The following is a 143,161-nucleotide window of genomic DNA, read 5'->3' as shown; positions in this document are numbered from 1 at the left end:
GGAGCCCAGACTTTTATTCATATGACTGTTAGTTGCATAATTCATATTGTTTGCTTGTTAAGTACTGAACAAAGACACTTTGTATTTTTGATTTCATTAGAAAGCTTGTTTGTGATAGCTTTTAGCCCCTTTCCACTGTACAAGCAGGGTGTTCCAGACATCCTTCTCCCCGGCCACGCTTTCCAGCTCACCCTGGGGGGATCCCAAAGTGTACCCAGGCCAGATGGTATATGTAGTCCCCCACAACGAAACCTGGGTTTATCTCTAGGTCTCCTCCCAGTTGGACCAGCCCGGTAAACCTCCAAAATAAGGTGTCCAGGTGGCAACCTGACAAGAGCACGGTGTAGACACTTTAGCTCTACCTCTGTTAGCAGTCTGTCTCTTTAGCGAGGCAATAGTCATGGTGTTCGTTACCTCGCGGTGCCTTCGTGAGCCATTTTCATACTTAGTAACAGTCACTAACGAGTCTGATGTGGTACTTTGTTTACTAGACAGAGCATCACTACTTTCACTGTCTTTGTGGCGTTGCACTTGGCATGTGGCTGCCTTTGGTGCTTTTTCAAGCGCTGATACAGGTTGATTGTTTTGCCTCGGGGCGTAACAACTGTTCCATGACGTGCTTTGCACAAGACTTTCTTTTGTTTCACATCTGTTGGCTCACAATGAGGATGGCATGAATATGTAAAACCATTGACAGCAAAGTATACACCCTGGGTCAGATGCGCTGCATAACGTATTCTAAATCACAGCCTTTGCAATTTGAAAGTCATGCTGTTTCAAATCACTATTTCAATTTCAAAATCATTCAGCCCTATTAATCAGATAATAATGATTTTCCCATATAACTGCACTGGCGTAAATGCATGCAGATAGTGGGTAGAGGTGGTTTGATGTATACTGGTGCCATCCAAGATCAATGAATGGAATGGTACAGACCTTGGATTGAAATGTCTTTTGAGCATTGAGGAGTCCTTGAACATGGTCAAATATTTTGGAAGTTTTAATGATTTATTCATCCATCTCAGCTTGCTCATGTTGTTGAAGGAGAGAAGTGTCTGTGTCACTAATAACTGCCACACGCATCACTTCCTGGAACCAAGGGGATGCTGCCCAGCCTGTTTGCATTCAGCTGATACCAGAGTGGACACCGATTGATGCCTTTGGCAGGGAGCTGTAGAACCATACAGATAAAAGAGGAATGTTGAAGCTTTAAAATGGATGTATGGTGTTGGGTATTGTGATGGCAGTGACAGAGGAAACGTTTATCATCAAAGTCATGCATTTCACACACAAATGAACACATTGTTTTGAAGAAATTAAATTTACAAAATGCAAAAATTAACCTTTGCCTAAAGTGATCATTGTGTCACCAGTGGACAGACTGCTGAATGTCATGGTGACGTTTCTAATTGACGGACATAAACACCAACACTGGCTGACAAAATGGGCTCCCTCGCGGCTGTAATTCCTCTGTGTAACCTCTTTTTCCTTTGTCTTTCAGGACAACCTCGGACTCTGCAGGACTTGTGTCGAATAAAAATCCGTCACTGCATCGGCCTTCAGAGCTTGAAATTCTTGGAAGATCTACCAATCGCAAAGGTGATGAAAGACTATTTAAAACATAAATTTGACAATGTGTGAAGGCACCAACAATTAAGGGGAGAGGGGAGGTGAGTGAGGGGAGGTGACATCTCTGCTATCATTCATGAAGACTATGCAATCACCATGTCCACAGGTCTGTTTTTTCATGCTGAGGGATGGTTAATCCAGTTTGTCCAGTTCAACACATTAAAAATAAATATTCCGCTTCACGTCTCCATTTTGACCTTTTTCCAGTCCGAACGGTTGCTGGAGGATGGAAATGGAGCCACCTCGTGTGAGCACCGGTAATTGTTTTAGTGGGGAAAAGAAACCTATGACTGCACTTAGTCTTCTGTTTATGTTGTTACTGTGCATGACGTTATCGTTGCTGGCTCAGATTGTCATCAAATGTTTACGGCGCTCATGTTGTGCCCATCAACGGCTGTTTCCCACAGTGAGATAAGCAATTGATGAATCAGAGCTTTGTGAGTGAAATAAGCATAATGTACAACATTTTCCTACATAGCTAACTAGTAATGTAGGCAGAGAAAAGCAGTGTTACAATTTTGCTTTGAACAGAAAGCAGGAAGAAGAAGAATGGAGCGCTCCAGATGATCTGTTTGATTTATATCAATTGCAGCACAGTCTGAGTCAAGACTTCAGTAGCCACATCATGTGAAACACATCTCCAATAGTATTTAAACATGATCACTACAGTCTGTAACAAACAGCAAGCCACAATTGTGACCTGCCAGAATGTCAGAATCCACAGCAGATCTGGTGTAAAATGTAGCTCTAGAATCAGTCTACAAAATGTCCTTCCAGCTCACTACTGGAACCAAATCCCATCAAATGTATTAAGTAAATTGAGCGAATTGTTTTTTTTAAGGGTGTGAGGTTGATACTGGGGGCAGTAACAAATCCAGACAGGATTGGATTTAATCTGACATTGCACAGGCCCAAGAAAGAATATAACATGTAGTCGAAATGATTCCTAAACTCAAATTCGATGCTTAGAAGTAATCAATACTAAGTGTTGAGCAGCCGAAGTGTTCAGCTATGATCAGTGGTAAATCAAGTTGCTTTTTCCATTTCTTAACCATAAAGAACGTTTAAGTTTGGAGTGCACTGTGATACGCGTCTGTTCCACATTTACTCACAGAAAGTGTGGTTTGAATAGGATTAACATAGTCTGTTCTGGATAACACTGACACACAATCACCTAAAGCTCCAGTCAATGTAAATATGTATAACAGATATTTTTGTAGAATTTATTTAAGCAATGATCTCTGTTATTCTTAATGTATTTAAGTTTGGATATATTGTTTGGTGTGATTCAAATATTTCTTTTTTCTGTGTGTGGATTCAAAAACTCTGTTGTACAGGAACAATTTGGAATCAAGTGCTCTCTTTTTTATTTCCATGGCAGGAATGTTGGTTGCTTTTTAAAACTCCCTCATCTGCATTTTGCAGGTAACTCTGTAGTGGAGATTATACTGTGAATTTTTCATTTTGACAATTAATAAATAAAAATATGTAGGGGTCCAAATAAAAACCCAAAAGATATTTTTTCTTTGTCTCTGCATGTGTTAAAATTGCATCGTTAATGTAAGTGGCACCTAAAATTGGTTTTCCTAAAATGTATTCACAATTCCATTCTAACGGTATTCGCCTGCAAATGTCACAGTCATGTTCATGTTCAATTTGAACTTGTCTGTAACATTGTATTAGGACAGTTTGTTAAAAGCGAGTCCTATCTGCAAACGATACAGATAAACTGAGACAAAAACCTTTTGCCTGTTACCAAATAAAAACAAGAAAATGTGAGAGAGGAGGTCAGGGGAGCTGCATGGAGTCGTTTTTTGTTTTGACGCTGCTGTGTCCAATTCCATGGGCTGCATCTGTCAAAGTCTGCCTTTCAAGACTAAAGACAGTGTGCCAGTGTTGCTCCAAATACAGCCCAGAATGTGAAGGACACTGCCAGTGTGTCCTTCGTGTTCCTAAAAGCACCTAACACGCAAGAGTTATGTTTACACTCAGTATAACTCACCAGAACGCCTGGTGAGTCTCACTGAGGTCTAACAAATGTGTCAATTTCAATCCTTCCTCATAAAATATCTGTAGCAGGAACAGTTTGAACTTTGCATTGCATTTTTGTTGCTAATGAGCATTTTAATATTTTAAATTTTTTGGTGCTTTACCGTGTTTATTTAGCATTAATGCCACCCATCAGTCAGTGGAACGTTGTGAAACAACTGGATAGACTGTTAATTACATCAGCCGTATGCGCCAGAGGTCCAAAACTCCAGAGGACACCTTTAATCCAAAACTGTGGTCCTGGATCTGACGTATGTTGATTGCAGATGATGGACCGAGGACTAAACCTCACAAGGTGTCTGCTGCATAGAAATACCAACCAATTTGCCAAGACAGCATGAAATGGCAGATTTCACAGTCTATAAAAAAATACACATAGAAACCACAGCAGCATGTTCACTTTTTTATGATTATTTTTTTAGTAAGATTCATGGTTATAGTGACTTTTTGCTGCATTTTGAAAACATGATGTGAGTGGATGATGCGTCTCTGCTTGCACATGTTTCTAGTACTCTAATCTGTTATCCTTGTGATTTGAAGTTGTCACTACTGATTTGCTGGGCACATGTTAAAAGGTGACATATTATGCAAAAATCACCTTTTCAGTGTTTGTGCACATACATGTGGGTATCTGTGCTACCACTTTTCCAGGCTGAGAGCAGCTTCTTTGGCTGCCGAATTGCAAAGGAGTTGTTCAATGATGAAGCACCGGCTTTGAACTGGCCCTTGACCTGCCTTGGTGAGAAAGGAATATATGAAAGAGGCAGCTGCTAAAAAGTAACTGCAGTAAAACCTGGAGACCAGAAGTCTTATTTTCGCTAACCTAAGAATATGAGTGTATAAAGTTTGCCTAGGTTTTTTTGTTGGCCCTCAAAGAAGTTTTACCAATGTCTCCAATCCATTTGATTGGACGATTACTGCTAATGACACATTCTGAATCCTAAAATTCCTGATGCAGCCCCCTCCCTCTGACTCACATCATTGTGATACTGCATAATTTTCACATTGGAGTGAAAATGAACACTGTATACTGCTAGTGTTGTCATGCCAGAATATTCCCTACCACATATCAGTTCTGCTCCATGTTTCGAACTGTCCATCTCTCTCTAACGGGTTGTGCTTTTGATATGATGCAATTTTGTGTGTGTGTGTGTGTGTGTGTGTGTGTGTGTGTGTGTGTGTGTGTGTGTGTGTGTGTGTGTGTGTGTGTGTGTGTGTGTGTGTGTGTGTGTGTGTGTGTGTGTGTGTGTGTGTGTGTGTGTGTGTGTGTGTGTGTGTGTGTGTGTGTGTGTGTGTGTGTGTGTGTGTGTGTGTGTGTGTGTGTGTGTGTGTACAGAATATGCAGATTTTCAAATGTAAAAACAAAATGTGTGAATAAACTAAAGATAACGTTTCTGGGATGTCAGCTGTTTGTTTATTGTGTAAGTGCATACGTCCATGGTGAATTTACATTGAGAGGTTAAAGTTGACGGATGACTGTCGGCTTATCCTATTTTAAAAGTGGTTCTTTTTGGTAATAATAGTTAATAGCTGAGATCTGGAAACAAATGACATCACCAAAAAGAAGTCTGGCCTTCAGACGTTCAAGCTAACTTATTTGGGCTAGAAAACACGAGTAACCAGGGTTTTTTTTGCACTTATGCACACACTGTGTTCACCAAAGGACTATCGGCAGCATTTTAAATCAGATCATCTGACTCTTGTTTTCTTGACTAACGTTGCTGTCGTGGCAATAAATGTCTTCCTGGTCCACTTGGGTCGTAGTAACTGAGGGGTTAGGGGTGTTTGTGTGTGTCTACCAATAAGTGACAAAATGACCACAAAGAGATGCAAAATACCACACAGTGTCTTATAACCCATCCATGTCTACTGTACATCGAGTGGATGTAAGTACTACTACAATCTCTGATCTTGAGGTATTTCATCATCATCTGTGGAGGAAAAATGTGTTGTTTGTTTAACGGGTGACATATTTGTGTTCAGGAAGAAACTTTGAAGTTATAATCCCAAATGTTTCCATTAGACCTAACCCCATGTTCAGTATTAGGTAGGATTTGCTTTTGTTTTGAAATAGCCAATTCAATGTATTTCCAGTATATCCTGTTACATCCTCTTACTCTGGTGGAGTCTGTTTCTCATCCAAGGGATTCAACTGTGTATCTGATCCTTCAGCATTCATCTGTGCTGTGTTGGGCGACGTTGGCGTCCCTCTATGTGTATAAATACTTGTTTTAAACTGACTTGAGACACGGCATTTGATTGTTTTAACATAGTCATAGCGGTCATTTATTTCCTTTATCACCCTCCAAAGAATTCAATTTTTCGTATTTGGGTTTGCCAAGGTGATTCTAGGGTCAAGAGCTATTTGAGAAAGAAAGGCTGATTCATGAATCACATTTTTTGGTTGATGCTATCCATCATCCCAGTGTCCTTTGACCAGCCAACATGTTGGTAATGTTGTCACACTAGATCCTATGTGCTGGTTATGCAACACATCCTCTGTAGACACAGTGCAAGTTAGTGAAACGTTTCATGTCAAGTGCTTTTTTGATCAAACCCTTTGCTTCTGATTGTTTAAAAGTGGCCATGAGTGAGCGAGTCTCTAGAGAACCACAGTCATTTCGAGAAAAAAACTAAAACTGTTGGCCTCCACCAGCAGTGATAATGTAGACCAGGAGGGCGGAGGACAAGGGGCGAAATGAGTAAACTAGACGTCAACCACATTCTTGTAGAAATTTAAATGGTTCTTGCTAATTTCCACACAGTCACCTCCATCCTATGACATCACTACACTACAGGCAACCAAGTTAGTCAACTCTGTCTTTATGGAGCATGCAGGCCGCCCAAAATCCATTGGATTGGATAAACGCCTCAAGTGCAAAATGGTCATCAATCATTTTTCTTACAGGAAGACAAAACCGAAACATTTACCAAATGCGAACTGAATGCATTTGTCATTACACTGTGCCTCTAACGATTTAAACTCCACTGACTGAGGCCTTGACTCACTGTATGTGATGCAAGGGGTTAATTGCCATCCATCTGCAAATACTTACAGAGCAGGTTTTTGATTATAGTTCAGTTTCAGTTTTCAGCTGTTAATATCACAGCCCCAACACTAAACAGATGTTCATGATGGCGCTGTTATTGTGCTTTATTCGTGTTCCCCACAGGAACAGTGTTGACATGCTCCCATTGGCTTTGTGACACATTGTCACGATTGTTTTGCCTTGTTGGATTACTGGAACAGCTCTTTGACTCGCTGTGATAGAGGGTAGTATCAGCAGTGAGCAGAAGGTTTGCAGTTACAGTTTATTTCAATTGCTGACAGGCGTCGTTCAGTCCTGGAGCCACTTTTTCAAAACTCTGGTCTGCATCACCAACATGCATCTAGGACAAACAATTAATCTCACCTCCAAAACTCACTCGACTCACCACAACACTTCCTACATGTCTCAAAATTAAGCTTGTTCCACCATAACACTGACAACAATTCTCAGTCAGCAAGCTAACACTGTCAGCCACAACACACTGACTTAAAAAACAGTAACAACAGGGAGCAACACCTAAATGACGAACTAAACCTTTGAAGTTTTAATGATAAATCATTTACTTTATTGACTGTACTAAAGTATATGTAAGAAGAATGAATCAGAAATTGCGTCAATATCCTTAATTTTTTCTGTATCGTTGCATATTGTAATTTACTTAATTAAAAATAAAGGTCCTTAAATTCAAGGGCTGCATAGTGATTACAAAAAGGACAGACAACAAAATGTATTGTATAATCACTCATACTGTACAGTACTGAGAGGGTTCCAGTCTTCTCTCTCTCATGCATATCAAGGCAGATGTTCCGGCCACAACATAGTCCGTTTTTTTCTCTCCACAGTTGCTCATTATAGGACCTGTTGAATTTCTCTGTAATATTGTAAGGTCATGACCTTACTATGTTTGTTGTGATTTGGCGCTATACAAATTAAATTGAGTTGATAATTTAATTGAATTGCATTTGACCACATGTTCTCATCAACATCACCGGTGTTATTCTTTCTCTCCTTTGTCCTCCACACATCCTCCCTGACATCTTCTTTTCCCACCAACCTGTTTGTTTACAAATGAAATCATTCCGTCAGCCCCTGTTCTCGGTTTGGTCGTGAGACTAAAAACACATTTGTAGGCTTTCATCTGAATTTGTCATCAGCTATGTTCGGAATGATTTTTTATTATTTACAGTTTTTCTTAATCGATTTGGCACATTTACTGAAACAAACTACCAATTGTCAAAACTCTAAGTAAAATCCTCACACCACGTGGTACATTCAGCACACCACTCTATGTGGCCTGCAAAAGGTGATTACTCAATCAAAAGAATTTACTCACGTTTCAAATGTAAATAAATCCATCAATGAATAAATCATAGACATCAAAACAAAAAGTTCCTTTATCATTGCTTAGACCAGGACAGTCAAAACGCAAAGACATCTTTTCAAATGACAGTGTACTCTGAAAGTGTCATAGTTATCCACTATGATATTGTTCAATTGCTAACATTGTTTATTTAGGCAGCTGAATAGTATTGATGTCAATCATGGCACACACTATACTTTCAACAAAACATTTATTTTTCATTGTATGTACACACCAGCTAACCGCTAATACATAAATAAAACTTGTACAGAAAAAAAGGTATACAACAGCAACATTATCAGGAACTACTGTTAAATATGAGCAAGAAAAAAGAAAATATGCTGCAAATTTATCAACCTCATGGGTCATCCAATCTCTCCTCTGTCTGCCCACAACATTTCATCACACCTAATATCCTCCCTTGCAATGCAACGAAGAAAAAAATCTTTTGGCATGACGCAGCCACCCTCTACAACAATCTTCTGTGATAGCCTCACAACCAGCATCCATTGCACAAAATTGCAGTAAGGACATATACCTTCCATCTTAGTGCAGAAAATCACTCCTCAATGGGATTAAGGGATGGGGAGATTGTGGAAGAAACTCCATCAAAAAACGTGGGATGGCAACAAACCATTCCCTCACCGTATTTGAACGATGGAAACTTACGTTGTCCCAAACTATAACATACGTACCACATAACTATTATGTATCTAATATGTGTGACAGGTTATTGTGATTGGTTTCTCTATTTAGCATGTAGGGATTTACACAATGAACATGTGTATAATTGCATTTGAGAATAATATGATTCAATAGCAATGAATGCAAGGCTTACTCAGTGCATTTTTTGCCAAAGCAACTATAAATGACTATAGTCATGTGCTCAACTGACCTAATGTTCATATAAATAGTCATTCGACGATTGTGCCAAAGCGATTGAGAAGAACTGTAATTGTAATTATTCTGTATTATTCATATGTCAACAAAGCAGAAATGCATGACATTTGCCATCATTCTGTTTTAAATGTGTTTTTAACAGTTTTGTTGAGAGTGTGTTAGCATTTGAAAAATGGGCTGCAAATATATAGTGTTTGGAAAGTATGTTCATTGAATGCATTTTGTGTGAAAGCAATGGAAAATGATCCACAGTTTGGTCCACATAGACTTCTGTTTCGCTGACTGTGTGAAGAGCTTTGAAAATGTGTCTTCAGTTTGGACCAATGCATGTTAGCAATTGAAAAAAACTGTAACATGGCCTCATTCAAATTACAGTATGTTAGTACAAAAGTATCAGAGCTGCTTCAATTTGCTTCACATTGTGTTTGCTATCAAATGTCTAATCAAACAGAGTTAAATCTGGAGGAGAAAAAACTGACATTGCTGTAACCGCCATTGTCAAACTACGCATATAGTAACAATGTTTAAGCATAGGTATAGCAGCTAACCCCTTGACACATGTAAGTATGCCCTTTTTAATCCCAAACTTGTAGTCAGTAGTTGACTAACACCCTGAACTTCTTAGTGTGGGTTTAACATGATAAAACAGTTATTTCTCCTATTGTCGTCATCATTATTAGATCATCATCATAGTTAGATCATCATTGACAACATGAAAATTTGTTTCAGTTTTATTACATACCAAACACAATAATAGTTGAGGACTATTTGAGTAACAAAATCTGACAAAACTTTAGTATTGTAATAATTATCACCACAAGCCTGAACGCTTGGATCATTCCCCTCACAGCGGCACAGTACCAGGGTGTTGCCTTTCAAAGGATGGCTTTGCACGAGTGTGCCTGCTTAACTGCCCCCCCCCCCCCCCCCCCCCCCACTTCCCCTAGCATCTGCCTATACACTACCCCCCACAGCCCACCCATGAAAAATATTAAAGCAAAAGAAAATTCTGAAAATGGCAGTTTGTCAAGCATCTCTGCTGAGGCCCATTCCCTCCTCTTGCCTTGTTTCCCCCCTTTCTTTTCTTTTCCTCAGGAATGCTGTCTTAAAAGAGGTGGTTTCTGCTTTCACAACCATTTGTTCTCGGTACGACTCAGTCAAGCCCTGCACCGAGCCGAGGTGACCTAATAGTGGCTGTGATATACTTGTATCTTATTTTACCAAACACAGGGTGCTATCGCTGACGAGATCACTGGTAGCATTACATGATAAGACAATGCCATCCCTCTGTAGGCCAGCAAACCCTCAGACAGTAAGGACAATAGCGTCTTTGTCTGCACAGCTCTGTGCACTGTCTAAAATTATCAAAATGCGTCTTCCTGTCATATCCAATACAGCACCTCCATACTATCCCACGTAAATCAAATATGAGAACACATCGCTTATGACGGGTTTTGTGCAAAAACTATTCATGACTATTAGATTCACAGTCAAAGTTTGTAAGTTTCTTAGCCATGTAATGTGAGAAACAGCTAATTTCTCCAGGCCACAGCAGAATAATAATAATACACTCTGACTATGTCTTTCTAATGTATTAGAAGAGTACAGGCATGTTGGTATAATTGTCAAGGTCTAAAAACAATCAGAAAAATACACCATACCACCTTATAATCAATTAAGAGAAGATCATTTCCAGATCTAATATATTATATCCTTCTCAGTATCAGTATCTTTTAGCCTTTTTTTTTTTTTCCATACATCAGACTTCATTCTCATCAAACTTGTTTCCAGCAGCACACAGCTCAGATAAGCCCAGTCCGCACAACGTGCTCTCCACCAGACACAAAAATGTAGTGACTAGCTGGAGATTAAATTGCCCCTTTCTAGCATGCAACATGTATACATTGTGTCAGGCTCTGTCTCCCCTTTTTTTTCCACTGCTGACCGCTCTCTCCGAGGACAAGTTCCTGGAACTAAGTTTGGGCACAGCAAGGTAGTTGATACCAGATCCAAGTTCCAGGTGCTTTCATGGGTTGTGGCAGCGCTGTCAACCCTGATCTGCATCACAACACAACAAGGAACACGATATGTAAAACAGTATCCGGCATTAGTGGGGAAATAACACATAGCCAAACAGCACTGGGAACAACAAAAACAATAATAGAAAAGGACCAGGTAAAAACCTGACATAAAAAGTACTTGTTTTCGAGGAACTGAAAGGACTAAAGTAAAGCCCAGTGGAGGTTAGGGAAATTGGCCTGCCCACACATACCAGTCCACCTGGTGGCAGTAATACAGACTACTATACAAAAACAGTGAACCTATATAAACTGAGCAACACTCCCAGGCACATCGATAGAGTGGGCTCGCTAAACCCTTGACTGACTAGCCAAAAATGCATGTAGAAATATATATTTTTTTGTTTTATAATATTTCTGAAATGCTAACAGGTCACTGTATGCTCAGATTCTTTTAGAGAAAAGATTGTTACTTTAAAACACATTTTTAAGTTCACTCAGTTTTTAAACAAGGTCCAATTGCTTTAATTGAAAATTGTCACTGTACTTTATTGTTGCAAGATGAATAAAGCATATTTGGCCTCCAGGAAATGAGGAGGCATTCCAGGAGCTGACATTGGCTCATTTCCACTGGGTTTAGTCAAGGAACTCTTTATCTTATTGCTCGGTTCAGGAGACATGCATCTATCAAGGGTAAGCTGTGTGACATTCAGCCGTCTTGTGCCGAACGCTGAGAAAACAAAGGGCCTCTTTCTGATGGCTTCCACCCCCCTATTACCATAACCAGCTGTTAGCTGCACCATTTTATCAAGACTTAATTTTGTGGTGAAAGCACTTCAACTACTTGCCAGATGGATAGGCAGCACAGACAGAAATAGAGAGACCAATAAGAGGTCAGTGCAGGTAACCTCTCATGTTGCCATGCAACTGCTTTCTGCTCTGACAACACACAAGTACTTCTCTAAAATCACACACTTTAATTCTCCCATCATTTTTTGGGATATTGCTCACCATGTAAACCACGTTTCTCTGACTCTGTCCCATTGTAGGCTTGCTGTAGTGCAGAACTTCACAGTTATTGCAGCCCTTTTTTTCAAAAGGCAGCCCTAAATCTATCTTTCATCATTACATTTATTGTGGTATACATGGTGGCTCTCTTTTACATACTTTTTTATAATCATGTCAAAACATACAACTGTAGTTCAGTCAGAATTGTTATCAAAATTCATTCATTTCAACAATCAAAATAAGTTTTATTTGGCAGTATGGCTCTGTCCTGGGACCTCCCTGCCCCACCATGTGCCTACGTGGAAAGCCTTAAGCTGGATTTATTTATTTATTTTATTTTTGTGCAAAAGGCGTGCCTGACATATTGGAGTCTACTCCTACACAAAAATGTGCTGCTGACAAAAGACTTTCTATACCACTGAAGAAGAGGAAGGAGGCATCACACACCATGGCAATGGCGGCAGAGCCGGTTTTATGCTTGCTTTCAGAAAAGCAACGCAAGAGAAGAAAGTGGTTTGTTTGTCCTTTGACCGACCGTCTTCAGCATTGTCACTGAGGTGTGTACGGCTATCTGAAAAGTGACTGTGTCCTTGCCCAAAGGGGCCAAATGGGCAAACATTGCACAATAGTTTTGGAAAGTGTGGAACCTTCCCAATTGTTTAGGGAGCATTGATGACAAAAATGTCATGATTAAAGCTCCTCCACATGCAGGAAGTGACTACTTCAATTACAAAGGTCCATCTCAACAATGCTCCAGACATGCCGCGAGCGACAGGTCACAAAAAATGTGAGGTGCGCGACCTCCTGAAACGACACCTATGCAGACCCTGAGCGACGGGAAGCAATGTCAATTGGACGTCAACCACTGTAAGCGCGGACCAATAAGTCAAGCATACAGTAAATCCAACTTTAGTTAGGGAGAGCCCACATCCCTACCCTTCCGTGAGCATTCATGAAAGGGTAGGCAGGAAGAGGAGCAGCTAAAAATCCCCAGTGCAAAAGAGAGCAGGCATTAATGACAACACATGACATTGATTAAGTCAGATACTGTATGAAAAGGAGGTGCTGGGGTGGAGATTGGTTGCGAAGTGGTGCACTGTAAAAACAAGAAGAGTAGGCAGGTTAAAGCAGCTTAAATAGAGCGCACAATATGATTTTTGCCTTGAAACTTAAATACTTTGATCCCTAAACAGATATAGACTGCAAGTGGCTGTTTGAAAAAAAAACTTATATCACAGGTAAAGATGTGGAAGCCGATGTTCTCCTGATGACGAACCCAAATTACTAAGATGCAGTTTCACAAAAACAGACGAGCCAAGGTTCATCCACAGTCATAGACATATTTCTCGATTCCTATTAAAAATGTTCATGAAATAATGTCCATTTCACTCTGGATGTAACCACAGACCTCATTGTCCACAGGCTCACAAGACTATTGTGGTAAGAATAACATTATGCCAAACCAGACAGAAATCATCTAGGATTAGTCTGGACTACAGATGCCCTCACTTGTAAAGAACTGTCTGTTATGTGACCTCACCTTGCATGTTGTAGCCCTGACCTGAGACAAACCATGTTTTATCTCCTCTTTTCCAATTGTAAATTGAAATCTGATTGAAATGTGGCCAGAATTGAGATAATGAGAATTTTTAATAATGCCAGATGCAAAGGTCTGCTATCAGGTCTCGTTATGCCAATTACATACAAAGACAATGGATGACACTGTGTGAACCAGTCATTAATGTTGACAATATATTTGAGTCAGAAGAAATACATTTTTCAAGAGACATTCCATTACTGTGCAATCGATGAGATGATGAAATATGTGAGGAGTCTGGTGATTAGATCCCATCGTGACTCGTGATGATTTAAAGCAGTAGAAGAAGGAGATTTGGATTGAAGCGATGTGTAGCCGGACTTCAGAAGAGGTCAGTGGAAGAGTCCATTGACACTGGCTCTGATGAAAACTAGAGGTAAACGGGGGATCAATGGTCATATTTATCACACACTGAGCTGAAAGCAGCAGCTGATTGGTTTAGCTGAAAGGATAGCCAACCTTCAATCAGCCAACAGAGAAGGAAGGTCGTCTTCAGTATCTCCAGTATTACTATTATTAGGGTAAATAATATTTATAACTTCCATAATTAAAGCACATGACCGTCATCCACAGTTAAAGTTAGAGGGTCACAGGCCTGACCTCCACTGATATGAGTGAGTAACAGTGTAACAGAAAGGTCAAACATACACTAAGTTATAAAAATCACCTCCCACCCATCCAGTGCTGTGTTACACACATTCTCCTCTGTCGTTTAACTGTTTTTTAAGTTTTGTTTTTGTCTCATAGGTCCATTGTCTTTCAGTATAAATGTCCAAACATGTAGTGGAAGTTTTTCTACATATTTAACAACTTCTTCGAGGCATATGTTACTCTATTTACCAATTTACTGTAAGCATGATTCTGGTGGATTTATTAACTATTGATTTTGTTTTGGGTTTAGTTTAGATGTTCCTTTACTTGCTAATCAATTTTATATGCAGTATGTTTGCCAGTGTTTCCCAGTTCCCTGTTCTGCCATAGCAGAACTGTTTTCCCCACAGCATGCCACAACAATGTATCACACCCTTGTTCAGCTGTGTTTGCGTGACTAAATAAGTATAGTATCACTCACTCTCAGTAAGAAACTTGAGCTTGTTTTGGTGAATATAAACTGGTATCCAGGCTGGAGCTGATGACAGCCTCACACATACACACCCTCAGTCTCAGTCACCTGCTCTCAATCTTACAATGTCTGTAAGACTTAAAAAGCAAGTAATTATATGATTTTTTCCTGTATATTTTCTACTTAACAAAAAAAAACACACCTTAACATCTACACACCTCAGCTAAACTGTATATAGTTAGCTGACTAGTTTTGGAGAGCTGTCCCAAAAATCTGAGTAAAGGTCGTCCTTGGAGTCTTCTATGCTAACAGCATAGAAGACTGGTGAAATGGTAGTTAATAGATGGAGGTAGAACATTGGGGATAAACAGTAGTTGGTAAATGAATCCTGCCCCCAAAAAACAAATACTATGTCCGAAAGGATGGTACAGGACAATATGCACAGGTCACATGAGAGGAAAAATATTGAGAGGCTACCCCAAGATATTCAAGAATCATATGTGTTCCTCCACTGATTCAACCAAGGACCCTCGGAGTAAATGAAGAGTGCTGAATCAATCCCTTATAAAACGTTAGGTGGATTGGACAACAGAATTATATAACACCTCCTGGGTGCGTGGTACAGTAGTGTCAACAGTAAATTGAACCTAAAAAAGCCCAGTGTACAAATCGGCTCTAAGAGGATCTAATAGAAAATAATGAACAATAAAAATAGACGTGAAACTGGCTGTTTACAAAATGATGTATACGTCTATAATCCTGTGCAACACATCTGTACTTCTCATCAATGTCTTTACCCTTTTTGCTTGGTACATATAGTGGATAACATAACTCACTCAGTTCACTGTTCATCATGGGACCTGACATTTGCAACTGATATAGAATAGCTTCAGCGTTAAGTTTCTGTCTGTGGTTTCTTATTAGGGGACAGACAGACTGTATCTCTTCTGTAACAGCAATTGCCTGCTCTGTCTCACTCTCAGTCTGCTTTGATGTGGGGACACCAGGTTAATGTCCTTGTGTGTCGGGGGTAATCTTTTTCTGGCTGTCCCATCATCCTTCCTTCTTCTGCAGGTGTAAACATGCTTCTGGTTCTCTATCAGGAACTCACTGAGAATGTCCTCCCATCCATCTTTTTTACTATTGGCTAAGGTGCTCTTAGTCAATAGTAAATCCTTGGCTACTTACAAGCCAAGTATAGTTATATGAATCTGTATCATTGTGATATATCACATCTTGGATCTTTCTGGACCTTGCATATTTGTGTGTTTCTCTTTTGTTCCTTGCAGTATTGTGAGCAGCTTGGGATGGCAGGTCATCAAGTGTGGTAGGTTCTGGTGCAGGGTATGGGTTACCTGCCTCTGGGCATGATATATTTCAATTACAATTATTTTTCTCCCAAACAACGTAAAAAGTCACCCGCCAGTACAACTACATTCACCATTTTCATTCAAGTTGCAGACTTATTCCCAATCAACAGGCTGCAGAACCACTTTCAAATGACGACCATAGTGAACTGTCCCTCAGGCCCTGGACTGCTTTCATCAGATACAAGCTTATAACATTCTTATACTCACAAAGTGTTTTTTTTCCCATTTTGTGATGTGAGACCAAATTGCAGGTCGATAGACAGACAGTGGTGTTGGCCATAGAAGGGATAAAATGCGAGAACCCTGTTGCTTCATGTTTTGTGCAATCATACATGCACAATTTGAGGCAGATGTTTCTTTGACTGATCCTTCTCCTTTTCCTCAAGTTGCCTTAACATCTGTAACAGTGTAGCAGTGGATCTCTCTACAGATTTGGTCTGGGGATGATATTGTGGGGTCTGTGAATGGCCCTGAGGTGGTTCTCAAGTTCCCACCCATGATCACCTTGGAGTTTAGAAGGGTTGCTAAATATCACTATGAAGTAATTTTATTTCAGTGGTGGTCTTTCCAGATTCGTTTTAGTAGCATGTGAGCCCATTGAAATGATCCATGATGAAAAATGCCAGCTTGATTCCAGATGTACAGTAGATAGTCTTAAAAGACTAACTCAGAGCTTGAGAGATTGAGTTGATAGTTTCCACAGATGTTCTGTTCTTTTTTTTTTTTTTACCATTGGCTTCCATTGTTTAATACTACTGCACTGTTTGGTGACATAGTCCTCTTTGTCTCTGTTCACGAAGGGCAAAATAAAAGGCCATGCATATGGTCTGTGATTGTCTTTGCAGAGAATATCATCAAGTGAATGGATGCACAGCTTGTTGTGCAGAGAAACAAAGGGTATCAATACCTATTCATACAGGCCCCACAGGGTGATAAAATCTGTAAGGTGCCTTGACTTTACAACCCTAAAGCCTTGGTGGTAGGCATTTCACTAGTCAAGGATGGAAACCCGCTGGTTAGCTCCCAAGTGTGCAAAAAAGTATTGTTCACAGGGGAGTGATGGAGGGGTTAAAAGCGTACCGTCAATGCATAGCTGGGGCATACTGTCCTTTTTGTGAAGAGTGCATCATAAGTTTATTTTGATTTTATAATCTCTACGTCACCAATAGATCATGAAAATATTTTCTTCCTAATATAGTGATCGTGATAGGAATCAAATATTAGACCTGTAGATCCAGCCAGTCACCTTGTTGGCTAGCATCGGGCCGGCTAGCCTCCAACCAGCCTCCTCATCTGAAGTTGCCCGGCCGCCGCCCACTCCTCGTCTCCATATGGCAAGACGACCTACTGCTCATCCTCCGTTGGTGATCTTGCCGACCCCTGCTTCTCTTCTGAAATCGGATGCCCGGTTGACCCCTCCTCCTCTTCTCCACTCTGCAGGCCGACCTACACTTCATCCTCCATTTGTGGTCTGGCTGATCCCTGCTAATAGTCTGAAGTCGGTTGCCCGGCCGACCCCTCTTCCTTGTCTTCATTCTGCAGCCGAATAAAACACATCCTCCATTGGTGGTCTGGCCAACCCCTGCACAGTTCTCTAGAGACTGTTTTAAATCTTTTGTCTGCTCCTGGATAGACTACTTGCAAGATGAGAAAATAATTGACCAGTTTTCACGTGTGGATGGCATAATCATGCACTTGTCTCAACCTATACTCTGTGGGCCTGTACTGATGCAATAACTGCATCAGCATGGGTGTTGGGAACCAAAACAATTGTGGGTGGGTCCTCCCAGAGAAAGTTTTTATGAGAGTAGATGCCATTTCCTGTATTGTGGTGCGCTTTAATTAAATGTAACAAAGGGTTACCAGTTGAATGCTGTGCAGTGTGCATAAAGCTCATTCCTCATTGCTGGAACTCAAGCTCTAGACTATAGGTCTTTTGATAACCCAGCCATCTCTCATGCCGGAGGTCTTGAGTTCGACTCACCCTCGTTACCCTCAAAATTTCTTTTATAGCCCAAAACAGTTACCACATACCTTCCATGGTTTCCCAAAAATCATTACAACAGCATCTAATATTTACATGATGCCTTTAAAAGCAACAGGCGAAAAAATTATGAACATTCATCATTATGCCAAGCTTCTATAGTGACAGTATGTGAGCACACAGTTACCTCAGTCAGAGAGCGGCCTGTGTGTCTCGGTGCAGCCGGCATGATTGGAAAAAACGTGACATGGAATTTAATTTATATGGACTCAATGAGCAAATGAAGCCGAATGGATTTAAGGGGTGTCAGAAAGCAGGAGCATGGAAGGCAATTAACTAGCAAAAATGCGGTAGAGTTTAATTATTAGAGCATTCCACAAGCTGATTGGATTTGACTGATGGCGCTCTGAAAATACCACTGAGTGAATAGACAGATGCGCTGAATTAGAGAGGGTAAAATAGGATTGGGCCGATATTATTGGTCTTAGAAGTGGGTGGGTCCTTTCCCACCCACGTTCAATGGGTCCGACGCCCATGTGCATTAGAAATTAAGCCCATTTTCCGTGAACTAAAAATGCAGCCGTCTTACAGGTCACTGTTTGAAACGCTTTAAAAAACAATGCATAAATTAAGAGCATACCCACTTCTCCAGGGACCACTGTACCACTGATTAATATTATACCCACCTCTCCAGGGACCACTACATCACTGCCAATACTTTATTGGAAGGTGTAATAAATAAAGTAGGCTGTAGGTGCTAATAGTGTGGTCTTCGACCAGGGGTGGGGAACCTTTCCATTTAATTTTTTAATTATATTTCGAGGGATATCCTAAATTAGTGAACACATATACAACTCTAACCTTTCCCCTTTTTCATCACTGCGACCGCATCTCCTTTTGAAACACTGGTTTGTGTTTTTGTTATGTATTGGTTCTAGTTGGACTCTAATGCAGACCCAAGACTCATGAATCAGTTAAAGGAATTTATTACAGAAGTTCACAAAGAACAATGTGATCCAAACATAGATAGCGCGAGGTGTCAACGTGCGATTGGGCTAAGGAATCTGCCTTGTTCCAGACATGTTTCTTGAACAGGAAGGTTCTCTGAGGCACAGAAGAGGTTCATAAGCATGAGCAGAAAAACGTGGGAAGCCACAGCTTTTATAGCAGCACTGATTAGGTGATGACCATCAGGTAGGTGCCAGAGAGGAAACCGCGCCCACAGCTGCACCTCCTGCCACACACTCCCACTTAATCACACACACACGCACAGCAGAGAAGAAACACCAAAAACACAAAACAGGAGTCACAGGAGTTGCTTCTTTGTTTTTGAGATTTGCCTCATTTACCAGATCAAGCTGTCTCATAGGCCACATTTGTTCTGCTACTTGTGGACGTTCCCCACCCCAGTCATGGACTATTAGTCCTGATAAACTCTCCATGAACTTTAAATAGTACATTAGCATGCAGTTACCTTGTTTGGTTTTTTTCCATTTCCTATCAAATGGAATCTATAACAATATACTGAAGTATACTACATTCACCGAGATATTTTTTTTATTACTTTTGTATCAATTGGTCCAAAAATAGACCTCAAGAACATTCCAAACAGGAGGCCAAAGCAGGTTGAATGGCTCATAAGCATGAAAGAAGACAGCTTCAAAACACAGTGTGGAGGAAGTTCCTTAACATTTCTTTTCCAGCAGAACCAATTTAAAACTTTTACTTTTTTCACCCACATACTGTAAAAACAGAGAGCAAACAAAACAGCATGACAGCCTCAAGTGGCAGATGCTCAAATCGGTCGGGACTTCCTGATTCAAATTGGCTACCTCATCAGCGTCATTGTGGAACACCAATGCCTCACGTGACTGTAGTTAAAAATAAAAACATGTCTTTCCTTTTACATTCTCATCTTTGTTCACATTAAGAGCTCTTGATGTTTTCTTTTCTCCTCTCCTTTAGTAAATACTAATTGCCCTCATTGTAATTAGCCCTTTTCTGTACCTGGAGGTTTCTTGCATTCCTGTACATGTTGTTCTATTTATCATGAAAAGGCACACTCAGAGTCCCCTGAGTGACTTTCAGGGCAAATGCATTACATTGTTCCCATTGTTTACCAACTACATTTGTAGGTATGGCATGGTGTGTAGGAGGACTGCGTCAATTGTGGATTAACCAGAGGCACTGACAAGCAGAAGTCAAGTGATAAATCCTAGTTGTGAAAAAATGTACTATAATGAAATGCATTGCGCATAAAAAATATTTTGCCCAACTAAGTTTTATTTTGGATGAATAAAAAATATGACATTGAGCACTGCAATTTTCTTGCATTGGACATTCCTGCTTGGAACTGATTTTAAGTAACTGAGTAATTTCTCATTTATCTAGCACCTTTCAAAACCTAGGGTACACGGTGATTTACAGTAGAATAAAGGATTAAACAGAATAAACAAGTTCACATGAAAATATGTTGTTGCTTGTTGCTTTTGGGCGTTTCTGATCCGATGACCCCATTGGACACCATCATTTGTCAAAAACTTCTGACTGAAATAATTAACAACCATTTCGTATTTGATTTAAAACTTTTATAAAGGTTTAAGGTTGTTTTTGTGTGTGTCTAAATATGACTTCATCTAGGTTTTAGCACAACTTCACAAAAATTTAATGTAGATTAGTCAAACTCAACTGATATCTCTTGACACCATGTTGGACGAAAACAATTCTGCATAGCATGTCATCTACCTTTGTTTGGTCCGTGAGTACTCTTTTCATTCAGACCCTTCTGTGCCACTTCAATCTGACTAAAATTGTCATGAAGACAATTCAGATGATGAATTAGCAGCTGACCTTGTGTTGAAAACGCAAAGAGCAGTTCTTTTTTCGACAGGAATGGCTCACATAATTCACAAGGCTGAGATATTGAGATAATGCTTATATAGCTTTTGAACATTTTCTGAGAAGTTCATTGGCCTCAGTCTCTTGTTTCAAGTCTGCTTCAATACAGTATGATGTTCATTTAGTAAATTATAAACTCAATTAGAGGAAAATAGACGATTAACCACAGTATACATTGGAGCGTGGATACAGTGTGTACCATCCAATAGGTGCATGGTTGCAGGTGTAGGTGGATTTGCAGTGGACGAGCCCTCAGTCAGACCCACACTGCGATATAAATATTGTTTCTTCTGGTACCTAAAAAACCAAGATGGAACAGATCAAATACTAAACTGGTTCACAAACAAATGGGTGAAGTTACAGTGGGTTGCCACCAAATTGGTGTACCCTGCGCTAGGCCTTACTTGTACAATGCAAACTGTGAAATACTTAACATTTCTACATTTCAAATGTTGATCATATATCCACATTGTAATGCTGTGATGTGTGGATACTTGGGGAGAGGAACTAGGTTTTCCTTTACATTGTTTTTAGGGTTGAAACACTGTCATACTGGCACCAAAACACATTTCAAGGCTTTACTGATCCCTTTCCAAACAACAAGAGGGGAACAGGTAGAGAGAGATGAATGTGTCCAGACAGAACACACTGTGTGCTCTAATCCAGGATCACCTCATGCTTCCCTGAACAGCAGAGGAGAGCAGGCCAGCCATCCTAGATGCTGTGGGAGTCTCTCACAGAACTGCTCAGACTTTCCAGACAATAGAGTGTATTGATTCAACATGTATCCAGAAAGTTTCCATTGGAGCTGTGTACTTCAAGTAGCCTCTGAGAACAGGTGATATGTCCTCTGTGGCACCGCCATTAAAGCATTGCATTTCTCAACAGAGAAACACGGCCCCAGGTGTGACAGTGTGTGTGTGTGTGTGTGTGTGTGTGTGTGTCTGTGTGTGTGTGTGTGTGTGTTTGTGTGTGTGTGTGTGTGTGTGTTTCTGTGGTCTAGCTATGTGTAACAACAACTTTATGGAGACTTGTTTTCCTTGTAGGGACAAATAATAAGTTTTACTAAGGTAAGGTTAGCTTTAGGTAAAGGTTTGGTTAAAGGTTAGGTTTAGGCAGGTAGTAGTTATGATCAAGGTTAGAATACATCTCCAGAATATGAAAATTAGTCAATGTCATGTCCTATACACGATTGTGTGTGTGTGTGTGTGTGTGTGTGTGACTGAGAGTATGGAGACTGTTCACACCAGGGGTGCCCATTACGTCGATCGCAATCTACCAGTCGATCGCAAAGGTACTGTGGGTAGATCGCATGGCATTAAAAAAATAGACGTCAGCCTATCATCCATCCTCACTATGACATTTGGCACTTGATTGACATAAAGGACAACCAGTCTAACGTCTGATCTTTTCTGACACACGGGTCAGCACGCACGCGCGTTCAACAGCGGCAGTTAGTGCAAAATTCCAGCAAGCTAGCGAGTTGCCCAGTTAGCTAACTTATTTCTACTAAACTTAAGAAAGGGTATAAAAATGAGTGGGGGAGCTGGACCAAGTAAGAAGCCAAAAACCTACCACTTCCATACGGAATGGGAGGGGGACTTTTTTTCCCCAATGTCCTATTCGAAGTGCGTTTGCCTCATCTGCAAGTCTAGCATTGCTATTCCGAAGAAGGGAAATGTGGAGTGGCATTTTTGGACTGTTCATAAAAACTACGACACTGATGTTAAAAGAGGCATTCGTTGAAGCGGCTGACTCGTCTTTTCAAGATTTTAAAAACAAACCAGAAATAGTATCTTCAATCAAATCTCTCCAGCTGTCAAGAAGAACAGTTACACGGCGCTGTGAAGCAATGGCCGAGGATGTGACCCAGAAACTTTGGAGGGATATCGCGGACTGCGAGTGTTTCTCACTGCAATTGGACGAGTGACACAGTCCAGTTCTGCATTTATATCCGTATGGTGTTTACCGATATGATTGCAAAAGAGGAGCTGTTAAACAGCACTGCCCATGAAAGAACACACGCGGGGAGAGGACATTTTTCAGTCTTTCAAAAACTTTATCGAGAAAACTCAGCTCCCGGTGTGCAAATTGGTGTCCATCATCACGGACGGTGCGCCCGCGATGGTTGGCCACACGAATGGATTTATTGCCAAGTGCAGGGAGGATGATGCCTTCCCCGCCTTCCTCAATTACCACTGCATAATACACCAACAAGTGTTATGCGCAAAAATGCTCAACATGAAAGAGATAATGGATGTGGCAACAAAGATCGCCTGTTCCATTCACGCCAGATCTTCCGTGTGCATCTGGAGAAGGCGGACTGCGACCACACTGAATTGTTGCTACACACTGACGAAAGATGGCTTAGTCGAGGGAATTTCCTGCAAAGATTTCGAGAGCTCTGTCCGGAGATTAAAGAGTTTTTCCTTGTATCTAAACATGCAGAATACAACCGACTAAATGACGATCAGTGGCTACTAGACTTAGCATTTTTAACCGATCTGACCAACATGTTGAATGACCTTAATGTTGAGCTGCAAGGAAAAGACAAAACAGTGGTCAATATGATCAGCTCAGTTAATGCATTCAAATGAAAAATGCAACACCTGTGCTCAAAGTTGCAGCGCCATGATTTGGCAAACTTCCAGAACCTTGTGTCAGAGCTGGCGAAGGGAAGGCGTGTGCGCAACTTGACAGTGGACGCTACACAGAGCAGATTGAAAACTGTTCGTCAGACTTCAACAAACATTTTCAAGACTTTGCTTTGTTGGAGCTAGTCGCTACATTCATGTGTTACCCTTTTCGGGAAGATGCTTGGGTTGATTTACTTGCATCAAAAATTGCAACACTTTCACCTGAACTCGTCTGGAGTGGAGGATGAGATCCTGACACTACAAGCTGACATTGAGCTCTATTCCAGGGCTCATGGACAGTTTTGGAACTTACTCACAGAGGGAAAGTACCCCAACATGAGGAAATATGCTACCTCCTTGACTGCATTATTCGGCTCCACCTATTTATGTGGGTCAGCCTTTTCCCACATGAAGATTAATAAGTCCAAATACCGTTCCACCATGACTGATGATCGTTGATTGAGGCTGGCTATCAGCAGCTACTGTCTGGACTATGCATCCCTGGCTGATTCCATTCGGTGCAAGACATCAGAGTGAGGTGATGACAAAAAATGTACAGAGTTGTATTGTGCAATATGGGTTCATGCAGTTATGCAAGGTACACCAACTTATATTGTACATATAAATAATTTTCAATATATTCATAAATAAATATATGTTTTGCATTTTCATAGTAGGTAGATCATTTTGACTTGGTCATTTTAAAAGTAGCTCGCAAGCTGAAAAGGTGTGGTCACCCCTGGTTTACACCATATACTGTAAATGAAGATGGACAGCATGTCGGCTCCCAAAAGTGAAGCCAAATCACATTCTTAGCCCCCTGGTGGCTGCAATATAGGTCATATACCCCGCCCCTCCATGTAAGTGGATGGGACTTAGACCATACTGAAATTTTTCTTATCGTGCGGGTAGATTACATAGAAAGTAAATGCAAAGACGTAGACGCGAATTTTGCGGCACTGACTCGGGCCGCGCAAATGGTACGATATGCACGTTGCGATAAGGCATATTTGCGTGAAGTGTTGACGCGATAGACAATGAGCATTGAGATCCTCCCTCCATCACTGTCAATGAATCAGGAATGGAGGATCACTACTGTCACTGTTTGTGTCCAGCCCGACCGGGTTGCTATTTGCATCGTGACCGGGTGAAGAAGGAGAGGGCTCGGGCAGAAAGTGAATGAGGAAGTTGGACACTAGCTTTAGCCCCAGTTAACACAACCACTTTGTGTAGATTTGCCATCGGTACACCTGTCTGACTTTTTTTCCTTCAACATTTCATGTTTATGTGTGTGTCCGCGCACGCGTGATGCTTTCCCATTAATTCCGGTTTGCCTTTTTTTCCCCTTCAACAGTTCATTTTTACCAGTTTTACCTGCGTGTGTGTCTTTGCCTGCGTGTGTTATTCGGATGACGTTGTCAGAGAAATTGGAAGACAGGCAAACTTTCGCGTGAATGACACAAGTAAGCACAAATGTTTGCTTGCGACCAAACCCGTGCGAGCAAAGCAACGCGAAAATTCGCATTGCGTCTGGTGTGAACGCACCATTACACCTCTTCATCATCGTGAAAACTGTAAATAAACAACACAAATCGTGTTCTTTAAATAAACATTGTAAAAAGCAGTAAATGCTTCTCCTTCTGCCTCAGCAGAACTAGACCTCCAACTTAAAGATTCCTGCGAGGGACTGTCCACTTCTGTCTATGTTGCAAGGAAGGTAAGTATTCATGGCTACAGCAGGTCCAGAACTGGTTTGCAATGGCCTGAACTTGTCTTTCGTTAGGTGACGGCCTTGGTGTCTCACCTGTTCGTGATGATATCTTGTGAGCAGTAAGGAGATGTGACTATGCTTGGGCAGGATTGTCGGTTTCTTTTCTGCAGTTGCAAGGTCAGAGTGCTGAATTCGGCCCCCAATGCGAATGAGACCGTCCTCCAAGATTGGGCTTAGTTTCTGCAAGGGGCTGTTCTTGGGCATTGTTTTGTTGGCTTACAGTTCTTTTGCAAAGAATGCCTTTTGTGTTGCTTTAAGAATAACTTGTCTTGCTTGAGCCATTTCTTCTGGAGTACAAGGTAAATTACACCTATACCATTCTTTGCATTTGCTGTTTTCGTTTGAATGTTTAAAGGATCTTGTCATATGGTTGAGGAAAGCCACTCCTCTCACTAGGGATGCCAAGGGGGAGAAGCGTTGGAAGCAGTCAGTGGTGAGTATCGGTTCCAGGTAAGTAACACAGGTTTGTACCTGTGGTCGGATTTCTTATTCTTTTACAGGCTCAATTAACTTGAATGTCTCACTTTGCTGACGCAGGAAAGTGGGTCCAGTGAACCAGGAGGTCTCCTCCAGATGTACGTAAGACTCTTGACGCGTGTTCTGCTGGGTTATTCTCTGTACGTACATAGTTCCACTGTTCAGGCCTTGAAGAATGACGGATACGCTGAACTCTATTGTAGAAGTATGCATAGAACCGCTTCATTACAAATATAGCAGAGCATTACTTTGCTGTCAGAGTAGAACTTTGTGGCATCCAGTGCTAGGTCAAGCTCATCCTGCGTGAGATATGCCATCTGTGTGCTGCTAAGATGGCAGCAAACAGCTCAAGCTTTGGGATTGTTGGCTCAGACAGAGGTGCTAACTTTGCCTTGCCCATAACAAATCCTACTTCAATATGTCCACTTTCCTGAGCTGCTTTCAGGAACACCACAGCACTGATGGCCTTTGTTGATGCATCTGAGAACACACAGTTCCATGTGCACAGCTCCCTGAGGAGAACTCTTCCCTGAATTGTGACAGGTACCAAAGCAAACCTAATATCCTTTGTGTGGACGTGGTTTCTCCGCTCAGATCTAGGTCCTTGACCACCGGGGCACAATCTTCGGGTGGAAAGGCCTCCATGACTGCCTGACAGTTGGATACAAACTTGTGTTAGAGTAGATTTGATTCAGCAAGCGAGGCCTGTGTCCGTTGGAGCAGGTCTGTTGCCTCAGCTTTAGATGGTACGGATACCAAGCCATCATCAGCATAGAAGTGCTTTTCCACGAACTTGACAGTATCGGTACCATACTTCTGAGCTTCTTCTCTGATGGCTCTTCGCAGCCCGAAGATGGCCACGGCAGGAGCCCGTTGCGAAAGACGTGGACCTTCATCCAATACTCAACAACTTCCTTGTTGATGTCAATTTTCCTGGTGCCATAAAAACCGGAGGAAGTTGCGGTGGCCAGAAAACAATGGAACATCTGCTGAATGTCCACCAGGATTGCCAATTTCTCTTTTTGTCTATCCTTCCCTGAGAAACTCTAAAGATGAGTCTTCTCAGGCACCAAGCAAGGTCATCTCATCTATGGCAAGCAAAAAACAATCATTGAGCAGTGGAAGTCCCTCTCGAGTGTCATAGTTGCGGGTAGATGACTACATTTCTCAAAGCTAAATACAGTACAAGGACCGGGATGGACAGACTATCTTCGGACGCCAAACACTGTGAACCTGTTGATCTGAGCATGTACATTCATGGAGGGATTTGTAATTTGGACTTCATACCTCATCTTAACTGTAGTTGATTCAGTTAAGTTTGGTGCAGGTAAGTGCATACTCTCAGCCTTTTCAGACTTTGGTTTATTGTCAATGGGTTGTGATTGTGAAATGTCTTTCACGGCTGGACGCCATGTTACAAAGCTGTCATATGATCCTGTGTGGAATGGGGAAGGATAATGATACTGAAGGTCAAATTGAGATTGGACATATTCATTTGTGCGTTCAATTTTAATACTCATACATACTCAGATTCACGTACATAGATTTTCCTTTTTCAATCGCTCCATTCAATGTTTCCACGTTCTCCAGCACTTGTGCCTCCACTATAGCAGCATCGGCTTCCCGATGCAGCGTTCTAGTGTGTAGAAAAACTTGACTAAACACTGAATTAAACCACAGCCAATGAAAAAAGAGTCATAGTAATGTTGACCATTTACTGTCATACTTCTTCATCGACGTGATGGTGAAAACTGTAAATAAACAATACAAATTGTGTTCTTAAATAAACATTGTAAAAAATTGTAAATGTTAACATAAACTGCTGTCATACACAACATCTGAAATGAACTGTTTTTAAGTAACTATTAAAATGTTATTTTTCATGAAATAATTACAAACATATTATCTTTAAAATGTCTACTGTCCAACAAACAAACTTACGGCATTGCGTCGATGATGCTTCAAAGTCCATTGACATGGATTGTTTTCAAAGCGTGCTCTACATGTCTACCATTTTTATGCCAGACCAGGAAGTAGCAAACAGAAATAACTGTATTTTAACTAAAATATGTGCCAACCAAATAAACAAAGCCAAACAAATGTCACAAAGGCAACACAGTCCACATTAAATACATTTTCTCAAAGAGGGTTTCTGTCATTTCTGTAGATCTTATCACTGATATCTGTTCAAGTGTTAATTTTCTGGTTGAGTTGGTTTTCATTTGTTATTTTAAGGGCTGTCAAACGATTCCATTTTTTTAATCAAATTAATCACAGGGTAGCTGTGGATTAATTACGATTAATCACCATTGGTAAATATGCCCAAAAAATTCACTATAAAATCCGATGACAGTCCACAGAAACCTTGTCAGTGTAATGTGAGATAAACTTTCTCTGCGGCTGCTTGTCAGCATTACAGTGAAATTGACCTTTTACTTTAACGATACAGTTCTAGCGAAAAGCAGGTTTCATTTTTTCCCCACACATGCAGGCGAATGACTGATATGCCATCAGACAGGAAAGTTAATCTATTGCCCATTATATACAGTGACGAGAGATTCTATATCTAAGCTCCTTTTGTTTAATACTCTTTCTGAATGGACTTGCAAATTGGTCTGATCTGAAAACACAAAGCACTCTCTCACTCCTCATAACAGACTGGGTAAGTGCCTGGACCAATGTGAATTGGTGAGAAACAGCCAGGAGTAAGAATCTCTCTCTGACATCAAAAGACTACCATCTCAGTCCTGTCAGCTTTGGCAGGGAGGGATGACAGAGGGCCGCCAGGCAGACACATATCCCTGTGCAAGCTGAGCCCACAGAGCCCTCTTCATTGAATGGCTGTTGATGCTGATGTGATGAAACCCTGGCTTTGCTTCCAAAAAAGTTTACCCGCACGATTTTGTTCAACTTTAACCTAATAATCTTTTCTAACTATTACCATATTACGTATGTGGTTGAATTTCTGTTCTTCATAGTCAGGCACTACCTAGTGCGGTGAGATGACTTTTACATTCACGAGTGTTAGACAGGACATTTCCGGAAATCTCTATCTGGCCTTCAGTTAGTGCAGTTACACATTTTTTGTTACATACGTGTTATTATGATGTAGTCTGTACTCTTATATGTTATTCACTGCCAACACTTTGTGTGATGTTCTTAAAGGGATAGTTCAGTGATTTTGAAGTTGGGTTGTATGAGGTACTTATGCATAGTTGATATTTTTTCACTCCTTAGTTTGCCACCAGACAGCCGTTCATTTTTGCACTTTTTTTCAAAAAGTAGTATATTCCTACACCAACTCGTGCTGGTGGAGAGCAGCAGCCTATCACTCTGCACATCAGCTGTTTGACTCAGAGCTACCGTGGCTTATTTAAGAGACACAAGAAAACAAAAATGAGTGATTATGAAAGCGACAAAGACATGCCATTCACTGTGGACGTAAGAGGATACCTTTATGAACCAGAGTATACAGAAGAACTGCAGAGTTATATGCTGCTGCTTTGCACCGGCGCGAGCTGGTGTAGTAATACACGGCCAAAGTATACGCTTGAAAAAAAGTGCAAAAATAAATGGCTGTCTGGCTGCAAGCGTAAGCTGTGAAAAAAATACATTATTTAGCATACAATTTTTTGGTAAGCATTTAAAAATGTGGCGAGAAAGACGTTTTTCGGTGGTCTCCTCTGCAACAGTTGGACTCTGACTTTCGCTACATCCACTTCTCCTCAAAACTCTGTAAATGACGGTTAGGGTTAGGGGTTTGCACACATTTTCTGACTCTGTTATTAGTGTGTGGTTTCATTTAGCTGGCATGATAGTTAAATACAGCATTGCTTACAGCAAAGCTTTTAATACATTATTTAATTCCATGTTTTCTGAATAACTTGCTTCTTTTGCCCACATTAACTAGCTGAGTAATGTATTACAGATGCAAGCATGACCTGCTGCTTTGAAACGAATACTTCAACATTTACACTACACTGCATTCAGTTTATTGATCCACAAGCAAGTGTTAAATCATGTATTTTCATTTTGTGCATATATATTTTTTTTTCCAATGCATCTCTACCAAGAAGCTTATATGAAGGGTTTTGGATTTTGTATGTGGTCTACATTTTTTCAATTTCTATCCAGTCCACATTGTTCCTTTTATATGCATATTTTATTTTTTGTTCCAACCTTGAAATTACCAATTTTTTCACAATTTCAAATTTTCCAATTACATTGTGCTGGCAAAAGCATCAATGCTGTAGAGCAGGGGTCTCAAACTCAACTTACCTGGGGGCCGCTGGAGGTAAAGTCTGGGTCAGGCTGGGCTGCATCAAGTATTCAACAAATTGCCTGAGCTCGTCGCCAACCTTTCTCTTCACGGCAGGTTTTGGGAGAGACATGACTGGAACTGGGTGATGGCATATATTTTTCGTCCACTTGGTGTCACTCCAGAACACGGTTCAACCAAGTGACTAACGTTGATACTTCCCCTGGTACTTCCATAGATTTCAATTAAAACCTAGATACCGGATGTCGCCCGGACAAGATGGCGGCGCCATTCAATTCTACGAAAGTTGCTCACCATAAGGTACTTCGAAGTTGGTTAGCTTGACAACCACTGTTGACAACAGCGGAAGCTATCGCGAGACAACAGAAGCTATCGCAAGACAACGGACTATCTATGGTAGCCCATAAGTGATAAAAAAGTGTGGCAAGCGCCGCACTAATACTAAACTGTGATGTCAAGTAGGGGGCCACAAAATATCATCCTGCGGGCCTCAATTGGCCCGCGGGCCGCGAGTTTGAGACTCCTGCTGTAGAGTCAGGAGGAGGCTGACAAGGTCAATGGTGGGCATACAAACCACAGTTTTTAAACACAAGGGATCAGGGATTGTATTCTCATCTGGAGCACTTTGGTGAAGCAAAGGAAAAGATTTTGGTTAAATATCAGCAAGCAATTTTTATCTCATGGATCAAGTCCATGCAGACATTTTCTATATTAAACTAAGTCCATGCTCATGTGTGCCTAAACACAACCATAAAAACATTTTATAATGCTGCAATCACCACAGAGAAATTGGACATTTTTGGTGGAAAACAAATGAAATATGTTGCCATGGAACATTTTACTAATAAGTTTGCTACCAGCATTTTTGCAGCTTGTCTGATATGTTAATTAACTACACTTCCTCATCATATTATAGAAAATGATGGGGCCAGTGGTGCATTTCCTAAAAAACTGTATCTGCTGTTTTAAGTGAGTTGTAGCTCAATTACTAGTAGACAGGGTTGAAAGCTCTTTAGCCACATTTGCAATTACCCACTCTTCCTGTCGGGGTGATTCTGCTTATTATGTTATGAACTTTAATCCTGGAGAACTTTCAAACAAATGATACTCACTGTATTTTAACACAAGTCTCTCATTGTCAGTGTGCACAGTTGTGACCTCAGCACTTTTCTCCCCCAGCTAATACTCTTGTTTACAGGCAGCAGTGAGGCTCCCCTGGTCGACATTTTCATACCGACACAGAATATACTGTAAGCTTCTGTTGTGCTCTTTTCCTCCCTATCTTGTATATTTTGCAACAAGTGGAGGAGCAATGTGTTCTCATCACGTTCTGAAAAGAGCCTTTGTTAGGCTCTGAACACCTGGACAGAGTTATCTCAGTGATTCAGTCTCTCCCTCCCTCCTTCCCTTCCTTCCTCTCTCCCTTGCTCACTCTCTATCTGTCATTCTTTTTCAATCTGAATTGTTCTCGCCTTCTACCCTCCCCTCTCTCCATTTTACGCTCTGTCTGTGTCTGTCCAACTGCAGCATGGGGAAATTGTTTTAAGTTTAAAGGGAAAGCAGCACAAGGCAAGAGGAGTGATATTTATAGCTATGGTTTGAAAGTTCAGAGGTCATTTCTATGGTCAAGTTCTCCTGAGTCTGATTCTCAATGAAGTCATGACAGCGGGCAGAACCGTCAGGAGTCCTGCTTCCATGACAATGTTTTTGTACAACATGAATAGTTTTTAAACTTAAATGTCTTTGTAGTTTAAATAAAATATTATTGATCAATCAGATTTCATTAGTGATCACTTAAGATCTTTGTTGAAATGCTTTGAAGTCCACCAATTTTCTAATTCATTTTATTAGGCTATACTTTGTCTTGGTGTTGTAGCAGTGTGTTCTATCATACATTGTGCATTGTACCACTTTTATTATTTGTTCTAATATACAAATAAACAAAAACAGATGACTGTCCTGTTGGACAGGTCAAAAATGAAAAAAAAACATACAGAAGGCATGTAACTTGGTAGATATACTGTTGTTTTATTAAGTAGTATTATTAATACTATTAGGTAGTGATGACTTGCAGGTGTTCATAATATATACAGTACATTATTATTGGTGTATTATTATTTTATTTTTCTGATCTCCCACTTGTCTCTTGTGTCATATTAACCTCATGCATATGCAAGTTATACTTTCTCTCCTGTGTATACACTTTACTGTGTGTCTTATAGATATGTTGTTTTACTTTCTTTTCATATTGTGAAGATTTGATTTTCTTCCTTTGTATTAACATTCCCTTGTTAAATTCACTCTATTAAACACAGACAAGGATGTCACAAGAGGGAGAAAAACCTCATCGGGAATCCTGAATAAAAGAGTCTGTAACGCCAAAGATGGCGGTTGTATGACACATACGCCGCCCCTCCCTCCAATAAGTCAATAGTTTGTTGTAAAAGTATAAGCTCTGGAAAATCTGATGCGTTAAATCTTATGTTGGGGCAAAGTTACCAAACGTTTTTTTTTATCAGTTTGGATTGATGCAGTTTTTATTTCCTGGTTATTATTTATTTATATTCTGCCCTTGTGGACCTCCACACTCTCTTAGATTGGAGCCACATGATCATAATGTATGCAGTGGCATGTGCAAAGCACTAGGTTTATTGTACTTTATTTATTTCCACTCAAACACTGCTACTCAATCTATTTGGGAAAGTATGTAATTAACCTTTTTGAATAAAGCGCCTTATTTGCTTCGATTCAATTAAAAAAAAAGTATTTGTTGAGCGCCAAATCACAACATACATTGTTTCAAGGCACTTTACATAGTGAGGTCGAAACCTCATAATATTACAGAGAAAACCCATAAGTTCCCACAATGAGCAAGCACTTGGGCGACTGTGGAGGAGAAAAAACTCCCTTTTAACAGGAAGAAATCTCTGACAGAACCAGACTCAGTTGTGGGCGGTCATCTTCTGTCTGGACCAGTTGGGGTGAGGAGAGAGAGGAGGAAGAGAGGAGAGGTGGGAAGAAAGAGGGGGAGAGAAGAGAGAGAGAGAACAGCTGTACAACTGGCACTTTAATCTCTACCAGACTCATACTTATAATTACAGAAATATTACTGACACTTGTAAATACAGTGATGTTTTTATTCATAATAATAATAATAACGGCGGGTTTGGGTCCTGCAGCTCTGGAGTCAGAGATATACTCGGAGAGAGAGAAGCACACTTAGTCACGTATTGTAAATACATGGGAGGCAGAGAGAGAGAGAGAGAGAGAGAGGGAGAGAGGTGCTCATGATATAAATTCCCCTAGCAGCGGGGGGAACACTTGACTATCGTTAGAAGGTGTGCAGTGCCAATTAGCACGAGCAGCCAAGCCAGGAAGAGGAGAGGTCACCTGATCTCCCAACAGTTCCAACAGTCAGCCAGAGGACTACCCCAGAGTGATCACCTGCTATACTTCCATGTTACGGTGTTCAGAATGGGACATATCATGAGATCTTTTTAAGTACAATTTTCCCAACATACTTTAGGGTCGGTGTGAAAAGTTCATCACTCCAGCTGCTTTACTCCTAATTACTGTATGTCTCAGACAGCACACAAAACACCTGCATGACACCTGCTTCAGATCAGGTGATATGCATCATATTTTTGGGAGCAACACAGCAGTGTGCATGTTCGTCATTCTATTTATTCCATTCATGTACTCTTTAATAAAACGATCCTAATATTATAAAATATTTTTGTACTTGTTTTGCATAGTGAGCATCAATGGACATTTCCTCACAGTTTTACAAATATTGATGAAAAAATGCATCTCACTCAAGTATATGAAATTATGTATACAAAAAGAATCACAGCACAACAATACACTAGTGCTGTTATGTCATATACATAATGTAGTCTGGAATCATACGTAATAGTTAATAATATTGGTAATGATAAAATATGTGTATAATATTTAAGTATGAATCTATAGCTCCCTATCTTACCACAGGAACTATTCCAAGGAAGCAGGAACCAATGGAGAAACATTAAAACGCTGGTAACAAGGAAGCAGGTTAGAAATTCAGTTGTGAGAATATTCAAATCGTACTGCTGTTCATCGGAAAAGAGGCAAGCACTTGTAACAAAGCGTATTCAAAACACCTGAAATGCTCGACTGAAGATAAGCAAACAGACTTTTACGAGCTATTGTGGAGATTGACTGGTTGAACTAAAATGCTGAAGTACTCGACCAATCAGGCATGTTCAGCACTGCAGGCCCCACCCCAAAGATTCCTGTAGCACCCACCCACTTCCTGAGGGACAGAGGTAAAAAGATCTCCCTCAGACCCTTGTCTCTTCGATGGCAATGCACGGAGCCCCCGCGAAGATTCACAGTTCCGAATTTAGAATGACAGCAGTCTTATTTATCTGTTAATGATTAACAAAAATCCCTGTATCGTACGAGGGCCCTGTTCAATTGCAGTAAATCCCTCAACTGTTTTGAAAAACCAGAGCAGCTTCCTGATTATTTGCATGAGTCTGGGCCCATATTTTGCATTTCATATTGCCCAGCCACCAACGGGCGCGCACACACACACACACACACGCACGCACGCACGCTCGCACGCACACACACACACACACACACACACACACACACACACACACACACATCTCTCTCTCTCTCTCTCTGGGTCTCTCTCCTCTCAACCTCAGTCAATCCCTTTGAGTCTCTCTCCCTCTCTCATTAGAAAGTGTTAGAAACCTGCTGAAGTGAGAAATGAGCCTGTGAAAGCCCGTTGTCCTAATTAAACTTTGACATAAAGGGTGACAAGAAGCGCTGAAGGGGAAACAATAGGAGACTGTGCATGAGTGCAAGTCTGGAGCAAGCAAGCAGCTTTGTCCCCAAGAACAAAAGCGTTTGTTTGCATGTGTTCAGCTCCATTCAACTTCACCAGGCCCAGGTGCAAAAACCAACTTTGCGAGGAACATCACAACTTATAACACCTTTGCAAGGTTGATGAGCAGCCTGCAGTCATTCCAAGTCAAAGCAGCAGAAGCAGATCAAAGCCGTTGTGTTGCGATATAAATATTGTGCAGCAGAATGAATTCAGTCTAATTACTTTCATTGCCTGGACCTGTGGACCCAGCCACATAATTCCGCTGCGGAATGCTACTCTTGACTCTCCATTTGCTCTTCACAGGTTTCTGGTCAGACCTCGTAGTAACATGTGTCTCAAGGGATCGGCTCACATGTGGACAGCTGTAACTTTGTCAGGTCACACAGTGAACCACTTGAGTGACCGCTCCTGATCTTATCTCACCTCCCTGCTCGTTGCAAATAAACATTGTGCATCATTTCCCGTTTACAATGAACAGATGATGTTGTTTGTGGCCAGTCTGACTATACAGATGGGTACGCTGTCAATATGCTTTTGTGTGTCGGTGTGAGAAACAGAGAGAGATAGAGAACGAGAGAGAGAGAGCGGGAACTGGAGGGGCTGATTGAATCAGTGCACTGCACACCGCCCCACAAAATAGCAATGTACCCCTTTGAAATAGTGAAAAAAAATCAAAGCATTATGTTTCTTTCAGCGTTAATATTGTGTAGGTGGCCACAAATATATCAATGTATGGGAAGCACTGAAAAGTGTGACAATGCTTTCCGTGAATCACCAAAATGTCAGCTGAGTAGGCCATCCTCGGATCACCTCACAACTGACCACTTGGGATTGGATTGTTCAGGAGGGATTTTAATACCTGGTTTGAGCAGGGCCTTACACACACACACACACACACACACACACACATTGACTGGAAATTATAGCAGGAACAGTTTTGGGGGGGGGGGGGGGGGGGGGGGCACACCTTCTAGTTTAGCTAAGTTGAAGGATCTGCTCCCAACATCCGAGGTTCATGATGAACGCGTTACGCGTCGCGGGACGGTTCCACGGCGCAGCGCGCGCACGACTCTCCCCCCTCAGATAAGGGCCCTTGATATGTGATAGGGGCGGAGTTGGGCCCCCGTCAACTGCAGCGTGAGGAGGGAGGAGTTCCACATTCTTATAAAATGAATAAAGAGAAAAGCCGGCCGGACGGGCTGACACCGTCGAGCGCAGGGAGCGACCTCAGAATGGCCCAGAACGGAGTGACGGAGAACGGCGCGGGTGGAGGAGCCCCGGCGCCGGCCCTGCCTCGGCCCGCCGACGTCCAGGGGATCGCGCACACCAAGGTGAGAGGTGCGGCCGGGGGGCTCCCCACGGGGCCCCGCGTTCAAGTTCGTCCGCGGCGACGTTGTAGATTCGTGGCCAAAAAGCCTGTTCCACTCTCCACAGATTTTTATCGACAACGAGTGGCGCACGTCCTGCGCGGGGAGGACGTTTCCGACTCTCAACCCGGCGACAGGTGTCAAAATCTGCGATGTGCAGGAAGCAGACGAGGTAGGAAGGCCCCCGGGGCCCTGTCAACAGGCTTTTTAATGCAGTATTAATGACCACAATAATGATGGTGGTGGTGGTGGTGGTGGCGTTATGATGATTTCAAACAGAAACCTGCAAACGGTACCACTGAATACTTGAATGAAAACTTGATGAATGTCTTTCAGTAGGATTAATGCAGCATAAGAACTTAATATGAGAACACAAAATAAGAATGTTTTGCAAAATAAGTTTAGACCCACAATATGTCGGTGACCATAAAATTGAACACAGCTTTTTGCTGCATGTCACAGACAGTTTTATAAAGAAAAGTAACATGTGAATGGAAACTGGCCATTTCTAAATAAATATAAGCGTATTACTATCACTAGCCTATTATTACAGTTTGTACTTCCTCTCAATATGGAGCTGAAAACTGGCCATGGCCATGTCCACATGTTTGACGCTCAAATTGTAGTCCAGTGTTGTGTGACCTGGCACTGTCCTGCCTGACTGTGCTTCATTTCTCTCCGCAGGAAGATGTGGACAAGGCCGTAGAAGCAGCCAAGGCGGCCGTGCAGAGAGGCTCTCCGTGGCGGAGAATGGACGCATCCAGCCGCGGGAGGCTGCTGCACAAACTGGCCGACTTGATAGAGAGGGACCGGCTCCTGCTGGCGGTGGGCTTCCACCCAGTTCCTTCTAGGATACAGCAATTTAGGGTTTTCTGCATACAGCTGCATGCAAACAGTGTGGAACAAAATGACTGATGGGTCTAAATTATACATGACAAAAAGAAAATCACTAAATCACTTTGACTTTCATGGGCCTATACAGTTCAAGAATAACAGATGAATTCAAACATTTTAAAGATAAAGAACACTAAGTATATTATCCTGCAGGTCAAGTTAAGTCGGATTATTAAGAGTTAATAAGTTAAAGGTCCAGTGTGTAAGATTTAGTGACATCCATCCTCCCTATCCAAGCAAAATAATTCACACGGTAATATAAAAACATGATAGGCCCTCTCTAGAGCCAGTGTTTGGTTTGTCCTTTCTGGGCTACTGTAGAAAACATGGGGACGGGGCTTGCTCCCTGTGTAAATATAAAAGGTAATAAAAACACAATTATCCAAATTTCCAGGTGATTATGCACTAATAAAAACATGATTATATTATATTGTATGATATTATATTGTATGATATTTCATTAGATTTTATTATATTAAGGATCCCTAAATCCTACACACTGGACATTTAATAAAAAACATAGAGTCATTCGATTTACTAATACTAAATACTAATTTTACTAGTAAGTTATTACTGATGCATTAATTTCTTACCAGCATTTTAGTATAGATTGTTTCATATACTTGGCTATTTTATCTTGTAGGATGATGCATCATATTTTATGACCATTTATATAACTGTGAGATAAATGTAGTGGAGTAAAGACTACAATATTTCCCTCTGAAAGTAAAGTAACTCCAGTGCAGTGCTTTAAGAAAATAATGACGAACACGTCATTATTTTCTTAATCTTTAACCGTGAAGGAATGACAATAGCCGGCCACGTTAGCATCGACTTCAGTTTCCTTTTCCAGGGTAATTGATTTTCATTACAATAGATTTCAATAGGAAAAGCTATTACTGATTGGTAAGCAACACACCATTGGGATTTTCCTGCAGCTGTCCATGTGCTGTCATGACATTAACTAATTTTTACAGGACTGGCCGATATTGTAGCATGACATCATGACACTGTGACCCCACCCTCTCTTTGTGATGACTGCGTGATGTTACGTTCCCTCTCTTCCAGATATTGTTTGGAATGAAACCCCTGTTGCTGTGCCTTTTCACTCTGTTTAGCTGTCATCTTGCAGTTAAGACCTAGATCTATAAATCTAAAACCTTAGTGAAGTAATAATAACAGATTGCATGTGAGTGCTTATTGCAAACATGCTCCGGAGTGGTAGAATGGCGGCTAAGGCTAATTACACTAAAGTCCCAGCTATGTTCGAGGAAATAAGGTCCAGATTCAGGCCATTTAAAGGTACAGTAAAGTGGTACAGTGGTTTCATTATCTGCCAGAGCCGCAGAGCCTCACTTCTTCTCAGTTCTCCTTTTACAAGGAAATTTAAGTATCTCCAGATAACGTGATGGCAAGGAGTAGGCCAGACAAAGCAGTGTAAATCATGTCTGACACATTTAAACATAATCATTATTATATAACATAATTGTCTTACATGCTTGACTTGGCTCACTGGCACTGTAAATTGCAGTGGACAACTGTGGCTGAGACCCAACTGCACCACCCTTGGCTCCACATAGAAACTACCTTGCCAGCTGTTTTCAGCCTCATACAACTCACTACCTTTGTTAGGCCCTAAATTGATTCTCTATTATTATAATAATTGTTATTATATCTGGAACCCTAGAGTATAGCATTAAATTCCTCATAATTGTAGATGGCCAGCTGTGACTTTAACTAACTTTAACTGTAACTTTGTTGTCCCCAAAGTAACTGTCAAGACCGGTAAATCGCCAATGCAATTTAGTCTGAGCTGTCTTATGATCAGAGAGATTGGAAACAAGGCGGCATTTTATCCGGATAATCTAAGACTCTATTTACACCAGGTATTAAAATGTGTTTTGTATCCAGATTGTATCTAGATCTGGTTACATTTACACAGGGTATTAACAATGTACCCACACTGGAGGCACACAGAAGAAGAATATATGAGGAGGGTAGCCATCTATGAAGCTACGTTATTGTGTTTGGTTGCTTTTGATAATGTGGGAAGAAGCCAGTTGTGCTAAGAATTGCCATGCTTCCCTTATAGACTGTCATCAGACTAAATGGAAAGAAGACACTCGGTCTCGTCTTTAATCCCTCCTAAGGTGCCTTGAAGGAGATAGATGAGGACTATGGAGTGGACTGCTTTGTATGCATGGGCGTTTCTAAAGCAAGCTGGTGGTGCGGGTCGTCATCACATGATACGGGGCCTGCGGGCACCTGTTCTTCGCCCCAATCCAGCTCCCAGTGAATCTGATCCTCACTGTTTTGCTCCGTCACCTCTGTGTTGCACACCGCAGGGAGAACGGCCCGGTTGTCCGTCTCCGTTGGACTACTTTGCGGTCATTTGGGCTGATTTATTAGGAGAAATGTATCAGTCAGGACCCCTGTCGCTGGACTACATTGTAGTAACACTACGCAAAGTTTTATGTTGTGTTTGCTAAAAGTCAATTAAATAATTAATTTCCGAAACCATCATTAAATGATCAAAATGAATGATTGAAATATATGGGGGGGTTTTATAATTCTTAAATTTTTTTTTGGTTTTTACAAAATTGTTTGTGTTGCTTATGTGTTGCTGCATCAAATCTTGTTGTGAAGTGTGATTCGTGTCTTCCTGATTTTTTTTAGACCCTGGAAACTCTGGACACAGGGAAACCATTCCTGCAGTCCTTCTTCATTGACATGGACGGCAGCATCAAAACACTTCGTTACTATGCAGGCTGGACTGACAAGATCCACGGCAAGAGTTTGCCTGTAGGTGAGTGTGCCATCTTCTTTAATTCAACAGACAAAAGCTATGATCTTAGGATGGCCAACAAAAACGTGAGAGATCCTGTGTGTGGCAAATTGTTTGATTTGTCATGTAGCCACTAAAAGCTGCATGTAAATCTGAAAAAATAATACTTGACTAGACTTGAATTGTTCTTTTGGGCTCATGGTTGTATGTACAACGTGTGGAATGAAATGTGAGCCATTAACCGTTTTAACAGCTTTATTGTTTAAAATTTGAGCAAATCTTCCTCGACCGATGCATGAGACAGACGGCTGCACAGGGCGAGAGAGGCCTCTTCATAGTTTCTTGAGTGTTTCGCACATCACAACATAATTTGTAGTGGAAACCAACTGCAATTGCAGCTTAGTTGGTGTCACCAGCAATTTTTTTATTGCAGTTACAATATTTGACAGTTATTTAATAAAACACGTTAGTAATTTCGGCTATCAAATTAGTATCATTGATGACTTGTGTAGACAAATTGGTTATTTATTCTCCTGAACAACTTAATTCCTGACATCACAAAAAATACATATGTTTTCTGAAAAACTTACTGCTCAGCTTTCATTGTCATTTAGAGAGGAGCTGTTAAGCAGCAGTGGTTTGGTATTATGGGGCCGTTAATTAGTCAGTTAATTTATTCAGTCATAGATTTGAGCTCCACACAAAGTCATGCAACATTTTTTCATATGAATGAATAAATCAAGATAATTAAGAGTGGCACAAGATAATTAGTAGTGCACATGATGGGTACTTTTTTTGCACATGCCAGGGAATCCATAACCAGTGCACCATTGGGAAACAAACTAATTACTACAAAAAAAGTGACTTGGCCTGGCTCAGGATTGTCCGGAGACCTGGGTGGTATGTCATTCAGACTCTTAGTACTTCCCCCCTCTTGTCACAGCCTACTTTGCTTCTCCTCCGCCTCCACAGGACAGCGGATAGACAAAACACGTTTGCCTTTTCCTCCCGATTAGATCCCAATGGAGTGCTGAGAGACGCACGGCGTGGCGGGACAATAGGAAGAGGAAGAGGCTGAGATAGTGATCAGTGAGGTGCAACAGGCTGTGAGGATTAGCAATCAGCCTTGGCTCAACGCCTCGCCGAACCAGCAGCCACTCAGCCAGTAATCCCCAGTCTTATTTTGGAGTAGTCTCACATACCAATCAGCTGAGTTAGTGTTGAAAGTGAAGATGTGCTAAATTGTGGGCTAAATACACAATGTGGAATGCAGAGTCTAATTTTGAATGAAAGTGGAATTTTACAAACATTCTTTAGTAATAGAGCTACTGCTGCTTTCAGTTCATTTTCATGCAGGGGAAGCCAGAGTGAGAATAATGATTACTAATTAATGTTATGTAGTGCAAACGTTAATATATATGATGGGTGGAAGTAACAAAAATTAACTTAAAAATGAAACTGATGAAAATGTAAATTGACAAATAGAGCAATGATTTATCAATTGATTTGATACATTTCATTATGATTTGAATAAAAAAAGTTGTGATATGATGAAACAGAACCATGTTTCATAATTTTCACTTCTTTACAATCATCATATATCCTTCACAACACAAAATTGCTATTTATCATTTGAGTAAAGTTGCCTCAAGGGTGGAAGTAAGAATAAAATAACTGAAAAAAAGGGAAAAAAACAGTGATAAATTGTCATTTGATTTGATAAACTTTTTGACATAATTTTTACCTATATTGCTCTGATGAGCAACTGGGCTCTGTTTCTCCATTCATCATTCACACTAAGTTACTTCCGGCCAAATCAAAAACCACGCCCACAGACTTGCCGATTGAGTTTTTGCCTCTTAACTTGCAGGCCTGCTTGTGACATGGCGACAGCAACTCCAGAGACTGAAGTTAGAGAATTCCTCCTCCAAAAACTTCATTGATAGTCTTTCAACTACTAATTATGTACTTCGCTATCACATTGACTGGTTTCTTTCATTTAGTGGAATTAAAATACATTGGAGACAGCAAAGTCGAGAGTTGTGAGGCGTATTTTTATTTTTGGGGAAAGTTACAAAAATTGCATGTTGTAAACGATCAATGTCGTTAATTGGCTGTTGTGAATGATGAATGGAGAAACACAGCCCAGTTGATTATTATTATCATCAGTAAAATCGCCAAAAAAGCAAAAAGGATAAACATTTATCAAGGATAACATAATGTGAAAGGTACTTGGAATTTTAATGTGCACATAACTCATCTAGTAACTTATTCTTTGATTCATGGTGCCACAAAATCCAAAGAACCAGGTACATAACACACACAAGCACAAACACATTGCTTATGGGCCTGAGTTCACCAAACCATATGACTAGTCTTTGAAGTGATGTATGGGCTTTGATGTAAACTCTCTACCTAATATTCTAGATATAAGAAACAGAAGATTTGGAAGAACAAAATTCAGACCATCTTGAACAATACACCGGTCCGACCTGTTTGTCCTAAGTTTTGATCCAAATAACTTTTTAAAAAGATAACTGGCACCTAAATGTACTTCATTATGCGCTCATTTTCATACAAAGCTAAATTGGCTGAATCGTCCATTTCCATCCAACCATTATCCATATTACTGGGGCTGGAGCTGATATGGCTGAATCAATTGATACAAAAAAATATTTTTTGCACAAGCAATAATTCATAATAATATATACTGCAAAACAAAGATGGTAGGAGGCCCAAGGGACAACGAACGACCATGAGCATCAAACTCACTTACGTAAATATAAAGTCAACTCCTTCAGTGCTCATGAATACAAACCAACTGCTGACATGCTTCTTTTGAATCATGTGTTACTTGCTGCTATCAGCTCCCCCCAACATTTTGTCGATGAGGATGCTCCCCACTGACTTCCTCACTCAGTGAGTGTAACATTCTTTGAGCTGCGACTGAACATGGACTCACCCAGTGACTCAGAGATAAAGGCAGCTGGAGACGAGTCCTATTGTTGGGAGTCACCCAGTCTGTGATCAGTCACATGGGAAACTAGAGAAGGTCAGGGTGCTGAGCCTCTGACACGTCCATGAACCACATACACAGGGTGTTGACTGCACCATTAGTATCGTTGGGACGTTGTAAAAGGATTCAAATGGAAACAGCTGAACAAAACAAGAGAAAACTGCACTTAGCAATAACGTGAAGGGAATTTAAACATGACACTGATTATTAAAAAGCCTAAAATGTGGCTAAATGTTTTTAAAGATTAACGGAACCTGCCCAACGTTGCTCTTTTTCCTTCAATTGATTCTGTTATATTTAAAATATTGATTGCCACTAGATGTCGCACTAGCACCAGCATCTTGGTGCTACCAAAAACCCCTATCCCAAACCCATCCAGTTAGCTGCCATTCAAACCATAGATTGTGTATAAAATGAACATAGATTCCAAAGAAAAATAAAAGAATGCGAAAGTGACTGAAACCTGCATTGACTTGATTGATCAGCAGAGGGCGACTCCACTGAACATTTTCCTATGGAGTGTATGGCCTCAATCGCTAGTTTCAAGTCTTCTTCAATACAGCATAGTGTTCATCTAGCAATTGATGGTCCCATCTAGAGTAAAAAAGACAACGAAGCACGGTATGCTTTGGGTCGTGGCTACCGTGTGATTGACAGCTAGCACTATCCAATGGGTGCAGGTCCCAGGTGGAGGTGGAGGTGGTTTTTAAAAGTGCAGCACACTCTTAGCGGACCTGTATGGCATGGCTAGCATTATCCACTATATCTTTACATAGAAAATAGCTGTTGGCTGCTATGTTTGAAAGTTCTTCAGCCATTTAAGAACCAACAGGTCATCTGTCCACGCCTTTATCTGCAGGATGATATTATTTGTTAGTGCTACACTTCTTGCCCGGGTTAAAATGACTTCTCAGTTCATGTTAGGAGATTTTTGTCATCATGTTTACGGCATTAAACACTTGGTTAAGGTTCTCAGACAGATGTGGTGATGGTTCTAAAATGTTGGCAGGTCTGTGAGGCTGAGTGAGAACAGCACTCAGTCGTGTTAAAAGTGACAGTTTTGTTGACCCATCTATCTGAACCTCCCCCCTGTGCAGACTGTTGGGTCTAGTTACAGGTGAAGCAGCACACCCAACCACAACCATCAGTTATGTTGGTTGTGATGTCTCCATATTCTCTCAGTGTGGATCTTGCAATATAGGACATCCGACTGATTATGCTGTTTCTGTATTTTCTTTTCTTACAGATGAAAGCTTCATGTGTTTAACTAAACATGAGCCCGTTGGCGTGTGTGGAGCCATCATTCCTGTAAGTCCGAAGGGGATCTGATTTGAATTCTCTATTTGAATAGAAATTCTTTCTCTGAAATGTCTCTGAAAATTAAACATGACACAGATATACACTTGGGTGCATACACTAAATACAAAAAAATGGCAGATAATATTGCTGTTGATGTACTGTTAAGGTTTGTGTGGGAACCTGTGAGGGGACATAAATCTGTTTACATGGTTACACTGTGGGGACTCAAGTCCCCACAACGTGTATCATAAACTTTATAGGGGAAGTCTTGGTTTAAAGTCAGGGTATGGTTAGGTTTAAGGCTAGGTTAGGGTTGAGTGCGAAGTGTTAGGTTTACAGCAAGTCTCCAAGAAATAATTGTAAGTCAGCATATTTTCCTTGAAAGTGAGGAAAACACAATAACACTCTTAGTGTTTTATTATTCATATCAAGTAAAGGGTATCACAGGATGTTGGACCATTCTGCTGTAATACAATATGTTCTCAATAAGCATTGTTATAAAATCTGAACATTGCTCAGTGTTCAGTTTATAACTCGAGGACATTCCAACAAGTTTTTATGTGTCACCAGAAAGTTAAAAGCCTGCTCTGACATTATTGTTGCTCGCCGTCTGCTATGGAGTCAGAGAATATGGATATCTGTAGATCAGTGCAGAGATAGTTTCAAGCCCAAGCAGTGGTGCTGGGCTCTGTGGCAATTTTGGCGCAGTGTTGGTCATATGACACCCTGGGACTCAGAAAAACTTTTCAGCCACTCACATTCATTCCAAAAGAAAATGTCCTGATCTGAATGCACATTGACAACATTACAGTATGTTAAAAAAGTTGCAACAGGAATAGAGGAAACTTTAGTGGCGTACGTCCCTCTCATCAGAATGGCTAGGCTGCAGTGATTCGTGGTTCCATTGATGAATACATTTCTGGATCAGCCTTGGAGGCTTAGCTTGGCACAGAGACTGTAAGAAGAGAGGATATTGCTTGTCTGTTTAACACATGTATAGCACTGTGGCTCTAACAGCTGGTTCAATGAGTACATGCAGGTTTGTTCTCTGTCGCAACCTGAAAATGAGACAACTGCCATTGCTAGAAGTTTGGATTTTTTTTGACCCCACCAAAAAGTCCATGAAAGAAGTGCAGAAGTGCCTGCAGACATAATGTTTTACTGCCTTATGAGTGCAGGCATCAGCTGATCGTCTGAAAATGCCAGATATTGACCTGATTAGTTGGCCAACCGTTTAATAATTTCTGTCATAGTCATATTGATTGTTAAAAGGCAATAACAAACAATTGTTTGATCAACAGAGATCCCCTTGTTACTATTGTTTTACTTAAGGCAGGCAAAGAACCATCTATACCTATCTTTTTACTTGTGGATTATGGATTAATTGGAGCTAGGTACAGTACTCCAAGACAGCACAGGTCCAATTTTGCAAACCTGCACCCGTAAAGCTCAGTAAAAGAACCCACCCATCCCTCTTGATCATCTCTAAATTGACCCAACTGGTTAATATCAGTCCTGATACCCGACCCGTAACAATTTTGTTAATAACAGGTCTGAGCTTATTTCCTGTTTTGCATACCGTATTGTGCAAAGTTGCTGCCCGTCCACATTAAGTTCCTTTTAACATGTGCCTGACCCCTGAATTAATACGATTTTTTAAAAAACTTTTTAAAAACTTTCTTTTTAAATAGACACGTAGATCTGCAGTGAGAGCAAAGGAACTTGTAGTAAGAGTTGTCTCTGAAAATTAAATTACAAGCGTAAAACTTGCAATATCAAACAGTGGAAGCTAAATCAAGGGCATCTTGTCATGTTTGTCGCTATAGCTTTAGTCAGTCACCCTTCAGAGAGCCCAGGTTTGATCCCTGTTCTGATCAGATGTAAGGAAAGATATCACTTCCACTTCAGTACTGTTTAATTGATAGTGATAACTAATATTAGCTTTAACAGTTTAAATGACTCTGGCTTGCTTGACTTAATGGCACCACTGATATTCCAGAAAGAAAAAAAATGCATGTCTCTCCCTGGTTTACCCAAGCTTTTTGCACTACGTCTGTTCATTAGCATCTCTGTCCTCATTTTTAAGTGATATCAGAGAAAATGCTTTGCATTTTGTTGCCACAAGGCTGACTTGCTCTGCAATATACAGCTCTATAAATCAATTCATGTACTGGACACACAGAGATTCTCACTGCATGGACAGAAACATATTTCCCTCTCACCGTGTTCTTTTAATGGACTGTATTTATAGAGCGGTGGTGGTTAATGGTGCAAGCCCCCCCAAATGTCAAGTTAATGGCTCAATTGTAACACTGCTAACATCACTGTCATCACTTTCTCTGAACTATATTACGATTTGATTGGAACCACTGCAGACTGAGCTTCATTTTCATGAAAAATACTAATCATAAATGTGTAGTGCTAGTAAAGCAACTGCACTCATTTAAAGGCACTGTCTGAATGTGAGGATGAAATGAAACCGTGAGTACCAGAAACCTTATCTTAATCTTTGCTCTCCCTAAACAAGACCTAGTCTCTGCTAATCCCTTTAGGGCTGTTCTTACAGGAACACACAGTCTCAATCCTGTGCTGCATGGATTTACTTTCACACACTGGAATATACGTTTTTTTCTTTTGATAATAACTTCATCAGATTTAGGGTGGGGGAGTTGGTGTTTCACCATATCATGTTTCACTTTGTTGTATATCCACACAGACACGAGTATAATTTCGACATCGTGACGCTGCCATTCAGTTTTTATCTTTGAACATAAGCCTGTAACCTCTAATGTTGCTTTGGCAACAAAGGAACAAAACGGCCCTTGTTTGACATGGGAGATTATATCATAAAAGTGAAATTCATACTGAAGAACGTTGTGTAATTACTGAAAGTACTGCTGGCAAACACGCCGCATGAGTCATTGTCAGAGGAAAACAGGAAACCTTTCTCTTGACTTGTGATCACAAGATCCCTTAATAGTGCTGAGTGTTCCCAAAGTGTAGTAAATGTTAACAATGCCTAAACAATAAACATGCAGCACTCACATATATTGCTGTCTAATTTGGGTTTTACTGCCCAATTATTTGTCCTTTGGGTTCCAACATGGAAAATGGCAACTGGAAAATAAAAGATCTCTTTTTCTGACTTTGTTTACTTTGAATCATCTGCAGTCCTTCCTGATTTATGACTCTTTTTATTGTCTTTAATGGCTTAACTGGGAAAATGTTGTAAAAACGTTGCTAAGTACTGATGCGTATGTTACTTGGATTATTAGCCCAGGTTTGTGCCATTTGTGTAGTTGTTATTATTTCCGTTGGCGACCGCTGCAGTGATAGATTATAACAGTTACAGCAATAAGCTTTTGTTTACATCAAAAACGTTCATAAATGCGTACGGTCATTTGAAAAAAAGGACTTATGGAATATTCCATCCTCTGTGTACATACAATATACAGGATATAAACACAGATTTGGGTGTTTTACACTGAGACAGAAGTAACTACCAGAAATTACACCTGCCTGTTGCTTTGTTTCAGTATTTCACATATAGTAGCCGTAGCTGGATTTGTAACTGGACTAGGCAGGCAACTACACAGCACTTAAAGGGCTAACCCAAAGCCAGGGTCACTTTAGAGCAATGGGTTTTTAGTAATATTCACTCCATCTTCTTTCCACTGCTTATCCATACCCAGGTAGTTGTGGTTGCAAATTAGCAAAATGAAAGTAAACAAGACAGCATTGGGTAATGTTAGGGGTGTAATGATTCTCCAACTCCTTTGTTTGGACCTCAGTTTGAAGACATGGTACAGCTCATACCTTGGGATGTTGTTGTCGTCCAGTATCATGATACCAGATTGTGGATGTTTGTATTGCAGTTTCCGAATCGTTACACCCTACCAGATGTCCCTCAGGCCAGACTGCATATGTAATCCCTTCGGTGTGTTCTGCTCCACGGTCTCCTTCTAAGAGAACTCTAAAGAAATGCCTACAGGAGGTGTCCAAATCCTCTGAGGTGGTTTCTCTCTAACAGCAGAGGTTCTTGCTTCAAGCTCCTTTTGGATGTTCAAACTCCTCACACTTTTCCTGAGGTGGGAACACTGCCACCCTGCACAGAAAATGGATTTATTACATGTGAGGAAACTGAAGGCTTTTCCCTCAGACTCAGCTATCTCTTCACCACCACACTGCTGGAACTACGTACATTAGTACTGGCCAAAAATGAATCAGTGATACTTTTGCATTCAATGGGAATGGGGTCTGCAATGATATATATTGAATGCAGGAAATTGCCATATACATTCCCTCTCAAGTCCACCATGACAAAAGTTCTATACCTTTGTCTTCTTAAACAGCTTTTATATGCTGCCAGACTCACTTCCAGCTAAACGAATGGAGGCCCTCGGAGTACAACCTTAAATAGGGTTACAAACTAATTTGGGTACTGACAAAGCTGAGCTTTAATCAGTGTGGGTGGGAAAGGACTGATCGTGTTTTCCCCTTTGGGGCTTACTATATCTATGCACACTTCAGTGCTATCGACTCGTGTAGCTCCTCATACCAACTCTTGTATATTTTTAATGTCATTCGTACTTTTCATAGACAACGCTTTCATGGCTTGCCAGATTTGTTTGTGTACTAGAGTCCAAGTGGTTTTCTGCTTCCGATTCCTTGTCTTGTGTCGATCAACCAGGTGGCAGTGGTGGCCGCAAGGTTAGGGAAGAGGGTCTGTGACCAAAAGGTCGCAGATTAAATTCTGTAAGGGAAAATGAAAACACATCGTTTTCTCTTCATAACCACCTCAGGTGCCCTTAAACAATAATGTCTTAATCCTGTTTGCTTTCGTGAAGCTGCTCAGTGGCCAGCAAATCAGACTGTGGTTATGCTGGGTGACTTTAACAAATAAATGTGTTTAACTGTGTGACTGTCAGAGTGTACCTGCAGCAAAACTCCCTGAGTAAATGAAGGATTTTTTTAATGATGGGTCACAATTATTTCAATACTTTTAGGGGTTTATAGTATTTATTTGCTCATATATATTGATATTTTAAGTTTTAGCCGTGAACATCCACAAACCTCACTGATTTTTAAAAACACATTCTGCTATCACGTTATGTCATGAAAAAGAAGCCCATCATATGTCCTGAAGGTGTTGAAGACCTAAAGCTCTTCGTCGTTGTATTGCTTTTTGTGTCATCCAACAGTGATCACCGGTCACAATCCGACCACACATTTGAAAATGTTTTGGCCATCGATTCATTTTTGTTCTTTTCTTCTATGCTAGTGGAATTTTCCTCTGCTGATGTTCATGTGGAAGATAGCGCCGGCCCTGAGCTGTGGAAACACTGTGGTCATCAAGCCTGCAGAGCAGACCCCCCTCACGGCCCTACACATTGGATCGCTCATCAAAGAGGTATAATTTCAGGCTCAGCATGTAAACTTGGATTGATCCAAGCTGTGGGCTGAACGAGGTTTAGACTTTAAACCTCTGATCGTCGTCTTCATGAAGAGATTCTGGGCTTGTGTTCTTATAGGAAATCCTGCTTCTCATTGATTACACTGCTCTGTAGTGACTGTACGCATCTGGGCAGACACTGTGGTTCAGAGACTCCCAGAGGCCCTTGTCCTTCACTAGCCATGATTGCAATTAAAGAAAGGATTCAATTTGACTGTTGTCAGGTTTCACTTTCACTGTGATCTGGTGACAACTTTAAGTGTAAATCAACAACAGCATTCCTTTCAAATGAGACAATGATTTTGCTCAACAAGTACACATTTTTTTGCACTATTTATTATTTTCCATAACCTGAATGTATTATGCACATAAAACTTACACACTTCCTGTGAAACAGTCAAATGAATATTCAGACTGAATCCACACTTTATAATATTAAGGTACGGGTTTTTTTGTTGGCCTTTAGGTATATTTAAGTCTGTAAAATGAAGGATTGAGCTTGAAGTTTTATCAAAATGTGATTATTTTTATGGCGTTAGATGTCTTTTGACCCCTTAAGTGTGGGGTCACTGGGGACTCTCTTCACTGCCCTACTCTCTGCCACACCAATTCAGGCGGGCTTCCCTCCTGGAGTTGTGAACATCGTTCCAGGGTTTGGTACCACGGCAGGAGCAGCCATCGCCGGCCACATGGGCATTGACAAAGTGGCTTTCACTGGCTCTACTGAGGTACAGTATGTGAATGTATGAGTGAAAGATAAATACTCATAAACCTAAACATATTTATAAGTTTTTCCCTAAATAAAAAATGTACCGGTGTGTCTGCAGGTAGGCCAGCTGATCAAAGAAGCAGCAGCCAAAAGTAATCTGAAGAGAGTGACTCTGGAGCTGGGGGGGAAGAACCCCTGCATTGTGTTTGCTGACTGTGACTGTAAGTAAAAATGATCTGTCTGTCTCATTTTTAATCGTGAAATGCAACAATGCAAATTCTGTGTTATGACCTGCCCTATAGTTATATCTCACTGTTGCAGCCACAGATTTTAGTGAGAGTCAGTATGTAAGTATTCCTACATAATCACAAAGCAACATGGGGTAGGTACTGACATTGATATGACTGTCACACTATCAAAAATATAAACGGTAGTGAAGTGGTACACTTATGGATAATGACAGTTAGGGTCAGGCCTGTAGCAATCATAGGAGACACTAAGACCAGTCCGCTTATTTATTTTCTGAGTATATGAGAGGGCTTGCTTACATGCATGAAGGACGGCTATGGCTTAGGAGATAGAGCGGGTTGTCCAGAAGGCCGATGGTTCAACTATGATTGAGAACACAATAAAATATTAGACTGACCATTTACGCTTTCATTGTGATGAAAATTTTAATCCACATTCACCCAAACATCTTACTAATTAGTATGACAACAATATGACAACTTTCAATGTTCCTTTTTTTTTATTGGCTCTCTTTTTGACATATACTTTAGTGATGATTGGATCTTTAAGTGCATAAAGAATGTCCATGAGTTTCAGATGGATAATGCAGACCCCTGTGACTATAGTGCATGATTAATAGGGTGAGACGAAAACCTTAACCAACTATAGGTAGTGACTGTAGGAATGACACAATAGAAAAAGTAGATTGGGGGAAGTAGAACAAAGAGGGGACAAAAAGTGAAATTAAAATGTTTCCTAAAATACTGGGGTGTTTATTTCCTCTCTTTCCTTTTTGTTGTTGCTCTTATCGAATGTGTATTTGCATGTGTGTCTACAGTGCAGCTGGCTGTGGAGGAAACCCAGAAAGGAGCTTTTTATAACCAGGGCCAGTGCTGCACGGCTGCATCGCGAGTCTTTGTGGAGGAAAGTATCCATGAAGAGTTTGTGCGTTGCAGCATAGAAAAGGCCAAGAAGATCGTCATAGGAGACCCACTAGACCCCCAGACGTCACAAGGGCCACAGGTAAGAACACACAGTCACAGGGATGCTGGAAGTAGGGGTGCGGAGGGTGCTGCAGCACCCCCTACTGTTGAGGTGTAACGGCAAGGCAAAAGAGAACACTATACAAATCAACAAATCAAATATTTTTTGAGAGAGATTTACCCATCGTTACATTTGCTGATGCTAATTAGCTGTTGTTTATGCATTTGCTCTGTACATGTTATATATATATATTCACTTACTTGTTGATATTTGCGCAGTTGGTAGTAAACTTCTGATAGTTCACCCTCGACTCTACATGGAGGGGGGTTGCCATAAACCAAACCACCCTATTCACCCATGGTGTCAGCACCTGAATGAATGACTGCTGCATTACAAAATGCACTCGAGGCGTTTTGCAAATTCTGAAGGAGGGAGTTTTGTATTTCTCAGGGAATGGTCAGGGAAAAGTCTTTTCCTATATTTTTTTTCTAGTGGAGATGAACATGCAGTCGCGAGAAGGAGTGATCTGACATGCGCTTCTCACTGAGATATATATAGGCGCATGAGATGAAGATGACCTAATAATATGGTTTATGTCACAGATGTTATGGATCATGATTATGGATAATGTTACAACACAGTCTTTATTTCCTTAAATCACTTTCATGAAAAATAATTAATTTCAGCAGAGTATTATATGTTACATGTTATGTAGCTATAGTCTCAATTAATTAGACACTGAGACACTTGCAGCACAGTCATTAAGAACATAACAGAACAAAAATTAAAACATAGAATGGTCCCCTCAGGACGCCACACTATGACGTCATACACTTTCTCTCAGCACCCTACCGATTACCAGCGTCCCTGTACAGTCAGCATCACAGAGGACAAATCAAAAAGTTATGAATATGGGGAACTTAGCAAAAAGTTACTGATTTGCAGGGATAAAAGTTCTCAGTCTCTACGATGGAAATCCGTCAATTAGAATTTCGCATCCATTATAAGACTTCTCAGGTCAAAGTAATATTGCGGAGCATCAAACTAGTGGTGGTGCTTTTATGCATTACAACCAATGGATATTCATTTCTAATGGAGGAAGTACCAGCGTAATTACGGTATTTTACAGATCGTTGCATTGTGGGTTATATGCATGAGTGTTTTGAAGTCCATCTGTAGCTGGGTGGAGAGCGGCTATTTGTTTGCTCCTGTGCGGCGCAGTGCTCCCTCACCTTGTACATGCGTTCAAGTACACACGCGTGAATAACAAACTTAAGTGGGAGGCAGAATGATCCCTCCGATGTGTTGTTATTGCAAAAGTAACTTGCAGTAATTGAGCCACAGATAGTAAAGACCGGCTGTGGACTGAAGACCTGCAAGATTAAAGTCCTCAGAGCTCTGAAGCCACTCAGTACACTGATCCCTGAAGCGGAGAATCAGCTGTTGCCATAGAGAACGCGGTGTTGTTGTGAAAAAGCCGTTGTCGTGATCGTTTCTTATTCTTGGAGAGTAGCCTCTATGCTGCCCTTATAAATACAATATATGTCTGAACATTAACTCAATTTCTTTGACGTACACAAAACATGTATGATAGTGGAAATTATATGAAAATCATAGACAGACAGAATTACGGTCTAAAAAATATGAGGACAACTCTTCTGATAGATTACAATATCCTCGGGAAAAAATCTTCTCATATTTTATACAAATTACTACTTTTTTAAAAAAAATTCCTGCAGGTATCAAGTTTACAATAAATGTTGCTTTTACAGTTAATTGTTATGTGCTGTTATTGTTTTCATGCAAAGAATGATATTTTCAAAAGAAGATACTTTTCCCTCCTTTATTGTAATGGTAGGTTGGTAGGTTTGCCAGTGTCCATACAACACAGATTGTAAGGATATTAATGGTGGTGATCATCATTCATATCTATATGTGTTTATGATTCAATTCTTTACTACAGCACACATTGTTTGCAAGAGCATAAAGTTCTTATAGATCTAACCTCCTAAATTGCTTTCAAAGATTTATCTTTGAAATGTACAAAAATAATTCTCGGGGGGGCATGGCCCCGGACCCCCCTACAGGGTCTGACGTCACCCACCATTGTCTCACAAAGTCTTAGGGGAAACACTTAGCCTACAAAGAAATCTACAATAGTAGACTTATTGGAAGTTGCATGCAGCTCTTTGCAAAGTGTGGGGGTTTATTTGGCTCTTTATGGACTGGTTGGCCACCTCTGGTCTGAAGTAGGTCTTTCAATGTTAATCAGCCTTTAAAAATCTGCGAATATTTCCTCACTGTCCGTTAGCTGTGGCTTTTTGCGTGCGCGGCAGAAAAAAAAATCCAGGTTTTCGGCGCAGCCCATGCTCAGTCATTTGAAAACAAAAAAAGCTGTGGACTGTGCCACAACACCGTGAGCGCGGTTTGTAAATATAACTGGTTGAGGGATAGTTCAGTGATTTTGCAGTGGGGTTGTAATACAACAGAAGTATGCTTGAAAAATAAGTACAAACTTAAATGTCTGGCGGCAAACTAAAGCAGTGAAAAAAATACATCCTTTAGCGTACAATTTAATGGATATTAATTTTTTAGGTAAGCATTTGAAAATGTGAGTGAAAAAGACGTTTTTCGGTGGTCCCCTCTGCAACAGTGGGACTCCGACTTTTGCTACTCCCCATTTTACTCCAAACTCCATTAAATGACATCGCTGATCACCATCTCCATAAGGTAACATTAATTATGCATAAGTAACTCATACAACTTCCCTCCTGGACTTCAAAATCACTGAACTATCCCTTTAATGGAGGGACGCTTGGCCAGACGTACACGTACAAGTCTTTTCTCCCTAAAAAACTAAAAAAATACTTTTTTGAAAACACAACTTGAACAATGCCCGTAGAGCGCATACCTCCGCCAAGGCTAATTCCCTATGTTGGCATTTTTAAGGAAGTGATGGAAATCATTTCAGAAGTTTTTGAGTAATCCTGCTGACAGACAAACAAACAAATAAAAAGCAATGAAAACATAACCTCCTTGGCGACCCCCCGTGTGTCAATATCAAGTGTGAAATCGGCTCAGGGAGCAGCAATGAGCTCATGGCACGCTACAAACGACAAATAAGAACCGGAAAACTTAATTAAGACACAAAGGTGAGATTTGTGGAAGGGTGAGATAAATGCTTGTCTGTGTAATGTTTGGTGCTGGGCAGGTAGTGTTCAGGGGATGTTTAGGGAGAGCGGTAGAGCGGAAGAATGAACCAAACCAGTAAAAGTTTGGGCCAGTGTTACAGCAATGTGGCCACTGTTGTATTCACGTTACTTTCTACAAGCAGTAATTATAATTCAATTGTTTTTTTTTAAATGTGAAAGTTTCCAATTAAGGGCACACTGGGTTTGCAATTTGTGGTGAGCTATGTATGAAATTATAACCATCATTCTGCTTGTCTTCTGTTGACTTACCTTTTTTTTTTTTTTATTGCTGCAGCCAGTTATTGTCTGCCACTTGGCATTTCTCTCACCTTCTTTAAAGACGAAATAAGTCCAAATAAAGTCAGCGGTCACTCTTAGTCGCAGCCACCACTTGAAAAAAGCAACATCCATTCACCAGCATTATAATGGGCATTACATTTTTATCTTTCCCTTGCCTGATGCCGGCTGCAGATTGACCGACAGCAGTTTGACAAGATTATGGATCTGATTGAGAGTGGGAAGAAGGAAGGAGCCAGGCTGGAGTATGGAGGAGTCGCTGTGGGTGAGAAGAGCCTCTTCATTCAACCCACCATCTTCTCCGGGGTCAAAGATCACATGCGCATCGCCAAGGAAGAGGTGAAAACTTGTTTCAGTACATTACAAATAAAGCTTGACACAGACGGGGCGGGCGATTGTGTTAATGCGTGAGAGTTAATGCTGATACCTTGTGGACCTATGCTTTGATTACATGAGCAAAGGAGCAGAGAGGCAGGCTTCACAGCCAAATCAGTCAAAACGTTGAGTGTAAAACGATGGACATGTCTTGCTGTCGCCATCTTGACTCCATGGCGGACGGGGAGGGGGCACCGATTATTGTTTTTGATTTGCAGTTCAGGAGGGAGGATATGTTGTTGGTGCTGATGGAGTAATTTCCAGGTCACATGAAACAGGGGGCACAGGCAAGATATGCACAGTGTACTACATTATGACTGTGTACAGTGCACAGTGTTCTACATGTGATGGTACTGACTCAAGTACCCACTTTGAGACACATTAGACAAAGGAATTGGTTTGTACAGTTGTGATTGTATGGAAACAAACACAATTCCAAATTATGAGAAACTTCAATAAACATAAGTCGGATTTACTTGATAGTTATAATTAATTATATCATATTTTTGACTGTAATTTCTGTTATTGTGTTCCTTGAGCCATTTGATATGAGGAACTAGCTTAATCAGATAGTTTTATGCACTTTGTGCCGAACACTTAGATTTTTCCTCATCAGTAGATATCACTCCCAATGGGAACAGTGATGCAAGGCTTGACAAAGTGATGTTAGGTCATGTAAGTCCTCCATCACGGAGGTAACGGCCTTTCATCTCACAGTCCTCTCATGTTCACTGTTGCAAGAAAAATGTTTGCACACAAACTTATGTGCAGTAGAAAAAAAACTGAGCATCCTTTTTGCAAGTCAACTCATCTGGGGAAATCTAGACATTTACAAACCTTGTAGGACTTGTGACAGTGGGATCTGCTGGTGGCCACTTCAGAGAGTGTCATCACATTTCCTTTTAATAAGCTCCAGCTCACATCCTCTAATAATCATTCCACATCATGAGAGAAGGGCTTGACAACAGGTTAATCTCCTCAAGGCAGAAAAGTCTTGAATGCACTGATTAAATTGTCATCAGAGATTTTATTTGTAAAGCACCAAGTCACAACATATGCAGATTTTCACAGAAACGTTTTTTTATGGGAAACTGTAAAGAGCTTCCTGCAGATTTGCCATCAGTGACTTTGTCTCTCAAACACTCAAAGCTTCACAACCGACAATTTCATGTGTGCACATCTTTCGTGACCCAAGTCATCTTGTGATGATACAAAACATGAGATCTGTCATCACTCAGGGGGGCTTAGTTCGACAAAGCTGCAACCTTTTTCATTTCATCTCAGCGAAAAGAAACAATCATCAGGGAATGTTCTACATTTCTTCTGCATAAACTCTGCTGGGTGAGGGATATCCAATGCACATTCTTTCAGCCTCAGTCCTGATTCCAAGTCCTTTTAATGTTGAGTATCTGCTATCACAAAGTCTGATTTGATACGTAAATTGACTTAAACATTGATTAAATATAATCAACAAGACACATATGCAGGTCAGACTGTAGGTATTTGGATATGTGCAAATCTTTTGCTCTCCAGGCTCTGAGCTTCAGCACATTAAATGTGAAATAGAAATTAATGGGCACTGCATTAAAGTGCCATGCCTCAGCTTTAATTTGAAATCATTTGCAGTCAATTGCTGCTTGACGTTGTCACAAAAATGAGTAGACACGGGCTGCATGGAGCATTTAACCAGACAAATGACAAGCTTGCACCCCCAGAAACATCAACTGTGCTAAAACATAATATTGATAACATATTTGTGAAAAAGCACATCTGTCCTACACGACAGAATTGTGCTTCATATTGGAACGCACAGTTCTTGCTAAATTTATTTATTGATTCATCGAGTTATTCTTTTCTTCAGTTATATCACATATTCATGCTCCTTGCGTAGATGTCAGTAGGAGAGACTAAATGAAGAAACACTGTGACTCACTTCTCTGTACGTGACTGCTCTTCAATGATATGTTTGCCCTCTCAGATCTTTGGTCCAGTGCAGTGTATATTCAGCTTTAAGACCCAGCAGGAGGCTATAGAAAGAGCAAACTGCTCACAATATGGCCTGGTGTCAGCAGCCTTCACAACCAGCCTGGACAGAGCTCTGTCTGTGTCTGCAGCCCTGGAGACTGGCACTGTGTGGTAAGTCCCTGTTCACAGTCCAGGACAGGCATTTCTTTCCCCTGGTCATTATTCCTCAAACACCACATTTCCAATTTTATTTCAACAAACATAAACAACCACAATAACACTTAGACATGAACTGATCAAGTGATGCCAATGTTGTGAGGGGCTGTTACACCTGCTGCATACTAACCATTGTGCAAGATTCACAACATTTTTCAATGTTTCATCTTTCCTGCTCAAACAATTTCCCTTATACATGACGTTTACCGAGACACAGAGATAAATTACAGAGAGGCGGACTCACCCCTGACCCTCAAATAAAAAAGAGTCTGCCATTTTGAAAAGAAAAAACATCTAACTTGCCAGACAGACCAGGTTTCACCGATAGTTGTCTTATGTCAAAGCACGACTGTCTTTATAATTAATCCGTTTATCAGCTGTGAATTCAACAGTATATAAGAAAACCATTTGAGTGAAATCCTATGTCGCGTTTCCCTCCAAAGCCATAACTAAATCATGAATCAACCTTGAATTATGGCTGAGGCAGAGGTGGCAGCACCTCACTGAGGCAAAAATTTGAAAAATGAATAGGCATGGACTCTCCTGTCTGACATAATTTTTGTTTATGCACAGATTAAACAACAATATGTAATATGTTAATTATTGACCTTTAGAGGTGTGGGTACTGCTAGGCATATTTGCTGTCCTATGTCCATACTGATATGTTTGGGTTTTGACATCCATCACTTTTGCTATGTTTACACCTGGCGTCCACACTGTTCTGCAGTATTCATGGACCTAAAACGAAAACCTCCAGAAACTTTACTGGCCCTATTTTAGTTTGAAAACCTCTGGGCTGTGGTTTAGTCTAGATGAGACTTTTGGAAACAATGAAATAGACATCCGTTGCTCAACAATTTCACTTCACCGTTGTTCCAAAAAAGAAATCCCGTGTCTTACTTTTCACCATAGTTGTTCCTTGTTCATCGTATTTTGAGACTAAGCAACAGACTGCAGAAGAGACAATTTGTTTCCTGTTTACACTGGCATGCACATGCCCAATCTACATGAATGCAAAAATTTGTTTGGAGAGAGATTGTTTTGAAATGAAAACATATTAGTGTGGAGGTAGCCTGAGAGAGCATCAGTGGATTCAGCAAATGCTCTAAAACGCTCAAGGGACAAACGTTTCTGGTGGGTGTAGTAATTATAACAAGAGCAAAGGAGGAAGTCAGCTGAAATGTACAGTATAAACACACAAAGTAAATAGGGGACTAACCTAATGCTGACTAATGACATGGGCAATGATCTCCTTTCTTTCTCTGTCTCTCTTTCTGTCTTAAGGATAAACTGCTATAACGCCCTCCACGCCCAGACACCCTTTGGAGGGTATAAGATGTCAGGCAATGGACGAGAGCTGTAAGAACACTTCATGTTTCATATTCTTCTAATATTATACATGTTCAGTGTGTATTCCCTAACTAACCTGCTTCTTGTGTCGTCTGTGTCTTCTAAAGTGGAGAGTATGCACTGGCAGAGTACTCAGAGGTGAAAACAGTGACCATCAAACTGAGTGAAACCATGTGAGAAGAACTTGGGAAAATCCAGTGCTTCTCGCTCCCCATCACGTCCGACCATTAGCCCCCCGCTCCTTTCCTTGTCTCAGTCAGGCTCACGATGTAGACGTTAGGGTTAGGCCAGAATATGACTTGCTCTATACAGTATATCAGACCCCTTAGAGAGACATTGTTTTTCCATTATATACAGGGTTTTACTCATCAGCTTAAGTAATGTCAGTACATGAGCCTGGTAATGTTTCATTTTACATGTTCATATTTATCATAGAATGTTACAATAATTCATTTGGATGTTCCCTCTTAGAACATGCAGTGCCGCATTTATGAAGAACAAATTTCGAATGATAATGTAGTAATGATTTTACATTACATTTACTTGGCCTTAAATGTGATTGTTTTTTTCAATAAACTGAAAAAAACCCCCCACAAAAAATACAAAGAAAGTATCAGGATTGCCTACAAGTGAAATTTCATGTGGCATTCATCAGCAGAGTTGGCCCCCTTGATATGGCCACCTTGGTCTTTCTCTTACTCACCGCTGACTCCAGGTTTGACCCCTCCCGGTGGATGCTGTGAGTGGTTTTGATCTGGTCTTGCCACAAAAAACTAGTGTTGTCTGTTTCTGCTGATCATTCAGTCACCTGTCCATGGCCCTTGCTATTTCACTTATGTTGTGTTCCTGTGGTTCTGACAGAGTGCCCCTTCAGACCGGCTTCACTCTACCCTTTTTTATTTTATATATTTCCTGGAAAGCGCTTTTTCCCGACTCTGCCTTGAGTGACTTTGATACATAATCTTTGGCAAAGACAGGACAGACAACCACCTTTCTATCACGTGAGATGACAACTGAACCAAGTCATTGTCAAGTGAAGAAACTTCGCTGATGAAGCAATTCAGATGTGGGTAAAAGCTTTTTTATGTTGTTGCTTCAACTACTCTTTCAAAGGTCAATAATGAACCATAAAGGTCAGCTTGTCCCTTACTGAGAGGCAGAACCACATTTCTGTGTTTCTTTCAGCTGGAAGGTTTCAAGTGTCCTGGTCTTCCATGGGGCATCTGAGTGACGAGATTAGAGGACCTACCTGAGGTCATTTTGTGTCATGTCAAAAACTGAAGGTTAAAAAAAATGCAAACATGTGTAGCCCAGTCTATGAAGCAGCTTGATTACATAAATATATATAAACGCAAAAAATATAGTGACCTTTTTTTTTTTTGGTAAATTGTTGAGTAGCAAATTTACTTGTTTCTAATTCCAAGTGCTGATTCTAGCCTGATGTGATAATATGATATGTTCTCTCTGCTGAGGATTATGTGCTTTCCCTTTCAAATTTTGGAAGGAACTCCATTTCCTGTCCCAGATAAGGTAATATTTACCTTTCCAGTACCATTTAGTCGTGTAACAGCAACAATGTTATAATTACATGGATAGTGTCAACTTTCTTTAATATGTGTGTGTGTAACCAACGAATATGTTTCAGTGTTTGTTTATTATCACACATGGCCTCTGTTTCTTCTCACATTAGTTTTGTATTTAAATAGAAATTCTGAATAAAGAAAATCAATCACACTTTGTGTTATTCTGTGTACAGGGTGTGTTGGAATGTATCTTTTATCCGAGAAAAAACGAAAACAGCTAGTCTGCACACACAAACAAAGGATTTGGGGCAGGGTGATGAATTTAGATGACAGGGCAACACAATTAAATCATTAATAATAGCAATAGTATAGTACATAGCAAGAGCCAACATACAGTACTTTATTTACAGATTAAGCAAGTCTGCAAAGAACTGCATATTAAATGGCAGAAATTCTGAAGTGAAATTAGGTGCAATTTGATCATCATTTAGGCATAAATACTGGCACAGAATAAAACAGTTGACATGGAACATGTTAGTATTAGTTTGTTTTATCTCGGTCAGCTGTAAAAAAAAAAGCTGGTACAAGCTTATTCAACCTGACTGCAACAAGGTGAGTTCGCTTTAACATGAAGGGGGTAAAAGCACAGCATGTCCACAAATATACAGTCAGTAGAATTCTGATCATAACTAGAACTGCAAACAGTGAATGACGGGGTCCAACCTCTGGCTATTACCCCCCCCCCCCAGCTGCTTTTGGGAAAGCTAGCTACACAAATTTGTTTGTACGTAACTTCCGCAATTTTGAATGGAGCGGAATTCTTTCAACAAGTTTTTGAGATGCAACGGGCCAAGTTTCGTGCAGATCGGATGCACGTCCTAGGAGGAGTTCCAAAAAGTACGTTTCCGATAAATCATGAATTCGCCGGGTGAAAAATGTAGGCGGATGTGGCGTGGCCAAAACAAAGTACTTAGAACTCCATTCAGGGAACGCGTGGATATAAGGGTTATAAATGTGCGATGCACGGTATGGGAGTTATAGGCCAAATTGCGGCCAAAATGTATTGTTGCGCGCCCTAGTGGCAGATGCGTGTCAGTGTTTGTGCCTGCGGTGTGGGCAGGGTGCAGGGCCAGTCCAGAAAATGGCCCCTGCTCCACCGTGCGCGGTTTAGGCTGTGGCGGGACTTTTACAGTTGGGAAAATAAAAAAAAAAGAAGACGGAAGAATAATCTGTACAATAACAATAGGGTACTAGAACTGGGAGCCCCCGCTGGCTTGGACCCCTAATAATTGAAAAATATATGGAAAAAAATAAATGAACCCAGAAGCTCCACGGCGCTCTCTTCGTACGTACGCCAATCAGAGGCAGGTTCGGGCCGTACGTACGCCAATCAGAGGCAGGTTCGGGCCGTACGTACGCCAATCAGAGGCAGGTTCGGGGCCATGGATTCACGGGGCGGGTCATCTTCCTCCAAGAGTGACAGAGGAAAACAAGAGTCAGCAGCCGAGTCGAGTCGGTGTCCGCAGTGAGCTGGAACAGCTACGGTAAGCCACGAGGGCTAAACATGTGTCAGTCAGTAAATACATGCACCGCTTAAGGGGAACTTAGGAAATAAAATGAACTCGTTGTTTTTTTGTTTTTTTTTAAACACCGTGTTAGGAATTAGAAGACGACTTGTTGTCTAAATGTGAATTTGGCTCGTGTCAACTCGAGAAAAAAAGAAGCAGAAGAAGAAATACGAGTAGAAAAGATTGGTTCGCTTCTCCTCCAACCGCCAGCCTGCCCCTGGCACGGCGTGTGCGTAGATTGGAAAGTTTGCATCGTGGAATCAGGAAGTCCAGTGAAATGTCAGCGTCACTCGGTACTCCGTGCCCGTCGCCGCGGTGAGAAGTTCACAGCTCTGAACGCGCCCGGAGCTGTCGAACAGGCGGTGAGTTCTGATGATGTGTGGTCCGTCCATTTCGCTGCAAGTGAGTGCTCACTTTTTAAAAAAAAAAAAAATATATATTTTGCTTTGGGACGTGACGTTGTCAGTGAAGGAAAGCAAAACCAGTCCCACCAAAGCTTATTTGGACGTAACGTACATTCAATTGTAATTCGCTTTATTTCCCACACTCTGCCCTTCGTCGTGTTTTCAGCTTTGAGTGCGACCCAGAAAACACTGATTTACGTCACATATCAACTGTAGCAAAAGCCTCCAATCGTCAGGACATGCACATTCTGAGGCTCTGCTCGTCAAAGGCCACCTCTACGGCCACCGGGTTGTCATTCATCCCTGCAGATGTTGTCAGACATCTGGCCTACACACAAACCGAAGATCTTCACGACGCTCACTCCTGCTTGTGGTTCTGCTGCAAAATTACGTTTTCCCTCCAGTACATGTATCACTGGAGTTTGCAGTCTCCTGCCCTGTGGGTCACTGCAGATCTGACACAATGCACAAAGAAGGTTGTCGGTTTAATCTGCGACAAAAAGAATTGTGTGCGTATATACTGTGTATATGTTTATAATTAAATAAAAAAAAAGATTATACGTTATAATTATATATGAGATTATCACCTGAATTAAAGGGGCAGGAAGCGATTCAAAAGAAACACACTTATACCAAAAAATCTGCAAATATTTCCTCCGTCAGCTGTCACTTTTGTGTGGAGGCTGAAAAAAAAATCGGGGTTTTCGGCTCAGCCCTCTGCAAATCAAAATCGAAAAAAAGGTAGGGACCTTAACTCTCAACACTGAGTGAAGTTTGTAATCATTACTCAACGACACATTGAGAGTCATGCTAGTGGTGGCGTTGCAAACGCCTCGGTTTTGGCCTAGTGGTTAGCACGTCAGTCCCCCACCCGATGTCGCAGTTTCCTGGCCCGGCCAGTAGGGGCGTTGAAATTATTTTTGTTCTACGATGAATCGCAATGCGGACGTGGAATTGATGCTGTAACCGAGCGTTTATTGTTACGCCTGTACTGTGTAATTTATACGAAATAACAACACAGAGACCGTAGTATGAACCAGCATGATCCAAGATGGAACAACAACTTTATTTTTCACTGTCAAACACACTACAGCGCATCCGCTCACTTCTTCCGTTCTGCCCTGTCACGATAAAAGCCCAACTTAAAATCACTTAAAATTTTGCTGAGGCAACCCAAAAACCGATTCTAAATAAAATGTAATGTAACATAAATAAAAAAGCTTACACTAAGTTGCTGTTTGCTAAGTGTCATTTTTCAGAGCAGTTAAAATAAAAAAGGGAGTTCATATATATATCTGACTGCTTTTGATTCATTGATGATAACGTAGCCATGATGTGCAGTAATATCGAAAATGGAGAATGCATCGTGTTATCGAATTGTTTACAGGAAAATTGTAATCTAATCTAACCGTGAGATCAGTGAAGATTCAAACCTTACCGGCCAGAGCAGCAACATCACAGAGAGAAGCAAGCTCTTTCGAAAAATCGCTTACTGCCCCTTTAAATCAAATGTTCCATTTATTTATATCAGTTTTAAATACCTAGATAAAAACATTTAAAATGGATCAAATTTAACATTTAATTAATTTTAATGTAATTAAATGAGGGTATATACATTTCAATCAATGGATTTAAATTAAGCAAATAAAAGCATTTAATATGTTCATTTTCATTAAGAAATTCTACTTTTAAAGGTGACATTATACAAAAATCACTTTTTTTCAGTGTTTGGCACATAAATGTGTGTATATGTGAAGCCTGTCGGCCCACAAACTGTGAAAAAAGACCCCAAAATCCCAGCACAGCTCCTCAATGTTTCACTATTAAAATGAAAGGGAATAATTACTTGTCGTTTTTACTTGTATGAATGTTTCTATAATGTTTTTGATGGCTCTAGAGAGCTGCACGTCTTTGCTCCTCATCACTGCTGCTCTGTCCTTGTGTAGGGTGACGGCTGAATCCATGTCTCTGCACTGATAGCGGTTCGTCAGTGACTCCAGGAGGAATGTCCTACTGGTCCGTCGGCCTTCCCCAGGACTGTGGAAGCTCTTCCAGCAACATGGAGCGGCAAAGCAGTGAGTAATCTGCCTGTGTCTCATCCACCCCTCTCTAAAACCCGGTTACTACACTTGGCCTGGTTTTCCTGACGTGGTGTTGGAAGCATCAGGAGAGTTCAGGAAGGAAGTTACTGTAAACAGATATGTATGGATGTGTGAAGTGACTGCAGCGGTGCTTACATTTTGCAAAAAGGGAACTGAAACTGTGATTGTTGAGAACCACAGACCTGCCTTTTGACTGGATAAATGAAGAAGACTGTCCTCAGTGCACACACAGAGAAAGTTCTGTTTTTAGTCTCATTAAAATAAAAAAGCACACTGTAGAACAGTTGTGTGCTCAAGACACAATAACACAGTTTAAAACATATGCCACAGGATTAAAGCTGGCGGTGGAATATGAGCCAGAATTTTTCCCCAGCAATAAAGAAGCTGCTCTGATCTGCTGTTATTTTGCATTTAAATGATGTTTTCCTATTTGCCTATCACGTCAGAAGTGGGGACATGTCTCATTGTGCTGGTTGACTTTTTCAGCTTGTGACCATCTTGCCCCTGCATGTTTAACTAGAATGGTACTCAGCAGAGCCCATAGGCCAAACAGTCCTCTTGAATTCAATCAAGCTGCACTAAATTGTACACACTCATAGATATCAGTTGCCTAAATAAGTCTTTTTTTTTTTTTACATAAAGATCCATGCATTATTCCCTGGGATATCAGTTACAATATCAAAAAAACACCCTATCTCGCAAAAGTGATAACAAAAGTGATTTAAAAAAAACAACAAACAAATTCTGGATCTGCCCCTTTGTCCGATCCTATCCTGCTGATAATCAATCAAACCAACCAACCGACAGTGGTGAAAAACATAGCCTTGTGGCGCAAAACAGTTTTACAGTGTAACATAGCAATCCAGATTTCCAGAGCTGGTGAGATTGACTTTTCTTTTGACAAACAATGACCGCATATCGGATCAGAGCCCCCCATGCTCGTGTTATTATAGCTGATGCCATGTTGACTGGTTGGTAGTTAAAACCATGCTTGCCCTATGGCCTGGCTGTGTGGCAGTGTGCTCTGACCTTAACCTATCAGGTGGCATGTCAAAACGATAATTACCACGGCATAACTTTTTGCTCGATAGAAATATAAGACGCGGCCGGTATAACTTCGATAGAACTAATTCCATCCATGTTTTGACAGACAACACAAACAGCCAATGATAATGAGAATAGCGCCGCGCCAAACCAATTACGTGGCTGGAATAGAGTTACAGCCATATTAAGTTAGGTTGACTCACACAGCAGAGCGTAGCAGAAGCAGCCAGCAGCAGCTCACATGTTAATGTTGGGCTTCTGCGGGGTGCACATCAGTCCGTCAGGAGTAAGAGTGAGATAAAAGAGAAAATGATGACAGGAAATGTTAACTCGAGCGACAGCGTTACCGAAGACGCCGTCCCAACGGACACGATCCAAGGCTCAAAAGACGAGGACATTGTTTAAAAGAATCGTCCAAGAAATTGGGGCGTGTGGAGATATTTTGGCTGTTTAAAGTCCGACAAGAAGCAAACACTGTGTCAAAAAAGTCTGTAGCAGGTGTAGCAGTTGTATTTAAAGAACTGCATTATATAGCAGCAGTTGTATAATGTTCAACAGTGCATTTGTCATCTTCATCTTCTGACAGAAAATAAATAATATTTAACATCTCACAACCTTTAAGCTTGACAGAAATCGTGATTTGATTTATATCCTGATATATATATCGATCAATCAATATGAAAAAAATGATCGTGATAAAATGTTTTCCCCTATTGCCCAGGCCTACTCCTTGCCAAATTTGTTTACTCATACACGCTCCAGAAATGGGTAGGTGAGCTTGAGGTATCACGTCAGAGATATCTCTGCAGGTGGAATGATAGATTGGGTTTGCTGGGATTTGGACCTGTGGGTAATTTTTTTGCGACCTGTTTTTTTCTGCCAGTTGCCAGTGGCGACCATCAAGATGCAAATATACAATACATAGACATAAATAATTAAAATACAAAATGGCCATATGTTTCGTTTGGGTTTCACATACATTACGGTCGGTCTGTAACGTTACGAGCCTGAAATCAGAGGAAGACAGCAGGAGTGCTGGTGTCAGAGGAGAATGAAGCGGTTAGGAAACCGCAGCAATCAGAGAACACAAGGCAAAGAAACCGGCATCCAGCAGCGCAGACAGCAGCCGCTCTTACATTGGCTTCTTCACCGCCGTGTTTGTCTCCCGACGCTATTGCGCAACACCAGGAGGGAAGACGGTTTAAAATCAGATTTCATTTTACAACTTTCAGTGGTGTCATTTAGGCTATTTCGATGTAATTTTGTTTGAGGGAGTTTGAATTTATAAGTTAAATGTAGCTAACCACAAGGTTGGACAACGATGGCCATAAAAAGAAATGTGTAAACGAAAAATATTACATTACATTCATTTATCAGCCGCTTTTGTCCAATGCAACTTACATAAGTGCATTCAACCATGAAGATATGACCCAAAAGTGCAAGAATCAATAAGAGTACATAAACATTTATTAAGTAGGCAAAAACAGCTTCAAGTGCTCCATTTTAAAAACAATGATCATGCTAACAAAATTGAGGCATAAATCAGTAAATGTAGACTCTATATAAATGTCAAATAGTTATTACATGCCTAGCAGGTATATAATAAACAAACACTATCAAGAAGTTAAATTATAGTTTTGTTATATATGACTTAAATGCAGTGTTATACTAAATCCCTGTTCAAAGATTAATTTACTGCACATTAACTGCAACAATACACAACATGCTAAATTCAGCTGAACATATAATAATTATGAACTGCAGAATTCCTCTTTAACATAAATGTTACACATTATGCAGAGAACAAGAACAACATACAATATTTCTGAATTGAGACATGTAAGGCTTGCAACGCAACACCTCCGGTAATATATAACGTTCTAAACAAACACACGGGCAGTGCGGGGCTCCGCCATTATACAATAACGAGCAGCAACGTGCCACGACATTATTGCAGTGCAATAAACAGTGTAACATTATTATGAGGTAAAACAAATAACAAATATTAGTATTATTTACTGGTAGTTGCACGCACACAATTCTAGGAACTTAATAAGTGCAATAAGTACAGCAACACTATCTGATATTATCTATATATAAACTGCACAGTCTTTCGATGCCAGTGCTCTCTTCCATACTTTCCTGAAACTGAAACTGTCTTACTCAGCGAGCAGCAGAGCGCAGTGCCGCTCCTGATTGGCTGATTTCAAGCAGCCAGTTTTACTTCCCTCGAGGTCGTTCCTCGTAACACGTAGGGTCTTGAAAGTAACACATTTACAAACTGGATGTTAATTTATGTGATCATGTGTAACCAGGTAGGCTAAAATGTACATTACTTAGCTTTGTGGAGCTTTCTTACTGTCAGGTCGACACATCTACTCAGATTTCCGGTTACCTCTTACAAAAATTGTTAATCTTTGTTTGGTTTTAACATAATATGTTGTTCATTTTGATGATTGATAATGAGTTGATGCCAATGATATAATTGAAACGAGCATTCGGATTTAACTATAAACCTACCTCTAAACCTGATGAAAGTGCTGGTGTCTATATAGTAGGGGTGTAACGGTTCACAAAATTCACGGTTCGGTACAACACAGTGGCGTCACCATTCGGTTAGGGTTGGGCGATAAAACGCTAATTATCGCAAAATAACTTTTCCTCAATAGAAAGACAATCTCGATATAACTTCGATAGAACTAATTCCATCCATATTTTGACAGACATCAAGAACAGCCAATGATGATGAGAATTGTGCCGTGCTGCACCAATCATGTGGCTGGAATAGAGTTACAGCCAGGTTGACGCACTCAGCACAGTGATGAAGAAGCATCCGGCAGCAGCTCTGTTTATGTTTGGGATACCTCAGCGTGCTCATCAGTCTGTCAGTAGTGAGAGCGAGATAAAAGGGAAAATGACGACAGGAAATGTTAACTCGAGCGTAAGCATTACCGCAGAAGACGCCCCCGACAGACAGGCCCCAAGGCTCAAAATAAGAGGACATTGTTTAAAAGAATTGTCTGTGGAATATTTAAAGTCCGACAATGAGTATTAGCGTGCGCTGCAAACTGTATCGAAAGCATTTGTAGTGGTTGTATTTATACAACTGCATTATACGGCAGCAGTTGCATAATGTTTTTCAGTACATTTGTCATGTTCAACTTCTCACATAAAATAAATAATACTTAAACCAAAATATCTTTACATCTTACAACCTACAACATATATATACATATATATATATATATATATATATATATATATATATATATATATATATATATATATGTATGTTGTAGGTTGTAAGATGTAAAGATATATAATATTATATATATATATACTTTGAACTGGAGAGCAATGTTTTGCTTTGGGGAGGGGAGGAGAAGACAGCATGATGCCTTTTATAGAGTGTGGGCTGCCTTGTTGAGCTAATGGCTCTGAGAACATTATATTTCACACAAATTAAGCTGCATTTAGGATAACAATGAATTGTTCGGTTTGTCACGTGTGACGAACCGAAAGCCCTGTAACGAACGGTTCAATACAAATACTTGTATCGTTACACCCTTACTAGCTCGTGTCAGCTTGTCCATGTTTGGTCTTGAGCTGACAATGAGAGAGTCAGGTTGTCTGCCTGCTTTACAGCTCCTGTGAGAAAAAGATGTAACATCATTATGGTGCACATAGATGAATAGAGTCAATTCTTGCCATGATCTGGGTACTTATCACTTTACAATGGTTGTCTGACTACCTTTCACGTTGAGGCGCACTGGCACATACATTAATTTAGGTGCAACCAAAATTTTCCACAATCATTTAACCACACCACTTTACTACACCAGGGTCTCCACTACATTAAGAATTAAGCTCCAGTGAAAATCTTCAACATGGAGTTACATGTTGTGCACTGATGCACTTTATCATATTTTTCCCCTATTGTTGCTTAGATGGACTTATTTTCCATTTTCTGTCTATTTGTATTGTAGATAGTATTGAATTTGACTTGTTAATAAATAAATGAACTGTACTGATCCCTATCTGTATTGATCCCAATCTGGGAAATTCCAGTTCTATGGTTGGTTGGCCTGCGCCCGCTGCTGAAAAGAATCCTAGAGGAAACTGTACACCATATTACTTTTTTGGCCCATTTTATCTTATCAGAGCGACAGAAATGGGGCAAGCAATTCTTTTCCCATCGTGAGAAGGCTACAATTTTGGGTTGTCTGTATGTTTCTGGCTCTGGCTTTAGTCCTTTCTATTCAATATATGGATAGAAAAGGAGAGACACGGAGAGAAAAAGAAAGGAAAGAGAAGAAATGTGAACTTACATGTGGACAGATTTAGAAAGTGGTACTTTTACTTAAAATGTGAATCAAAAAGTGAACAATCATTTGAATAAAGATTGATTGTTTGAGTCATTAATCAAAAAGAATACTACAATCATTGCTGCTCTTTAAAGTCTTTACTTTTTTAAATTTACTTCCTACTTTATTTACATCTTTGTTTTATATGAATGGAAACTGATTATCTACAGTATCTTAAGTCTTTTGGTCGGACTAAACAAGATGTTGTTGTCGTCACACTGGATAGGATCCACCGGATAGTGTGAGATTGCAGTAGATCAGAGCATTGACAGTGTGAGGGGTAGAGAGAGAAGGAAAGATCAGAGGCTGGTGTGGCTCTTCAACAAAGGAGCATCGTTACCCGCTCCCTCTCTCTACCAACCCCCTCCCTCCTCCTACCGTTTCACTACCTCTCTCTCCCTGCCTCCTCCATCCTACCCGCTCCCTTCAGCTAGTCAGAGGGAGAGGAGGGAAATCATCCTGGGAACACAAGCAGAATGAGTGAGGAGAAACCATGAAAAGAGAACAGTCATCTTTCTGTGCGATGGTGGCACGAGGAGGATTTTCTGCTTCGCTATGAGCAGGTTAGTAGGAGTGAGGAGCAGAGTGGCAGAGCTAAATGGTGACTGGAACAGTGTTTATATGCTCCACATGTAGGACTGTAGAGCCTTAAATCTACTCTATGGCAGATTACCAACGTCATATCTGGATCAGCCAGTGTGGTCTGAAGATGTTAAAGATCTGATGGCTTCTACCGTAGAGCTCATTAATGCAGCAGACGCTGTTTTATGAGAATCCATTATCCTGGTTCCGCTGCCATCCTCTGAATACATTTCACTAATGTACATGTGGATGTGTTACACTGGGTTTAATGTAGGATGTTATTGGGATTTTTCCTAAATGTTGCTTCAGGGGCTTTTCAGCAAGAAAAAAAAGGTACATTTCAAAGGGGAATGACATAAATCGTAACATGTTCACTCGCCAGGTATGGACCACCAGGGACGTGAAAGAATTTTCTGCACCACCCATGTACCAGCAGGATTTTATTTTGTGAAACAATGAAACTAGATCACAAGGTCACAAGCTTGCTGCCACAACACAAAACAATAGGGAGCCATTAGGTAGCGGTGGCTTCAGGCAATATTGCTTCCCATAAACAACCCAGATAGTGTGTTTGAGCAGCGTCTATCCACCCACTAAAATCTTATGATGGACCTAAACAGGGTGGGTTGTTGGATACATTTTCAAGTCAGTCCTGACACAATACTGTTGAAAAGGTTATTTTTATTCTAACCATTTAAACACATTGCCTGACAGGTGTTTCATTGACATTTCAGCTTGTTTGACAGGCAGGTCTGCACAATGCATCAACATCTGGCCATAATAAAAGAAACTCTCAGATTTGTCATTGGGACTCGTATACTGTGAACTAGCAGCAGTATTAGTTTGGTTTAGCATTAGCAGTAACTTAATACAGCTCCCTCTGATTTAGCATTAGGAGAATAAACACTAAGCAGTGACACTGTTATTGACAAGTGTAGCATGCATTTTTTTCCTGGATCCTGCCACTTAAAATGAGAACTGTTATACTGAGAGCTAATAACAGGATGTAAATGCATTGGATGGCTTTGGTGGAAAAAATGTAAACATACTTTGATTGTATAAAAATCTTAAAAACTATTAACATTAATATTTTTACTCATTAACACAGTGAAAGTGATCCTTTCCTAGTGCAGTGTTTTCTAAAAAGAGGAAGCCTGTGTGTGACTGTCTGGGCCTTTACCATCACTGTCACCACTGTGGGAGACAGTTTCATATCTGTCAGAGCCCTCTGACTTTACAAATAAGTACACCTTACATTTGCAGATGAATTGTGTTTTGACAACTTATTAAAGTATCTTATTAAAGACTCTCCTGTCCAGCAGATACATGGGGAAAACTAAAAACATTAAGTTTAGGTTTAACTTTAAGTTTAGTTTTAAAGTAATAGTTGTCATTTGGTTGTGTAATAATTGAGTGTGACAGCTAATGTAAAGGACCACCAGCTTTGTTGCCACCAGCTTGGTTTTCCTGTTGATGTCTGATGTGAAACTGATTACCTCTCGTGGTCCAGCACCAACAGAAAGTGAAAGTTATGAGTGTTATGTGTGGAAAGGATCAAGGTGGATACTATACTGAAACTTCACACTGATCAGCACTCCTAAACCCCTGCTGCTATGTGATGGTTACTCCCTCACACAATTCTCACAAAATAGAAATGCTTCTGAATAAGCATGCAGAGATGGTGAAGAGATAAATGCATTCATTGAAAAAAATGAATGAAGTTCTGTTAGCTGGTTTAGCAGCTGCTTAAGCTGCTTAAGGCTCCATAATCCTTGAGGCAGGCATCATAGCTGCTTTTCTTCAAACATTTTTGGGACTCAATTGCTTTTATTCAATAGTTGACAAGAGAGATGGACTGGACTGGTCTGTTCAGATTGCAATATGTTCTGCGGAATTTGTGTGATAGCTGAATGATAAGTAAGTCAAAACATTTGTCAATTGACAGAAAATGTATAGACAACTACTTTTGTTAATCAAGTTATTGTTGAACTATTTTTATAAGCAGAGATGTAAAACATTGGATTCTTCCAGCTCCTCAAATATGAGATCATGCTGTTTTATCAGGTGTTAACATCGTAGTTAACTGAACATCTTTGGGTTGTGAACAAAAAAAAGCGACCTGAAGAAGACCTAACAGAAATTGTGACAGGAATTTCTTCACTATTTATACACCAAAACGCAATATGTGCACCTTAAATAGTTTAGTTGTCAATTCTTTTGAAATATTTAAGTGTTTTCAATATCACATCCCTGGCCTTTTGTTACCTTGTATAAAAATTACCACACTGTTTTGTGCAGAAAAAGAGTGCACATCAGGTTGTTTCTAGGGTTGCCGTGGTAGTATTTGTTACCACTTTTAGATACCTGGTTTATTAGTCTACTTTACTTGAGGTTTTTCTGTGTTTTCCGTAACAGGATCTCATGTTTCCCTCTCATTTTTTTTAAAAACAAAGTCTCCTCCTTCTCCTCCGCTTTCCTCAGCTCCTATTTAATCACATCCACTGATGTTTGGTCTTCACTTTTGCTTATTTTTGTAGCAGAAGCCAGGATTGTATGTTTTCTTTCATCTCTAAATCAGATGAAATATTGAAAAAGGGGACATTTCGTTTTGGCGGAGATGTTGGTGGACTCATCCCGCCCAAGGTCTTCTTTCCTAGACAGGTTAGGGAAAGCTGTGAAAGGAGAGTATTGATGGCACGTGTGTCTAATGGTTTCTCTGTCTCAGCCTTTCTCATGTAACCTCAGCTGGCCAGTCAGACTCTCTTTGTATTAATTATTCATAAATATATTTTAAAAAAAATGTGGTGTGCAGGAAGCAGGCACATGCAGCTCAGACGAAGCTAAAAGCGGAAATAGAAGTGTTTGGTGGTGAAGTGAATAACTGCTCTGGCAAACATGAAAATGATGTATGAGCAGAGGTTTTATTTACCAGCTTCTCTATGTACAATATATATCGTGCAAAAAGCCAGTCCAACTGCCAGTTCTAAACAGGCATATTCTGTGCAACAACATTCACCCCTTTTACATTTGAAAAACAGGATTCACTTGCTTCCTCATAACCTGAGGTTGTGCACTGACATGAACTTCCTGATCTCTTTATATCACATCAAATGAAATGTCATAGTTGTAAATGACATTTGGAATAATGTAGCATTATCCTGTAGTTGTGAGATGCAAAAAGGTAATGTTACACCATTATCTTTAATAGTTGTCTTAATATGGTTAAAAAAAAATTGAAAACAGAGCATGCAGTGGTCTTCCAATAAATACAGTATCTGTAAGTACCGTCCAAACATTTGCATGAAATCATCTTGCTTCTAGTTGTTGCTTTTTTCGTGCATTTTGCAACGACCTTCTTGATTACAATGGTTCTGCTCAAAATCTGATGAAAGGCTGACTGGTACACTGGGTAGCACCATGGTTGCAATAATTCTGAATGGGACCAGTTCAAGAACCAGAGTGCGGTCGAATTGTCTTTCCTATGTATTATTTTTTTATCTCAGTGGTAAACATCATGAGGTAAAATTTGACAATTCGACCGCACCCTTGTGAAAAAAGGTAAGAGAGTGCCATTGTTATGCTGACTTATTCCCGCCTGCCGAGAACTGCATGTCCATGCTTTGAACACACTCTTTAAGAAAACTACATAAACTACAGGCTGCAAACTTCACAGGGCCAACGATGCGGAGGGATTTCTCCTGGTGCTACTGATGACCAGACCATGATTTTTTATGTTAGTCATGTCCAAGTCATTAGTTTGTTCATGGTGGTAAGAAATTTAATGACTAGCCATTCTAGCCTGTATTTCAGTTAACTGTCCTTTCCTACAATCTTTCATCTTTGTCTGAAATACTTTGTATGGAATTATTTGTCTAATAGCAACACAGGATTGAACTTCCACCTGTAGTGGCGGAAATGTAATGTAATCAGATGTCTGAATAATATTCAGGCATATTGGACACAAGTTTTGATTCCATCATGAAATTTCAATTCTGGTATAATTACCATGAACAGGACACAATTTTCATGATTTGGGCTCTGCACGCCACCACATTGGATTTGAACTGAGATGCAATTGAAGTGCAGACTTTCAGGTTTAATTCAAGGGGTTGAACAAAAATATCCTATAAAAAATGTTTAGGAATTGCATCCAATTTTATACAAAGTCTCCTCATGTCAGGGGCTCAAAAGTAATTGGGCAAATTAACATTACCATAAATGAAATGTTCATTTTTAATACTTTGTTGAGAATCCTTTGCAGGCAATGACTGCCTGAAGTCTGGAACCCATGGACATCACCAAACGCTGGGTTGCTTTCGCAGTATGCTTTGGGTCATTGTCAATCTGCTGTCCTACTGTGAAGCACCGTCCAATCAAATTTGCTGCATTTGGCTGAATCTGATCAGAAAGTATATCCCTATACACTTCAGAATTTATCTGGCTGCTTCTGTCTTCTGTCACATCATCAATAAACACTAGTGACCCAGTGCCATCCGAAGCCATGCATGCCCATGCCATGACATTGCCTCCACCATGTTTTACAGAAGATGTGGTGTGCTTTGGATCATGAGCTGTTCCAAGCCATCTCCATACTTTCTTCTTCCCATCATTCTGGTACGGGTTGATATTGGTTTCATCTGTCCAAAGAATGCTGTTCCCGAACTGGGCTAGCTTCTTTGGATGTTTTTTGGCAAAGTCTAATTTGACCGTTCTATTTTTGAGGCTGATTAATGGTTTGCACCCTGTGGTGAACCCTCTGTATTTGCTCTCATGAAGTCTTTTCTTTATGGTAGACTTAGATACTGATACACCTACTTCCTGGAGAGTGTTCTTCACTTGGGTAAATGTTGTGAAGGGGTTTTTCCTTCACCGTGGAAAGGATCCTGCAATCATCCACCACTGTTGTCTTCCGTGGACGTACATCCCTTTTTGAGCTCCCGAACTCAGCAGTGCGCTCTTTTTTTCTCAGAATGTACCAAACTGTTGATTTGGCCACTCCTAACATTTCCGCTATCTCTCTCTCTCAGCCTAAGGATGGTCTGTTTCACTTCCATTGAGAGCTTTGACCGCATGTTGTGGGTTCACACCAACAGCTTCCAAATGCAAATGCCACACCTGGAATCAACTCCAGACCATGTACCTGCTTGATTGATGATGGATTAACAAGGGAATAGCCCATGCAGCCCATGAAATAGCTTTTGAGTCAATTGTCCAATTACCTTTGTTCCCTTGAAAAAGATGCGACTACATATTAAAGAGCTGTTATTCCTAAACCCTTCCTCCAATTTGGATGTGTATACCCTCAAATTAAAGCTGAGAGTCCGCACTTTAAGCCCATATTGATTATATAACTATATCCAAATATATATGGTAAATGGACTGTATTTATATAGCTCTTTTCTAGTCATATAGACCACTCAGAGCGCTTTACAGGAAAGCTTTACATGTGGACTGGCGGAAGCTGGGATCGAACTGCCAACTTTCAGGATTGGTGGACGAACGACTCTACCTCGTGAGCCGCAGCCGCCCTGTTGACCTAACTGTACATGCTCTACTGAGTGGCATTGTAGTTCATTTAAAGTTGATAGCACATGCAGTTGTTGTACTGATGTAATAATTGTCACTCATGAATGAAAACATTCACCACACATTGGACATTTTAATCCAAGAGTATTAGTATTTTCCTGTAAATCCTAATATCTTTGTGATTTTAGGTTGTGATTTTCAGTGTCAAGTGCTACTCCGCCTTCCAGTATTATTTTCCTTTGCGCACTAATCCACTCAGCTGTACTTCTGTTCACACCATGAGAGCCTTCTTTAATAAGATGACCTAGTTCTGGGCATCTGCTGCTTACAGGCCTAATGCAATGCGTTCACCCTGCACTACGCTGCCATATGATCCCATTCCTCCTCACAAATACTCTTTACAACTGCCATTCGACCACTGTTTTCCCTCTGGGTGTGTCCTCTGTGCTGTCAGGCCCTGGGGAGGAAATGGGAGCCAAGGCATCATCGGTGGATGGTATGGGAGCCGGCTCTGCCCTCGCTTCTTCTCTCACGCTGGAGAACATCCAGGCCGCGTATGAAGAAGGAGAGGAGCATGCTGCCAGGGAGCTGATCCAGAAAGCCTGCTGCATGGAGTGCAGCGCAGGGACACCCCGGATCGATGGGGTGAGTACACCAAAAAATACACATGATGGTCACATTGTCAACTGCACTGCTGCCTGGTCTGTGGTCATCATGTGTCATGAGCACTATGGTTACAGTATTATGCTGGTTGTGATAAGTAGTGATGCATGGGTCAGGATTTTTTAATACCAACCTGAGCCAACTCTCTGGTAAATCTTAATAAACACTGTGTTTTAAAAATCAAAAATCTCTCTCTCTCTCGCTCTCTCAATTCAAAGAGCTTCATTGGAATGAAAGTTTAAATACAAAAACATTAAATTGTATGAACATTTGAACGGAACACAACAAACAGTAACACGAACATTAACACAACATTAAGATTGATTTATATTTATTATATATACAGTATAAACTTTGTGTGTGTGTGTGTGTCGGTCATTCGCTGTCTCTCATGTTGTGGCATGTTAAAACATATTGTGCAGCAACATTTGCTCCGTCTCCTTCTCCCATGAGTGTCTTTAGTTTTGAGACGTCTTTGAGCTCTTTGAAATCTGACGTCACAGAGTTGAACTTTTAAAAATAAATGTTCCCCGTTTCATTGAATGTTTTACAATGTAGGAGAAAGTGCATCCCTGTCTCAACCTCAACTGTCGAACAGTGACCACATGTCCTGTTTTCTTTTGGTTGCCATGATTTTTTTTTTTGCGCACAGCACTCCTTGCTTCTTTGCTTGACCCGAGAAACAAACAACTTAGATTTTTGGAACCAGCACTTCGCCTCACCAGGCAAGGCCCAGACGACATGGAAGGCAGGGCCAGTTCTTGGCATAGGTGACATAGGTTCGCAGCAGTGAGTGAGACAAGTGTGCCCCGCGCTTCCCCGTTGAACGGAGAACAACGAGGGAGCGGCACAAGGACGCGCACGACCGGGCGGGGAGAGAGACCCGGGGGAGAAGTGATGCTTATTTTGTGTACCTGCAAGGCAGAGGACGATAAAGTACAAAACTTGTAACTTCCTCTTGCCAGTAGGTGGCGCTATAACCGTGGAAAATATATACATGCAAATGTGTTGAGGGTGTCACTGTTATCATGCCTGACAAATTTGGTGAAGATATGACCATATATGGTGAATTTATGACAGTCTGATATTTAATGGCAGCACATCGAACTTTGCTGCCACGTCACGGGGAGGGTGTCAGGCGACTGCACAGATTTGTCTACATCACATCATCAAAGTGTTTTAGCTTTTCTGTGATATTTTGAGGTGGATCTGGTCAACCTGAAAGCATAGGACGTATAGTGTAAAACGTGTCGGTTCCTGTTCCGAGCAGGAACTGACATGCAGGAGCATGGAGATGTGATGAAGGCGGGACCATTATAATGCCCGAGTAGTTTGAGTGAGATCGGACCATGTACCTTTGATTATGAGCAACTTCCTGTTAAATGGCAAAAGATCAAAATTCGCCACACAGTCACGGCAAGGGCCTCTGTTGAAGTGTCAGGATTTTGATAACTTTTAATGTCATACGTGTTTAGATGACACACACCAAATTTGAAGCTGCTCATGTAGGAGGAGTTTGTAAAAGTATGAAACGTATAAAATGAAAAAAAATTGACTTTGAAACAAAATGGCCGACTTCCTGTTGGTCGGAGATAATGGTGGCTGAAGATATGATACATGTGCCACCCAAATTTGGTACATGTCCGATTAACAAAATGTCCGTGCTTCACTTTAGGGGGCACTGTCGAGCCATTTTGCCACACCCATGCTAAGCTTAATTTTACACAAAGATATCCAACATTAGTGCAACTATGCAAATTTCTGGGACTTTTCATGCATGTTGCGACAGTGAAAAAGGGAGAATAATTATAATCCTAACAAATAGGGCCTTCTCCAGCCTCCTCCTGGTCGGCCCTTGGGCCCTACTGAAACTTTGAAATTGGTCAAATAAACATTTACTTAATGTAGTGTATATATTCATTTAATCATATTTTGTACCTGTTTCTTAACCATTACAGTGATAAAGTTTAGTTATGAGGCTATTGTCCCCTTAGATAATCCTCCAAATAGCTGTCAATGTAAAATATAATTAATTCAATTTTAACTTGATTTTATCACTTTTGGTTTAGTTACAATCACACAACGAAAATTCTTTTGATCAACATTTATCCCTTATTGCATGTTCAGTCCCTCCCTCGTTCTGAACTTTTTAAATGAGAAACCCAAAGAGCAGAAACATAGATTCGTGTGGCAGAGGAACAAATCACTCTCACACAACTACAGCAAACCAAAGACAGAATTTAGATCCACCTCCTGAAAGCAACTGCTTGGTGCCTCAAAAAAAAAGGAAGCAAATCTCAAAATGTTCTTTATTTTACAACTACTGTACACTTGAAACACGTGGTAAAAACACCCACAGGGTATTTGAGTAATGTGTTTTATATATTTTTTATTTATTTGTTGTGGTTCAGATGAGGGTCTGACTGTTCTAAGTCATTTAGCACTTATAAGCATCAACATAATGTTTATTCTTCCAATATATCTCAGCTATAATCACGAGACATGTATTATTCACAGCTTCCACCCTTTTGTTTTACCGAACAGCTGTTTGTGCAGCAGCGTGGCATCAGTCACCGCAGCTAAATTACTGAAGGTCACATTTTGCCGTTTCGAAAAGAAAATGCAACCAGCAAGACAGCGAGCCAAACATACATTTCAAGAACGGGCTCTTCACTAGTAACATTATTAACAACAGCAGGGCACTCCGCCTCTCCCAACGTGAGCGCACGTACAATGTGATCGGCAGTGCGCTGCTGTGTGACAGACTGAGAGCTGATCTGTTGAAGTAACGGCACGTCCCTGTATCGACTTTGTATGTAATATATATTTGCGTGAATAATTTGCGTCACGTTCGGTTGGAAAACACCTTTTAGAGCTCTTTTATTTTGATGTCTGTGGCGCACTAAATTAAACTATGATGGGCCTCCACTGTCTAGTCAATGTATGGGAAACACTGAATTGGTGGGGGGACGGAGGGAGCAGAGAGTCGGGGCTCCATTGTGCTCCAGCTGAAGAGAACTGTGGAAAAGGTTGGAATGCAGCGGCTTGATTTGCAGGACACAAAGAAGATTCAATAGAAGATTGCACCAGTGTCTGCTTCGAAAGTTTAGCAGCCAATGTTATGACATCATCCACCATAAAAGAACGGGTTTGTGTGTTGTTTCTTAATGGGTTATTTTTATTGGAGCATTGTATTATAACTTAACAGAGTCAGTATTAAATGAGCTGGATCAACATCAGGGGCAAACACAAGCTTGACCAAGGCTTTTCTTGGTGTGCCTGTGATAGGTACATCTCCTGTGTGCAGCCACTCAGCATGGTGATCTGGAGAGTGTGCGTTACATCCTCAAAGAAGCCCGCATCAATGTGCCCCAGGAGCCATCCAACAGCAATCCAGCCATCCTGGCAGCTTACTATGGCCACAGCAGCCTGGTGAAAGAGCTGCTGGATTCTATACCTGGTAGGAGGAATACAAACTGCCCAACATTCAAAAATTTGGAGACATGGATGACCTTTTATTTGTATTTATTATATATTTACATGTATTTATTTTTCAATAATTACAATATTTATGGAAGGTGCATGTCAACGCAATTTTACTAGTTATGGTGAGAACTGCTCAGCCTGCAAAAACCCTTGTGACTGTACATGATATTCGTCTGAGAAAACAACCCCCTCACCAGGGTTGTGAGGAAATGTAAGTCATAAATTTATAACAAACAAACAACTGCAAATGAAACTTGAGGTGTGCAGTTGGGCAAAATACTTACATTAAACAGGCAGAGAGGATGTATTTAAAAAAGATGGGTTGCATTATGGGAAGTCTCTGGCTCCCTCTCAGGTCCATGTCTAAGGAGAGACTTACTGAACTGGATGCTGGCCACATCTTGCCAGCAGGGTCACCTGGATGTGGTCCGGCTGCTGGTCCACTGCTACGATGCTGATGCCAAGGACTGTGCCATCCACAGCGACGAGTTTGCTGTTGTCACTGGTCTGCCGCTGTATGCTGCTGCACGCGCAGGTAGGGAGACGCACATGAACACACTTAAACGCAGATCTTGGTTGGAACACCGAGACTACATTTTGGATTTGCTGATTTACTTATAGAAAATCCTGCAGTGCTTTTGGATATTATCCAACTTCTGCATTTGTGTCCCAAAAATGGAGTCCAATCAGTTTTACCATAGGTAAAAGGGTAATGTGGCCCATCACTTCCCTCGCTCTGGTCTAACAGCATATAGACCTCCTTTACCCCTGCTCCTTGCCTTTTCCGAGGCACATACAGTATAAGGGACCATAACGTCCTTGATGATGGCGGACCCCGATCTGTTTCCAGGTCATGGTCTGGATTGCTAAGGAGAGAGAGGGGAACGATATTTAGCAGAATGGAAAGCACCCTGTACCCCATAACTGTGTGTATGCATTTATTTGCTGATAAGCGGGGTGCAATTTGTGAAAAAAGCAGAGGGGGGTAACTATTATGAGTCACAGGGTGGCTTCGAAATCCCGACCTCCACCATGGGAGACGGGCGCTCTACTAAGGGAGCTAAGAGTCATGAGTCCTAGCATGAGCCACTAGCACGTCTCCACAAGTGAGGTTTATAAGAACTGCTCTGCACGCACTTGACTGGCGGGAACACTGTTACACAACAAAACAAAATGCAGGTATTAAATCCCCCTTCCAAATATCCGTGCTTGTTGAAATTCTGAAAAAAATTATTCAGCAGAGGTGGGGGTATGAGGACCAGAAAGGGGGAGTAAGTCAGCATGCACCACACCAGGACCCCCCCGGAACTGAAGTTGTCATTCATTTTTTGACCACTCCAATTTTCCTAATACATTCATGCTTTTTACCGACTTGTCTCCTTCACAAAGAGACAAAAGAACTGGAATACTGCAGGATAATTTGACTGATTGTTTGGCCTAAAGACAAACTGTTAGTGACTGACCCATTGGACAGAGAAAGAGCGAAGAGAGATACTTTAACATACCACTGTGCCCCTAAATGTTTTGATCTAGTGATGTAAGCATGCCTCTTCCTTTGTGTAGAAGGTGCTCGCATCATTGTATTGAGCTTGAGGAATCTTACTCTAACAGCTGAGCACAGGAACCAACAACAAAGAATCTGCTGTAAAACTAAAACACTGGATGAAAATGAACTGACAGGCAAATACCTGCTGCCGGGTTATCATAGGGTGACCCTGAAGTATTTGTTGTTAACGTGTGTGTGTAATGTGAATACTTCCTGGAGGCTTTGTTTTTGCTTTTCACAGTTCATATTCTCGTCTCACTTTAAAGCTGGGTGTACTGCACACTTGATGCAAAGGATCATTGGCACAGCAGTGACACAGTAGATACCTGTGGTACACATTATGATCTATGTTACAGCATCAGACCTCACCACCACATCAGACACATGTATTATACGACATTCAGCTTTATCCTGCTTGCCCCCAGTGACTGTGCTTACCAACCTCGATTCATTTTTTGATAGTGATATTAGGAAGGTTTTTTTCTTGTCTCACTGGATAAAAGACAACCCTTTTCCACCTAGAGCAGGGATCCTAAAGAACAGAGGGTTTGCGGTGGAGATGTCGTTTTTCAGCAATCTCCACCTCATCAGGCCTCCGACCTAGACAACCTTGGTTGTGAGTCATAGGGGCGTACCAGCAGCAGGTATACCAGATCTTCATCATAATGGTAACAATGATAATCATACAGTCAAGGTTATGGAGCCATCACAGACCCAAAACCTACTTAAACTTAGCCACTGGAACTACTGGTCAGGTTAAGGCACAGAAACTACTTTGATAGTCTAATGGTTTGGGTAAAGTACTTAATCAAGGTTAGAGGACATTGTCATCGTTACAGTGGTTACATGGTCACAGTCATGGTTTAAAGAACAACATTGGTTATTAGTTGGAAACAGGAAACAAACAGTGGTCTCCTGTGTGAAAGTGTGTGTAAGCATGGGTCGTAATAAGCTCCTGTTGTTTTGGGGTCGGACGGTCTCTGGTAGAAGCACTGAGTGAACACTGTATCCGCCTATGTTCATGTGGACAGACTGAGTGTCTTGTGTTGCAGGTAATGAGGAGATTGCTCGCTTCCTACTGCTGAATGGAGCAGGATTTTCGTCATACACCCTGATGGACCATCCAGCCTTCAGCAAACAACTCCTCAGACTCCAGCTACAGGAGACATACCACAGAGATGTGAAGGAGGTGTGTATTCTGGAGTTAAAGGAGGTCAGACAGGCATATCTGAGGCCGGTGAGAGGCTGTCAGATAAGAACAACATCACCGATCAGAATTTATGTTTAACAATGTTTCGCATTCCTGTGTCTGTGCGGTGATCTAAACATTACAATAATTTGGGCAAATACAGACCTGGACAAAATTGTTGGTACCCTTCCGTTAAAGAAAGAAAAACCCACAATGGTCACTGAAATAACTTGAAACTGATACAAGTAATAATAAATAAAGATTTACTGAAAATTAACTAATGAAAATCAGACATTGCTTTTGAATTGTGGTTCAAACGAATCATTTTAAAAAACAAACTAATGAAACTGGCCTGGATACAAATGATGGTACCCCTAGAAAAGATTGAAAATAATTTGACCATGGGGACACTAAGGTGTGTCCTGTAATAAGCATCACAGGTGTCTTCAAACTTGTAATCAGTCAGTCTGTCTATTTAAAGGGTGACAAGTAGTCACTGTACTGTTTGGTATCATGATGTGTACCACACTGAACATGGACCACAGAAGGCTAAGGAGAGAGTTGTCTCAGGACGTTAAAAAGAAAATTATAGACAAGCACGTTAAAGGTAAACGTCTATAAGACCATCTCCAAGCAGCTTAATGTTCCTGTGAATACAGTTGCACATATTATTCAGAATTTTAAGGTCCACAGGACTGCGGCCAACCTCCCTGGATGAGGCTGCAAGAGGAAAATTGATGACAAATTGAAGAGACGGATAATACGAATGGTAACCAAAGAGCCCAGAACAACTTCCAAAGAGATTAGAGGTGAACTCCAAGGTCAAGGTACATCAGTGTCAGATCGCACCATCCGTCGCTGTTTGAGCCAGTGGACATAATGGAAGACGACCAAGGAAGACTCCACTGTTGAAAGCAAATCATAAAAAAGCGAGACTGGAATTTGCCAAAATGCATATTGACAAGCCACAAAGCTTCTGGGAGAATGTCCTTTGGACAGATGAGACAAAACTGGAGCTTTTTGGCAAGTCGCATCAGGTCTATGTTCACAGCTTGGTCTGAGTCGCAGGTCATGGGTCCTCCAACAGTATAATGACCCAAAACACACAGCTAAAAACACCCAAGAATGGCTAAGAACAAAACATTAATAAATAACGACTTATGTTCATGTCATATCCTGAGTATAATACATATAATAACAAATCAGGGGCTAAGGTTCATGTAAAGATTCAAACATACAAACAATAGCAATGTCATGGCACAGAAAAAGTGTAGTGAAGCTCAATAAAGTAAGTTTTAACCTTTGGTGCGAAAATGACAGGCGGTTCAGTTTGACTGAGTCTAGGGTCTAGTTCACTCTAACATAAAGTGTGCAACAGACGAAAAACGTCTGGCTGGCAGTGGGTTGTGTGTGTGAGGCTTACCTCTGTTTAGCAGGTGATAGCTAACCCTGATCGAGCGTTCTTAATGTTCGGCCAGCCCAGATGGCGTCAGTCGACAGTTCACTGTGTGTTGGTTAGTGGTGGTGGGTAAGGAACAAAACAGAACAAGGTAGAAGCCAGCTTTCAATCTTGGTAGGGAAACAGTTGTTGATCCAAGGCTCGGGGTCATCCACATGTGATTATTGCCAGAAGCACACACCCTCTCCACACTGCCTTCCAGAAACCTTTTATCACCTGGGGGCGCTATTGATTGATAAGCCCCGCCCACTACCAGCCAGTCAAAGGAAACAGGAAACTCAATAAGAGCTTAATGGCCAACCTAACACATATGTCATCTGGCTAATGTCCAGTGTCTGGTAGATTTTGATGGTAAACAGCAGGATTTCCATATGCAAACTGTTTTTGATTTTAAGTCAAATGGATAAATCTATTGCCCTTTTCAGATCTGGTATTAACATTCGCCTCAGATGATCCAATCACAAGTGGACATGTCTTAAGTGTGTTCACACCTGATATTATTATGTCCCCAGTAACCACTGTTGATCAGATCTCACTTTCCCACTCCAAAAGCAAATAAATACATTCATAATTTCTGTTCACAAGCTATTCTGACTATAGCTGTGTGTGTGTGTGTGTGTGTGTGTGTGTGTGTGTGTGTGTGTGTGTGTGTGTGTGTGTGTGTGTGTGTGTGTGTGTGTGTGTGTGTGTGTGTGTGTGTGTGTGTGTGTGTGTGTGTGTGTGTGTGTGTGTGTGTGTGTGTGTGTGTGTGTGTGTGTGTGTGTAGGCTGTCGGTGTGTGCTGGAGTGGTCTGCAGCTGCCCTGGTTGGAGCTGGACTGGTTCATGGATATCTCCTCACGCATTACCCACCTGGATCTGTCTTCCAACAGCCTGACTGCTCTGCCCTCTGTAGTGCCCTGGGGCCTCATCCACCTGCAAACTCTCGATCTTTCTAACAACCTGTTGAAGGACCTGCCTCCTGCTCACAGCTCCCTGGAGGTCATCTGCTCCAGGTACAGGCAGGGGGGTACTGTGGCCTAGCTACGGCTGTTACCAATATTTTTCCACACGGCTCCAGCGTAGCAGCTACAGTGGTTAGTGTTCTCCATCTTGGATATAATGGATGTCCACCAGTTTGTTGTATAATGTATCAAGCTGATCCCATTTCATGTGTGTATGCATCAATTTGTTATAATTGCTATTATCCTTGGATTAAATTGTACATTTAAAAAACTGAAGGAAGCTGAATGTCCTAATATGGTGGGTCTGGTATGTTCCGTCCACGAGGCTGTATCAAACTTTTAGTGCAGAATAGTTCACTCAACCAATTTATGTTCCAGTTACCAATGTGTATAATTTTTCCCCCTGCAATTGTCATCTTTAATATTTTTGTATGTATTTGGCCAAAGTATTCGTCCATATTGTGACGTAGTTGATGATCTTGCAGAAAACCAGATAATTCCAAAATGTTCCTATACTTTTCCTTGCCAGTGTAACTGCCTGTTTCATTTAGAGGAAGTTGTCATGTCTCAGACTCCTGTTATTCCTGTGCATCAGTTTGCAGCAGGTAACTCTGTCTCAGAACCAGCTCACCAGTTTACCGCCTGGACTTCTCCACCTGACCCACATCCAGAGGATTTCTGCTGCCAGGAACCAGCTCACGGTCCTGTTTGACATCCCTGACAGTATGTTCTAACTCTATTGGATATAGATTTAAATAGTGTACTAACTGAATTGTAGTCAGTTGAATTCCAAGCCATTCTGACAGTTAGCAAAGTAACTCCGGACTTGGTGTTGAAGAGCAAAGCGTTAAGCAAGCTGTCTGAGATGCAGTGCAACCGCCGCACTCGGCGTAAACTTATCCTGAAGACAGACTCAGTGCTATGTACTTTTTACATTTTATTTTCTAATAAAGGTACCTTGTTTCTGTACTGATTTTCAGCTAAATTGTATGACCCCACAGTAAAAAACATTGACTGAGGCAAAAATGGTATGCCTGGCATTTCAAATGCTTCTCCCACCTGCAGCAGAGAAATGCAGCCCTCTTTTCTCTGGATATGGATGATACAGCTGGAAGCCCTCAGTATACTAACATCCAGAACCTGCCAGTCAGTTCTTCATTCTGCATGCAGTCTTCATCAACTCCTATATTCTCCCTGCATCAAATTTAACGAAAAACGTGCATCACACATATTCCCCAGTGTCTTCAAATGCTTTGTCTAGCCAACGTTCCAAAACCCAGAACTATATAATTAACTCTGATGTGAAACGTAAAAGAAGATTATCATACTGTTGAAGTTACTATTAATCAACTTTTTATTTTTACTTTTTCAACAGCCTGGATGTTGTATATCAATACTTTGAGGATACTACAGCCATTGGAATACATTATTTGCATATATGTATTAGACATTAAATTTACCATTTTACTACAGTATTTAAAAAAAGACACGAACTGACTTTGAGTAAAACCAGCTGGGTACCTTTTTTGTCACTGGGATGTCATTTGTACAGCTCTGATTCAAACCTGTGTTCCTTACTTCCAGCCACGAACTGGATTGGCCTTCGTAAGCTGGAGGAGCTGGATCTGTCTTATAACTGCCTGACCAGTCTGCCTGTGGCCGTCATGCACTGTTTGAAATCCCTGAGCTCCCTCAATGTGTGCAGGAACAAACTGAGAAGCTTCCCTGACCCCTGGGCCTGTCCACTGGTAAGAAACCAGATGAATGGTGATCATCTTCCTGTTTGTTACATCAGCTGATTTTAAAGGATTGTTTTTTACTCAAAATGCCGTATTGAGTTCATTTGATGACATATAATATATATTAATATAATCATTTTTTTAAAGTATAGTTTATTTGGTATTTGGATTACAAAGTCAAACTACTGTCTTTAAATCAAGACGTTTATAAACGGGGCACTACTATGACTACTGTGGCTTTTTACCTTACAAGTGAGCGCCCAGTTGACTCTAAAGGGCAGAGGGTGAGGAGAGGTATAAAAGAGTTAAAGGTTGTTGAAGTACATATCATCCACGAGCACATGGCACGGTGTTTCCTGTGGTGCTGTAAATCAACCTGCTGCAACTTATGTCGTCACTCATCTGTCATAATCACCTTGGGTCAATTGGGGACAAAGAAAATCTGTAGGCTGATGGTATCTATTTTATTTGCATGGTATTTAAAATTGTTGTCTGATTTCTAAAAATCATATAACTGCCCCCCCTTTGTGTCTTGCAACCCCTGACTCAAGGGTGGCTGTCTGCCAGCTGAAGATCAGTATGCAGCAGGACAATGAACCCAAACATTTCAGTTCAGTTCAGTTTATTCACAAAAACAGTTAAAATACAAGTACAATGGCTTCAAACAAACAAAATGATTACATTTACAAAAAAACAAACAAACAGGTTTTAATTGGTGGTTACTGGAAAGTTTCTGGTGTAAGCTCTTATTTCAAAGTTAAAGCCCCCAAACACTGATATGACCTTAGAAGGGGGGGATCCTGGGGAGGTGTGTTTCTCAAAATAGGAGCCTGATAAGATTACGGGATATTACAGCAGGCTTTATGAGTGTTGAAGACTCTCAACACAAAATCTCATGAAGCTTAATTGTTTTCTGAGATATGAAGGAGAGCAGCTAGAGTGACATGAGTATGCTTTAGTGCAAATGTGATAATAGGATTAAAGGATAATGGCATTGGCTAAATATCAAAGATCCTACTCTGACAGAGAACTATGATTGGGAAAACGTAATTCTTTTTCTCCTCTTTCCTATATTTAATGTGATGATTCCAATAATGTTAGTTAAAGTATCATCAACTGTAATACTTATATTATTTCTTACGTAATTGAAGTTGTTGTTGAGATTTTTCTTTACACACACACACACACACACACACACACACACACACACACACACACACACACACACACACACACACACACACACACACACACACACACACACAGAAATATACAACTCAACTCCTTATTCCATCTGAGACTCTCTCCCCTACACTTAAAATCTCAGTACATCACCTGTCAGTGCAAACAATACTTTTTCTTGTTGTTCCATCTCTTCATACACCACCAGCTGCTCCTTCATACAAAGTAAAGGCAGGGATACTGTTAAGCTCCCAGTCATCCACCAAGCAACACACAAAGCCATCTCAATTGAGTTTCTACTGGAATGTATTACTTTCATTATTGTTTTTGTTCTGGGTTTTGGGGCCTTTGTGATTTTCCCAGACACGACAGTGTCACTATTGAGAGAAACTAACACTCTTGGTCTATATATATATAACACTGGACTTACCAAATTTATGGAAGAATCTTTGTTGGACAGGAAGTGGTTTAAGCTTTGTTTGAACTAATGGATTGTAGAGAGAAACTAGAGACGGGTTTGATTTCTATTGTGGCACAGCATCATCTTAATATTGATCTACGTAAAGATATTTACTGAAATATATAAAATCTGAAATGTACATTGACCACATTGAGGCTGATTGTTTGTGTTAGTTTAATGGAACGAAATTTATGATTTAAATTAAAATCACTTCAAATTAATTTCCACTTAATAACACTGTGATATTCCTCCGACACCTCCCCTGCAGAAACAATGCAAAGCTTCATCCAATGTGATTGAGAGTCTTCCCAACACCATCTCCATCTTCTGGAGGACTAAGCTGCAGGAGGTGGACTTCTCTGACAACAGCGTGAAGGAACTGCCCTCATACATCTTTGAACTGGAGGTATGACTCGGATCTGAATCTGGATCTGATTGAATAAATCTGTATGGGCATCGGGATGGAGTGATTAAGAGGAGACATTTTAAAGAACATGCAGGGTAGTCGGGCTAAAAAGCCTCCAGGTGGCACTGCTGCTGTGTGGAGGGCTCCATGTTTGGCTCATTGACTTCACATTCTTGTTCTGCAGCTTGGAAGCACCAGCAGGTAATAAGTCATACAATTATATGCAGAAATATTTTGCTCAAGGTAACAAGACATCAAACATTTTGAGATTGGATAATGAAGCTCTTAAATCGAATTTCAAGTCAAACAAGGATTTTGTACATTTTCAACTTTTGAACTTACCAACATAAGTAGAGAGATGCAACATCACATAAAAAAAGAATAAAATCTGAGGGCCATTTTTTTTATTTCAAAGTCATGAATGTAATGTATGAGTGGTACGGACTTGTTGTATGAGCCTTGTTCAGATTATCTCCACAGCTGAAAAACCTTTGTTTGAATTACAATGTCGTGATCTAAATAAATTAATAGTTTAAATATTCCATAAAAATCGAATTATTTTTGAAAAATAATACAGCCTAATCTTGTGTTCACTGAATTAGTGTGAAGTGCACGTCAGGATTTGCCCCTGTAATTATTTTGTCAGCTAAATTCATGCTAAACTATTCCTGGTCATTTTTGTTACATCACAGTTGTACCTTAATAAAACTGTTTTCCGGACTATTTTGGTTTATCGAACAGCACTACTGAGAAGATGATGTGTTACTATATATCTCTGTTTGCTGATTGTCGAGAGTAAGACTCGAGGCTCTAATGTGTGAGATCCTTCATTTACTCTAAGGTGTCTTTTTTAAATTTAATTTAATTTATTTTTTTGTCAATGAAAATTGCCCAGAAAATGAGCAAAACATCTGAGCCTGCCAATGCTAATGACAAACTCAGGAATTGTTGGCATTCATGAAGCTGAAACAAGCAATTTCCAACAAGTTTGTGTAGTGAAGAGAGTTTGCTGAAGATGCCAAGGAACAGTCATGTGAACATTCCTCATGGGCAAAATTAAGAGAGCTGTGAGAGTAGACAGTAAGCCATTTTCATCTACTCTGAGGTCTGCTCCATGCTTGTAGTCCAGCCACAAGTATGTTAATTAATAATATATAGATTAATTTATACATCTTTGATGTATTAATCAGAATGGTACCAAAAGACTGAAATATCTTTCTTATCCTGACTAGTTTTATCATATGATCAAATAACAACCAAAAAAGATAAAGAAAATAAATAAAAATAATAAGTTAACAACTTTTGCTGGTGTTTTTTATGGTAAGAAAAATCCAAAGGATTCAGTTGTTAAACAACATGTACTGGAAACCACACATTCATCCACAGCTTAATCTTAATTCTTAATTTCTTATGTGCGCTAGCGCTGACTCAAAATGGTATTAGAAAGTCTGTGTCATACTTTATTGTCTTACAGTATCTGCTCTGTATTAACAATTTGACCATGCTAATGCTATAGCATCATTATGAGGTTTGAGCACCGGACACAGTAAAACACCATGAAGATGAGGATGAGTTTGGAGCTAATGTTCTCATCACATCACAGGAAGTTCGACCTATGACGCAGTCAGCCAGCTGTCGGTCTTTGAAAAGAAAAGGCAGATGTGTGGTTTAACAGTATCTCACCCCTTTTCTCATCAGGCTCTGGTCTCATTGAGACTGTGTGGGAATCATATTGTCACCCTCCCGGCCCCAACTAAGTGGAAGTGCTCTCAGCTCAGGACCCTCGATCTTTCTAGAAACCATCTTGGCAAGTAGGTAGTGGCGCGCACACACACACACACACACACACACACACACACACACTCTTCAGCTGTTTGGCTCACAGGTAAACTGTTAGATGGATTCAGTCAGCTTTGAAGATTTTTTGGATTTTTTTAGATAAAATATATTTAGTCCAGTCTAACGTTGGGCTTTGATAACATTATAAAGAATCTGAGAATTTGATTTATTTTGAATACCTTACCAATAGGGCAGCAAGATCTGCTGACTTGATATTGGTATCAGTCGTGAAGATGTCCAGTGATGTACTTTAAATCCGTATGTAAATCCATTCGGACATTTTATAACATTTACACTCAGCCTACTTTGACAGTGTGGATCCACATTACATTCACAAACCAACAGAATGATTGTCTACCAGAGGGTTGTGCTGATCTCTATCGTAGGGTCCTTTTTTATGCATGACATATGTGAAAAACAAATTCCACGTTACTATGTTTGTAACCAGCAAAAGTGAGAAGCTGCTGTCTGAATCTTTTGCACATTGCTTTTTACCAAAAAGAATGGAAAAACAGATCTTTGGAACCAGCTACTGGAATGCAGCTTATATAGCCCTTTTTTAATAGAATGTATGAACTTTAGTTGGAACACCGAACACTGTCTGTCATGTTCATGAAACCAGTTTTGCTTTGTAACATGGAGCATTATCCTGCCTGAAGTAGCCAGTAGCAGATGGTAAACTGTGGCCTTAAAGGGATGAACGTGATCAGCAACATGGTCTTACTGTATTTCCAATTTTGACTTTTAGAACAGATGAAGGGCCCAAATCCAGGAGACTGGCCTTCCTGACTACATGGAACAGGAGGGACCCAGACCCAGGTAGAGCTGATCATTTGAACCTAAATACAGATCAACATGAAGCTGTGATCAATATGTTCCTTCTTGCTAAGAACAATGTGGACTTTGGAGATGGTGAGAGCTTGTGCTTGCAACAATGAACGTACATTCAGTCATTTCCCAGCATTACTCTTTTGAAAGCTTGTGATTTATTTTTCTTGTCCTTGCAATTTTTTTTCCACAAACTAAGATCAACCCCCTTAAGAGTTTACTGTCTTTTTGGTGCTACTAATCTGTTATGAAGATGTATTTCTAGAAAATATTCCCACTTAAATTAGAATAATACTTTTTACATTTAAGCAATTTTACCCACCCGAATCACCTCTGACCCCAATATCACAAACTAGCCTTTTAATATGATATGAAATGTGAGGAATACCTGCCCAACAGACTGTATAACAGTTGCTTTAATCTCCACCAGACTGATACTTATAATTAGGAAAAACTGACACTTTTAAATGCAATGATGTTATTAATAAAAATAATAATAATAATAATAATAATAATAATAATGATGGGTTTGGATCCTGCACCTCTGGGGTCAGAGATCTACTAGGAGAGAGAGAAAACAGAGTTAGTGACATGTAATGTAAATACATGGGGAGAGAGGGAGAGAAAAAGAGGGAGAAGGAGAGCAAGAGAGGGAGAAGGAGGGAGAGAGATTCTCATGGTATAAGTTCTCCCAGCAGTCTAGGACTATAGCAGCTTAAAAAGGAAATGGTTTATTAAACACCTGAGCAGTTCTAACTATAAGCTTTATCAAAAAGGAAGGTTTTAAGTTTAACTTTAAATGTAGAGAGGGTATCTGCCTCCCTGACACAAACTGGGAGCTGGTTCCAGAGGAGAGGAGCCTTGTGGCTGAAGGCTCCACCTCCCATTCTACTTTTACAGACTCTGGGAACCACAAGTAGTCCCGCGTTTACAGAGTGAAGTGATTTAATTGGATAATATGAAACTATGAGCTCTGTAAGATATGATGGAGCTTGATTATTAAGGGCTTTGTAGGTTAGGAGCAGGATTTTGAATTCTATTCTGAATTTTACAGGAAGCCAATGCAGAGATTCTAACTCTGGAGAAATATGATCTCTTTTTCTAGTTCCTGTCATAACTCGTCCTGCGGCATTTTGGATTAACTGGAGGCTTTTCTGGGGCATCCTAGCAGTAATGAAGCCGTGTAGTCTAGAAGTGACAAATGCAATGTGTGTGTGTGTGTGTGTGTGTGTGTGTGTGTGTGTGTGTGTGTGTGTGTGTGTGTGTGTGTGTGTGTGTGTGTGTGTGTGTGTGTGTGTGTGTGTGTGTGTGTGTGTGTGTGTGTGTGTGTGTGTGTGTGTGTGTGTGTGTGTGTGTGTGTGTGTGTGTGCATGCTGTGACCCCCTGCATGGCTCTGTCTCGGCAGTTTGTCCGATAGAGTTTCCAATAGTTCTGCGGGATTCACTGGAAGTGCTTTACCTGAACGACAACCTGCTGGAGTGTGTTCCCCAGTCAGTGTGTGGTCTGCACAGCCTCACTGAGCTCTACCTCTCCAAGTGAGTCCCTCTGTTCACCCGCACGCTGTCCCTTACTGTCCTCCCTCTGTCATGCTGATAATACTGGTGTACTGTTTGTCGAGCTGCGGTCCCCAGATCTGTGATTGTGTTTTTGTGTTTTTTTTCTTTTACATCTTCTGTCATTGACAAACGAAGGCTGGGAGGTTCAGGGATGAGACATTGCAGTTAGTCTGATATTCCTCTAGAGGGCACTCTTGTCTGTCTCAGTGCCAAAGATAAAAATGTGGGTGCTTGAAATGTTTCATAAACACTTTACAAGATCCGCTGTATTAGACACCAAGGTCCACATTCACCCACATTCTGCAGATACTTAAGCTCAACAGATCCTAGAAGTTTTTTAATATCAATTATTGAATATTGTTTTCTATTATCTCATAAATCCTTTTCTGCCACCTATTTCACAGTGGCCAAGATTAAATGCAACTTCTTTTAGACTTTTTTTTTTAATGTAAAAATATATTTTGTTTTGGCAACTGCACTGGCGCTATTTATAAAGCAATCAAAAGCTTTTATTCCCATATACAGTATTGAATGTGGATGGATAAACATGCATTTCAGGGTGTGAAGCCGTTTAGAAATATACATAGCATTTTTTGGCTTTGGTTTATGAATCTGAGGTACACTTTCTTTCATTACATTACCATAAAAAGTCAAATGTTAAAAGTGTGTTGGACCAATAAGCAAAGAAGTTACAAATCCTCTCTGGTTTTCCACTGAAATGAGTTCAGTCACTGGGAACCACTGCTTGGTATGAGGTCAGTCCTCCTGCTACAGCTGTTTGCAGCTGTTTTATACAAACAGCACATTGCTCTGCTCTCCCACTCCCCCAGAATGATTGAATTGTTTGGGAAGTCATGGATCTACATTTCCTTTTACTGCCAGAAAACGGCTTTGGCACAAATCCATCTGACTGTTTCTTAGAATGGGGCCTGGGGACCCTTTCAGCCTCTTTCAGTGAACGTCCATGGGCTCCATGAAATTAGTAATCTTTAAATTTAGGAAGTAATTCAAAGCTGACTCCGTCAACTGGAGGGTAGGTAGCTTTGAAAGGCCTCCCCCTTATGTGAATTACTGACCCATGTTGTCTCACCTTCCCTGGGAACAGTAATCCTGGAATCCGTGAGCTTCCAGCAGAGCTGGGTCAGCTCTCCAACCTGTGGCAGCTGGACACAGAAGACCTCAACATTACTAATGTTCCCCAGGAAGTGAGAAAAGAAGGTACTGTGTCTTACTGTCTTTCAAGACATGTAACTTTTCCAAAGTGAGCTTGGCTGGAAAGAAATGTTTTGATTAAAGTTATAATCAATAAACGATAGGTTCACGATTTCCCAATGGAGTTTTTCACAGTCCTCGATCTGTGCAGGGGACAGTGTTTTCATGATCAGTTGGTGGCACAATAACACAAAGAGGAAACCCCTTCTCTGAAAGATGACAAAAAATGGATTTGTCTAACTCGGACTGCACACTGGGTTTTCTCTATTCGAAGTCTGTTCTCAGAGGGAATGTTTACAGAAAACATGGGTTTTATTTGTGTAGCTCAGGCAATAGTTTCTATCAGCTATGAAAGAACTACTGAGATCAAGGAACATAGTGACAACTATAAAAAGCATAAAGTAAGAAACTTATCAAAATGCACAAGCTGTTATATTTTTATCCAGATTGTCAAAACTACTTAATTTGAGGTTAAACAAAACAGTTGTGTGTTAAAAGAAATGAATCACAGTAGGTCAATGTTGAATTAGGAAGTGTTTCTTCCAAATACGTATAAGTGTGTCTAACCTGGAGGATTGTTTCCCACTTGTCTGGTCACTTTCCTGAGCAATTTCTGACTCGGTGGACCGTTTAAATCTACGTTTAATATATTACAATAAATTATTGATCAGAGCAGTCGGATACATACATAAATGAGTGAGAGTTACATGTTTTCCCCTGAAATATAGAAGACAAATATAAAGCAAGTATAAAATGGATACATCATACAATTATGTAAAACTTGAACTTATTTAGTCCTTGAGAAAATGTAGCATGTATTTGGTTTGTGTGGTGGCACTTTGTGTGGTAGTATCTTCCAACATCCTGAACACCAAACCTTGTCCTCTCTGGTTTTGTCAGGTCCTGCATCTGTCCTGGCTTTCCTCCGAGCACACCTACGAAAGGCAGAGCCTTGTAAACTGCTGAAGATGGTTGTGATTGGTCCGCCGAGACAGGGGAAATCTGCCCTTCTGGAGGCTCTACAGTCTGGCCGGGCTGCTGCCTTCACCCCCGCAGAATGCAGCATCTCCACCTCTACCTGGGAGCTGGAAAAACCCAACAGTGGCAAAAACAACGTGAGAAAAACACAGACGGTACATGTGCATACTCAGGGGTTAAGGTGGGCTGGAAGAAGGGTTTTTCCTATGTTTTTACACTGTCTATACAAAAATAATGGGGATAAAAATTAAATATACAGTTATATGATTAGGATAATAGTGAAAATGCCGGGCCCAGCAGAAAATGGTCCTCTACTGATAACTCTGCAGTCATAAAGTTTTGGTTTTATATATCCTGGTTTTCAGATATGAGACGGAGAGAGCAGGGACACGGTCAAGTTTAAATAAATGTAATTTGCATTGCTTGCAACGTTTACAAAGTTTACCTCCTGCTTCCAGATACAATGTCCCCGTTTCCCTGGATAATCCAGGAAACACATTGTTAATGTTTTTCAGAAACTTTCACACTGTGAGTTCTGTGGATCTGTCTGTTGGAAAAGACAACAGTGAGGGGAACTTATTGATATTTTAGCTAGCTAGCTCTTGTTTTGTTACACGCAGAAGGACTCGGTGGAATTCAACGTGTGGGACATTGGTGGTCAGGCCAGCATGTCCACAGTGAACCAGTGTTTCTTCACTGATAAGGCCCTGTATGTGGTGATCTGGAACCTGGCCCTGGGAGAGGAGGCTGTGGCCAGCCTGCAAACATGGCTGCTCAACATTGAGGTGACACACACACACACTGACACACACACACACTGACACACACACACACACACACACACACACACACACACACACACACTCACACTCTTCTGCCAACCCACTGAGGACCAGCTGTTGTTCAGTGTGAGAGAGTCAGAGAGTGAAGGGTGTGTCTGTGTGTATCAGAATCTGTTTGTCGTCAGTGCTGAACAATGACATGGTTTTTGTTCGTTTTCCAGTGGGAGGGAGGAGCGATCTGATTTATAGGAAAATTATTTGGTTGTCTGACCACCAATCGCAGTCCGACAGATGTCATTTGATAGCGTGAGAACGTGGAAGATATCGAAACCGTTGGCATCATTTCACTGAAGACATAATTTCATAGAATCCTAATTACTATATAATATTTAGTCAATTCTTCTCTTTGCTTTCTTCTGATGGCGGTGGTTAGGTTACAGTGAAACTACGCTTGGATTTGTTTCAGATGTTACTCAAGAGTCATTTCAGGATTAATCTAATGTCAATAGCCATTCCACTGACAGTGAAGTGAAGGAGTAACACAACACAACACAAACTTATTTACATGCATGCTCAAAGAGGAACGGTGAATCAAACTCCAGATTTACCTAACATCTGAATAAAATCTTCACATTCACTTATTGATGTTGATATGCTGACGATGAAGATGATAATTATCCTTTTTCCAAGGAGAGGCTTTCACAGCTAGCCTGGGACCAGGCTGTGGTAACAGGTGAACTGATCAAAGTCAAATACCATACACTTAATATAATATAAAATATATAATATAAATATTTTTTTATTTTTTTTGCTTATGTTTATCTATTTATTTTATGTACTCTTGATTCTTGCACTTTTTGAACATATCTTCATGGTTGAATGCACTAATTGTCAGTCGCTTTGGACAAAAGCATCTGCTAAATGAACGTCATGACATGTATTTTTGATACACAAATACCATCAACCCTAGTTCCTGTGTCGCGTAGGCACGAGCTCCCAACTCTGCAGTGGTGGTTGTGGGAACACATTTGGATCTGATCGACACCAGGTTTCGCACTGAGAGACTGGCCACGCTGAGAGCTTACATTCTGGCTCTGTGCCGATCCCCGTCAGGGCCTCGAGCCACCGGCTACCCTGACATCACCTGGAAACACCTGCAGTAAGCACACCTCCATTTCTTTTGTCTGTTTTTTCATGTTGATAACAAGCAGCTGTGAGTGTGGTTACTAGTATCTGTATTCAAGTGTGTGCATGTCTCTACTCAGTGAAGTGTCCTGCAAGACGCTGGAGGGTCTGGAGGGGCTGAAGAAGCTGATCTACCAGGTGGCTCTTTCCATGAAAGACAATAGCAGCTCAGCCTGTGGCAGTAAACTGCTGGGCAGACTGGTGAGTGAGGCTCGCTATCTGACAACTGTAACACTACATTGCTGGAATTTTTAATCCCCCTTTGTATATTTGATATCAGCTTATCCGTTTAAACATTATTGTCACACAACACCAAGTGTCAGAAAATAGCACATAGCGGCGGTGAGATGTGGTTGAAAGGCAAACACAAATATACTAAAGGCACTAGTAAAGGCAAGTAATTCTGAATGCTGGTTTTTGAACCTTTTTAGTCAAATGCAGATGTTTACCATTGTCTCCTCTCCCAGATCCCCAGGAGTTACCTGACACTTCAAGAAGATGTGATGGCGGAGAAGCAGAGGCGAGATGCTGAGGGAGACGTCCAGTATCTGACTGATGCCCAGCTGGACTGCATCATCGAACAGAACCCGGGGAGTGACATCAGAGACTATGAGGACCTACAGACGGGTACTGCTACTTTCCAAATCATTTGTTTGACTTGTCAAACAGGTGACACTTCCCAGAACCATGAAACTACCCAGAAGCCCTGTGTTTATCATCGGTTTGGGTTCAGAGACACAACGCCCAGACTCATAGTCTTCTGTGTGTTATAGGGAGTCACCCAGGACAGATAATCAAGCAGGCAGCTACAGTAGCTTAGCCTCGGTGACTGCACACAGCTCTCCAAAAGCTGTCACATATCCTGCAACTCTAAAGAAATTAGGTGACAACATTAGCAAGTCGGTGAAGAACCCAAATATGTAAATATTAACCTTAGGAATGACTTGAAGCCGCATTTCTCTCCTTTTGGCAGTCTATCCTGCCTCACCCCACCTCAAACTCATGCACCAACCCAACATGTCTCTGACCAGTCTGCGCAATGGACATACACAGACCAGACTGATATCACCCTCCATCTAATTCCTAGTTAGACAGCAAACAAACTGACTCCCAGATGTCAAAGTAACGCGGTGCTCAGATACTGTAATGGTATTACTTATTTTTAAACGTAATCCCTTACACTCCTCTTTTATTTGCATGTCGTTCACATCCAGCCATCAACTTCTTGATAGAGACAGGCACCCTGCTGCACTTCCCCGACACCAGCCATGGCCTGTGCACCCTCTATTTCCTGTGTCCTGTGTGGCTGTCGGAATGCCTGGAGAGGATCATACACCTCAAGTCCTCTCGCTCTGTAGCCAGGAACGGAGTGATCCGAGCTGAAGACCTCAGGGTGAGACTTGCGAAGCAACTGCAAAGAGGACAAAAAAATCGCTACACAAAGTTTTGTGAGTTTTTTGCTGACTATTCCTTATGATGATGTCTGTTGTGCAGATGCTGTTGGTAGGAACAGGTTTCACCCAGCAGACAGAGGAACAGTATTTCCAGTTTCTAGCCAAGTTTGAGATCGCTCTACCTGTGGCGAACAACAGGTAAAAATATCTCTTTCAACAAATTGATGACTAGTTGATGCAAATGGTGACTCTGCATTTTGGTATTTTTACGCCACCACATACATGTATACTGTAGTAGCTAAATTTGGTACAAAGCATCTCTACTCTTTATCCGAGTCTTTTTACCCCCTTTGTAAATTACTCCAAGCATCTTTTAAAAAGTCAAGCACTAGCATTAAGCAGAGAGCTTAGCCAAGGTACCTTCAAATCTTTACAAATAATTGTTTTACATCTCCTCTTTTTGTAGCTACCTCCTGCCCCACCTCCTTCCCCCCAAGCCAGGCATGGACATCCACGGCTTCCGCCAGCAGGTCAACAACACCTTGCAACGCCTTTTTAAGATGAGCTTTGTTCCTGCTGGATTTTGGGAGCGTTTCATCGCCAGGATGCTCATCAGCCTAACAGAGATGGACCTGCAGGTACTGAAAACACGTTTTGTAAAAATCTGGATCCACAGCCTGGCCGGAGCAGGAAAATCACAACAACAACAAAGAGAGAGATGAGCCCTCCACGATATCCCTTACCGCCCCTTTAACACGTTGTCAGCTTGTTACATTCATGGCCTGAATTGTTGTGTTTGTGCAGTCATTCGAGCCTAAAAGAACCACCAGGGGCCAGCGCAGCAGGAGTTCTGTGATCTACAGCTTTGCTGGAACCCAGCAGAGGAACCGCTGCAGCACTTTCAGAGTCCGACGCAGCCAGACCATCTACTGGAAGGAGGGGCTGCTGGTCACTTTTGATGGAGGTTACCTCAGGTCAGGGCAAAGCTTGGGCTAATGGAATGTGGGTGGTAATTAAAGAAGTCAGTTCTAGATCGGGATACGCAGGACCTGAGTCAAAAACCTGTGGAAGCAAACAGGAGGGCATAGCTAGTGTTCAGTCAACTTTAAGGGCACAGAAAGTGGATTGGCTTGTATCTTCCACAGTTCCAGACTTTACAGGGGATTTTTCACAAATGTCGTCTTTTTGAGAAGTTCTTTAATAATAAAAACAACTAATCTATGCAACAAACTTGGTATTGTGAGTGTTAATAGCTTCAGAAGAGCTCATCTCCTACATCTGTCACAGCAATCTTAGTAAATTAATTTATTCTGAAGCACTATGTAGGAAAAAAGAAGATAACGCTGAGGGCGAGATCTGTCAAGTTTTAAGATAATCTCAAGCAAAAGTAACTGCTAAAAGGGAAAGAACATTAACGCTGAACTGCCTTCTTTTGCTGCTGTGAACAGGATGAATTGTGACATGGGGAAAGCATATTAACCTCCCAGTGAAATGAGGCCCTGACATGCATTTGTGTCTCTGCAGCGTGGAGTCGTCTGACGTCAACTGGAAGAGGAAGAAGAGTGGAGGCATAAAGATCATCTGCCAGTCAGAGATGAGGGATTTCTCTGCCATGGCCTTCATCACCGACCACGTCAACTCTCTGATTGAGCAGTGGTTCCCCGGTCAGTGCACTTATATCTGTTCATGTGGACACGTCAACCCAGCTGCTGGGAAATTAATATTAGGATTTTAACGTCAGACATTTTTCTCACAATATTTCCATCATCACTAATGTCTTCCTTTAACCATTATTCAGAATTCATAGAACACACCTAACCCTTATGCCCTCCCCCCCTCCTGTCCTAGATCAGAGTTAATATACGTTAATACAGTATATACTGTTACAGCCACTCAGGATTGAGTTTATGTTTTTCTCAAATGGTTTTAGTGTGTAGTGTATCCTGTTCAGATCCTCTCCAAATTAAGCCGATATCAGGATCACCACATCCAACTCTGTGGTGTAGCAAGAAGCACAGAGTGAACGTTATAAGATACCTCTTCTTTCAAAGGCCTCTAAAGAGAAATGTCTGACTTTTGTATAAATAGGAACATACATTTTCTTTTACCAGCCTGTGGTTTTTCAGGCAAAAAAGATTATCTGCAACCCCCTTGTCAAGGGGGTTGCAGATAATCTTGAACCTAAGGGGGTTCATTAGGTTCATTAGGCACCTCCAGTGCGATCTGCTGATTCACTAACATCTGGTGGAGCAGTGTAGTATATTATTTCACATTTCACCATATTTGCTATGCACAGTTATTACATGCTTTAGATTCAGCATCTCATATCTTATGCAAATCAGCCAAATCGTTGCACAGAAAGAAGATCTTAAATTTGCAATTTAATTAGGGATTAATTGAGACAGTTTTCAGCAGCAGGTTGAAATATGTCATGCAGTAATGGAAAAGTCGGGAGCAGCCTTAATGAGCTGTTAGATGAAGAGCTGCAGGCGACAGGCTGCACACCTCCAACTTCTCATATAGGTACCCAACTTCAATTGGCTACATTGTGTCATGCTTTTCTGACTCAGGTCAATAATTACATGACTTGTGTATTAAAATGACACTGCTTTGTTTTGCAGCCCCCAGAATTCTGTGACATGTTATGTTTATCAAACCATAATTGCCGTTACCAGTAACTACAGGTGTCACCACATCAACCTTGACTTTTTGATGGGAATGTGTCCCCGTCATTTATTCTGAAGTTCCACTAGTGAGCAGCATGACACCAGGGTCAGGCCATGTAATGTCACAAAAAGTGTTGGTCTCTGTGCCGTGGTCTCAAACCCACAACAGAATGTTGTGGTCCACATAAGGGTTCACACCTAACATGCTGAGCTCTCAGTCCTGTGTAGACAGATGCAATCGGTCAAACACACCACTAATCATTTGTTGTCCTATTTAAAATTAATTCATATTTAATAAACTGACTGGTCGATTTGCACTTAACAGATAATCTGCACCACATATGGATGTATAAACCAGTCACTGTGAAATTTGAAATATATTTTAATGATTTAATAAAAATCGAGGGAATAGGAGATGCAGATTCACCCTCATTTACATAATGTTGCATAATCATTTGGCAAACTTTTGCATACTCATTATCAAGTTAACTACAGATTTGATTCTATGAATCCATAGGGCTATTGCACGAGGACCTCTAAAATTCTGTTAAATTCTGAATGCAATTTCCCAAGTTATGGTAATTTAAAAAAAAAACTGGTCCTGTGACCTTGACTTTTGACCTTTAAAGGTCAAATGTGGTATATGTCAGAATTGGCTCTAGTTTCGATTTGATTTGATTTATTTATTTTATTTTAATTTTATTAACTTTGTGTTAACTCTGCCTTAATTTTTTTGCAAGAAGATGACGTGATGGATCAAATGGAATGCAAAGTGACTAAAAGGCCTTTCAGCTTTACAACGCCTCCAGTCCCATATCGATACAACCATTGGTTCATGAGATTTATAAGATAATATACTTTTGTAATATATAACCATCACAAAACAAAGTTACATGGCTAGCAAATAAACAAAGTACAAACCATGTACAAAATCAACAAGAGCACTCACCTCCGCCAAGGCAGAGCAATTCCCCACCTACAGTATATGCCGTTTCACCCAAAACTTGCATTCCCATCTCCATCTGACCCACATATTTTTAAAATGTTACGTATTTGTGAAGATATGATTCAAAATGTCAAGTTTTGCCCTAGAGACCTATCTTTGATGAAAATTTCTTGCAAATCCATCCATAACTTTCTGAGTTATCCTACTAACAAATAGACAGACAAACTGAATCAATCACATAACCTCCTTGTTGGAAGTAAAAATGTAATGCTGTTATTGTCATGTATTTGTTATTCTGAAATAGGCACCCCTTTCCAATTAGAAATCTTGAGACTGGGACTAGCCCAACTCTGTGTCCAAATCATGAATATGTCTGGTCTCTATGTCGTGACTTGTAGCTTTGACAGCCAGTGAGAGTGATGGGAGTCTCCTCATTGAGCAGTACGCCCCCTGTCCTCTCTGTGCCTCACCGGGCCAAGAGAAGCAGGCCAAGGTCCCAGCCAGCCGGCCCTGCCACGTCGCAGAGAAAGGGGATCGTGGAGGAGGAGAAGGAGGAGGACAAGCAGGGGTTCATTACTTCAACATGGAGGACTGTGTGCTGGCCGCAGTGGAGAAGGAGCACATCATCTGTCCTGAGCACCCTGATCAGCCAGTCCCACTGCAGGAGCTGGTCCCTGAACTCTTCATGACTGACTTCCCTGCACGGTAACCTCTCACTCTTTAATGAACTATTTCATTGTACCTCTGCACACTCCACCACATCTGTCAGAAGATAATTGGGGATCTGTGCAACTTGGTTCTCATATTTTTGACCATCATTTCTATCAGTTGTGAAAAATGAAGGCCCTAAGTTAATACTGTACCTGGGATCTGCTGGAACAACAGCAGGATCTAAGACTTCCACTGCATACTAAGGAGTTCAACAATCTAAATGAAAAAGGCCAAATTAATTTACTAACATAAACATTTTTTAAAAAATGTGTTAAATGTAGTCTTTAAAATAGAGACTTAGATATATGTCTATTGAAGAATTAAAAATGTTTAATAAAACATAGTGGTCTTTGGTGAAGACCGTCTTTCTACATGACCTCAAATAAATCTTTAACATCTGTCTCCTGCCATTTCTTGTTACTTATCAGAATCAGGAATACTTTATTGATCCACAGTTGAAATTGAGTATCTAATTACGTATGCTGATGTTGATATATTTGTGACAAGCTAATATTGGTTGGGCTTGAGACCTCACACATAGAACACCTCTGACAGAGCAGGAAAGTTTCAGTTGTCATCAGTACAGTTGTCTGCTCAGGCCATGTAACAGCTCATATTTAATGTCATAAGCAACCGCAGCAAAAAATCAGTACGCTCTTCATAAGAGATTCTTATCTTTTAATATTTCAGATGTCTACTTATTATTTTGGATGACTTATTCAATCCTCCTGGGCATGGAGGATACCAGTCTTAAACAAATCTATGGTGAAATGTTTTTTCGTTCTTCACAGATGATTCTTTTCAGCTGCTCTTTGCTGGAGGTGTTTGTTGCTCAACCTTCTGGTATAAATACTCCAAAGGTTTTCTCTTGGACTCAAAATCAGGAAACCAACTTTTCCAGAACATAGTTTTTCCTTTTTTTCTTCTTCTTATTTTGTCATTCAGTATTTGGGTATAATACCTTGCTTTCATAATGCCATTTATTATTGTTATCACACCTACATCTTTTGTGCACATGCAGCCCACGTCAGCACACATTTTCACCTCCCATGATTCACAGTCACAGATTCACTGTGCAGTCCTGGCCTGATCCAAACTTATTTTATTTTGGTTTCATTTGACCAAAGAATGTGCTGCCAGAATTCATCAGAATTCTTTTCTCCTTGTTTTGTTTGCTGTTTTGGGAGTTATTACTAACGGCAAGACTTTTGACTTCATGCAGCTTCCTTCCTTAACAACCATTTTGTCCCCAATCGTGCCAAGTCAGAATTACTAACCCAACGTTTTTCAATGCAAATATGCATGGTTTCTATTTTGAGTTTTTGAGGATGGCCACAACGCCTTCTGTTATTGTGGTATGGCTCGTCCTTTCTCGTCCAATGTGGTTACTTCAGTAAAACTGAGATGGCTGCCATTTTAACAGGTTGTTTACAGGTGTATTCACTTCTGTTATATTGAGGTTGTGGTTTGTAGCTTGTAGCTTGTAACCAAACCAATCCACAAGCTAATTTGTATTCACTCTCACAGATATATCTGCCCTCCCCTCCCATTCAGACGATTTCCATTCATCCTGAAACTGGTTGGGCCAATGACAACCGTTTATCTGAAATGGGGCGCTTGATATGATGACAGAGGAGGGCCGCTGAAGCATTTTCGTTGACAAACAAGATGGCTGCCACTGATGTGCAGAAGTCTGTGGCATCCGCTATGGAGACAGTATTAAAAGAAGTGGATGCTATATTTCCAGAAGAGAAGAACAAACGCCTGCTGCATGCTGTAGCCTGTTTGCACTTTTCTGTTACTCTGAGCAACGTCACATGTACCATTCCTCTGATTGGCTGGAGGTCTGTTCTGTGACCGTTGATAACTCCCCTTGGAAAACCACAGCCACTCACTGGAAGTCAGATTTTTGACAGGAGCTGGTTGATTCACACAGTATGTATTAAGTATCTACTGTATGCATCTCTCTCTCAAACACACGCACGCACACACACTGACAGCTAGCAGCTCTCCAGGGCTGTGGCTGTATAATGAGATTCAGCTGATTTGTTCCCAGTAACAGCATCTGTTAATGTGTTGTCAGCGCTCAAGGGTAACCACCAGTCCTCGCTATTGGAGTAAACATATCTGTGTCTCTGTCTTGGTCCTAGACATGAAATATACTGAAACACTGCATGTGGGATTAGGGATAGGGGTTGTTGGCTGGGTGGTCAGTTGCGCAAGCACATCTCTGTCTCTGCTGCAGCAAACATTTCCATGGGCCTGTGTTATTTTACAGTTAAACAGCCCCTCCAAATATTTGTGTAACTGCAATTCTAAATGTGTTGAACTCGAGCTCTCTAGAATGTAAGATGGATGCTGGTATAAACAGAGTGCCATGAACTAGCGTCATCCATTTTTTTTTTACGGCCGGTGGGCTGGTTAAGGTTAGACTATTCTACTACATAAGCTTTTGCCAAGGTTGGTCTTTTATTAAAATGTGCTATAGTTTGTGTTGTTCACTCTTGATATTGAGCTCGAAATTGAAGCCGAGCATTTGACACTAAGATCTGATATGAGACAGTCTCAGACTTAATCTCCACCATGAAGGAGATTTGAGCTCCTTTGTTTCTAAATATTGGTAATTTCAACACAGATGGGGAACCTTTTTCTTATCAACTCCCTGTTCAATGTTTATAACATCCTTCAAGGGCTGTACTTTAGTACTGAACATATATGTGATAGCTGAACTGCTTTACCCTGGTGAGGCCTCTGACATCAGATGGTAGTGATGAAGATGATGATGCTGGTTTTAGCCAAAACAATTTGCTCAAACAAATCCTCACAGGACTCAAAAGATGAGACTCAAATTGTGACCTTTTGGTGCCAACTTTGAGAACTTGACAATATCCGTTACTCATTGGTCCACAGAAGTAGAATGAAGTGAGGAAGTTAATGCTATGCTTTATGCTTTGAACAGTGCAATGGGGTTAGAACACACATATTTGAAATTTGATACCAGCTGATAAAGATATCAGAATCAGAAATACTTTATGGATCCACAGGAGAAATAAGGTAATCCAGCCATGAAGTTGTTGCACAACTGTGGCATGACTGAAAGTAGTAGTTCCCCTACAAAGTAATACCAACAGAACATTAGTGAGGGCACAGCTTCGAATAGTTCAAACAAATGAGATTTAATGTGAGCAAGAGACCACAGTAAGTAAAACACCTTGGAAGCGGTCCTATGAATTAGGTTTTTCAGACGCGAAGGACGCTTCCAGGCAGAGCCAAGACACTGGTGGTGGTGATGAACGGAGTACGAAGTTGAGATTTCTCATTAAGTGAGTTGGACATAACCAGGGGCTGAGGTGGGTCATGTGGTGATTGCAGTGTTAAAATGGCAGCTGAATGAAAGGACAGGGGAGAGAGAATGTTATTAAAATTTTGCGTGTCGGGTTGTGATTGGATGAAAACGAGAATGAGCTGGTGGGGCTAAGAGATGGCGGTATATGTGCTTGCAACTTAAGAGGCATGTGTAGAAGACAGTGATCTGAACTAAGCTAAGCTTCATCTACCAATAATTCATGGAAGTTAAGACAAAGCAAAAAAGCTGAGAAGTTAAAAAAAATAAAAAGCGAACAAGAGCGACTGTAACAGGCTGAAAGCACTTGTGCACTAAAACCGGACATGATTATCTCTGACAGTGCTGAAGATCTGCTTGGGACATCCCGACTCTGGAACCTTGGATGATTCAGCTAATTAAAAAGTACTGATGCAGTTTGCCATTTACTGCGAATTATTGTACAGCAGATTTACATCAAAATATTTTTTTCTTTGATGATTCAGCATTATATTGTGTCACCATTCAGATCATTCAGACTCATTTAAGCCGCCCTCTTGATTGGTTTGTGTTGTCCCTGTGAAGCTGCGCATTAAAGGTCTGTGAGCCAGAATCTGAACCACTGACCCTCTGATTAGTAGACGACCTGCTCTACCTCCTGAGTCAGCACTGTCAAGTTATCAAGTGTGCATTTATGGTTTGTTTTTTTCTTCCTAAATCAGGTAAAATAATTCCTTCATGCCTTTTGCTGTTTTTTCAGCTTTGTAGTGTGCATTTGAACTCTTGGCACTTCTACAGAGATAAATCTTCTCCACAGTTTGTGTAACAGTAACAGATGAATATCTATACTTAATTTTTCTTGCCACTCTAACTCTGTACTGGGCCCACAAGGATGAAACTAATATTTCTTCAGCTCTGGTTAAGAGAGCAAACAAACAAATCACCCAAAATGTCAGCGCTCCAGGTTTGGGGCCAAATAGATAAACAGGAGTCTGTTTTTGTGTGTTTGTTTTAGGCTGTTTTTGGAGAAGACCCAGCTGGAGTACTCCGAAGACGAGAATAAAATCCTCGGCCAGGGTGGCAGCGGGACTGTCATCTACCGAGCCCGATACTGTGACCAGCCAGTGGCCATCAAACGCTTCCACTTCAAGAAGTGTCGACAGCAGAACATCAGCAGCGACACAGGTACGACACAGCATGTAAAAGAAGAATTTTGATGAACTGTTCACAATAAAAGCATGAATTATACAACACATAGAAATTATACTATCTCTAATATAAATATGCACATGTTACTAAACTGTGTGAAGAGTCAGGCAGAACCTGACTTTGGTTTTGACTGAAATATTCTCATGTTCCACAGGGGATGAATGTTACTGACTTTGGTGATGTAGGTTGTTGGCCTCCAGCAGGTCACTTATGCAGCAGTAGAGTGTACCTCAACATCTCCGTGTTATTTGATACAGATATCTATGGTACAAAGATGACACGTCCTGATGTCTTTGGTGATTGTGACTTTTCCCCAGGCTTCACCATGAAATTCACATTCTGGCTTTTTATCAAGATATTTCAATAATTATTAGACAAACTTTAGTGAACACACTCATGGGCCGTAGAGGATGAATTCTAACAAATCTGATTCTCTACCCTTTGGGCTAGTGATATAAAGAGATGCACCAAATACATTACAATGATCGGTTTGAGTTGACTTGGCCATATTTGTATGTGTCAACCGTTTTTGGTCCTTCCTAGCCTACTAGTATTGTAGTGCAGCAATGTTTTTATCAGAGCAGAGCTCTATAGTGCAAGCTTACTCTCAATTGGAGCTTGCAAATGTGGTTACACATTGAGTAACTCCTGAATTAAGACACTGGAGTACACAGATTCACTAAGTTGTGTTGCTTATTATCAACAGCAAAGAATAGTGTACCAAAACATCCAGGTGGCAGCTTCTCATTTCAGGCAGCGCTGACTATCGCCTTCACAGGTTAACATGACAGTTGGTGCCAGCAGCATGCCCGAAGAGCTGCGGATAATTAATACTTTATATCTATGCTATATACTATAATTAATACTTAATATCGTCAACGTCAAAGTTCATAACTTCATAACAGTGGTGGTAACATCTCTGTACCACCACCGTTTCTGTGTCTCTCTAGTTCCAGAGAATCTACCAGAGTAATATGCCCTCACTCTAGTGGATTGCAGCACGTCGCATTTTCCCAGTTAGTCTCTCTGTCACATCATTTAAGTTTACAAACGAAATATTTGTGGACCGGGAACTTCAGTGTTTGGATTGAGAAGCACATGAAAACTCGAGTGTCAGATGGAGGCTGTTGCTGGAGGAAGCTGCAGCTGTTTTTTTATTGTGTCATAAAGATGTTTCATCAACATTTAAGTGAGAATAAGTATAGAAATAATAATAAAGATAATAAACTTACATAACATTTTATTCCCATTAACGTCAACTAGACTTTGATTAGTGCTAATTGGCAAATGTTAGCATAGTATCACATTGAACTAATACGATGAACATGGTAAACATTATACCTGCAAAACATCAGCATGCTTTGCAACATTATTGCGACCATGTTATTATGATGATGAATCCTTAAAAAATAACCCTTTATGCAGGGGAAAATTTAATCTGTGACATGTGAAACTAATAACATTAGTGAGGACAGCCTATTATTCATGTGTTTGCACTTGGTTTATACTATAACTCCTCTGGATACCGTCTGTAAAACGTTTTCAGTTCAGACCTGACGAAGCGTCTTTGATGAAATATGAAACATGTAACTTTAGTGATTCCTCTCATCCCCCTTTCATTGTTTTAGACACCATGGTGAAACACCTGCAGTCTGCAGATGCCTGCCGGAGCTTCTCTGAATTTCGCCAGGAGGCCAGTATGTTACACTCTCTTCAGCATCCCTGCATCGTCTCCTTGGTGGGCATCAGCATCCACCCGCTTTGCTTTGCCCTGCAGTTAGCCCCTCTGGGCAGCCTCAACACTGTGCTGGAGGAGAAGCACAAAGGCAAAGGCATGTAGGGAGATGTTCATTGTGTGGTTTCCCTCTGGAAGTTTGCTTGTTTTGAACATAAATCAATGTATTTTTTTATTTGTAGGCTGCAAGTACATGCCCCTCGGTCACATGCTAACATTCAGGGTGGCGTATCAGATTGCAGTGGGACTGGCATACCTTCACCGGAAGAGCATCATCTTCTGTGACCTCAAATCTGACAACATCCTGGTGTGGTCTCTGAAGGTCTGTATGTGAATTACCTTAAGAAAGCCATACAGTTTTGTTATTGGCTTATAATATGAGTCAAATATACTTTATTTATTAGATTACCTATGAACATGTCAGACTTTGTCAGTGGTACAAAAATAAAGGCCTGTCCATGTTTTTTCACATTATCAAGACAGACATTTAAAATACTAAAGTGAATCATATGAACAAAGATGTTTTCCATTTTTATTGTTTTAAGAAGCAGATAGACTTACTGTTTCTATCATCTCGTTCAGCTCATTAACTCATTCATTTGTCTTCTTCTAGGTGCAGGATCCAGTCAACATTAAACTGTCTGACTATGGCATTTCTCGACAATCCTTCCACGAGGGGGCGCTGGGCGTCGAGGGCACACCGGGTTACCAGGCTCCTGAGATCCGACCAGGCATCGTGTATGATGAGAAGGTGCTGACCACCATCCCTTAAACCACATTAATCAGTGTTATTGAGATGCACTTTGTGCTCAGTATCAGTGGGAACTTTTGTAAACTGTTTGCTAGATATCATAAAACAAACCATGAACAGTTGTGGCCCCCAGCTAAATTTAAAGACAGAATACTTTATTTATAAAAAAATTCAGAGCAGGGACAGAAACCACACAACAAAATGGAAAAGATAAGATTAACCTTTATGGATCCCCTGTAGGGGAAATTTGGGATCGACACAGCAGCACAAAGTGTAGCAGCACAGGGGAAAGTGTGATAATAAAAAAATTAGAATAGAGTCAGAGTCTGAGGTAAATAACATAAAATAGAAACACTTTGCCAGAAAATATAACAGTAACAAACACTATATACAATAACAATACTTTATACAATACAATATTGATATGGACACTCAAAGTGGAAGATAAGAGACAACATGCAATAAAACCATACATAATAAGCAATTAAACTAAACAGCTAAATACAAGGATGAAATTCTAACTATTTATTGAATGTATGCTTAAACATTATATTGCCTCAAACAGATATGGAGTGCGCATAGTTTACAGGGTCCCCAGGCTCTTGGCTTTAGCACAATCAATGTGAAATCGAATAATGGATAATACATAAAAGTGCCAAGTCTCAGCTTTAATTTGAATCGAAAAACGGTGTGGTGTTATAGCCCTTTAAAAACACACTGCCCAAATTGCCAGATACACAGACATGAAGTCAAACAAAATCATCATATTTAATATTTTGTGGAAAATCCTTTGCAGTCAATTAGTCAATCAAGTTTTCACAGACGTCAGCAGACCCTGGTGATTCTCTCCCGGGCCTTCACTGGAGCCTCCTTCAGCTTTTGTTGTCGTGGGGTCTCTCTGTCTTGAGTCGGCTCTTCAGTAAGTGGAAGGCTGATCAGTCAGACACGATCAGGTGAATGGCTCAGCTGCCCTGAAAAGTCCTCATGTTTATGATTCTATTTGTGCTGAAGTTTTGATGCATTTGACTGAATATGACAAGGAAACATTTCCCGCCTACGTTCTGGAGAGACATTCTTGACTTGCTGTGCAGTCAAAGGAGGTTTTTCCTCACCTGCTCATCCACAAGACAGCTAAATTTGACATTTTTCTACTTTTCAGGTAAACAATACTGCTTATTTTGGCAAAATAACCTTTAATATATCAGATTTATTTTAACCACCTCTATCTGAATTGCAACTTTCAACTCTGAGTGAGCTCTTCGGTGCATGAGCTAATGTTGAAACAACACAGAGCTGCCCAAGAATCATTTAGCAGCTCTCATGGTCTGCATTCCTGAAGACGGGAGGGTTAACTCAAAACAAACCCTGGTGGGGTTTATTCCGAAGGGGATCACTCGTCATGGCCGACACAGCCTCCGTCATGCCACACGACTCTGGAGACACTTGATCCTAACATGGGGCACATGTAGAGTTAATAATAGAGAGTGATCAGGGAAGTTGTCAAAGTTGTTTGACCCACAAGCTGCAGTGGGAGCAGCAGGTGAGAGTCTTACAGTGCAGCAGGAATCTGTCTGGACTCTGCTCTGTTGATGTGCAGCCTCTTGTTGGAGCAGAAGGTGTTGGGATGGAAATGGCCTCCTCTTCCTAAGTGTGTGTTGTATTTATCACGCCAGAGGATTAACAGTTAGAGAGCTGATTGTTTTGACTGGCCACTTCCTCTCTGCAGCATGTTGCCTTACTGTCTGATTAGTAGCACATGTTTGCTTTAATGGCAAAGGAAGAAGAAAAGCCACAGACCCATGCTGGTTTTAATATGGCTGTAGAGTGTCTACCTTAACAGACACACAAAAACTGATCGCACCACATTTTCACTCTGTGACTTTGAAAGATGTAAAATGTATTTTCTAGTAAATCTTTTATGTATATGTGTGTGTATATATATATATATATAGCTGTCTGAACTTTTTCAAATTCTCTACAAACACATTCCAGTGGGTTCTGTCGTACTGTACCAATGCTTAGTATCCCACCCAGTGTTGTCAGGGCTAGCACCAAGACTACAAGGACCTTTTCCGTAGATATTATTTCTATTTATCTAAATGCCTACTACCAGTGCTCAAGGAAACATCTTCAAATATGTTATTTTGTATAGTTTTCTACTCTTTGGACCAAGTGTCCAAAATCCAAGGATATCTGGTTTGCATTGACTTTGCTTTGAATTTTCTGTCATTGGTTTAACACTATTAAATCATTGCAGCAGTAAATGTGAAATACTGGGATCAGGGGCATTGGTCTGACTTGGCTGACCTAGGCTGCCCTGAGCTGCTCCTCTCACTGGGGAACTTTTCTTTACCAGGGTTTAATGTTTCACTGCTCCCTGCCTTTCAAAGAGAAGAGGAAAACTACCTATAAGCCTTCACCTCAATTCATCAGCCCCTCTCCCACAGAGTCGGCTTCAGCCAATCAAACAACTTTCCCCTTCTCCTGGGCGTTAATTTCACTTTTTGATGAGGTTTTACTATTTTAATGAGATGCTGACAAGGCTGGAGAGAGAGAAGACATGATTGAGCAAGCTGGAAAGGAGTGCAGAGTATAAAAGAAAAATAAATGAAAAGCAGCTTCATGGCTGATAACTTGCCAGCCAGCTGTGAATGTCTTGGGAAGAAATGAAACACATAAGTACTTGTCAGTTAAAGATCTGGACAATGTTCAGGTTAGGAATCCACAACATGGATTGTCTCATAGTTTGAATTTAATGAAGAGTGTGGCCTATAAATGTGTGAAAAGGGTATTTAACAACTGATTTTATCATTGAGGTGAAAACTTTTGGGGTTAGTGCGTTATGTATGTCAAAAGAATTATTGATCGCTGTAAGTACATCGCCTGTGTGCTCTGGCCATGACGACATTCCTTAATACTGTACTGTTACAACAGCTAATTCCAGTAGGACTTTGACCAATCAAGTCCAAGATTTTGGCCCTGACCTGAAAAACAGACCCGAGGAAATTGACATTCATGAATCATTGTCTCAAAAAGATGCCCGGTCCTAAATGGACATACATAAGAACTGTTACAAAATTAAGTTGACCTGAACAATCCCTTGTAGTCTTGTTTAGTAAAAGGGTCCATTTAAATTGGCTCACTAACCGTCACACACTGACAGTTCATCGGGGCAATTGGAGGTTCAGTGTCCTGACCCACAGCTGCACTGTGTCCAGTAAAGATAACAAACAATAACTGGATGGAACAGTGTTCAGTATTTATATGGTTCGAGTGGCGCTGATATATCACCTATGCAGTAACTTTTTTTACTTTGTGAGTCACTCTATTGGAGAGTAGGGAAGTGGGTATGTTGGTGTCTGAAACGTTAGTGTTAAGCTGGGAAACTCTTTGGTCAAGGTGATTTGTTATTTGCTCTCTGCTTAAGGACTTTGAAAAGTCTGTCTGGGTTTAGTGCTGCATCCCATTTGGCATCCATACCTTTGGGCTGTTGGGCAGAACTGTGAAGGCCACGCTCATATTCCTTTAACCCTTCAGTGAACCATCATGCTCTGCACAATTGTGTTTATCCACTCCACCACTGGGCTCTTTCCTTTAATTTGTTCCCAGACTGTACAGAAGGTTATCATGCCACAGAAATTAGCAATTTTAAATATTAATATAAAATATGCAGCTGGCTCTGTACATGTCTCTTATCAAGATTTTATGCAGCTCATGAATTTCAGATGTGTTGTTCAACAGGGTTTCGTTGTCTTCCTAGCGAGAATTAAAACTGAAGAGTGAGAAGAATCGAGACTAATCAAACTGAGGTCACGTCCTTATATGACTAGGTGATTGTTTTCCATAGCCCCTGTGACGCCGTACCATACCACAGACCTCAAGTGTATCTGGAGCCGTTACCAAGTGATGTCACCTCAAAAGTAGTCGAGTGGTTTTTGGCATTGCACCACTGTTTACCTCTACAGTTATTCTGAGAATTCTCAGAGGGGCAGACTCCCCCAGTCACTATCTGTGACCACTCAGAGACAGGAATCCACTTGGGTATTTTGGTCCTCAGATAATGGCTTTCAAGGACGAGGTGACTGAGGAGGGAATGGAAAAAGACTCGGGTTCATGTATGCTTTATAAACAAAAAGGAAAAGTGCCATGATTATCACTAATAAGAGGGGGGGGGGGAATCTAAAGCACAAGATGGATGAGCTCTAGAAGATAATAGAGTAGGATAAGACTGAATTGTGTTGCTGTCATGTATTCTATCAATCAGTGTCTCCTCTGGCCTGTATTCCCCTGCTGATTGGTATATGTTTCCCAAGTTCCCGTGAGTACTGTTCACTATAATTTTTACTTTATAGTTTTTACTGCATCTTAGTTTACTGTGATTGGACTATGGAGAGTTCCCAGGTGTTTACAGAACCTTCTTTTGCCGTATTCCCCATTTTCAGGTTTACTTTTGCTCAGGCCTAATACTCCCACAGGGATCATACATTCAACACATGAGTTACGTAACCTTCCTCCAGCCACATATTCATTTGAATTTAATGTGTGACAAAAGGGACCTCCTCGGATGCTGCTCTGAAACCTGACCTTGATATTCCTTGTTTTCTTTTCCCTCATCATCGCGGCCGCCGCCTGAAGGTGGACATGTTCTCATATGGTATGGTGCTGTATGAGCTGCTGTCTGGACGAAGGCCTGCGCTGGGACAGCATCAGCTTCAAATAGCCAAGAAGCTCTCCAAGGGCACAAGGCCAGTGCTGGGCAGTCATGAGGAGGTTCAGTTCCACTGCCTCCACAGCCTGCTGACTGAATGCTGGGACACCAAGCCTGAGAAGGTGAGTGCACCTGCTTGTTGACACACAGTGATCCCTTTGACCTTTTTGTTGGCTTTAGATTGCGGAGGGACTGCACGGTGGTGTAGTGGTTAGCCCACTCTCACAGCAAGAAGGTTCGGGGTTCGAGTCCAAACCAACCAGGGCCTTTCTGTGTGGAGTTTGCATGCTTGGTTGTATGTTGTAGTGAACAAAACTCGTCCTGGGCCTTGTCATACAAAGACTGTGGAAATCTTCCATGCAGGACACCCTCTATATTTTGCTAATTTCTGGCTGGTAAAAAAGAAAATGCTTGCAATAGCAGGGAGGTAGCATGTCTGTCTGCTGCCCTACATAGGACAACAGTATCAGTACTGTCATTACAAGTGAGGGAGTATGGAAATATAACCTGGACATAAAGTAACAGCCTGAAGCTGACTTATGATGTGTTTAAGTTGTATTAAAGTGGCAAGCTTTTTGTTTTAATTCTCATTATGAACTAAATTTTCTATTACACAATGTAATGGCTGTAGAATAAAAGCAAAATTGGCATAGATTACTAATGATACCACTAGCAGCCTGAAACAAACATCCATGATTTATTGAAAATCTAAACAACCTTCTGGTGGTGGCCTTTCTAAAATGAGCAGTGGTAAAAATTTGGTGCAAACATAAATAACATGTTTGGGGGGGGGGGGGGAAAGTAATCATAATCATAATCATAATAAATGTCCCCCAAAGGTTAGAGATGGTTTTATTTACATTTCACATGGTTTTATTCAGCAGGAGGCAGTGAGTGGAGCTTAAGTCCACTGATGTTCTGGACTAACAGCTGCTAAATGTTACTGTGTGTGTGTGTGTGTGTGTGTGTGTGTGTGTGTGTGTGTGTGTGTGTGTGTGTGTGTGTGTGTGTGTGTGTGTGTGTGTGTGTGTGTGTGTGTGTGTGTGTGTGTGTGTGTGTGTGTGTGTGTGTGTGTGTGTGTGTGTGTGTGTGTGCTCTCAGAGGCCCGTGGCCATGCATTGTGTGAGGCAGATGCAGGAGCCAAGCTTCCCCTGCCTCAGGTATGTGTTGTCCTGCGAGAGCCACTCGCAGCTCTTCCTGTCCCACCTGCAGGGATACAGTGCTGTGTTCTGGAGCGGAGACAAGGATGACAGGTTTGTTTCAACTCAATAACTCTGCTAATAACTGCTTTTCGTTTGACTTTAATGCATGACTTTTAAAAAAATATATTTACCCTTCCCATGATTATTATTAGGGATACCAATTTTTTCGTGTCCCATCCGACACCGATCCTGCAACTTTGAGTATCTGCGGATACTGATCCCATACTAATCTTATACAATCTTTTCCCCACTCGTCAAATAAAATATGAATAATGCATTGTTCAGGATGCACTTTGATTAACCTAGCCATGTAATACCTCATACTCAACTCTAAGACAATCAACTCTAAGACAAATAATCAACTCTCCTAAAAGAAGACATACATAGCCAGCAACATGACTGAGTTATGGAATACTGCTGTTTTATTTCTCACAGAACTTTTGGCTGATTTTCTTTTGGTCAGCACCATTCAAACAAGCAAAAAACAAATTTAGCTCTAAACTGTTAATTAAATAATAATAAATTAGCATAAAAATATGATGCTGGAATGTCTTTCAAGGTTTAGTATATACGTAAATAGACATTTAATTGGTATGTTTACTGTAATGTATCGGATCGGATTTTACTTCTTACTTCCGATATCCGATCCACTCATTTTGGCCAATATTGCCCCGGAATATATCCCTAATTATTGTGTAACATTTGATCTGAAAAGATGCAGACAGATGTTAGAAAATATATGGAGGTCCCAGTTTCAGTATTGATGAGGGTTGTTTAGAGTCAAGTCATAATTGCTTTTTCTAAGAGAAGTCCTCTTGCGTCACAGTGTGGATAATATCTTTGTCATATCTGCTCAGATCCATTCCATTAATAGTTTCCTGTTATGGTGTTTTTGAGAGAGCAATGTTAGTGTTGGACAACTTCTCGTCTTCTTCAGAATGAACTCAGTTTGCAGCCAATCAGAGCACTTTGAAGGTGTGAATTCTGAGAACAGCCCCTTTCTCAAACAAACTGATATTATACTAAAATTAGATGTTGCAGGTCTCTCTTCTGACCTTGTGATTGATTGAATGGCTAGACTACGTGGACACAATAATGGTCAAAACTGGTATCAAAGTTTCATGTACATGGCACACAGTCCTTCAGCCCAGGCAGCACAGTGAACTGTCTCCTCAGAGCATTACCCCTCAGCCCAGGCCCTCGCTCCAGCTCATTTACTGGGATGAGGATAACTGCACTTTACTATGACTTCCTCGGGCAAGAACTCTCACCTAGGACTCCAGGGACTACAACAGGCTCTGATTTCCATTTTGAAATTCAGGATCATAGCGAGTCTTTAAGCTCAATTCACCCTCACAAAAGTAGTAGAGTAGCAGATCGTTGATTTACAATAACCAAGCACTTTATTAGGAACACTACACCATATTACATTCCTCTGAGATTCTGCTACATGTTGACATGACTGCATTACATAATTTCTGCAGAGGATGATTAAAGCAAACAGGATGCAAATGACTTGACCTGTTTCCATCTGCAGATCTGACTTGTTGGACATTATTTGTTTTGGGCTCCATTCTGAGTCAAAACTCTAGAGAGTGTTGTGTTACCGAAAAAACTTAAAGCAGCCAATCATTATGTCAGTCAAGTCATCATCATCAGTCATTTTTCATCTCTGTGTATTGCTGTGTGTTGAATAGGAACTACAGTGTGGTGAATGTGGAGAAGGGCCAGGTGGAGGTGAAGAGGATGTCCTGTCCAGGCAGCAGGATCAGCTGTCAGATGAAGATGTGTAACACTTTGTGGGTGGCCACTGAGGTACACACCACCCAGCCTTCACCACCACCTCCAATCACATTCTACTTGATTTCTATTAATATAAAACAGCACTGGTTCTTCTCCTCATAGTTAGGCAGGACCACATTTAACACACCTCTTGGAAATACAAAGAATTTCCTTTAAAAGGGCAGTAGGCAATTCTCTTCACAGAATATTTCCTCACTGTCCGTTAGCTGTCGGTTCTGTGTGCGTCGGAAAAAATCAGGGTTTTCGGCTCAGCCCTGGCTCTGTAAATCAAAAACAAAAAAAGTGGTGAGGATTGCACAACACAACACTGCGAATGCATTTTGTAAACATCACTTGTCGACACCTTAAGAGACATGCTGTGGCTGCAACTTTGAGGTTTTAGCCTAGTGGTTTGCGCGTCGAACTCCCATAACGAGGACCAGGGTTCGCGGTCCAGCCGGAGCAGGAAAATCACAACGACAACAAAGAGAGAAACAAGCTCTCTCCACAATTGCTTTTACCGTCCCCTTTAATTCCCAGGAAGTTTACAGTAGTCATAGTAACATTGTGGCAAATAGTTTTGCTAACTGTATATAAGTTTCATTTTCATATATTTTGTTTTCATCTCGTGGACCCAGACCCTGGGGGTTTACAAGACACCAAAATGTACATTTGCAGTGTCACATTCCAAAATAAAATGTTGTTTTACATCCCTGTCTTAAACACAATATTCTCCCTTTTTCCCCAGACTTTGCAAATATAATCAACAAAAAAGGGGGGTTTATCATAATCAGAATTAAGTCTGTAGATATGAACTGTCGGGAAGAGAGCGGAGAGATCAGATCAATTTAAAATCACATGAACATAGTTGAATGCTCCAATTCACTGGAGCAGTGTTTGCACTTGAACAGAGCCTGATGGATAAGTGGTCTGATATTTTCAGGACTTCTTCATGAGATTTTTTTTTGTTCTCACATAAATCCTATTAACGAGAGTGGAGCTGGGAAAAATAGCCAGTCAAGCTCAGACTGGTTCTGTAGTACAACAAAATGTTTTAATTAATGCTTAATGCTTTTGCATGTGTTTGTGCCACAGGAGCAGGAAGTGTTCATCTACAGTCTGAAGGACATGTGTCCACTCAGTCAACCCCAGAGACAGTTCTCCTGTCCCGCCATCATCACCTGCCTGTTCCCTGTTCCAGCAGTAGAACAGGTCGGCTCATGTTTACACACACAATCCTCATTTTGTTTCCCTGGAATGAATCATTTTTGTGCAACAAACAAAACAACTAAACATGATTATGCCATAGCAAACAGTATGTCATCTAATAGTTGCAGCATCTCATCTGTCAGTGGTGAGGTTACTTCACAGCAGTTATAGTAGGTCATACATGTGACGTTTCCGTGACACCTCCAGCACAGCACAGGTCAGAACTGAAAATTGTCAATCTACAAAAATCCCCTCGAGGGCAGGAAGCCTTGTAAACTTGTGCATCCATATCAGAGCAGCCCACATTTACCACCTCCACCCGCCCACAAAGGTAAACGCTTGCCTGTCACTCATAATTACCCTAAAACAACTCATTGCCAGTAGCATGATTGCGAGTGTGAGGCACCAAAGAATACTTTTGTGGGAAAAGTAGTTTTATGGTGCTTGCTGCCGCTCCCCTGCTGACCTCTGACCTGCTACCAGTTGTAACTGCTGTGCCATGGTTACCTTTTGAAGTGTAGGGGATTGAATCCAGGTGTTATCAGGGGGGCGGGTTGTACAAGAGGGGGTCAATGTTCCAAACTGAGTGACTGGTATCAATGAGTGCAATGAAATATGATGGTCTTTTTACTGTGTGTAATTCTGTGATAATTTGTTTGACATAATGAAATGAATTGTCCATTTTAATGAGTCAAACGGTAATAAAAAATAATAAATGACCCGATAAGTAGGGCTGCAACTCGCAATTACTTTCATTATCGATTAATCTGTTGACTATTTTCTTGATTAATCGATTAGTTGTGTGGTCCATGAAATCGTGACAAATGTCAATCGTGTTTTACAAACCCAGAGATGATGTTTTGTTTTTGTCAACACACCAAATTTATTGTGTTTACTTTCATAGAGGAGCAAAGAAACCAGAAAATTATTCAGTCAAATATATATTTAAGAAGCTGAAATTAATTAATTAATTATTTTTGACATTTTTTTCACAAAAAATCTACTGATTATCGATTATTGAAGAAGTTGGCGTTTCATTTAGTAGTCGATTACTAATAAATTATTCAATCAACTGTTGCAGCTCTACAGATAATATCTTCAGAATGATACTGTATGTAAATTTTTCACATTACAATGTAATACGATCCTACAAGAAATAGTTTAAAGAGGAATGAAATCAAGAAAATGCATTTAAAAGCTATGAAAAAAATATACAATGCTTTGGCCATAATATGATTTGTGCTGTTTACTCTATATGGGCACTGGTAGTGCTGCCCTGCAATTCTGACAGGTTCACATTTTCATATATACCACTGAGTGAGTTATTGATGGATTTAATGATTTCACATGTCCACGCTGGCTCTGAAAAGATCCATTATGACATCAGAGGAGATGAAGGACAAAATTATAGTTCTGTGCAAGAATCTGTTCCCAAGTTTTTTTGAAGCCAATATGAAGGAAGGACAAATATTCCGCCTGGATTTTCTTTAACGCAAGGCTTCAGTTAGACAAATCCAGTAGGAATATTTGTCCTGGTTGTCACATGAAGGTTGAAGGCAGGAGTTTTTGCAACTGAACAAAATACCATCTGTCCACTGTGTCTCAGGGAAGGAATCTCCATCTAGGGAGACTTCTGCGACACGTTTTTTTCTAAAACGACCAAAAAAATGTAGCATAAATACATTAAATAAATAAATACACCTTTTTATTTCCTGGCTCAGCCAATCAGGTGCTACTTCTCTGGCTGAGGATGTTTACAACACACATTGTGCACCACAGCACTATCACACATCTGAAGAGGGAACAGGCCTCTGAAGCAACATTTAGACAATGAGATGAAACAAATCCAGAGTGAGTGTCTTAGAGAGTGGGCTACTGATTAAAATGTAAATGTTAACAGACCTGTTCCTCTCCTGTTAAGAGCCTGGCCAGAGTGTTTGCGGGGATGTCTGACGGCCTGGTGGCAGTGTACAGCCTTGTGGAGGACCTTCCTCTGGAGGGGGAAACCTACCTGTGTTCACACACCCTCAACAAAACTGTTTTCGGTCTGAAAGACTCCGATCCCAGGCAGAGACCCTACCCTGTCAGGAGCATGGCTCTGGTCAGCAGCGGCTCCCAGGTGAGCAGATATTCAGTGAGAAATGCTTTGAGCGTCAAATCGTGTTTGGTGAGTCACAAAGAAAGTTGCTTAATAAACTGTGTTGTGTCCGTCTCTGTCAGTTATGGTTCTCCAACGGACCGGGTGTGCTGGTCATCGACTGCCTGAGTCTTCAGGCAGTTCAAAGGCTGGAGCCCTACGAGCCGCCATCTTCCATCGTATCCATGGCAACCAGCTTCAGTCTGTGGGGAGAAGAGGCCGTCTGGACCCTGGACGACCACATCAACACCCTGCTGCTCTACCATGCTGCCTCCTATGACCTCTGTGCCAAGTACTGGTGAGTGGAGCTTGAGCTTCATTTTTTTCACCTAGAAAGAAGGCTGTCTGATTTTGGTGTATCAAAATTACCTGACATCTTATTTTTTTTTTATTAATGAGCTCACACACTGTATATTGTCTGCAAATACTGAGTACATTTGAGGGCTGCCTGGAGATATTGATCACAAATGTTGCGTAACATACAATCTTTGTCTGACTTAAAGCTGAGCAGGAGGAAAAAAAGCTGCTTATGACCAAGTTGATGACAAATTTTGGTTTGATTTAAGTGGCTGTTATTTGTCCTTGTGGTGGTCTCAGCTGCAGTGACAGCTATCCTCTCCGAGACGTCTTCACCGTGCAGCGTCCCGCAGTGGTTACCACGGTGAAGGCCACTGACCTCAAGACCATGGACCAAGAGGAGAATGTGCAATGGACCAATGGAGAAGTGACATTGATCTACAGTGAGGAGGCGGGCACTCAGATCATCCAGCACCAGGACTCTCTGACAGACTACTGCTCCATATCGTCCAACTGCTCCCTGGAACCGCAGGGGTCAGACTGGTCCAGCGCCGCCGACCTCAGCTTGTCCACCACACACAGCAGCATGCCTCTGCCGGCTGACCAGGATGGGACAGGCTGTGCCAAGGAGCAGCAGGCATCTGCTAATCCTGATCTGGACTCTGCAGAGACTGTGAACCCCACAGTGCCTCAGCTGCAAGCCTTCAGTGTGCTGCCGGTGAATGGGACTCTGTGGATCCCCAGGTACATATTGGTGGACACCTAATAAACACCACACAAAGACACACCAGCACACATGTAGAGCTATAGCAGCAAGTGAATATGATGCAGTGTAAGAGCGGCGCAGAGCAAATACAGGTAGTAAAACACCATCTACAGCACCAGAAATTATAAAGCTTGGTAAACAAGTTACTATATACTGACTGTACCTCGTATACACTATTAGTTACTGTATAACACTTATTCTGGGCATATGAAATGATGCACAAATACTGAGAAAATACATATATGAACATACATAATCATACAAACTATCTTTTGTGTATGTACTGTAATAATTTGTGCTTTGAAATGATTTACAGCTGATTAACAGGAGGACATATTTTCCTCAGTGGTTATACCATTAAAACTTGAATGTTTAGGCTATTATAGACTTTCCTGATGTGTCAGTGTTTTGACAGGAATAATTTGTAACACCACTTATCATAAGCAATAAACGTGAATCATAAATATGACATCTGCACAATAACAAGCTGAAACTGAACCGTCAGAGATAAGTTTTAGGGAGACGAGCTGGCATTTACTTTGTAAATGTAGAAACTGATACAACATGATTTACCTTAAGATGTTGTTATTTGAAGTATGCTGCATTATTTTGTGAAATACATATTTTATGGGAACTAATTCTTTAGTCTTGGGAAAGGTGATGTGTTTTAAATGATGGTTATTGTTGACAACCATTGGTAAATTAAGGGCAATGTTGATTCTCATTATATTTTGAGAGGGGAGCCTGTATATTATAACACCTATACTTCAACAACCTCATTGATTAACAACAGTTCAGTGTCAGGTCAGTTTTGACCTTATGTCTCAGTTTAGACTATTATTATTCAGGTAGGTTTAAATTCAGAAAACAGCTAGTTCAGCCTCTTTTTGCACCATAACACACTGTTACGCTGTTAAAAGTGTGTATTTGATATTTCTGCTCATCACATGCTGTGTGTTTTGACATCTCTCAGGCGTGGAGGTGATGTGATGGTGGTCGAGATGCAGTCACGCAGCGATCAGCTGACCGGGCGTGTCATCGCGGTCCTCAGTCCACCGGCATGTTCCTCTTTAGGGTGAGCTCATTTCCTGTTCAGAGCAGTGCTGTTGGCCTGGGATTCATTCTTTTTTTGTTGTTTGTTTGATTTTAAAGCATGCTCTTGAATTAATGAAGACCAAATATTTGTCCCCCAATTCAAATATATTACTGAATTTTGAAAGTTTTTTAAATTTAGTTTTTAGCTTTATCCCGCAAGATGATTTTTTAATTAGTAATTCAATTAGGCCTCCAGTGGGTGCTGCAACAACACCCTTTGCTTGACCTTGCCCCCTGTGCAGCAGCGGTGATGCTGAATTTGCATGTGTTCACAGTCAGGCAGCTCTAAATGTGAAGCCAGTCTGCTGGCAAAGAGAAACAGTGAGATCATCGTCATGAATCAGTGAACACGTTGGCTGTGCAGCCAAACAAATTACTTTTCACAAGGCCGAGTGGTTTGTGCACGAGCTGAATTGCTCCAATGATGCAGCTGAAAGAATAACCGGTGAAAGCTGCTGAAATTTGTCCAAGTGCATGGTAGCTGAAGTGACATTTAAGCAATGGAAGCAGTAGACGTGTAAATTGTTGTGAACATACGTTCACGTGAATGTTTACTGTAATGAAAGAAAAAAGATGGATATACAAAGAAGGGCTGCCGCAGTTATTGCAGCGGTTATGACATCACATCACGCCCACCACAGAGTCAAACTGACGATCGTTTCACTGCATACCCAGCGTGTATACAGTATTCTATGACCTGTATATTAAATACGTCCTGCCACAGTTTCATAATGAAACAAATTTTTAACAACATAAAAGAGGCCGTTCCATCATTGTCGAGCTGTGTGCAGTGCTCTTTGCCCTGCTGTCATCCACTCGCTCTCTCTCACTCAAACACATTGACTGTCTGTCAGCAGGCAGGCTGACACACACACACACACACACACACACACACACACACACACAAACAGGAAGAACCAGCCCCCCAGGCGCTACGTCTATGAGGAGTCTCTAAGGCTTTTGCCAGAATAATGAATAACAAAAAGTGCTCGGAAATAAAGATGGATGTTGACCAATATCCCTGCTGCATAGTCACTCTCTTAATGGCATCACGGGAATTAGCAGACAGTTACATTGGAACATGATCGTTTTTTTTAACCAAACCAACTTTTTAAACTATTTTGTAGCACCTGGGGTTTATGTATTTATATAAAATGGTTTTACCAATTCATGCAGTAAGGAAAAAATCAATGCTGCGACAGCCCTAGTACCAAGGTCAACGTTTGTTTCTTCTGCTTTCATGAGATGGATATGTTTCCCCCTTTTTTTCCTTTGTTCATTTTTCCTTTATTTTTTTTTTATTTTAGAATGTTGTTCTGCTGTGTTTAGATTTAGACAAACACTAAAGGCTTTCTTCCACCTGTATGGGGCCCACTTTCAGCTCCGCTTGAAACCCTTCACCCTGGGGGAGGACAGGCCAAAGAGCTATATATTAAATTACTGATGCAGCCTCAATAAAGCTGAGAAAGATCCTTCATCATGTACTTATGGTCCTTGGCTGAGCCTGTAATTATTCCTGTAAAGCAGCCAGCAGCTGGTCTGCTGCAGAAAGGATTTCTGTGTGAGCTTTAACAAAGGGGCCTGCCCTTTTAGCAACAGGCAATAAAAGGGCCACCTAAAATTCGGGTCCTTAATAAGTAGTTATTACATGGTGCACCTGTAACATGGTTGCCACGTTGGGAGGTCATAGTGGAGGGTCAAGGGAGGGGTCATCGGGCCTGTGGGCTTCTTTCATAGGTCATAGCTGCTGGTGTTGGTCTGTACCTGTAATGACATAATGGACATTGTGCTGTCTGCCCACTCTGACTGAGCTGTCTGGCTCCATTACATCTTCATTGTCGATACCCGCAGTTATTGTTTTATGTGTCTGTTAGTTCGAGTGTGGCCTCGACGTGACGTCGCTGAGCCTCGCCGCCCAGTTTAGGCGTCAGGTTAGGCGTCAGGAGGATAATGCCACGCCTCAGAAAGATGAAACAACAATGGAAGAACATAATTCAGGGTTGTTCTGCATGATACATGGGTGGTAGAGCTCAGGATACAGGGTCACCAGAAGCCCTCCTTCCTCCCACAATGCTTTGTGTCACAGCCTTCATAAATTAGAGTTCAAGAGTAAGTTGCTTTGTCCCATCCTGCAGTGTATAACTTTGTTCTTTGAACTTTTTTTTGCTTCTTTTTTTAGGAGAAATTACTTTGGAGAACGGAGAAATTAAGGATTTTAGTTCTTTACCAGCTCTTAGACAAACAGTAACTTCAGTGTTGAAAATGTTCTCCCTATCCTCCGTGGCTTTCCAAGAAGCAGCTTCCTAGAACTGCCCAGGAGCTTCCAGGAAAAGCTAATTACAGCGCTCGGAGATGTCCCTCCAACTTTAGCTCTTTCCTTGCAGATCGATCTCTTTGCTTGTGCCGCTCACTCCCTCCCTCTCCTCTCACTTTTCTCCCAGGATCCTGGAGGAGGCAGCACTAGTGGCAAAGGACACAGTTGTATGTGGCTTTCATAAGGAAAACATGGAGTGGTGCCTGTGTGTCTGGAGGGGCTGGGGCTGCCGCGAGCTGGAAGTCTTCTACCAGTCCTACGAGGAGCTGGGCCGCTTGGAGACCAGCATGAGGAAAAGAAGGTAGCTGTTGTGCTGCGACGGCGAGGCGCAGAATCGCAGCTCTGTATGGAGGGCGAGCCGAGGGAAATACATGCCGACAGACCGCCAGTGTTCAGAGCAGGGGGGTGGCCGAATGCTGACATCAGGGCAACGCAGGAGGAGGAGGTCTGCTGTAGGGGCTGAGCCTCAAACTGTGCACAGTGGTTAAATCCCCCCACTACATACCTCGCCACCAATAATATGTTAAGACCTGAAAAATCTGTCATGTCGGAGCAGACATGAAAGGCCATGGAGCTGAGTCACACAGCAATGGTGAGATCCTCTAGTGAGTGACTTTACTCCAGCACAGAGGTTTTAATGTTGGTCTTCACATTCAGTGCTGGCAGCCAGTGTGGTATGAATGGGATCTCAGTTCAAGATGTGCTGGATTGTTTGGGTCTGATTCTGTCTGCAACTCTATTGTTTATTCTCCGTGTCTATTTCAGTCTCCTTTTAAATGTTCCAGCCTTCGACACTGTGCCCTCTGGAGGGGACGCCGGATGCCGGGGACATTCTTAAGGGACAAGTACTGATTCTTTTTAAATGAACTGGGTTTTAGCTGCTGGTGAACAGACAGTAGGTTGTAAAATCGGTGGATGGTACTGACACACATTAAGAACACAGTGTTCCACCGTGTTAAACTGTGCCATATGAATGTGCATGTCAGCCGCAGCTTCCCTCTGTTACCAGAGTGGCCCGTGAGCAGCAAACTCACATCTGTGTTCTGTGCAACGTGATGCAACTGACCAGTTGTTCCCAGCTTTGGGCAGGTTCTGATGAAACACTTTCTTTTAAACAAAGCTTCGTTCCCGGGGTCTCTGTTGAATTTTAGTTTTCATTATGACTGCTCCGATTTTCCTTCGCAGGGAGGGTTCGCATTACCTTCATGTGCAAAACAAGACAGAGTCTGGTGCATGTGTACATTTTACATAATGTAGAAGACAACATTAGCCCTGTATAAAAAAAACCCATTTCTTGTTGAGTGAAGCAGCATGCTGTGGTGAGTGTTTGGCCAGGCTGTAAACAGATGCAGTTGTATTTCTGACAGATCAGCTGGATGAGGGGCGACGGCCGCCCTTGATGGTCCATTCATGTGAGATTTCATACAGAACTTTGGGGCATGTTTTATTAAAGATGCACATTACGTCACCGCCAAGAAGCACAAGTGTCAACCAATCAGCAGGACTTGAATTTACTTCAGCCCCCTGAAGCTTTGACAGTGTCAGTGGATCAAGTTGTTGTTGTTGAAATCCAAGAAAATGACTCCAACTTTTACCATCAGATTGCACCACCATGGAACATATTCAGCTTTGGTGGATAAAATGTTTCTCATCAAATCATGTCAGTCATTCCCACTGAAGCTGCTCTCACCTGTCTGCAAGGAAGGGAAACATAAAGACAGAGATTATTTAAACTTAACAAATGAAATACTGACACGTGGGACCAATGTGCATTTTATCAGATGGGGTCTGTTTGGTGAACAATTACAAGTCATTTCCAAAACCCAATTAAAGACATGGCAGATCCATGCCAGATTTAAAGAATAGTGTTCCACTGACAACGGGCTTTGGGTGAAGCATTTGTTTATTTGTGTGGTTCCAAAGTAAAATGCTGAGAACATGGTTTTTACACTTTTTTATTTTTATTTTCAATTAAAAATTGTTTTATTGACTTGGATAAGTATATCTACAGTTCAACAGTGGACAGTGAGAAGGTGTATATAGTCCATACCAGCCTCAGAGTAAGGCAGAGGTTATTTATTTATCAGAATGTATAATGGAGGTACAGTATATTGCTATAAGAATCGCTGTATAATATGGTACTGAATAAAGTTCTTATAATAATTCTGTTTCATTTCTGAAAAGGGTCTGTTTTTAATACCGTAGACAGTTGGAAACTTTACAAGTCTGTCCCTCAGTGTACAGAGAGAGACACAGAGAGAAAGAGAGCAGAAGTGATGATGACAGATTCCCATCTGCCTGAGGAGGCTGATAACACGGCTCCTGCTTGGTATGAGCGACACAGGATTCTGCCTCCTGCAGGCATTTGGCAAAGCTCTCTGCTTGATGATTGGAAAAGTCCCCCCTGTTCGCCGCGTTGCCGCTGATGCTATTCATTTCAGCAATTCGTCCATACTTGAAAGGGGAGAAAACAATGAAGCAAATCCAATATATCCAGCTCTTGCAGTGCGAGCTATGCCATCTTAACTCTCTGTTTGCACAACAGCACAAACCCTGAGCAGCTAACAGGCCTGCAATCAGTCCTCCATCATAATGTTCAGTCAGGACTGTCAGAAAGGTGTACTTCAGTAGACTGTTTTACAGTAAGTGTTGTACACTGCAGTTTAAAAAAATGTTGTACTGTATAAATACTTGTTGGGTATATAATTAGAACCTCCTTGCACTCCACTCAAGTCTAGACTACTAGGCTTCTGTCCAGCAGACATTATTCCAGCTGTAAAACCAGTCGTCTACATAACACGCTGTGCATTTTAATAACCACTGCATGTCTCAAATAGACTGCATTTCGCCGACATCACTATCAGATGTGTTTGACTGTTAAGTTTAATTTGCTTTAGCATGACTAGCGTACTTAAAAAACTATATTAAACATGTTTTGGGTTTTGTTTGCTTCAAAGTAAAAGGTTACGTAGTTATTTCACCTTAAACTGGCAGCTTCAAAAATGATTTTGATAATAAACTGAGTTGTAGTGTGCACAATGGAGCCTCTTTCATTCCCACTCTGCTCCTTGAACACCTGCTCTCCTGGTATGTGACCTGTGAGAGTGGGTATGATCTCCCACCACCAGACTGCCAAAATCAGGCCCAGCAAGGTCAACGGTAATGCTTAACTGTAGATCAGTTTAAAAAGACTTAGACAACGTTAAAAACGTTTAACCTCTAAAAATATCGGATTGCGTGTGAGCGTGTGCGCGTGAGAGAGCTTGTGCGCGTGCGTGTGTGTTTGACATCGACAGCACTTCCAGTTCAGGAAGCCCCGAGTGAGTGCGACAACACAGGCGTAGCTCCAGTGAGTCCAACCCTGAATGATGAAGTGAACAGATCTTTCCCATATTGTGATTCCAGTTATTAGGGACACCTACTGTACAGCTGACCTCATGATTAACGTGCTCTGCAGCTCCAGGCTGACATGTTCTATGGTGTTCAATGTTGCAAGTGTGCAGAGTCGCTGGGAAACTGATACAGACGTTTGAAGAACATTTTAATTATTATTTCAGGAAATCTAGTGTGTAATCCATTGTGAATGATTTTAGTTTTGTCTCGTCACAATCGCGTCTTCGTCGTGTGGTAGAAAAGGTCTTTGACTGGTTTGCTTCATCAAACTTTTTGTTAATGAAACAAAGACTCACCGGCGGTCTCTGCCAGGTAAATGTGAACAGACCTAAACGAAGCAAGTGTCTTGCCTGGTCCTCCACACCTCCGGCCTATGATGGAGTTTCCGTGCCAAAGCCTATATCCAGGGGTGTGATTGCAACAAACTCGTACAAGGTGTCTCTCTGTTTTCAACTCCTGCCGCATTGTGTCATTGTCAGACACACTCCAGTTCAGACTCCGCTCACCGACAGTATACTGACGCCCTTGTGACATCATCCGGGTTTGGAATGGCTAACCGTGGCTGGGCAAAGTGTGTTGAGTGTGTACGTTCCCATGGCAACAAGAACAGTGCCACAGTGGCAGTAGTTCAGTACGATGGAAATCCGATTGCTAACCAGTTGGAACCGGCATGGAAACTATGATAGCTAAACTGGTCCCCTGCCTGAAGTGGATTCTTCACAGTAATCTGGTTTCTTACATATATGTGAACTGTCATTTTGAGCTAACTGTGTCATTAGGAAACTGAAACCCGAAGACAAACTGACAGGTCTGAGCTGTGACTCTCTGAGACCTTGAATGGCCCTGAACGCTGAGAAGACAAAAAGCCACAGAAATCTTCTTGGATGTACATACAGGGCCTGCTGTAAATAAGATGACAGGGCCGGTGCCAGGAGTTTACTCAGCAGCCAACACGGTGGCACTGCAAATATCATGAATGATGCTCTTGTCATTTAGGAAGACTTGGCCCTCAGTCGCACTGATATGAATAAGTCATGCTCAGTCCTCGGGTGCTCTCGTTTAACCTCTGCTCAGGCCCGAATTCCCAGCGCGGCACAGGCCTCGCACCCTCGCACCAGCAGCTGCTCCCGCTGCACCGGCTCACTTATCGCTCCACAACAACTGCATCCGGAACACACACACACACACACACACACATATGATGGACTCATCTCTGTGTTACTGAGCAAAAACCCATTTTATGCTTGTCACATGGATTAATGGCTGGTGGCTGTGGAGCATCAGACAGCAGAGGGCAGTAGAGAGAGCACTTGCTGGCTCCTCTGCTCTCCTATAAGCTGCCCTGTTGCGTTTCCTCCTCCTCCTCAGTTCAATGAGTTTACCTTTCTCATAAAAGGCCTGTGGTCCCAATATTCATCCTTCAAATCATGTTCCTGGTCATAAGGACATGCGCTGATTGTAATAATAGCCTTCACGTCAAAGCACTTGGGTGAAATGCTGGAGTTTTGTCGGTTTCTTTTCTTTTTTTGTCCAGGGTCTGTCTGTTTTCAATGGCATTTTGAAAATGCAATACATATAAATGAAGCCACTCAAATCAAATGAACTCCAGAGATACCTTAAACGGAGTTTTTCCCCATAATGCAACCAACCCTCTCATCCGGGTAAATCTTTCAAGCTCCACACCTTCAGTTTGTAAAGCAGCTGATGACATTATCAGTGGACTGCCCCTTTAATGTTGTCCAAGACGAGACAAAGAGACTTTGAGATTTGTCATTTATTCGACCGGGGCTCTTAAAATGTCTAATTATTTTTTGCACTGACCCAAGTGAACTCACTGCACCAGAAGGCCGATAAAGCTGCAGCCGCACCGAGGCGTCCGAGACGTGCACACGTCACCAGACACGACACCTGTCTGAACAGCACGTCGGCTGTCTCGCTGCTTCATCTGACAGGAAGACAATCAACAGGAAGTGGACAGATGTGACAATGTAAGTCGAGTTCCTTCCTCTTGCTCCAATGTACCTTTCACATGCAGCGTAGAGAGCGGCGGCACCTAACTTCATACAGTGTTCATGCCTTGTGTCACTTGTTTGTTTTGGGATCGTGGTCATCAGCATTATGTTGGATAAATTCCTCTCCTACCAAGCGTCCATGGAATCCATGTTGCACCTCATCAGATCCAAATTTACTCTGCGTCTTCAATAAAACCCTGGACAAAAAAAGAAAAGAAACCGACAAAACTCCAGCATTTCACCCAAGTGCTTTGACGTGAAGGCTATTATTACAATCAGCGCATGTCCTTATGACCAGGAACATGATTTGAAGGAGGAATATTGGGACCACAGGCCTTTTATGAATTGTATTGTTCATGTATTCTATCTACCCTGTTTGCTTTTAATTGTTGGGCAAGTCAAGGTTTATTTATATAGCACAATTCAAACATAAGGATATTCAAAGTGCTTTACAAAGGCATAGGAATACATTAACAATAAGACATTAAGAAAATACACAATTGCATTTAAAAGCCAACAAAAACAAAAGCAGGAATTTGAAGACTAAAAAGAGGTTCCATATGTGATTAATTGGTAAGTCGCAGCACACAATAGTGTTTTCAGCCCTGATTAATATGAAGTGACAGTTTTAACAGATTAGGTTCTCTGGGTGCTTGTTCAACATGTTTGGGAGCATAAACAACTAAAAGCTGCTGCAATTTGCTTGGTTTAGATTCTGGGACCACAAGATGAGCTGTGGGGACTGTTCGAGTAAATCACAGACCTCATTAAAGCCTGAGACCATTCGGTGATTTCTGGAGCAGTAATAGTAAAGTCAAAGTTTAAAGGCGATCCGTTGATGCACAGGAAGCCCGTGCAGTGATTTTAAGGACTCGTGTAATGTGCTCCACGTTACATTAGAAACCTAGGTTCACAACAACGGCCAAGATGTCGCTGACTTGATCGGCGATTTAAGTGTCATGGATTTGAGGTGAGCTCTGACTGAGTTTCTCTCTTCTTTGGGGCCGATAACAAACATCTCAGTTTTTGTTCTGTGTTCTAGTACATCCAGCGATCTGTGGTCTCAGACTTCTGGACCCAAATAAATATATTCTAGGATTAAATATTGTGATGAAAAGCAGCAACACATGGCAGAACACATGCACGCACGCAGCGTTTTGTGCAAAGGCCATTGTTTTGCGTGAGCCAAATCTCCTTGAGACACTGAACAAGAAGCAAATGTGTTTAACAAGAGAGGCATTGTCCTGCTCTGAGGGGTTGTTATTTATTTCATAATACCCACCAACCAGCATAACACCCCCCCCCCCCACACACACACACACACACACACCCCCCACCCCCTTCTCCCATCCTCGCCCCCTGATCCCCTTTAGTCATGATGTAACTCTGATGGCAGATATGCTTTGTAGTGTACTGCAACATTCACCACACACAGTGTGAGTGAAAGATTTAATAACAGATACACATGCAGATGAGTTGCATTATTTAACATACAGTGCATTCAGCCCACCCTGGGGGTCTAGGGGGGGGGGGGGGCGGGCGGGTACCTGAAAACTGTGCTTGAGTACCTGCCTGTGGCTTGTGCTGTTGTTCTCCCGATGCTGTGAGAATGTCCCTGGAGATTGGAGGAGATCCAACTGATCTGAGATCAGTGATTTCCTCATACTGCTCCCAAATGACAGGAGTGAGCAGAACTGGGACAGGTTCATATTAAAGGCAATGCAAGTGACCAGCTCTACACTCTTCTCCGTGGGAGGGTATGTGGAGGTCGTGTTTCAATAGATTAGCTAAAAAATTAAAAGTCCGGTGTGTGGGATTGAGCGGATCTGCTGGCAGAAATGGAATATCACATTCATCATGAGGTAGTCATTCATTAGTGTGTAATCACCTGATAATAAGAATCCTTGTGTTTTTGTTACCTTGCAATTAGCCCTTAAAACCCCTGTAATCTGCCATGTTGCACTTCCATGTCTCTCAGGATAAAACAAGCATTTTCATATTGTTGTACACTACCTGAAGCCCACAGTAGGTTCTCCTGCAAGGAGAGGGGAGGGGAGAGACACAAGGTATTCAGCTGGTTGACACTACAGCACACATTTTAGGTGAGGGTGGGAAATGTATAGGGTGTAGTTCAGGAGCAGGGAGAGGCTGGCTCTAGGGTTCTGGGGTTGACCCCTATTTTAGCGGGAACCCAAGCACAGCTGGCAGAGCAGACCTGAGATGGCCACCGGCTGCATGCAGCCAGTTATGAACCTGGAGACCGAAGCCGCCCCGGGGACTCCTGAAAGACAAATGTTCTCTGGACACAGCAGCACCAGAGCACGGACTTGGCTGTGCACCTCACTATGGACGGGGTGACACGGGTGAACCGTCCATTCTCAGCTGAAGACCAATACGACAGGGCCGGCTGTTGACCGGAGGGAAGTTATCCAAAGATCGCTGGTTCACTCAGGGCGTTTCACACTTGTTTACCAAGTGTGAACCTTTTTTGACCAAACCTACGCCCTGTTGTCATCACCTACTGTACATGGGCTGCATTTCCCTATACTTGACCTTGATTGGTTTGTAGACAGGCGTGCAGATTGCATCTGACGTTGGTGGGTTGTCAGTTTGGTGGGAAGCCTTTTCAGTTTGAATGAATGGATGGACAAGAAGAATTATGATTGAAATTGCATTATTATGGTATTACTGCATGTATACTGCTGCTGCAGTTTCTCTAATTTCAGGTGGCATTGCTCTGCCGTCCTCTCATATCCTCTCACATCCTCTCAGAAAATAAATTATGAATTTAGTTTTTTCAAGTTGACTTTTTATTGTTCTGTCTGACCAAATGGCAATGAAAATATTTTGTCCCCTCCCCTCGCCATGTGCTACCGCTGTTCATTTTGACACTTTCTAGTTCTGTTTTTTTCTTCAGTGATAGCTGCCTCGACTTCCTTCAATTGGTCCGACAGTCTGAACCATCCCAAAAAATGTTTTCACGCTGCTAATGAACCGGACCATGGTCAGTTAGATCCGTACCGAGACCACCTCTTTGGGCGGACCCAATTCTGGTCCAGTGGTATTGGACCGTGGTCCCAGGAACATTTAGCTTTCCATAAGTCCGAAGGTTCAATATAGAAGACCTTTTCCCGCACGTTCTGCCTTGTTCCTTTATGGAAAAACGTTGGTCATATAATCCTCATCTACTGTATTTCTCTCTGTCACTTCCACTTTCCCACACTGTCAATCTGAACATCTGATGATCTATATCTTCCCGCATTCCTCGAGCCAATCATTCACTGCGGCTGTTTGGAAAAAAAAAAATATTGTTACAATGCTACGTGTCAGTTTTCCAGAAATACTTTTTTTCTCATATCACACACACACACACACACACACACACTGATTGTGCTAGTTTTATTATCTCTTCGTGTTAACACCTGTCCACCTTCATTGCACGCTGACATCAGTCTCTCTCCTGTGGTCTTCAACGACCTTCATTGTACAGCAACATGCGTTCTGCTGCCAGTCTCTCCCCTTCTGCATCCTGCATCCTAATAAGTTGTTTGTTTGTCGGTGACATGGCTCATTATTTCTCAATATGATCATGATGTTTCACAATGTGTTGTTTGTATCTCCTCTAAGATTTTTTTGTTTTGTGCGTGTTTTTTTAATTTTCTGCGGGAGGTGTGAAACGAATCACCCGCAGCCTCAGTAAGAATGCTTTGGGGAATCTATCCCATCTTCACATGAGCCCACGGTTAATGAAGATGCTTCAAACTGATGAAGTCCGATTGCAAAAAAGTTTTCTGTTTTCTCACCTCAGTCTATTTTGTTGCTCCGTTCCATTTAACCTTCCAGCCTGTGGTGTGGTGAAGTGGCCTTTAGCAGTGCGTGTCAGATGTTGGGTTGTTTGGCTGATAACGGATTGAACTCACAAAAGGGCAAACATGACTTTCTGATCAGCGCAGCCAGAGTAGGCCTGAGTCCTTTGTGAGACACTGCAGACTCTCTCGGATTTCTGTAACATTAGCTCCGGCAGAGCACTGAGGTTGTGCTTGCGTCAGCTGCTTCGCTGCCAGCTGACTGCTAACATCCCATCATTTTCATGCAAGTGTGCAGTGCACTTTATAAGCTGGCACTTCTCATTATTACTCTGCTGCTGCTGTTTGCTGCAGGTCCCTCCACGAATCCGGCCTCCTCATGCGCTGTGTTTCTGTTATTGCTCGATCTAATTTTCATGATGACATTGTATGTGTTTGTTAAGGGGGCTCCAGTTCAGCGAAAGTCTCTGCTCAGAGTCTTTCAGATCTCCCTTAAAGAGCAGGGGACGTATAACCCTTTACTTAAGTGGTCAAGTGTCTTTGACTGAAAAGTGGTCTACGTCATTTAACTCCAGACTGTTTTTCACCCATCTGCATCTAGTAACAACGGCCTGTCTCTTCTGCTGTGCTCAGTGCAGGGACAGCATCCGAGGCGTCGGCGTCAAGTGCCACCGTGACTTCACCTGTTGGTTTGTGAACTGCCATTTTCAAGCCTCGAGTTTTTGCATCTGGATTTTTTGAAGCTAGACATGGGAGTGGGTGGTGGCGATGCGCTCGAACTGTCAAATTTGCTTAGGAAGGTCCCTAAATCCCGAAAAGAAGTATTTTATCGGCAGCCATGATAAGAGCTCTTTGGATTGTCTAAATGCTTAGGAAGGTTGCTTCAATGCTTCCTTTCCTGTCTCCTTTAGCATGGCGTACACTGGACTTTTCTCATGCAAAGGAAGGGAGAAAAATTCTGGCGGCAATATTTAACATTACTTGACATGCACAAACGTAACGATTAAATCCCGAGTAGAAGAAGAAAAAGTAGAGTATGAATATGACAAAGATCATCATGTAAATTGGCGTTGCCTAGGAAGCATTTCCATCTGATGCCATACAGTGGTCATGTGGATAAATATGAGGGACTGGAGCAAGAGCAAACATTCTCAATGTGACAACCTTTACTTTCAGTTTTGTACCCTGTATTATTGCTTTTATTTAAATTCCGACCTTGGTAATGAATAAATCCTTTTCACCATGTTGTCCATGTTTAGCATGACTCAATCCACCAAAAGAATGCATGGGGCGAAGATGCGCATTTTGTAGTCCATCTTTGGAAATGTGTAGTTTCACCACGGCAGACACATGTCAATAACATCAGCCGTCGCGTAATTACATAGTATAGTGTAAGTGGAGTCAGATTATCTTATTTATTATTTCCTGAGTCCTATGAATCCTCCTTTACACTTTTCCTTGACCTCATTATGTTTTTCACTGAGATAGGAAAAGACGAAAGGAAGGACAATCCGAATCCACCCCGGGTCTGCGTGACCACTTTCACCCGCAAACAAATGTAACTGTGACGGTACTGGCTGTCAATCAAGCTGTTTCCATGCCCCAATGAACATCATGTTGTGTTGTAGAAGACTTGAAACTAGAGAGTGAACCTTAAACTCCTCAGGAAAATGTGTACTGACGTTATAAATCAGGTGAGAAGTAGAGTCATCTTCTCATAGACTTCTTTTTGCAACCAGTGGAGTCGCCCTCTGCTGGTGATTTCAGAGAATACAGGCTTCAGGCACTTCCATATTGGCTTCATTTTTCAGACCCGGTGACTACGTCCCTTTTTATATACAGTCAATGTGGTGGACACGCCGGCAAACAATGGTCTGAAGGAAACTTTTAGTTCCAGGGACTTAAGATTCCGGGTATTTTTTGGTCAAAAATGCAGCAAAAAATGCTGGTCACAAAAACACTGTAGATGGAATTGATACAAAAACACCAGTGTGTTTCTTTTGAAAAAGGGAGAAAAACAACATGTCGGCATTCGCGGTTGCTCTGCAGTTGTGGTGGACAGACACCCAAATATGCCAAGTTGATAGTTTTTGCTCTACTGTCAGCATGGTCCGCTGGTCAGTGTGGTGGCACGTCCACGCAGCATGAGGCCGGATCCCACTGGGCTGTGTTAGAGCACGGCAAGCATTAAGAATCTAAAGGTTTTCAGAGAACAGCTTGGGCATAACAGCTGACTTGAAGCGAAGACACAAGGGTAAGTTGTGTTATCCTCTTATCTGTTATCTTTCCAGGAGTCCGATGAGCATATCAGTATCAAAGCGGCGGGAAACAGTACGCCTCTGTTAAATACTGCACGACCCGCATCTAGAAGCAACGCCATGTCCGGGTTTTTGAACAGTTCCAAAGTGCGCGAGCGCGCATGCGTTTGCGACCGCGAACAATGAGGAATCACAATAAAGTTCTCTCTGCTCAGCACAGCAGGCGGCTGCAGCCGAGCGCTCGGTGGTCTCATGTGGCTCCTATCAGTCCGCTCAGAGATGCGGATAGGATCCGTGTTCCTGCTCTCGCTTCACCATCCTGCTGCGTTCCCTCTGCACTCCGCTGCCTGCTTAAGCGTTGGAGACGAAGCTCTCATGGTTGGAATCGATAGCTGTTCAACCAGAGCAACAGTATCACAGTGATCGAACACACAGAAAGATAGATGCACACTCTCGCTCGTCAGTGTCCACACGGGACTTGGTGAGGATTCTCTCATTTGAGTTCATGCCCTGGTCACCGTGCAGATCACGTGCTCAGGAGGTAGATCCGAGAGGTGTCTGCCTGCAGACCTCCACTCTGAGTATAGAGCCACCCTCAGTACAGGAAATAACAACCTTCTTTTTTTAACCGGGAGTGACTACATGCTTTTATTTTGTATTCTTGTGTGCGTTTCCTGTACTGAGAGCGGCGGCAGACACTCTTGGTAGATCCGCTTATCTGGAGGTTGGTGGTTGGATCCCACGGCTCCTCTGATCTTTAAGTGACCTTGGGAAGGACAATGACCCTCCAATTGCCCTGTGTGTGTGTGTGTGTGTGTGTGTATGATTGATGGAGAAGAAGTTAATAATTTCCATTCATCAAAAAAGAAACGATTAACTCAGGTTTGAGACAGTTGTTAAGGCAACATACACACAGTATCTACAGGGTTTCCCTTCATCTTTCCAGGCGTGCCTAGAGGTGACAGGAACCACACCAGCACCATCTCTCAGGTTAGAGGTCTGTTCCTGCTGTAGTCCAGACAGGGGACTAAACCAATGATCAGTGGCTTTTAACTGTAATATCCAGGAGGTGATTATTTTGACAGTCATATTTCAGTCACATAAAGAACATACTCAAGCAATGTCCGAAAAAATGTAAGTAACATATTAGTTGTTGATGATACAAAGGGAGGTCACAGAGTGTATGATAAGAACATCAGATGGAAACAGTAAAGCCTTTGTCTGGATACATTGGCAAATGACAGGATCGTCTCAAAGGTCCAGTCACGAGCTTTTGCAGCTTTCAGTTGAATCTCATGGTTTTTGTCAGTGAATGAGCTTGTTACATTTTGCTGATGATGATGGTGAGAAAGGTTGAAAAAGCGAGTTTCGTCACAGATTAAAAAAAAGAAAGAAAGAAAGTTGTAATTATTTCATTCATAATTTATACAAAGACCAACAATAAATAATCCTGCACACATATTGATTCAGAATAAAAAGAACCTTCCTTTTCCACACTATATCGTGTGTGTGTGTGTGTGTGTGTGTGTGTGAGTGTGTGAGTGTGTGAGTGTGTGAGTGTGTGAGTGTGTGAGAGAGATACACGGATGATATACAGCATCTCCCTGAAGTGAGTGTGTATGTCATTTGGTGTTTGTGACCCATTTTGATGGACTATATGTCTGATGGACTATATGTTTATTACAGAGCCGATCATTATTGTTTATGGGAATACCCACTGATGTTAAAATTTAAGTATTCATAAATACTGACCTTGTGCAGCCACTGAACAGAGCCTGAGGTGTGACTGAGCTGTTAACTGCTGTTTTCACGTTCAGCAGTACACAGAACCGTGAAGCTCGGTTTGATCATTATAACAGAGAAGTAGCAGTTATTATCCCAGCACGGCTTTCTTACCTAGGGATTACTAACACACACACACACACACACACACACATCAGAAACAAAGACACTGCAGGACATACTCTAATAAACACCATCTCTTTGAAAGAGATGACTTTAGATTTTTGTTGCGAGGTGTCTGACAGATGTCTGGGTATTTTTGTTCCTACATATATATTAATGAGTTAAACAGAATACCCGCTAATAAGCAGGATTTTCTGTCAGAGTGTTGGTCATGTTCTCAGAGGAATAACTACTAAAATATGCCATTTTTTAGGGGCATTCATTATAAAGCTTTTACAGCCATAAGCTACTTGCTTTCCTTCCAAACATTTGCCGAAATTTAATCGCCCCTCATCCCCACATCATCAATCATCAGGGCGCGTAATGTTGTGATTGCTTTAAGTAAAAAATAAAGTGGTGATGCTGCTGGCATAATTAAGTTTATCCTCTCTCTCTCTTGCAACCACAACAAACAGAAGGAAAAAAAGTTAGAACCAAGAACAGGCTGTTGTGCATCGGTTTGGGCTAACTCTAAATCAATAGAGCTTATTAATCAATGTTAATAGCAACGGGGCACCACCCGGAAACCGGGACCAATAACCAAATCGTCAATTTAGTCTCAAGAATTAAAGGTGTTCACTCAAAATGTTCATATCTGGTAGATATGAGCATTTATGGAGTGAACTGAAGGTGTGAATTTGAGCATTGATTCTGTCAACCAGCCAATATCACAATGTAAATGCAAATAACATAAAACAACTTATCTTTAAAGTATAACAGCATTTACTAACTTCAGCAATATCAATTACAATCAATACTACTTTTTATCAACAAATATCTATTATAAGCTAAGCTACCAATCATATATCATATGATCATCATATGAAAAGACAAGCAAGAGTGTGTGTGTGTGTGTGTGTGTTAGCGTGTGTTTGAGCAAGTGTGTGCACAGGCCTATGCCCGTGAAAAGGGGAGGAGGAACAAAATGGCGGACGTCACCGGGGACGTCACGTGGTGCCAGAGAAAGGTGGGGCGTGAGACCTCAGGTTAAACAGCGGCTACCTTAAAAAATGTGTTTGGGGTCGACTGGTGGTCGACTGGGTTTAAAGACTGTGGGTTCAGGTCATTCCTTCTGCAGGGATCAATCGACAGAGCGTTCCGTCTCAACAGCTTTTCGTCTCGGTACCGGTGCTGTGTGCGTGTCCAGACGCTTACAGAGGAAGAAAAAAAAAGGCGGATTCCGGTCCGTCCAGCGAAGTCGGGAATCCTGGGGCCTGGTTCCGCTGTGTGCACGGTCACTTCTTCTGGTTTCTAGAGTAATCGTCGTGGTGGACGAAGTCCAAGTTAGAAGTGGTTACCTCCTTTTATAGGACAGAGGAACCCACGTGATCAAAGCAGGTTTCTTACCTGGAGAGTGATGAGCGGTGGGCGTCCCAATCTTTTATAGAGTCTGTGACGTCACGAGACCCCTCGCTGTGCCGTGCGGGTCTCTGCCAATGAGGGATGCGAGTTGGGCTGTGTCCAAATCACGGCCCCAAGTGGGAGACGCAGGGTCGCCGCAGGTCGCTGCAGGGGTCCAGGGGTCTTGGGTTCCTTTCCTTGTTCTGATTCTTTCTTCAGAAGACAATGCGGCATTCAGGCGTCTGAGATGCTGGTAAGTTGTCACATACCCACGGTGCTCGTGCACAACAACGCTCAAGACTGATGCACCAGAACAATGGCCAAGCATCATCAAGGGTGTCCTTGTAATGTAGAGGTTAGAAAGTGAAGGAAGAATATTTTGTAAAAAAGATGAGAAAAATTGTTAATATATAGGTCCCAAAAGACAATGATAATGTTGTCTAAATAGAGTGATAATAATAGTATACGGCAGAATATGAAGACTGAACAATAGTGATTATTGTCATCCATCCATCCATCTATTATCTATACTGCCTCATCCCCTAAAGTCACGGAAGGCTGCAGTCAATCCCAGCAGACAATAGGTGAGAGGCGGGGTTCACCCTAGACAGTTCGCCAGCGTATCACAGGGCCCCATACAGAGACAGACAACCATTCACTCTCATATTCACACATATGATCAATTTAGAGTCTCCGATTAACCTAACCCCTAACTTTGATTTATAGTAAGGTCAATTATCACAGCATTACTTAATAAATCACATTATGTTTGCTGACTGTGACAATGTAAAGACAATTCCACAGTCTGTGAACATAGATACTGCAAGTGTGGACATCTGTTTGCTTCTCTGGAAACTTTTTCCCCTCTTGTTTCTGCTCTGTTTTGTCTGTAGATGGACAAGCAGCCTGATGTATCCATACATACATATATATGTATAAATACACAAACATACCCCTGCCTGATATGTCCATCCACAGAAAAAACATGGGTGGTCTTCCACATTTATCAGACATAATCTGTAACTGTCGGATGTAGTGGCTGACTATGTATAATCTGTAGGTAAATAAATTAACAAAGAAACATAACAATTATTATCCTTGTTGCAGGGATAGTCACCTCAACCTGCAAAGCAGTCATCACAGATGTGAGCATGTGCAGTCACGTCGAATGTCTGTGCGGTGAAAGACCTGCGGATGATCATAGTGAGACAAACATCACCTTTAAAGTCCGGATCAGCTGACACATACAGGACCCAGACTCCCTTTCCCCCTGTCCCTCCTCCCCTGCCCCGCCCGCCTTCACTTCACTGCTCCGCAGCAGAGTATTGACTTATCCCAGCACTTGCCCTGTTTTATTGTCCCTGCAGGGGCTTCCTGATGGTGGTGAGTGGGCCCCCCACCACACACCCACAGCTGACCACAGCAGAAGTGCTTTGTGTCAACAAAGCTGCACACCGCTGCTCTGTCTTTGCGGAGACGCAGGGATCTCACAGAGGACGCACGACCTGCAATCAGCTTCAAACTAGCTACTTCAAAACGTCCCCTGAGTGAGGAGATCCGTTGCTGTTGATAGGACATTTTTACTGTTGAATTTGTTTGCACAATCTCAGTTACAGGGGAGAGTTTGGGTACTATGAATACCAATGGAGGAATGTCCCAGAGGCTGGCTTATTATCAAGACAGTGGGCAACTGCTTCAGGCCCTATGGACACCTAGGGCTGTTACGAGCCCTCAGCCACCTCCTACAATATGCACCACCCAATGTCTCCTGCACTTATACCTCGGTCCAGTAGCTCATTTCACTCCGTTAGGTTCCTAACGAAGTGAAATGACCCAGAGGTATTTCAGTGGCAGCCCTGATAAGAGTTGGCTGAATTCTCCGCATGCCAATGAAAGGAGCTTCAATGCTCCCTATCTTATCTCCTTTTGCATAGGATACACTGAACCATCCTTTACAAAAGGTAAGGAGATAAGGCCACCGCATGATTCCTTGAGGCAACATCGATTAAAGCGAGACGCCATTCTAGCTTGGCCACAGCAGGACCACATACATGTCAGAACAGCACTTTTTTTTGGCTTGTGACACAATCTTTAATTTATGGAATTTCTAACATGATTGGCTGAGCTCCAAATTCATAAGAACAGATTTCTTCTTCTCCAGCATCGTAACAAAATGATGCATAAATGTAATTTCACTAAATCCCCTACTTGTGGGATGCACTAAAAAAAAATTCTCCTTTTAACATGACAGGAAATGATGTACTGTACGTCTGATTATAATTTACTCTGGCCTTTAGCTATAGTCATTATCATTATATATTACTTTAATGACTCCACTTCCTCGACTTTATATTCCTTTCATGTTATTATACAATTTCAACATTTCATTTCTTTTTTTATTTTAAAGTTTCTATTTTCTTATTACTTCTTATGTGTAACTGGCGGTCTAAACCTTCTTTTCTGAGGAGACTGTTGTGGAAAGGAAATCTGAATGGGGCT

General features: G+C 41.3%; 3 protein-coding genes across 15 annotated transcripts in view; all 3 read left to right on the top strand.

Annotated features, from left to right (window-relative positions):
- The window catches only part of asb7 (ankyrin repeat and SOCS box containing 7), a 12,800-nt gene extending 9,653 nt beyond the window's left edge, over positions 1-3,147 (top strand). For all 7 annotated transcript variants that reach the window (XM_035628796.2, XM_035628799.2, XM_035628794.2 and 4 more), the window contains exon 5: positions 1,502-3,147. In XM_035628796.2, coding sequence (XP_035484689.2) covers positions 1,502-1,641 — 140 coding nt within the window. In that variant the 3' untranslated portion in view covers positions 1,642-3,147. The remainder of the gene's footprint in view (positions 1-1,501) is intronic.
- Positions 3,148-36,142: 32,995 nt separating this feature from the next.
- Positions 36,143-60,833, top strand: aldh1a3 (aldehyde dehydrogenase 1 family, member A3). Its single transcript, XM_035628916.2, has 13 exons — positions 36,143-36,302; positions 36,406-36,510; positions 37,023-37,163; positions 39,909-40,038; positions 44,280-44,341; positions 49,614-49,742; positions 50,399-50,512; positions 50,612-50,714; positions 51,560-51,744; positions 55,368-55,532; positions 57,547-57,704; positions 59,034-59,108; positions 59,207-60,833. The coding sequence occupies exons 1-13, from the start codon at positions 36,204-36,206 to the stop codon at positions 59,274-59,276; spliced, it is 1,536 nt and encodes a 511-aa protein (XP_035484809.1). The 5' UTR covers positions 36,143-36,203; the 3' UTR covers positions 59,277-60,833.
- A 1,225-nt stretch (positions 60,834-62,058) lies between these two features.
- On the top strand, positions 62,059-128,076 carry lrrk1 (leucine-rich repeat kinase 1). 7 transcript variants are annotated; one of them, XM_047331472.1, is made up of 38 exons: positions 62,059-62,166; positions 64,541-64,669; positions 76,667-76,857; positions 80,164-80,335; positions 80,699-80,896; positions 82,960-83,096; positions 85,322-85,548; positions 86,093-86,220; positions 87,082-87,245; positions 89,147-89,284; positions 90,983-91,095; positions 91,872-91,942; positions 93,357-93,486; positions 94,613-94,725; positions 95,620-95,852; positions 96,318-96,482; positions 97,466-97,638; positions 97,745-97,865; positions 98,132-98,291; positions 98,879-99,057; positions 99,159-99,256; positions 99,525-99,696; positions 99,863-100,032; positions 100,583-100,722; positions 103,069-103,375; positions 107,719-107,888; positions 109,541-109,744; positions 109,830-109,969; positions 110,261-110,398; positions 115,034-115,228; positions 116,208-116,359; positions 118,006-118,123; positions 119,186-119,302; positions 121,221-121,418; positions 121,520-121,734; positions 122,034-122,477; positions 123,473-123,574; positions 126,036-128,076. In XM_047331472.1, the coding sequence occupies exons 2-38, from the start codon at positions 64,600-64,602 to the stop codon at positions 126,211-126,213; spliced, it is 6,141 nt and encodes a 2,046-aa protein (XP_047187428.1). In that variant the 5' UTR covers positions 62,059-62,166; positions 64,541-64,599; the 3' UTR covers positions 126,214-128,076. The 7 variants fall into 7 exon arrangements, with proteins under 7 accessions (XP_047187428.1, XP_047187426.1, XP_047187427.1 ...); XM_047331470.1 differs by lacking the exon at positions 62,059-62,166 and adding an exon at positions 62,205-62,552; XM_047331471.1 differs by lacking the exon at positions 62,059-62,166 and adding an exon at positions 62,205-62,592.
- Positions 128,077-143,161: the final 15,085 nt, after the last annotated feature.

This window comes from Scophthalmus maximus, chromosome 4 (assembly GCF_022379125.1).
Source record: "Scophthalmus maximus strain ysfricsl-2021 chromosome 4, ASM2237912v1, whole genome shotgun sequence".
NCBI lineage: Eukaryota > Metazoa > Chordata > Actinopteri > Pleuronectiformes > Scophthalmidae > Scophthalmus > Scophthalmus maximus.
Note: the sequence above shows the minus strand (reverse complement) of the source record. Positions and strands in the feature narration are given on the sequence as shown.

Excerpts from the sequence above, each read along its gene's own strand:
- aldh1a3 (XM_035628916.2), top strand. The coding sequence starts at position 36,204 with ATGGCCCAGAACGGAGTGACGGAGAACGGCGCGGGTGGAGGAGCCCCG. Across the intron at positions 49,743-50,398 it reads TTGGATCGCTCATCAAAGAG|GCGGGCTTCCCTCCTGGAGT; the intron begins GTATAATTTCAG and ends ACACCAATTCAG. Across the intron at positions 59,109-59,206 it reads TCAGGCAATGGACGAGAGCT|TGGAGAGTATGCACTGGCAG; the intron begins GTAAGAACACTT and ends TGTCTTCTAAAG.
- lrrk1 (XM_047331472.1), top strand. The coding sequence starts at position 64,600 with ATGTCCTACTGGTCCGTCGGCCTTCCCCAGGACTGTGGAAGCTCTTCC. Across the intron at positions 91,943-93,356 it reads CAGGAGGGACCCAGACCCAG|TTTGTCCGATAGAGTTTCCA; the intron begins GTAGAGCTGATC and ends CTGTCTCGGCAG. Across the intron at positions 99,257-99,524 it reads CTACCTGTGGCGAACAACAG|CTACCTCCTGCCCCACCTCC; the intron begins GTAAAAATATCT and ends CTCTTTTTGTAG.